Below are 144179 nucleotides of genomic sequence, written 5' to 3' on the forward strand. Positions count from 1 at the left end.
TGAGCTCCCATTAATGTCTTGTATTTTCGCTTAAGACTTCTGAGAATGAAGAAATTCATCTTTCCTGCTTCCCTCTTCAGGTGGAACCCTTTCACAAAAAAGTGAAGGGTAAACCTGAGACAACAAAAGTTTAAGACCAATTGAATTAGAGCCATACAAAATGGGATAGACTGCCTCAATAGTTAATAAATTTTCTATCACTAGAGGAGCTAGCTGGTCAATTATTAGGGATATTGTGGGAGGCATTCAAACTATAGAAATTTAAGTTGAACAATCACTGAAACCCATTTCAAATCTCAAATGCAGTTATGAAACTCTAATCATACATTAATTTCATAAAATACTGGCAAGAATATATAAGGTTAGTTGAAATTTGTTTCATCAAATATCTATTTAGTATCAGAGCCATAATTAGAATTGTTTCTACTAGACACCTCTATATTCCTTCCTCTTATCTTATTCCCATAGCTAGCAACCCTATGTTTACATCTAGGCCCAGGCCAGACAAATAAATGGACTGTGTTCATTCTAGCTGGTACCATTCATGACCTCACTGGCTAAGATGTTTGTTGGTTGTGACCACCTCCCTTACTTAGAATTCCTTGACTGAATAGACAATAGATCTCTCAGGCTTCTGATGTGCTGTTTACCTGGACTCTTGTTTTCTTTTTATATCTAAGGCATCCAAAGTACATGTTAGCAAAGAAAGAAAGATTCAGTTCTTGGATGTTAGTGGGAAGTAAGAAAACAATAACGAAAATAATACCCAGTTATGAGGTCATTCATGGAGTGGAATGAGTCATAAAACAGTAAGCACATACAGTTGTATACCCAACAAATACTTTCCCAAATAATGGGCCTATAAAAGATATACTGCATGAATGCATTTGAGACTTTGTAAATACTGTAAGCGTAAACATTAATTAGTTACTATAATGTATGTGTCATAATATCAAGCATCATTGTAAATGTCAAAATTTTGGATTCAATTACACATTCCCTTATAATGTCTTTGGTTCAGAAACTTGTACCTTGCCCCACCTCACCCTCCCAAAAAAAGTCAAGAGTAAAGGCAAAAATCCTAAGGTGAAATTCAAGTAGTAAAATAAGTTTGTCCACAGGATACTTACACAATGACACGAGACACTAGAATCTGATCTGGGAAATAGTTTCCCACTAGTCAATAGGTACCAACCTGTAACTGTGCCAAACTTAAACACTAGAGATAATTTCAATAGTCTACAAACATTTTTGCATTTATTATCTGAATATATAAAACTGACATAATTATTATGATTTTTGATTCCTGTATAGTAGGTATAGAAATGATGTTGTTTTTGAATCCTAGAAAAGTAGAGGCCAGTACAGCCATCCCTTGGTATCTGAGATTAATTGGTTCCAGGACCCCAACAAATACTTTCCCAAATCTTCAAATGCTAAAGTCTCTTCTATAAAATGGTGTAGTATTTGCACATAACCTGTATTTACATAGAGGCTACAGCGGGGTATGCCTACGTATTACTCATTAACATGAATTTGGCATAGTGCTTGACATGGGTGACAAATTCAAGTTTTGCTTTTTGGAACATTCTGGGATTTTTTTTTTTTCCAGAATATTTTCAGTCTGCTGTTGGTTCAATCTGTGGCTACAAAGCTTATTGATATAGAGGGTTGACTACATACCATTTTAGATGATTTGAAGAAACTAGATTTGATCATACAGGGTAATACAAAGCTGGCATTGTCATAAATTTTCACTCCACATAAAATGTATAAGGAAATTCTTGCACTATTCTTGCAAGTTTTCTGTAATTTTGCAGTTAGACCAAAATTTGTAAAAATAAGATTGCTATCTTTCATAAAATGTTCCGGTGCTTTCCATCATACTAAGAATAAAATAATGTCCTTCTTACAGCCTATAAGGTCCAATATATTTTAGCCCTTGCCTACCACTCCAACATTATCTCATAACACTTTACTTCTTGCTCAATATATTTTAGTCATAAGGGTCTCCTATTTCCTTCGCATGACAAACTCTTTTCTGCCTCCTGGCTCTTGAACTTGCTATTCTCTCTGCCTAGAATATTACTTTCTAAGGTCTTGTAAAGCTGAATTTTTCTCAACATTCAATCCCAGCATAAATGCCATCTCAGGAAAGCTTTCTCTGGCTTGATGGAAATGTTCATCTCTCAAACAACACATGCACATGCACTTTATTACCTTCTCCAGATTAGTTTCTTTATGTTATTTATTGCAATTCACAAATATTTTCTTTATCTGTTTATTGTTATCTCTCTTCTAAACCCAAGAGATTTTGTATTTCCAGTTCTAGCACAATAAATGTTCAATAAACATCTGTTGAATGAATCAATTGGAAAGAGAGCCACAAAATAGTTAATCATTGTAATAATCATTATGATAACTACCATTTATTTTAACAGCAATATGCTAAGTTCTTTATGTGCATTATTTTATTGTTACCTTACTTACTATTATATCCGTACCTTATCTTTCACACTGTGATAGGCAGCTTCTGAAATGGCTCCCAGTGACCCTTACCTCCTGGTATTTATACCACTATGTCATCTCCTTCCCTTGCGTTTACTGCCTGGACCTGGTAACTTGTCTCTAATGAACAGGGTATGTCAAAAGTCGCGATGGTGGGATGATAAAAAAAAATTAGTAACTTTGCTGAAGTAAAACCTGGTATATACAACCTTGACCAAATTATCAAGGTTAACAACACTGGCAATACATTTGGATACAAGGCACCCATAATATCATACAGTGGAAAGGGCAAACCATTTATGTGTTATTCTTCCCATGATGCAAAACCTCCATATAATCATGAGAAATTATCAAGCAAACACAAATTGAGGGGCATTCTACAAAATAACTACCAGTTCTCAAAAGTATCAAGATGATGAAACACAAGGAAAGACTGAGGAATGATTACAGGTCAAGGAGACTAAGGAGCCATGACAGCTCAATGCAATGTGACATCCTGGATTAGATTCTAGAACAGAAGAATGGGTGGAAAAGCTGGTGAAATCTGAATAAAGTTGTAGTTTAGTTTTTTAAAAAGTGATGAGATGTCAATTCTGGCACAGACTATAAAAGACTATGACTTCCATCTTACTCACATTTACTCCCTGGCTCTTCTTGCTTACTGCTCTGAGGAAGCAAGTTTCATGATGTGAGCCCACATGGAGAGCCCACAAGGCAAGGAACTGAGAATGGCCTCTGGTCAAAAGCCAGTGAGTCATTGAAGCCCTTGGTCCATATCCCTTAAGAAACTGAATACTACAAATAACCATATGATTATCATATTATTGAGCTTGGACGCAGAATCTTTTCTATGTAAGCCTTGAGATGACTACAGCCACAGTTGACACCTTTAATTCCAGCCTTGTGAGACCCTGAAACACAGAACCTAGAGAACCTGCACCCAAATTCCTGACCCACAGAAACTGGATGATAAATGTTTTAAGCCACTAAGTTTTGGGTTAATTTGTTGTGCAGTAATAGGTGACTAAGATCCATGGTTCTATACAATTATTATTATTCATATTTTTCCAATGAGGGAAGTACCTTAAAAAAGTTAGATACAGGCAAAAAGAAAACAAAAAGAAAAAAAAGAAACTGGACCACCTTCTGACATCATGTACAAGAATAGACTCAAAATGGATTAAAGACTTAAATGTAAGACTTGAAACCATAAAATTTCTAGAAGAAAACATAGGCAGTAATCTCTCTGATACTGCTACTAGTAATTTATTTTTAGACATATCTCCTTTGGCAAGGGAAACAAAAGAAAAAATAAACAAATGGGACCACATCAAACTAAAAAGTTTTTGCACAGCAAAGGAAACTGTTAACAAAACAAAAGACAACTGACTGAATGGGAAAAGATATTTGCTTATGATAGATCTGATACAAGATTAATATCCAAAATATATGAAGAACTCAAACACCTCATCAACAAAAAATAAATAATCCAATTAAAAAATGGGCAGAAGACCTAAACAGATACTTCTCCAAACAGGAAATATAGATGGCCAATAGACATATGAAAAGATTCTTAAAGTCACTAATCATCAGAGAAATGCAAATTGAAACCACAATGAGATATCACCTCACATCTGTCAGAATGACTATCATCAATAAATCAGAGAACCACAAGTGTTGGCGAGGATGTGGAGAAAAGGGAACTCTCATACACTGTTAGAGGGATCACAAATAGGTACAGCTACTGTGGAAAACAGTCTGAAGGTTTCTCAAAAAATTAAAAATGGATATACCTATTGACCCAGCAATCGCACTTCTGGGTATTTATCCAAAGAAAACGAAAACAATAATTCGTAAAGATCTATGTGCCCCTATGTTCATAGCAGCACAATTTACAATAGCCACGATAAGGAAGCAACCTAAATGCCCATCGACAGACAATTGGGTAAAGAAGTTATGGTTCATATATACAATGGAATATTACTCAACCATTAAAAAAAATGAAATCCTGCCATTTGCAATGATGTGGATGGACCTAGAGGTTATTATGCTGAGTGAAATAAGTCAGACAAAGAGAGATAAATACCATATGATTTCACTTATATGTGGAATCTAAGGAACAAAAAGAACAAACTAATCAACAACAGACTCACAAATATAGAGGACAATCTGGTGATGGCAAGAGGGGAGGGGATGTTGGTGGGCTGGGAGAATGGGCTGAAGGGTTAAAAAAGTACAAATTAGTAGTTAATAGATGGTCACGGGGATGGGGAACACAGCACAGGGAATGCAGTTAGCATTAATGTAATGAATGGCTAGGTGCAGAGCCAGAGAAGAGAAAGAGCAATCAGGGGGATTGTTTCATGAACTATATAAATGTCTAACCAATGTACTACTGTATACTTGAAACTAATAGTGAAATAAAATTTAAAAAAAGATAACTACCCCAAATTACATAATTAAGTGAAAAACTGTAATCCAAACCCATCTGTTACTGAATTATAATGTGTTCATAAGGTCCCTTACAGTAGCAGTTATATATCTTAATGAAATTTCTCTAAACCAGAATAAAGTTTTACAAAGCATCTGAACCTAATAACAAATAAATTTAAGAAAAAAAAATAACCCTTAATATCTAACTATGTCAAATAAAAGCATGGATTTGGTGGATGATTTTCATCATAATCCAAATGGATAATATTAAATAATTCCATTTACTTAGTTCTCTCAGCTACTTGGATATACTTTTGGCAATTAACATTTAATGGGCTCAGCAATGAGAAAGTCAGACATTCTATAAGATTCTATAGTGAGTTCAAGGGATTTCAGGGCTGATCAAGGAAAAAGATATGACCATGATGTGACAGTAGCACATGTGAGCTATATTTGGGCAACACTCTGACAAGTTTGCATGTCGGGGAGGTCCTTCACAGCATGATGCCATCCAGAGGCTAGAGCAAAAGGGAGGGGATGAGAAGCACTATCCAGATGGGGAGGAGGGCGAGGAGGCTTCTGGGGCAGAAGAGACTGAGAGAGGGGGTTACAAGGCTAGGTGATGTCACTCAACAGCTGAGCAGGGAGTCCAGGTCAGAGAGTTCTAAAAGGACAGCTGCAGTTTGGGGGCTTTTATAGCTACAGGGTTTATTTTATCTATGGCTAGCAGATGTCGGGACCATTTTCTATGATATATTAAGCAGATAGGCTCAAAATGGCTAAAAACCATTTATTTGGCCTATATTGAAAACAATCAGATGTGTGAATTTTTTTAGTTTGGCACCTGTGGTGCTTTGAGTTAACAGATTCAATTTATATAACAGATTCGCACTAAAGGTTTTGTAATTGGCTCGGTCAAACCACTAAGCTAAGATAAAATCATAACTTTTAGTTCTTTGACAGATAACTTCCTCATGCCACAGACATATTTGTTCAATCATACAAGAGACTCAAAGTTCTTTGAGAAAAATATTGGCTCCTTACCATGCGTTACTGTAGACTGCGCCAGGCACTTGCATGAGGAGGCGAGTTACCTCTAAGCAAAAATAAGACAACCTCTTTAATTTGTATAACTGCATCTTATTCTACTACTGATCATTGTCCATAAAGAGCATATGATTCTTTTCAATAAGACACAGTCTTCATTTCAGGCACTAGCAGCAGAGCACAATTTAGAATTGTAAATTTTGTGTGCTAAAAGTATAGATGGGATATAACAGTCTGAAGGTAATGTTAGCCATGAAGTCTTTCTAAATTTTATAAGCTATATCTTCAAGCCAGAACTTTAGAAATTAGAGAAACTTAATTCGTGATAGAAATGTCTTTACTAGGCTATAATTTAGTATCCTTATTTGTGTGTGTGTGTGGGTATGATAAACTATATCACAATGCAGTAACAAACTACCACTCAAATGATGGTAGCTTAACATTAAAAAAAAAAAAATTATTATTATTTCTAGCTCCATTACATGTTCAGTGAGGATTTGAGAGTGTTTGCTATGCTATGTTATACATAGTCACTCAGGAGCCCAGGTTGACTGAAGGGCCATCATCTTGTAGTTGTACCATCTGAACCATACATACCCAGCAGAAGAAAAGAATTTGATTTGAAAGTGACCCATTTCACTTCTGCTTACATTTCAGTGGCCAGAATGAGCAACATCTAACTTCAAGGGGACTGGAAAATGTAAGTGAGGAAATGGAGTGGAATATTTAATGAACATTATCTCTGTAACAATGCCATTCCTGTAAGTTTTTGAGGACTAATATGATAGAGATATGTTTCTTATTGCTGCTATAACAAATTACCACATATTAATGACTTAAATTAAGAACACGAATTTATTACCTTACAGTTGTGAAGATCAGATATCCAAAATGGATCTCACTGGATCAAAATCAAGGTGACAGCATTTGGCATTCCTGGGCTCATTCTCCTCTTCCATCGTCAAAGCAAGAAATGGGCAGTTGAGTCTTTCTTAAATCATTCTGACACTGACTCTTCTACTTTCCTTTTCCACATTTCAGGATCTTTGCAATTACATTTAACTTGGATAATTCAGGATAATCTCACTATTTTAAGGTTAGCTGATTAGAATCTTAATTCCATCTGCAACCTCAATTCTTCTTTACCAAATAATATAACATATTCGCAGGCTCCAGATATTAGGACATGGACATTTTTGAGGGCCATCATTCTGCCTACCAAATAGGATATCAAAAACATTTGTGCATCTTTGCCATGCCTGATAATAAAGATAATGCTTATTATGTTAAGCAACGACTTTAATATAAAATTCACATTTAAAAAACTATAAAAACTTATAAGCTTCCTTTTATCAGTTCATGGAAACAAAGTAACACAATGTTTTCCTTTTACTCTTAGAGATAAGGAAGAAGAAAAATCAGTAATACATTGCCATAAGCATTTTAGTATCGGTGTCTGGAATAACAAAAAAATCCTGTTTTCCTAAGTAGTCCTATGATTTATTTCTCCTTAAAAAAAAGAAAAATGCTCCATGCTGCTACTAATGCTTTTAGAATAAAAAAATATTAAGAAGTACATTAATCAAAAAATAGAATGTCAACGTTGCTGAATCAAAGGAAAATTATAGAATAATAGATGTAAAGTAAGAGGAAAAATAAATATTGAACATTATTCTGCAGAATAAACTTGTTCTTATATTTTATTTACAACCACATGGATATCAACGCATATATGTACTTAGAAGAAAGAATATTCACAGGAGTAAAATAGAATCTCTTTCCTCAAGGAGCATGACATTTATTCAGAGTGACAAAACCATACTCATAAAGGCATAACTAGCTATACATAGCATGAAATAAGCAGAAAAGTACCTTTAAGGTAAATGCTATAAGAGTTAAATTATGAAGAAAAGAGGGAAAATGAGTAATTATATGAAAAAGTCTGATGAGAAAAGAATAAGTTTCTTTTTTTAAAATAATGGAGTTTATATTATAGAGCTGTGTTTTAGTTCACAGCAAAACTGTGAGGAAGTACAAGGATTTCCCATGTAAACTCTGTCCCCAGTCCTCCACATGCATAGCCTCAATTACCTGCATCCCCCACCAGAGAGGTGCCTTTATTACCATTAATGAAACTACACTGACAAATCATTATCGCTCAAAGTTCATAATTTACTTTAGGTTTCACTCGGTATTGTACATTTTGTGGGTTGGGAAAAATTTATAACAACATTTTAGTATCATACGGAATAATTTCTAAGAATTATCTGTGCTCTGCCTGTGCATCCCTGCCTCCCCCTTAACCCCTGACAACTATTGATCTTTTTACTGTCTCCATAGTTTTGCCTTTTCCAAAATGTCATATAGTTGGAATCATACAGTATTTACCCTTTTCAGATTGGCTTCTTTCACTCAGTAATACGCATTTAAGCTTCCTCTATTTCTTTTCATGGCATGACAGCTCATTTCTTTTTAATGCAGAATAATATTCCATTGTCTAGATGTACCAGTTTATTTATCCATTATCTATGAAGGACATCTTTTTTTGCTTCCAAGTTTTAGTAGTTCTTAATAGATCTGTTATAAACATCCAAGTGTACATTTTCATGTGGATATAAGTTTTCAACTTCTTTGATAAATACCATGGAATGCAATTGCTGGATCTTATGGTAAGAGTATAATTAATTTTGTAAGAAACCACTGAACTGTCTTCCGAAGTGACTGTACCATTTTGTATTCCCACCAGCAATAAATGAGATTTCCTGTTACACCACATTCTTGTCAGGATTTGGTGGTGTCAGTATTCTAGATTGTGACCATTCTAACAGGTAGGTATTGGTACCTCATTTTTAATTTGCATTTTTTTGATGGCATATGATGTGGAACATCTTTTCATATGCTTATTTGCCATGTGTATATCTTCTTTGGTGAGATATTTTTTAAGGTCTTTGGCTCATTTAAATATCAGGTTGTTTTCTTATTGTTGAGTTTTAAGAGTTTCTTTATATTTGGGGTAGCAATTCTTTATCAAATTCTTTTACAGATATTTTCTATGGCTTGTCTTCTTGTCTTTTGCAGAGTTTTGTAGTTTTATTTTTAGTTAATTTTTGTGAAGGGTATAAAGTCTGTGTCTAGATTCATTTTTTTTTTTTCATGTGGATGTCCAGTTGTTCCAGCCTCATTATTTGTAAACACCAATTTGTCAAAGATCAGTTGACTGTAGTTATATAGATAGATTTCTGGGCTCTCTATTCTGTTCCATTGTTCTATTTGGCTGTCCTTTCACCAACACCACACTGTCTTGATTACTGTAGCTTTATATTGTCCTGAAGTCTGGTAGCTTCAATTCTCCAGCTTTGCTCTTTTCTTTCAATATTTCATTAGTTATTCGGAGTCTTTTGGCTCTTCATATAAACTTTAGGATCATTAGGCTGGGCAAAAATAAAAAACAAAAGACCCCCCTAAAAACCCCAAACAAGCTATGTAAAAATTTTAAAAATGAATGCACTCTATTTTGTGGATAAAAATCTTACAAAATAACAGACCACAAGGGGAGGAAGAGAAAAATTAACAACAGCCGTGTTGGTAAAATGGTTTGGAAGTTCCATTCTAGGTTAGTTTTGTGAATGTTCTAGCAATGGCACTGTTGAGAACCTTGCTCACATACGCAGTTAATAAGCACAGTCTTTCTTATCAAATACATTGCTAGTCCATAACTTGCATTTACAGGTTATTGTAGGACGGATTTTCATTACTATGTGAGCAAAACATTGGTGTGTTAAAAAAATAAAATAAAGAATTGCCAAATAACCATACTCAGTAATCAAATAAATAAAAGATTTTATAACCAGGGCTAAAGAATGCTGGTTGTCAGATACACACCTGCAAACAAAGAACAAGGATGTAACCAGCACATTAGTAACAGATAAAGTAGTTCTAACTTTTGTCTTTCCTGATGGCAAATGACCAACAATTTAAACCACACAGATTTAAGGGCTTAACTCTTGTCTTTCCTCTTCTGCTCTTCCTATCACTCCCAATAAACAAAATTCCCTATGGTTTATGTGTGGGAGAAATGTATGGGCCAGAAGTGACTGCCATAGTCTCCTGCTATTGCACAAGAAAATAACCACTGGCATTCGCACTTAACTTTCTTTATCTCCTTCCTTCTCCTTGAGCTAAAGTAAATAAAAACTATTTTTCCTAAATAATGCAGGCAATTCCTAGGTCTGGACTTGCCTACACAAAGCAGAATTACATATTAAAAATAGTATATGACAATAACAACTTTAGATAACTCATCACCATGTAATATATCTACCTCAGATAAAAAAAATAAGAGAAATTAACCTGTTATAATATTTTATAGTAAGCAAAAAACAGAAACTCTGTCATATATTGATTTTTATTATCGTCAACTGCATTGGTTCATATTATATGACTAATCAAACAATAGTTTCATCTGTCAGCTCATGATACAAAAGTTCAATTTATATAGTCTTTGGAAACGCTTTTGCAAAAATTGAGATTAATTGAGGTACCTATTTTAATCTAGTTAAAAATTATATTTGTTTGCTCTAATGCCAGCCTAAATGTTTACTACTGAAAAAAAAAGGATTCTATGTTTACTGACTTTAAAGTAATAAAATATGTTTAAAGAGATACTGAACCTAGTTCTTTCCAGGTTCAATGTAGAGTAAAAGAGGTATTTTTTCAATATTTTGAAAACAAACTCCCTTGTAAGCTTATGTTTTGTCAGTAGTGCAGCAATTTTAGAATTGGAACATTTCACAGTTTTTGTTTCTTTGTGATCCTCCTGAAATCATTGAGCATGAAAACTTTTCTCCTATGAAATTTCTTATATGACATCTATGACTGCTAGCAAATTTTTCCTACCACCTACTTAGTCATTGCTGACATAAGTGTCATTCACAGCAACTTAAACGTATTAATTTAGAATCTTTCTTTTTAGTCAAACAACAACATTGAAGCGAGGATTTTAAAAAGTCATAGAGGAAATTGAAAAAAAAAAGGCACTGGGATAAGTGCATAAAAATATAATACGGTTAGGGCAGGGTGGTTGTTTGAATGTTAAAATAGCATATATTTATTCTCTTGCAGTTCTGGTGGCTAGAAGTCTGAAATCAGAGTGTCAGCAGGGACATGCTTCCTTCAAGACCATGGGGAAGAACTCTTCTTTCTTCTTCCTAGCTACATTCCTTGGTGTTCTTTGATTTACAGATGTATCACTCCAATTTCTGCCTTATTGTTCCACATGGTGTTCTTCTCTATGTGTTCTGTGTCCAATTTTTTCTCTTCTAATAAGGATGCCAGTCGTTGGATTAGGGCCTACTAAAACAACCTCATCTTAACTTGAGTCCATCAAATATCCTATTTCCAAATCAGATCACATTTAGAGGTACTGGGAGTTAAGACCTCAACATATCTTTTTGTGGGACACAGTATACCTACAGTTGAACAAATTTTGCAGAAACTAGTTTAAATAGATTATATGCAAGTGAAGGAGGCTGGAGCAAGTTGGAAAGTGGCTTTGAAAACAGTTTTTAAGATCTTAATTGTGAATTCTCTAAATCCCAGAGATTTTATACTTGTACTTAGCAATATATTATCTGAGAATTAAAAAAAAAAAAAACCCAGACTTTTGGTTCCAATGGTATTAAAAATAAAATCACTCACCATTCATTTCCTCAACTATTTTGTTAACGTTTATTACATAAATAAGAATAGAGTAATGAACAACAATACTTCCTTTCAAAGGCTCTAATCTAGAAAAGATCCAGGCAGGTAAGCAGTTACAACTCATTGTGTAACATGATCAGATTAGCATTTTAAAAAGATTCCCTTCACCACAGGGAGGAGAGTGGGTTGGAAGAGGAAAAGGCCAAGAGATCAGTTTGAGAGGTATCATGTTGCTTATACAACAGAACACAGGTTAAGAACAAAAATCAAGTCATTAAGAAATGAGTGTTAAGGACAAAGAGAAAAGACACAGAAGATCCTGTGGCTTGAGGAATTCTCTATAGTTCCAGCCACCAAACCTACAACATTAATTGCAGTTGCACCCACTCTTTCCTTTGTGCCCTCTGTTGCAAAGGAAGAAGTCCTTTCTTTTTGCTATAGCTAATCTCTCTTCTTGTGCTTTGGAATATATCCTATCACCTTCTAAGTAATCTAGGTCTTTTAATTATATTCTTGCTCTCAGACCACAATCTCTTCTACTAGTTGCTCCTTCTCACCACCAGTCTTTGAACATGCTCAAGCCACCCATCATAACACTAATAGCAATAACCACCACATACATCTACAACCCTCTTGACAAACCTTAGGACTCCAGCCAATTATTGGTTTATATCTTCTATTAATAACTGTACTTGGAGAAGTTGTTTACATCTGATGTGTCTAACTGCTCATCTCTAACACATTTCTTAATCTACTAGCATTTGGCTTCTGCTCCTACAGTTCCTCTGAAATTTCTTTCATCTCGGTTTTCAACAAACTCTTTGTCACTAAATCCAGTAGACATTTTCATTGCTTACTTCCTTTGACCCTTCAGCAGCATGTGACAATTTTGACTACTCTCATCATCTTCATATACTTTCTTACCTTGCCTTTTATTGTATTGATTTCAGCCCTGGTTTTCTTTCTTCTCCTTCTTAATCTCTTCCTCTAGCCATTTCTCATATATTATGTTCCTTAAAATTCCTCAGTTTGTAGTAAATTTTCTTCTTGGGCAAATTTATCTTTTCTCCACAGATCAAATAATCATTTTTATATGATGATCCCCAATTATGACTCCAACTGAGGTCTCGCTCCTCAGCTTCAGATTTGTATTTTCAATACCAAAGGGCATTGGGCTGCCTCATCGGCACCTCAAAATTAATATGTCCAAAACTGAACTCTTCTCTTCTAAATCTTTTATTCCTCCTATGTTCCACATATTAAAAATGGTAGCACACTGTATCAAAACATACAAGCCAGCTACAAGTGTACCAATCTTAATTTCTCTCCCATTCTCTCCCCCAGTCTCATTTTCTCCCCACTCCTTTCTCATTCTTCATCCCTCACCATTCACATTCTACCCTTAATCCCACTGTTAGTACTATCTATAGTCCTGTCACTATAACACTTTAACTCCTACACATTTTTTCTCCTTAAAAGAATCACATTTTGTTCATGATATGCACCTCTCCCAAAGTCTCCATGGAACCTAGGGGAAGCTGATCCCATGCTCAGCTTCCAAGACTAAGGCCTGATTAAATTATCCAGTTATAGCGATTATATTCCCCTTGGTAGTAATTCATTTAGGAGCTCAAATTTAAGTCAATTTGGTTACTATTACCTTTGCAACTATTATTGTTCCAGGGGTGAGTATGTAACCAAAATTTGTCCAACCACACTGAATGAAGCAAGGGACTATTTTTTTTTTTTTCAAACGTTGGAAGAATTTTTTTCTCCTCCAATGAATATAAGTAAAGCAGCATGTTAGCTTTGCTGCTACAACCGATACTCCATTCCCTTAAACTTCTTTAAAATTGTATTACAGATGTACATATCCATAAATAATATTTATTGCAAGTTATAAACATTTATATATTTAACCTTCAATTTGACATTTTTGTTCAATTTTATTTGTAAGATTTATTCATTTTGATAACTACATCTCAATTTCATTCTTATGGTCATATAGTTTCCATTACAAAAACATAACACAATGCATTTATCCATCATCTTGTATTGTTTCCTTTATTTCCTAATATAAACTAATGCTTCTATAAATATTTTTGAATATGTCTCTTTTTGGACATATGTAAGAATTTTCTAAGATATATATTTCCAATAATGAATTTCTGAGCTACAGGGTATATACACTTTCAATTTAGAAGATAAAACTTAATGGCTATCTGCAATGCCTGTACTATTTTACATTTCTGCCAGATCCTCAATAAAAGATATTTTCATGCCCTCCCCCCTTTTTTTGCATTTAATGAGTACAAAATGTTTTTTTTAATGATGTTTTTCAATTTGTGTTTTCATGATTACTAATTAGGTCAAACAACTTTCATATGATTATTGGGCAGTTTTGTTCCCCCCTCTATAAAATGCCCACTTTTTTTTCAATTGGGGGTTTGTCTTTTGCTTATTGAATTTTAGACGTTTCAATATTTATGTGTATTAATATATTCAGTATTGCCCTAGACCTAGGCAGGAAGTACCCTTATCTTGGGTACTTCACTCACTCTGGCTCTGCTCTAGCTACTCCTTTCCCACTGGGTGAGGTGACCAGGAGGCCAAGGGGATATGCCAGGAGTTCCCAGAACTTAGAGTTGCCCAATTCAGCAGCCCTGATCCTGCTTCCTCAGCCCAGTCTTGCCTCTTCCCCTTCCTTAAATCCATCAACTGGAGGTCATACCACACCATGAGTGTGCACACTCACACTCTTAGGCCCCAGGGGTGGCCAAGGAGCAACTGTTTGCAGGGAGGTGGGGGCTACCCTATAGAGCTTTGGACCTGGGGACCAATGTGTTCATACACTATACATAGTGCTGATAAAACCTAACCCAACATTTTACTTTAAAATACAAAAGAATATAAATTCAGGAGAAATCAAAAGCAAAAGCAAGGTAGTAGAAATTATTAAAAATATATCAATAATTATGTTTAAGGTATATGGCTTAATGTTGTCATTTAAAATAGATATTATCACATTGAATGGGAAAAATGCAATTAAAATATAAAGATACAGGAAAAGTTAAAATTAAAATGAGAAAAGTTACACTAGGCAAATAAAAAATTAGTAAAGCTATATTATTATGATATTATAAGACTAGAATTTAAAGCAAAGATGATAGAAAAATTTGTCTTGTACTTTTATTAATATTATGTATACTTTTGATTAATATTAGTGCTACTACTTACTATTACTACTTTTTTAATCAGCCAAATTTGTTCAGATTGAGCCAAGTTTTCATTTGTTCACAATTCTATCTTGCCTTTTATACTGGCCTTCTGGAATCATTTTATATTGAAGGGATATAAAATACTTTGGTACTGTAAGTACAGGGTTCTTCTAACATAAGTCACTGCATGTGTAGGAAGATGGATAAACAAAGCACAAGCCAATGCTATGCTTTATTTAAGAAACATATTTCAATAAAAAAGATTCAGAAAACTTAAAAATGAAATAAAATAGTAGGCATAAATATACAAGAAAATACAACTAAAAGGAAAGATGAGGTTATATAATTTTAACAAGGTGAAATTTTGACAAAGTGAAATTCAGAACAAAAGGCATTAAAGGAAGGACTATAGTATTATTAATAATTTATACAACCCAAAACATGGTAACTGCTTTTGTAAAGCAGAAATTACAGGAGACTGAAGAAGAAATAGATGAACACTAAAAATAGAAGACTTTATCATACCTCTCTGAGACTGCATTCCCCCAGAAGCACAACCTGGGACAAAGATTTGAGTGTAGGTGGCTTATATAGGAAGTGATTAGTGGGGATACCAGAGGAGGAATGAAAAGTAAGATAGTAATGAAAAGTAAGAGGAATGAAAAGTAAGCCAATAGATGGTGTACCAATGCACAGATTATTACTGAAGTTATGTTGGGCCTTCTGGGGATGTCTGGGAGGCCACATGGATCACGTCTCAGAATTGTCTGGGAGGCCACATGGATCATGCTGGCCTGAGGGGCAAAGAATATTTCATGTTAATTCTCCAACTTTTAAGGCTGAGGGCAACTCCTAGAGGCATTACTTTTTTGAAACTTCTGGCCTTCCCTTACAGGCTGAAAGAAACTTCTAAGGAAGTCAAAGGATTCTCTAGCATGTAGAACAGGGAACACTAAAGAACTATGAGTAGTGCAGGGACACATATGGTAAAGTTTACCCCATGCAGAGCTCAGATTTCCTTGTGCTCCACGTTAAGTTCACTTAAGTTCCATCATTCTGCTTATCACCTGGCCTCCATATATGGGTGGACCAACAACCCATTAAGGGGCTCTGACACCAAGGAATTAGGGATTGTGTAAAAGGCTACTGACTAAACAATCAATAGTATCTGCCACTGGCTCTCAGCAATCATTCACAAACTTCTTCCTACATTTACACCTTAAAAAAGGAACAAGAAAACAGACTCATGTCTTCTGCATATGGAGATACTCCCAAAAGTCTCATCAAATTATTCCATCCAGCTTCAAGCCCAGAACTTCTATGGCATGCATTGTTATTACCATTAGGTCTATGTGTAGCTTGTTGTGTTGGCATATTAATAGATAGAATATAAATAATCAAGGAAACTTTAAAAAAATATTCATTTTGAAAAAATATGGAATAGATTTTAAAAGAGATTAAGGAATATAGAATAGAAATATGGAGTAAATTTCCATATTCTCCTTCCCCTGCAAACATTATAGCTCCCCCATCACCCCTGGGTGAGGGGGTGAACTAAGAGAGACTGACAATTTGAAACATAGGTGAAACATGGAAGATGATAGTGATAGAAGAGGCTCCTGAACTCACATCCTTCCTTGGACACACTAAATATACAGCTACACATGAAACCATTTTCTCTGAAAGAGATCCAGAAACTAGCTGAACACCTCCTATAGATTAGGTGAACAAGAAAACACCTGTATCAAAATTGGTCTTGGCATACCCTCAACTACCAAGAGCTATTAAGAATGAAGAAGGAAGCTTGGACAATCACAAATGTTTGCACAATAACCAAGAGCCAGTATGAAGGAAAAGATAAATTACATGAGACTACTCTGTCAAGAATTGAGGTGAAAAAAAAAAAAAAGAATGGGAGGTGGCTGTTTTATCTCATGCTCAGAAACCAACACACAGAGAATAAAGGAAAATGAAGAAACAGAGATATATGTTCCAAACAAAATAAGATAGAACTCTAGAAATGAAACTTAATGAAATGGAGATGAATGTTATCTCTGATAGAGTTCAAAATAATAGTCATAAAGATATACACCAAGATCAGGAAAACAACCCATGAATAAAGCAAGAATTTTAAGAAGAGAAAATATAATACATTACCAAACAAGAATCACAGAGCTGCAGTATATAATAACTGAACTAAAAAATTCAATATTGGGGTTCAACATCAGACTAGATCCCTTTTGCAAGAGCATCTAAAACAATAAAATACTTAGGAATAAATTTAACCAAGGAGGTGAAAGATCTCACACAGAAACCTAGAAGACATTGATGAAAGAAATCAATGAAAACACAAATAAGTGGAAAGATTTCCCATGTTCATGGACTGGAAGAATTAATATTGTTAAAATGGCCATACTACCCAAAGCCATTTATAGATTCAATGCAATCCCTATCAAGTTCCACTGGCATTTTTTTTTTTTAACAGAAGTACAAATAACTATCCTAAAATTTGCAACCATAAAAGACCCAAATAGCCAAAGCAATCCTGAGAAAGAACGAAGTAAGAGGCATTTCACTTCCTGATTTCAAGCTACATTATAAAGCTATAGTAATCAAAAACAATCTGGTACTGGAATAAAAAGAGAAACATAGACTAATGGGACACAATCAAGAGCCCAGAAAAAAAGCCATGAATATACAGACAACTGATATTTGACAAAGGAACCAAGAATCACAATGGAGAAGACAGTCTCTTTAATATATAGTTCTGGGAAAATTGGATAGTCATATGTAAAGGAATGAAATTAGACCCCTTATTTTACATCACTCACAAAAATTAACTCAAAATAAATTAAAAACTCAAATGTATGGCCAAAAATCATAAAAGTCCTAAAAGAAAACATAAGAAAAAGTTCCTTGGCAATAATTTTTGGAAATGGCACCTAAAACACAAGTAACAAAATAAAAAATGAAGCAGGACTACATCAAAATAAAAAGCTTCTGCACAGCAAAAGAAATGATCAACAGAATGAGAATATGACCTATGGAAGGGGAAAAAAATATTTGTAAATCATCTACTTGATAAGGAGTCAATATCCACAAATATATATGGAACTTATACAACTCATTAGCAAAAAAAAATCTGATTTAAAAATGGGCAGAGGATCTTAATAGACATTTTTCCAAAACAAAAATATTCAAATGGCCAGTAAGTACATGAAAATCTGCTCGCCATCACTAATCTTTAAGGAAATGCAAATCAAAACCACAATGAGGTATTACCTCATGCTTGTTCAAATGGCCATGATCAAAACTTGATATTTTTCTACTCTACAAAAGACAGAATATATGCTTAATTTAAAGCAGGAAAACTTCAACCCAATATAAACAAGAATCCAGAAAAGAAAAAGACCAAGAAACTAGGGTTTTCATAGTAATTATTCAAAGACTTTGGAGAAAACGCTATTTGAAGAGCACAAATAAACTCTCATCAATTTTAAAATATAAGCATTTCTGCTGTAACATTATGTATGCATTCCTTTAAAATGTCCCTTTAGGCAAAATCAAGCACCAGAAATAACCAAGCTTACGCAGAAAATACTGTAGAGGTAAGCCACACAAAAACCTACGCAACTTTGTAACCAGAGTCCTAACAAAAACAGTCACAGTCTTAATAAATCTTAGCACAGCTAAATCCCCAGCAATATTCATCCAGGACCACAGTCAGTTTGTTGTACATTTAAATGCTGGGGCTCACCTTCCTCCTTTGAGATGTTACTCTTTGAAGGCATGAATGCTCAATAGAGATGTTTCATCATAAATTAAAAACCTTATATTTAGAAATATTTGCAGCTTCTTTATCAGCACTTGCAGCTTCACTATTACATCAACATTGTAGAAAACATAAAGATTCTTGATAACATTAAATCATTCATAAAGGACTCCAAAGGAAGGTACTTCTGTAGGTTTTTAGCTGTTTTTTCTTGACTTAATTTATTGTTAAGTTCTACTCTTTAATAGTGAGAAAACCTCCCAATTGTTCCAAATGCTGCTAAATTGGTGTTAACCAATGGAATGTCTTTCTTACATCATTTCTCTATTTACAATCTTCTATGAACTAGTTTGTGACATACAAACTGTTGTATGTTCTGTTGTAGCAGAAAGCTATATTCAAATTTAAAGCCTCAATGCTACTCCCTGAATTATTAAATTTTATTATACCTTTGCTGGTTTGTTTTCTGAAATAAATACATATATAGATAATACTTATTTATACATACACACATATTGCAAGCATCTTCAAAATAGATCTGAATGTTATTGTTTTATCTTATTTCCTGGTTATATAAATTTTCAAATATTTTTAGACAATAGAATATTAAAGTATATAAGTAACCTAACACTTAAATTATTTTAGAAATATCTATATTGTAAGCTGATATTTAAAATCCTATACACATTAAAAACAGGAGAAATGTTTCACAAGGAAGTACTTTATTATGACAAAAGATCTCCATAGATACATTTCTGCCACTTAAGTAAACACGTGTGATTTTCCTTTTCTGAATGTAGGGCACAGAAATACATTTTGTAGAATTTTTAAAGGAGAAATTCTTATCTTCACATTCTGATCCTCAGATGTTCTGCACACCTGCTGCTTCAAACAGAAGAAAGTCAAGCAGTCAAAGAGAGTTTCACATAAAGACTAGTTTATAGATGTTCAGAAACTCATGTTAAAGTCAAATAAGGTATGAACACTCCCAGCTTCATATTTCCATAAATAGGGCAATGTCTACCCTTACACATAGGGTCATTGACTAATGTGAATAACAAGAGAGAAATTTTGTCAGTTGTTCATTCTCCCAAGAGGAAAAAAAATGGTAGAGAAGTTTTTTGTTTTATAAGTCTGACTTTTATTCCAATATTTGGAAAACTGCTATTTAATTTGGATGGGTGCACAAAGATATAAGAAATAATTATAACAAAAACTTTTTATAGAAACACATCGAAGCTTAAGAAAAATTCCGCAAATGGTTGACACATTTCTACATTCAAATTTGAATATTTCTTCACATGAAATAATTATTAACTATAAAATGAAATATGAAAGCACAAAAATGGATACCAACCAGGTATCAGGTAGTCTTTATCACTAAAACTCAAGTCAAGGTAAACAAAGAGAAGTATATGATAATATTGAATTTTATGTCTATTAAAATTAAAGGACCATGGAAAATATGTATCGCAAATGGTCCAACTGGCCTGAGAAATTTTCTGAGGAAACCTCTTCATGATCAAATAAAAGATAAATAAAATGTTAACTTTTAAAAAGTTTAAAATAGTGTTTTTGGAGAATAAATATATCTTTAATTTAAATTTTTATTATATGAATTGGATTGGCAAATTTAATTTTATTTTGAAAAATTATTGAGAAATAAACATCCACAGCACTAATGAAAAGTAACAAAAATAAAACATGTGAAACCTAAGTACTCCTATATAACCAAAGACCAATAACTAGTGTATAAGATATCACTGCAATCAGAAGTAACTTATGTGTATTTTTCCACTTCTACTTTATTCCATTCTTTCAAAGTATTATCTTTCTATTGAATTTTATTATATATCTTTATATAATAATATAAAGATTTATAATATATAAATAATATCTTTATTATATTTTTACTAAAAATATAATAAAACTTATAGGATCATATTAATCACATTCATTTACTAAATATACAGCTATATTATAATTATTTTAAATTTTATTACTATAATATTCCACTGAGAGACTGATAATGTGTAATTCTTACATAATAATGATCCAGTTATAAATTAGTATTTTTCTTTTTCTCAATTTTTAGATTCTTCGCAGGTATAGGCAGGATGTCATTGTTTTCCTTCAGTAAACATTTGTACAGGCAAAATGCAATAGAAGTGAAGATGATAGTGAATACTTTGCAAAAACAGCCTAAAATTTAAAAAATACAACCATCAGATATGTCAGTTTATTTAAAGCAAAAATATTTGAGGAAAGGATGCCATTTACCAAAGTACATTTTATCTCTAAAGGTATCAATTTCCTAACTGTAGAATATAATTAACGTCATAAACATATTAAGTTACTTAAAGGGTATTTTTTAAATGTTTACAAAACTTTTTAGATTTCTTAACCGAATAGCCCAAGAAAAAAGTTATGTGTTATTATTTCATAGAATGTATTAATTCAAAAATAGAAAAATGCATTTCTACTTTTAAAACTTAACTATCAGCAGGAACTGGAACCTGTTTAAGTCATTTCATGCTCTACTCTTTTTGAAATATTCATCATTTTCCAAATACAAACAAATATTTTAGAAATATTGATTATTTAGGGTTTTTATTAATTTTCGTATTTCATTTCAGAAATTTAATGTAGTACAAGTATTATATAAAAATACTTGAACTTTGAATGCAAACAATCCTGTTAATTAAAGTAAAAAATATTGTAGAGCAACAATTAAATTAAAATAATTAAATTAAATCAACTAAATTAAAGTAGAAAATATTTTAGAGCAATAATATCAATTATCTGACAATAACGATTATAGTGGTTCAAAAGATAAAATAGGAAACATTAATGAGTCTATTCATTTATAATGACACAATATTTCACACATTTATTTATAAAGCCAAGCACTATAAACAACCCAAAATACATTAATGAGAATGGATAGCTGTAATATAATCGCAAAATGAAATAGTATTCAGAAAAAATTTTAAAACACAAACTACTGCTATAAAAACATGGCTGAATTTCCGAAAAGCAAAATATTAAGCAAGATAGACAAGAACAAACAAACCAGTATATATTGTATTACATTCACATAAATTTCTAAAACAGGGAAAACCAACATATTGTAATAGAAATCTGAAAGAGGTTTATCTGTGGAAGAAGGAAATTGACTAGAAAGGGGCATAGAAGAAATTTCTGTTTCTTGTTTTGGGTGCTGGTTTCACAGGTTCACTCAATTATCAAAAGCCATCAAACCAAATACCTAAGATCTATTTTACCCAATAGCATATAAATTTTTTATAGTAGTGCTTGATACATTTTTCACAAACACAGAGTAACCAGCATCTGGATCAAGAACAAAACACTGTCAACACCCCAGAGGCCCTCCTCATGTTTCCTCAAATTCACTAACCCAAAAGGGTTAGTTTTTTTTGTTTTTGAAGTATATTCAGGTCAAAATTATATAAGTAGGATCATACAGTGAATACTAATTTATGACTGTTTTTTTCTTTAACATTATTTTTGTGTGATTCATCCATATTTTATATAGTTGTATATCTTTCCCTTTTATTGTTGTAAAGTATTCCCTTATCTATTTTATCACGATTTATTTATTCATTCTGTTGTTTATTGGCTATTTGATTATCGACTTTTGGGAAGTTTCTTTTGTCCACTTTGCTATTAAATTATGTAACTTTTGTTTATTATTGATTTGTGGGAGTTTTTTATATATTTTGAGTATTAGTTCTTTTTCACCTTTTTTACTGTCTTCTAAACTACAGCTGTCTTTTCTGTCTCTTAATTATTTCTTTTGATGATCAGAACTTATTAATTTTAATATAGTCTGATTTTTCTTTTATAGCTAGTGCTTTTTGTATCCTGTTTATTCAATCTCTTCTTACTCCAAGACCATGGAGGGATTCTCCTGTTTTTCTTAAAAGGCTTTATTGTTTTATCTTTCACATTTAGATTTGCAATGCATCTAGAATTGGTTTTTGTATATGATTTGAGATTAGGATTAAGATATATTTTTTTTAGATATGCATATATTAAATGATCCTTTATTTAAAAGACCATCTTTTTACCATTGTAGTGTCTCCTTCCTTTGCCATAAATCAGTTGAGTGTGCATGTGTGGGTTTGTTTTTGGATTCTCTATTCTGTTCCATTTGTCAGTGTGTTGACACTTGCACTCTTCTGTATTAATTATTATAGCTTGATAATAGGCTTTGATACCTGATAGCATGTATCCTAAAATTTTGTTTCATCTTCAAGATTCTCTTGATAATTCTTGGCCCTTTGGCTTTCATTCAAATTTCAATTCTCTTGTCAATTTCAAAAAAACCTCACCTTCTGGCATTTTGTTTTTGATCACTTGATACTATAGATTAATTAAAAGAAGAGGCATTTTAAAATCTTCCTATTTGTAAACAGGATACATTTTTTCCATTTATTTAGGTTTTAATGTCTCTCAGATAAAATTTGTTGTTGTCGGTATAGAGATTTTATATAAATTTCAATAGATTTTTTTCTTGGTACTTGATTTTTTTAATGTTTTTATATTATTTTTGTATTTGGTTGTATAGAAAATGTAACTGATTTTTGCAGAAATACAACAGATTTTTAAATATTGATTATATATTAAGTAACCTTACTAAATATACTTACTAATTCTAATATACTATTTTGATATGAATGCTAATTACAGGTATGTTCACTTTATTAAAATGTGTTGAGCTATACATTTATAATATGTGCTCTTTACTGTATATATAATATATTTCAATAAAAATTCTATCAAAATAAATAAACCCAATGAAGTGGTAAACATGACAACTTAAAACAGGAAATGTTACAAAAGACATAAATCATCTCTCTACTGTAATTAAACTAAAGCTGATGGAATCCTTCATTTGAGATAAAAGGTATGTAATGAGTCATCTCAATGAAAACTTAAGATTTGAGAGATATCAGAAGAATTTCCTTGCTACCAAAGGGAACCAGTGAATTGATCATTTTTTTTACCAGCTTTTTAAGTCATAAAACTTTTGTGAATCTGAATGCCACAGCCTTCCTCCACTGGGGAAAAATTTTTGGACATAAGATGTAGAAATAGAATTTTAGGATTTCAAACATATACTAAAGTTCACTGTGGGCTCCTAGGGTTCATGGATCCCTGGTTGAATGTCTTGCTCTAGAGTAGTAGTGTACATAGAACTTCTTGGGACAATGACAGCATTCTACATTTGCACTGTACAATACAGCAGTCAAATGTGACCATTAAACATGTGAAATTTAGCTGAACTTTTAATTGCATTTAATTTAGTTTAAATTTAAATAGCTACATATGGTTAATATATACCACATTGAACAGTACAGCTCTAGTCTTTCACAAAGCTGTCTTCAAGGTGCTTTATTAAAAATATACATGCCTACCACCAAACCCTGGTATTCTAATTCAGAGACTCAAATCTTATATTTTTAGCAAGCACTCCAAGTTTTTCTGATTCAACTGACTCATAGAATATACTTTAAAATGTACTAGTTTATACAAAATTGCCACAAATGCATATTCTTATGTCTCCTGTGTTTTGCCCTCTCATTATAATTTATGTTATTTATTATTGTTATCTCCTTTTAAAAGCTCCTTAGCAGTTTCTCTAGTAGTTTATCAACATTCTCAATTATGTCCTGTGTTTGAAAATAGTTAAGCATGTTACAGGTATATCTAAAATAAAATTTAAAAGGCTCAGAAGTGTTTTTAAGAGGACTTCCTTAAGAACAATGTCTAGTTTTGTTGGATTATCTCTGAGGAATTCATTTTGACTTCTTAAATGTCATTTTTGACTTTTTAATTTTTTCTTGAATTTTACTTTATTCAGTGTTGACTGCTTGATAATCAACTTCTGAATTAGAAGGCATTACTGTATACTGTTTATCAAACAAGTATTTGTTACTGTTAAATGGTAGAGTCTATCATTATGTGTTTTTTTAGTTACTGAACCCACTTAGTAAAATCATAAAACATATAACTACTTTAAAATATTTATCACACCAATAGCATCTCTACAATAAAATCATTAAATGTTAACAATGATTAAGACTTCAGAAGTTATGTACTCCAAAATCCTCATTTTACAAATGAATAAATTGAGTCCAGAAAGATCTAGTGAATTTTCCAAAGTGATACAAGCATATCCAGACTTTCCCAATACTTTGACCATAGCTCACAGCACCACAGCATCCTAATCCTTGTATCTCTTATTTATTCTACAAATACTGAATGTTTTCCATGTGCCAAGCACTATTACATCATCGAGCAAAAGAAACCATATGAAATTTACATTTATATAGGGTAAGGGTATCTTGATGCTTTTTAGTGGTGCAAAAAAAAATTTTTTTTTTAATTATCCAGTCTTTTACTGTGGAAATGGAAAGGGTCACAAAGTCAAACTACTTGGTTATATATGTTTACAAAGAAAATCACTTTCCAAATTGAAATCCTGCTTATTATCACCCTTTACTCAGGAATAACGTAATACAATTGTGTATTTAATGCAGTGACTCAAGTATTTACATAAATTCTATAGTATTTTAGTGTCCAAAATATTTTCTAAATAATATAAGGCTTCTTTAATCATCACAGTATTGATTTGTTCATAGTTTATTATTACTCTACCTTATAAACAACCATAAACTTTTAAAACAATTTTACCTCTCTACATTTCTTCAATAGATATCACTTACATATTCCTACGAATAGGTAGGCCATTTTTGTCATGTCATAGATCCAACAACTTCCTCTTTTCCCACAGTATCCAGTATCCCAAAAGGTACAAGAACTTTCTCCTATCATTTTAAAAGCAATTGGTCCAGGTATACTCCCTACGAAAAATACCATGATTGAAATTTTCCATGAAAACACTATAGGTTGGGATCAGAATGATTTTTATCCTAAAATTAAACTTACACCTATATATTTAGTCTTCATCATTGTAAACATATCATTTAAAATTATTTAAGAATTTACTTGTAGATAGGACTGTTAATAACTAGAAACAATGTGTTTTCAAAAAAGTCTTATCCCTGTAAGTGTAAAAAACTGATAGATTTGCATCTTTTTAGAATGGTGTGCATGTTGTTATTTAGTTGACATCTCAAAACTTGTTAATTCTTGAATTAAAAATTTAAGAGAAAGTATTTTAAAGAGGTACTAAATATTGATTTTGAGAACTCCGTATACCTCAATCCAATCCAATCATGTTTCTTTACCCCACTAATATTTTCAATCAACTGCTTGAATCAGAAGTCTGAATATAGCCATAATGTGGATTTGAAAGCAGTGTTTGCTATTTTAAGAAAGCCTGAAGTACAGAGTGTATTATCTTCAGCAAAACCAATTTGTTCTTTGGATATAAATCCCTAAAAACATCAGATTCACTGTCCTTGGTAATGAAATGTTTAAAAGCACTAGTCTAGGTTAGTGACTTCCCAAATGTGCAAGCAATGTATAGTTGCTATGTTTACATGAGTGTTTTATTTCAGCTTACTAAACCACATGTATGAGCTTGATGAACATACTTCTGATCAAATAGATTGTTTCTTCTAATCGAATATAATATTAATGCATATTTTATATGACAGTTAGGATGGGCTTTATATTAGGTATTGTTTTTATGTATTACTGCCCAATTCTGCAAAGCAGCTCTCTCATTCGTTTGTTTCAGTTTACCATTATTTATTTGAAATTATAAATATGCATATAGACACACATATCAAAAAATGAACATTTCAGTGTAATAAAAGATTGTCAAAAGTCCATACCAAATACTCTCAAAATTACATAGGTCACACCCAAGGCCAAACAACGCTGTTCGTCAGATACAACACTGTAAGCAAAGAGCAATAATATCATCAAAATACCATTATTAATAGCTATAGAGAATGTTTTCTAGGTTAAATACTTTTTCTGTGCATCAATTAAACTAAGAATCTTTAGCCAGTTAACAGGGTTCAATCTGGTTGAATTAAAGAAATGCAACAACTCCCATTTCTTCATATCCTGCCCCTTGCCAACCAATTCCAAAGCTTCTTGCTTTTCACAAAAAAGAAGCAATTATGACCCAAACCCTCAGCCCCATCCTCCTTTCCCTTTACTGAAAAAAAAAAAGTAGCACTAGATTTCCCACTTCTTTTTCTTCATTTTGGAGTGAACATCCATTATTTTAGAACCTTCTTTTTCCCCCTGTGAGAGCCACTCTTTACCTCTCTGTACCTTGCTCTGGGAGGCTGACCTAAATGGACTACATCAATAGGCTCTCTTGCCTTCTGGCTTCTGAATGGGTTCTGCCAATGGGGTGCTGTGGCATGAGGGAGGAAAGTGAGGTCATGGTCTTCATTCCCAAGGTCCATCCCTGCACAATTAGGTCAGGCTGACTAGGTGTCTAGACAAAGAATTCTCCCCTACGGGTTTCTCTCCTTCTTACCCCTGTTTCCCTTTGAGCTTGAGGTGGTAACAGACCAGAGGTATTGCACTGTACCTTGAGATTCCTTAAACTCTGCCCGCATTTTAAATAACCACTTTATTCAACCTTGAATTGTCCTAATCTGAGGGTATCATCTCTTTCCTGTTGGATCTCTCACTGTTACACTCACTATTCAAAAGCTAAAATAAATGAAAAATAACTTTCCCAAATGAAAACAAGATCTCTATATAGGAATAGCAATAGGAATATTGGTAAAACCAGGCGTTTGTTTAAAAAAGAAAAATAATGTATAACATTACATATTGTAGTTTGGAAAATAAATTGAAAATACAACAAAAAAATCAACATTTCAGAAAGTAAAAAATAACTAAATTTATAAGATATGATATTTTAAGTAAATTGTTTACCCTTTATTTCCTTGTTCTAGAACTTGCAAAACAAACTAGTATGACCAATATTTTCGTTCAAAATAACTCATTGTATTAAAATGTAGCATACGTATAATATTTTGTGACTATTTTGCGAAAAGTAAGATAATTTCACCTTTGTCAACCTGGAAAAAAGTATATATTCTTTCCTCAAATGTTTACTACCAGGAAAATGAAAATAAATTAACCAATTCTCAAATGATAATATTTTTAAATTAAAAAAATACACTTTTATTACGAGCAGATTTACTAAAGAGAAGTAAAAGAAGTAACGTGCCACATTTTAGAACCACACTTTAGTATAAAGTTTTTGGTATAAAGTGGAAAGAGTCTTATGCCTAACTGTAATTGAGAGTTCTGCTTCGTTTAGCATAAGTAGTTTTCTTATATGTAATATGATATGAGTGTCCTCTGAAACATCTATTCAGCAGACCATAACTCATAAGTATAATTAAGTATTTATATATCTTCAGTTTGATTATAACTTTTTCTAACTGATATATTAAACAAGGCAAAAAGATTGATTCTCAGGATTTTGCAAAATCAGTTAAATGAACAGCACAAAAACAAATAACTGATATGTATAGAAAAACAAAATTTTAATGCATAAACTCCTATGTTTTAGCAACAAAGTGAATGCTTTTTTTTTTGTATTCTAACAAGTAAGCCTATAATAGGATGATTTAAGGATTTCATTGAGTAAACAAAAAGCTTATTAATACTCTTCCAAATGTAAAAGGCAGCTTCTACTATCTCTTACCACTTCTAAATGTATATTTTCAGTCCATATCTTTCATGTAAGACACGAGTTCTAGACTTAAGTTCCTGCCTTGCACAAAAGTTGGTTTTCCCCTAGTGCACCCTGTCACAAGTGGAACCATCATCCATGCAGTTTTCAAGTCCAAAATCTGTAAGTCAAAGTGGCATCTTCGATACTATCCTTTTCCTTATTGACCTCATACAATTAATAATCAAGTTATTATTAAAAATAAACATTTTTCATATACTTTTCTCGGATTTTCTTCATCTCTAATTCCACTGGCCTATTCCAAGCCTGTATATTTGCCTTAAAAAGAAGAAAATGAAATGACTTCCTAATTTACCTCCCAACAACCATCCTTATCCTTTCAGTCCATTCTCCATATAAGAGCCACAGTGTTTTTTTTTTAAGGCGAAATTCTGATTATTTCACTGCTCCACTAGGATCTTTCAGTGGCTTCCCATTGTTCTTAGGATAAAATCTAGAATTGCAAATAAATTTACAAGGGTCATCCAATCTTGTTAGTCTCATTCCATGCCACTTCACTTTTGCCTTTATCTCCCTCCTTGTTCATGACATTCTAAAATACAACAGTCTTATGAAGGTACTTTAGAATCTTTGCATATGTCATTCCCACTATGTAAAATACTCATTCTCCATCTTTTAGGGTTTAGCTTAAGTAACATATCTTCAGGCATACCCTCTCTGAATCTCCAAAGTAAGTAAGATCATCTTATAATTTTCTCATTGCATTTTTCTATATTTTCTTTGCAGCATGTTTTAATATTACAATTAAATACTTATACGTGTAACCTTTTTTTTTTGCTTTGCTGTCTATCTTTCCACCCTCAAATGTTCAGGCAGAAGGAACCTGGTCACTTTTCTTCCGCTTTTCTTCCTCCCTGGCTCTCTCCCCTTTAAAGTACTCATCTACCTTCCTGTTTGAATCCACGATAACTATCACAGTTGAGAAGACAAAAACATGTAAAAATAAAGAGAGATGGAAGGGAAAGAAAGAATGGAAGAACTAGTTTTTCTTAAGAACACTGACAAAGAGATACAAACAAATGATATTTTTCTGTTTAGACTTAAGCATCACACAGCTTTAGATTTCAGAAAATTTCTGCAGAGAAAAAAAGATTTTGTCATTCTTAGGCTCATGTGATCACCAAAATCTCAGATAAATAGAATGTACTAAAAAGAAATGAAATTCTCTAACTGAAAAATATGCTAATTAGTATTACGAACTCAATAGGTGAATTTAATATCTAATTAGACACAGACGAAGATAGAATTAGTAAACTAGTATGTATATAAGTAACTGAAAAAGCAGGTGGAGGTAGAATTAATACATTAGGATATAGATAAGTGAAAAAAAACTTTAGTCTGAAGCACAGAGTACAAAAATAGAAAGTGTGTCTATGTGTTTCTTATAAGAGCTCTATAAGAAACACATGGACACAATGAAAGATTTATGGTATGTATAATTTGATATCACAAAGGTGAGTAGAGAAAGAATGAAGCAGAAGCAGTATCTGCAAAAATAATAGTTAAGAATTTCCCAAAACCAATGAAAGATCTTGTGGTAGATAATCACCCAAAGATGACTATCACCGATTCCTTTTTATTTCCCTATACATGCATGTTGTTCCTGACATTAAGAGATAGAATCAAATCACCCTCCCCTTGAAACATAATGACTTTTTTGAAAAATAGAATCCAGAAAAGTGACATTCTTGGACTGTCAGCCTAGGTCAAATTAAGCCTACAGTTTATGCCTGGGTCTTTTGGAACACTAACACTTTGGGCCGCACCCTTTTGAAATTGTTGAACTTTGTTAACAGAAGTACAGGTCACATAAAGAGTCCACTTATGGCAAATCAACAGTAGTCTCCCAGCAAAATTTTGCCTAAATTGTAAGCCTTCTTGGAAATCCAGCCCAGTTATGCTGTCAGATGACTCGAGTGTCGTGTGCCAACTAACCATAAGCTCATGAGAAACTCTGACCAAGAACTACCCACATTGAACCCAGTCAACTCAGTGAACTATGAAAGATACAGATAAATTGTTGTCATTAAATTTGGGGTGGTTTGTTACTGCTATGAGTTGAATTGTATCTCCTCCAAAATTTAGATGCTGAAATCCTAACTCTTCTCCGATACCTTGGAATGCTACCGTATTGGAGACAGAGTTTTACAGAGAAAATTAAGTTAAAGTTTAGTTCGCCTCGTGGGCCTTAATCCAACATAACTGATGTCCTCATAGTGAGTGGAAATATGGACACAGACATGTACAGAGCTAAGACAATGTGAAGACTAAAGGGAAGATGGCTATCTACAAGCCAAAGAGAGGTCCTTCCCTCTTATCCATCCGAAGAAACCAACCCTTCCAACACCTTGATCTCAGATTTCTAGTCTCCAGAACTGTAAATAAACAAATGTCTGTTATTTTAGACACCCAGCCTGTTGTACCTTTTTCTGGCAGCCTAGCAAACTAATACAATTACCATCCTAGTAGCTAATAGAAAAAGACAGCAAGCTTTTCTTTTAAAGCCATAAGAACATTTTAAAACTCCATGAACCATCAATACAAACGAAATTATATTAAGGAATATCATAGTGAAATTGCTGACAGACAAAGACAATGAGAAAATGTTAAAAGCATCTAGAGAAAAAGACACATTACATTCAAAGGAACAGTAATAAAATGTTATAGAAAGCAAGAAGACGGTTAAATATTTCTTTTTAAAGTACTGAAAGAAAATAATGACCAACATGGAATTCCATAAGTAGTCAAAATATAATTTTATAATAAAAGTAGATTAAAGACATTTTTAAACAAGAAACAAATGAACAAAAATCATTTCCAGCAGACCCACAGTAAAACAAACTTTTCTAGAGGAAGGAATGACCCCTAAAAAAATGCAGGAAAAAAAATGAAGAGATTCTGGTACTGTGCTATTAAATATATAATAAATAAAATTACATTCTTGAGGATTTAAAATTTAAGTAGCCTCAAAATACCTAACAATAACAAAAGCTTGGAAGAGAGTTAGTTAATGGAATTAAAGTATTTTTATGTTCTTATATTATCCAGGGAGTGGCAAAAGTACTACTGTACATTTGACTCTAATAAGTAATACATACTCCTGTAAGATCTAAAGTGACTATACAAGAAGAATAAAATAATACATAATTAGCAAAATAATAGAGGGAAATAATGAAAACTGAAAATAGCTATCAATTCAAAAGAAGTAAGAAAGAACTAAAAGAACAAGTAGAAAAATTTTAAAACAAACAGTAAAATAATAGATGAAAATCCTAACACATTAGCAATTATTTTAATAGTTTATATACTCCAATTAAAAAGCTAACTATGTGTGGCTTCCAAAATGTGCCTTAAATAGTTATAGTAAGAGAAAGATTGAAAGTAAAAAGAAAAGTATCTAATGAAAATGCTACTAAAAATATAACCGATAAAGCAATATTAAAGTCAGAAAAAGTAACTCTAAGACAAAGTTATCAGAGGACTATTTCATAAGGATAAAAGAGTCAATAAAGCAGGAAGTGGTAGCAATGCTAAATGTTTTCAACTAATATAGATTCAAGATATATACAGCAAAGATGATAGAAATTTAAAAAATGAACACATCCACCATAACAGATAAAATTTTAAATCATTTGTAAGTCTAAAGACATTTTCAAGAAAAGAAATGATAAAAATGTGTTCTCTGAACACAGTGGACTCAATCTAACAATAAATAACAAAAATATAACAAATTTCCAAATATTTAGAAATTAAACTATACACTTCCAAATAACACATAGTTCCAATAAAAAAAAATACACTGAAAGGCATATTTGAATTTAAAGCATGAGAAAAAATGTATATCAGACATTCAGCATGCACATTTAGATAAAAAAGGCATGTACACAAATATATAGAAATATATATGTGGATAAAATAATTATAAAAATAAATTAAAATGATGGAAATTATTAAAATAAAAATAGAAAGATTTATTAGTCTCCCCACCTACACACACACACAAAGTCATTCAATTTTTAATTAAAACCTCTCACAAAGAAATTTCCAGGCCCAGGTGACATCACAAGTGGTTTCTTCCAAAGATTTAATTAAAAAGTAATACTACACCATGATAAAATAGTATAGATATTAGGAAAAGAGGAAATATTTCTCAATTCATTTTTTGAGGCTAAAATAACACTGATGCCAAAACCAGACGAGCATATTAAATTATAAAGCAACTTTATTCATACAAAATTTCTAACTATACCAGCAAAATGAATTGAGCAACTAACCAAATCCGATTAATTCGTAGAATAAGTAGACATATCTTATCGCAATAATCTCAATTGATATGTCAAATACAATTGATAAATTTTAAAATTTATTAATTAAAAAAATTTTAATGAACTAGAAATGGAAGCAAACTGGCTTTTTCTAATAGGTGCTATAAATACCACAGTTAATGGTGAAATTTACAGCAAATTTCATATCTAACAATGAAATATCAAAATCCTTCATCCTAATGGGCATAAAAAACAAGGAGTAACTATCACTACTTCTATTTAGCATTGTACAGGATAGCTTAATCAGTGCAAGAAAAAAGGTATAAAGATTGGAAAAGAAATAAAAATCATTATTTGCAGATTATGATTATGTACATAAAAAATCTGAAGTAATCTACCAACTATTTGAAATTAATATGAACACAATCACAGAATACGAAGTCAAAGCACAAGGATGAATTCCATTTCTTCATACCAGCAATAAACAACTATACTATACTATGCTATAATAAACATCAAAAACATCAATTACCTAAGAATGAATCTAATGGAGATATATGACCTCCACCATGAAAAAATTATGAAACATTATTAGGAGAAATAAATGAAGATTTAAATAAATAAAGAGATTATACTTCACTGACTGATCAAGAGACTCAGTGTGGTAAGTATAGCAGCTCTTCCAAATTGATTCAAAGGCATTCCAATAAAAATCTCAACATATTTTTTATGGACATTGACTAAGTAATTTTAATCACCTAGAAATACAAAGGGCCAAGAATGGCGAAGATAATCTTGAAGATGGGCTTACAACAAAGCCTGACATATTCACAATAAATATACAGAAATAGACCCACATACATAGAGCCTGTTGGTACACTGCTGTGGGGAAAGGATAGCCTTTCAATAAATGGTGGTGAGTCAGTTAACATACATATTAAAAAAGCAAACCTAAATCCCTACTTTAAGAAAAAAAATTCCGGCTGAATTATTGATTATATACTCTTTTATTAAAATAACATAAAAATGTCCTCATGATTTTGATTAGGCTAAGATTTCTTAAACAGGATATTAAAATTAAAAAATATATTTCACTCAAAAGATGCCATTATCAGAGTGGAAAGGCAAGCTGTAGAGTTGGAAAAGATATTTGTAAAGACTATATATGACGAATGACCCCCAACTTGGGAGTATATAAAGAATATATAAAGACTTTTTGGAAGTCAATAATGAAAAGACAGAAACCCAGTGTAAAAATATACAAAAGAAATGAACAGCCATTTGACAAAACTGCATACTCATATGGCTAGTAAATAACGGAAAATATGTTCAATATTAGTCTTCTGAATAAGGAAATTAAAATCACAAGGAAATAATACACACACCCATCAAAATTGCTTAAAGTTAAAAACAACAATAGAATGCTAGAAGAATGAATTTGTGCAAATACTTTTGTAATTTATTAAAGAATTTAACATATGTGTAGCTTATAACTCAGCAATTCTGTTTATATATGCACTCAATAGAGAGTTAAACATACACATGAATTTTGACAATGTAACAGTTTCCTTTCTAGCAGTTGCTACCTTGAAACAAAAGAATAAATCATTTACTTACGATATTGTAAAATCTTCCTAAAATTGATTTTTATGTATTAAATGAACAATGATTATGAATAATATGTACATACCGAAGGATGGTTAGGAGGTTTGGTATACCAGCAAAATCAGCAAATACAATTGTACAAAAGGTAAGAACAATGAACAGAGGCAATTTAGAGCACTTTGTATCACATTTCCCAGATCGAGCATCAATAAAATCACCTTGATCATCTGGAGTTATTAATCCTTCATTAATGCAAGAACAATTGAAGTATGTCTATGAAAATTAAGATAGGAAACAATCTTAGAAATATAGTCATAATGCAAAAACTTTTATTGTAAAATAAAAATTAAATCAATAACTACAGGAGGACTAACCAGTTTTATTAGTAAATACCTTTATATTAAATCTGCCTGTCATTATTTAAAAATGAAACATTAATGATAAGTCCAAGGTATTTTACCTAAATGAATTGTGTGTGTGTGTGTGTGTGTGTGTGTGTATTTAATTTTAGTTACTTAGGAAAAATTCTATTTAAAGAATTCCACCAAAAATATTACATTTAATTGCACAAATAACTATTGAAGAGCTATGTAAATTGAAGGGAGTTAAGGAAAATGTAATAAAATGGAACTTTAGTTGGGATTTGAAGTATGGACAGTTACCCAACCATGGAAGGTTTTGGGACTATACTGTAAAGATAAGACTTTATTTTCTATGTAATGATGACAGGGCTATTATCTATTACACTGAGAAGGCAGTGTCTAAGGCCTAAAATACAACAGAGCTACATAAAAATGTTGTAACTTTAGTGTCTTAAAAAAAAGAATGTAATAATAATGGATCCAGCCTGGATCATATTTGTTTTTCACAGAAATGCAGTTGTACATGAATTTTTTAAATTAATTATTTTAGTGAAGGAAGGGGCTTACAAAGGCAAAGTATATAGTGCCAGTGAAAGTCACAATGTAGCCCTGAATGGAAAGCAATGAAAATTTGGGGTGGTTGTTACACAGCTGGTAATTCAAGAAAGATGAAAAGGTAATATTTTCTAAGAAAACTAATATAGAGTTTGAAGATACAGAGACTAGGTAGCAATTTATTAATCTATTGAAAAGATTCTAAGTTACTACTAGTGAAGGAATAAGAGGAAACAGAGATGGGTTAAATCTGAGTGAGGCATAAAGTGGTGGTCCAAAAATCGTCTCAGTTTGTTTGTGGGAGTTGCTAAGTGGCTACTGGATATGCTAAAAAAAAAAAAAAAAAAAAAAAGAGAGAGAGAGAGAGAAAGAGAGAGAGAAAAGAAAGAAAGAAAAAGAAAAAGAAATATCCAAATGTCCTAATTTCGATTTATACATTCCACTATTTTTTTTTAAGTGTCTATGTACTAAATATCATTTTAGGTGCTGGGAAAACACACTAAACAATACAACAGAAATCCCTGCCCTCATGTAGAGAAATTTTTTCTTGGACGAGACAAATAACAATAACAACAACAACATGTAATGGAGCACATGGTGACAAATATTTTACAGATTAAAAAATAAAGCAAGAAAAAAGTACAGGGGTGAACTTAATATAATCAGTGAATATCTCAATGATGCAGTGATATTTGAGCAGAGGTAAGGCAGTGAGCTATTTGGTTAGCTGGAAAAAGTACATTCTAGGTAGAAAAACAAAAACAGAAATTGAAAAGCCTTGGGGCTAGAGCTTACTTGATAAGTTCAAAGAAAAGCAAGGAGAAAAATGTGGGTGGAGCAGAGTGAACATGAAGGAAACTAAGAGAAAATAAAATCAGAGTAGTGGGGGAAGGGTAGATTATACAGAAACTGGTAATTGCAAGACCAATTTAAGAACTTTGTTTTTTAATCTTAGTAATGTGAAACCATTGGATGGATATATGTATAAATGACATATTTTGAAAGATTACTTGGCTGCTATATTGAGACTACTGGACTATGAAGGTAAGGGTGAAAGCAGAGAAAATAGTTAAAAAGGTGTTAAAATAAGGTACAAGACAATGGTGACTGGGACCAGGGCAGCATCAGAGGAAATGATGAAGATAGCCAGATCTAGCATTTATTTTGAATGTTGATTTGAAAGGATTTTCTGAAAGATCTTAAGGTAGGAACGGTTATCAGGAAGCATGGTTTAATGTGAGAGTATCTTTTCTACTCCCAATTCCCACAAGCATTCTGTATTGGGGCCACATAAGGTAAATGTTCTTTTCTTCTTTTAAACATTGATAAAAAGGAAAATCTGTAGGGGGAGGGGAGCTTTTATAGAGAGCTAGGAGTGAAATGTAAACATTGTCTACAAGTACAACATCTTACTGGAGAGAAAGAAGCATAATTAATTACCTTCTGGTTATTTTCTAATGTTTTAGAATATGCACACCCTGCAAAGCAAGGAGAAAAATATTCAATATCATCTCTTCCACATACAGTGGAATAAAATGAAGGTGAACATCCACAATGAGAATTGCAAGGAGCCGTCAGGTTTCCAGACTGTCCTGTTCTATAAAAAAAAGATTGAATGTAATTATAACATCACTGCATTATACTTATTAATGTATATCTATGAGATCCGTAAAAATATTATTAAAATAATCATTTTAACAGCCTTATTAAGATATAACTGATATACAATAAACTATATGTCCAAAGTGTACAATTTGAATTTTTTTGTTCTATGTACACACTTGTGAAACCATCATTACTATCATGTTAACAAACTTAATCATCACCCCTAGAAGATTCTTCATGCTCCTTTTAATTCCTCTGCCCCCTGGTATCTGTTGATCTACTTTCTGTCACTATTATTTGAATTTCATAGCATTTTGTGAAATGGAAAAATATAATATGTGCTCTTTGGCTTCTTTCATGCAGTTGATATTTAGGTGGTCTTTGTATGCATATACTTTCATATCTCGAGTAAAAATTAAAGAATTGAATGTTTGGATAATATGGTAGGTGTTTTCCATAGTGATTATGCTATTTTACATTCCCACTAGCAGTGCATAAGAGCTTCATTTGCTTTGTGCATGCCTCATCAACACTTGGTATTGTCAGTCTTTTCAATTTTAGACATTCTAAAAGGGGTATAGTAGTTTCATATTGTGGTTTTTAATATGCATTTATCTAATGACTAATGACGTTAGCATTCTTCCATGTGTTTATTTTCCATCTGTATATATTATTTGGTTAAATGTCCAAATCTTTTGCCCATTTTTGTAGATTATTTGTTTTCATATTAAGCATTGAGAGTTTTTTATATATTCTAGAAACTAGTCCTTTGTTGGATAAATGATTTTCAAATATCTTCTCACAGTCTTTAGACTGTTTTTAACTTCCTTAACATGGTCTTTTAAATACCAGAAGTTTTTTTATTCTGATGATGTCCAATTTATCAATATATTTCTGTATGGATCATGTGTTTGGTGATCTAAAACTTTACTGAACCTAAGTTCACAAAATTTTTCCTTATATTCTTGGAATTTAACAATTCACATTTACATCTACAATTCATTTTGAGTTATTTTACATGGTACAAGATATGGATCGAAATTTATTTGTTTATGTAAAGATACCTAACTGTTCCAGCATCATTTGTTAAAATGATTGTATGTTCTTCACTACATTGCATATGCGCCCTGTCAAAAATCAATTATCCTTATAATGTGGGCCTATTTCTGGACTCTATTCTGTTCAACTATTTTGATCTAATTGTCTATGTTTATACCAATACTACTTTCTTGAGTACTTTATCCTTACTGAGTTAGTCCTCCACTTTTGTTCTTCAGAATTGTTTGTGGTTTTTCTAGATCCTGTGAATTCTAGCGGTATTAGTCTCCCTGGATTTTCAGCTCATCAGCTCAACTCAGGGAGTCTGCCAGAATCTGTCTAGTTCCAAATCCTTATGACAAGATCTCAAAACTCTCATAAGGCAGTCAGCTGGAAGAATCATAGGGCTCACCTTGAATGCTCCCCATTTCTCACTTTCACTATCCTTCACTGACCAGTTCCCATGTCTTGAAAACCATTGTTTTGAAATAGATTCATTGTACAGAAATAAATTCTATAAACCACCAAGAATCTACCCTCCAACACATACAAAAAAGGCAAATTAAAATTACATCATAGGACTACTCTTCTTAGCAAGATGCCCCTCCCCCACTCTTCCTACCCCTAAGACCTAATGCATTTGCAGTACTCTCAGTTTTGCATTGGCTGCTGCAGGTAATCTCTCACTGACCACTGGCTTTTGTGTTATTTTTTCAAAAATCAAAATCTTGTAGGAGCAGTCCAATCAGCTGAGCTTAAGGTCATATCCTTGGTGATATCAGGAAGATGAGGAAAGAAATATTTATTTTCTTGATTGATTTAGAAATAGGCAAGTCCCTAACTCACACGTGCACTGAATGGAGCCCAAATAGCAAAGATGATGAATGTTAAGTACCAAAAAGACAAAGTTTTTTGTATGTTGTTGGTTTCAATTTACTAACATTTTGCTGAGGCTATTGCGTCTAAGTTTATGAGAGAGATTGGTCTGTAGTGTCTATTATTTTGTATTGTCCTTAGTTTTGCTATCAGAATAATATTGGCCTCACAAAATAAATTAAAGGAGTATTCTCTCCTCTTCTATTTTTTAGAAGATATTGTGTAGAATCACTGTTACTTCCTCAAATGTTTGGTAGAATGCTTCAGTGAAATCATCAGGGCTAGAAAATGTGTTAGGAGGAGTTTATAAACTGTGGGTTCAATTTCTTAAATAGTTTTTATTATAGCTATTCAAATTATCTATTTCATATTAGGTGTTTTTTTTTCAGTTTGTGCTTTTTAAGGATTAGTTCATATTATCTGTCAAATTTATCTGTGTAGAGTTTATAATGGTTCCTTTTTATTCTTCAAATATCTATGGGGATGGTTTTATTGCCTGTTTCATTACTGATAATGGTTAATGTGTGTGTTCTTTGCTTTTTATCTTTGTCAATCTTGCTAGTGATGTGTTAATTTTATTGACCTTTCAAAGAACTGTGTTTTTGTTTCATTGATTTCTAATTGTATCTTTATTATTTGCTTCCTTCTGTTTCCTTTGAGTTTAATTTTGCTCTTATTTTTCTAAATTCTTGAGATGGAGTTTAGATTATAGATTTGAGACTTCTGTTTTCTATTGTGTGTATTTAGTAGTATAAAATTTCCCCTAATTACTATTTTAGTTGTGTCCTGCAATTGTGATATATGGTATTTTTGTTTCCATTCAGGTCCATGTATTTTCTTTTAATTTGTCTTCAGACTTCCTCTGTGACTCATGGATTATTTAGAAGTGTGTTGCTTAGTTTCCAAGTGTGGTAGAAAACACATTCTATAGTTTCAGTTTTTTAAACTTTTGAGATTTGTTTTATGGCCCCAGATATGGCCTTTTCAGTGACTTTTCCATTTGTACTTGAAAAGAATATGCACTTTACTGTTGTTGACATGAGAGTTCCACAGATACAAATTAGTTCAGGTTGGGTAACTGTGATTTTGGTACTTATTTTTTCTCCCTTGAGAGGGTAATGATCAAGTTTCCAAGTGTACTTCTATTTGTCTTCTTTTTCTCCCAGTTATACAGTTCTTCCTATTTGTATCTGTAGAGTCCGTCGTTAGCTCCATGCATAAGTAGAGTTGTTAGTTCTTATTGGTAAATTGACCAATTTATCATTTTGCAATGTCTTTATCCTTATAATTTTATTGGTTCTGAAGTCTGATATTAATACATTCCTTCCAGCTTTCTTTCGTTTAGTGTTTTTATGCTATAACTTTTCTCATATTTTTTATTTTTGAACTATATCATCATTATCTGTTGTAGGCCTCATGTAGACTAAATTTAGTTGGAATTTAATTTTTTTTATCCAATCTGAAAACCACTTCCTTCAAATAAGTAGGTTTTGACTAGAAATTAATGAGTATTTTCATAAAGCACCAGATAGTAAGTATTTTAGGCTTCACAAACCTTATACTTTCTGTTATATATTCTTTGCCCTTTTTAAATTAGTAAACTTCATTTTTTAGAACTGTTTTAGGTTTACAGAATAATTGAGCATATAGAGTTACCACATACTTCTTCTCCACCTACACACAGTTTCACCTATTTCACCTATTATTATGTTACTTTATTGTGGTACGCTTTTTACAACTGATGAACAAATAATTTCGCCTTTTCCAGAATGTAATATAGTTGGAATCATATAGTATGTCGCCTGACTTCTTTCACTTAGCAATATTCATTTAAGATTCCTCCATGTTTTTTATGGCTTAATAGCTTATTTCTTTTTATCATTGGATAATATTCCATTTTATCTACAGCTTATCAATCCATTCATCTATTAAAGGGTATGTTGGTTGTTTCCAATTTTTAGCAATTATGAATGAAGCTGCTATAAAAACTCATTAGCAGATTTTTATGTGAACATATATTTTCAACTCATTTGGGTAAATACCTAATGGCAAGACTACGTCTATGTATGAAACTACCAAACTGTCAAAGTCCCTTACCATTTTATATTACAGTAGCAGTGAATCCAAGTCCTTGTTGCTCTATATCCTCACTAGCGTTTGGTTTTGTCAGTTTATTTTTTTTAATTTTAACCATTCTAAAAGATGTGTTGTGCTATCTCTTTGTCATTTTAATTTGCAATTTCCTAATGGCATATGATACTGAGCATATTTTCACATGTTTATCAGCATCTGTATATCTTCTTTAGCGAGATTTCTATTCAGATCTTTTGGCCACTTTTAATTGGATTGTTTATTCACAAATGGATGAGTTTTAAAAGTTCTTTTAATATTTTGCATATGTCCTATACCAGATATACATTCTTCTCCCAGCTTGCAGTTTGTCTTTTAATTCTATTAACTGCATCTTTCACAGAGAAGGGTATTCATTTTAATAAAGACTAACATTTTTTTTTCTTTCTTGCATCATCTTTGGTTTTGCATTAAAAATGTCATCACCAAACCCAAAGTTAGCTAGATTTTATCCTCTGTTATCTTTGAAAAGTTTTAGAATTTGGAGTTTCACATTTAGGTCTTGATCCATTTTAAGTTAATTTTTGTGACAAATGTAAATTCATCTAGATTATTCTTCTCTGCCTCCTTTCCTTCCTCCTCCCTCCTCCTTCTCCCCTTTCTCTTCCTCCTCCTCCTTTTTTCTTTCTTTGCATGCGAACATTCAGTTACTCCAGCACTATTTATTGAAAAGACTATCCTCATTCTAATCCAAGATGATAACATATGAGCTTCCTGAACTTACCTGCTCCCACCCACACACCAAATCTACAGCTACACATGGAGAAATTGTCTCAGAAAAAAAATCCAGTAACTAGCTGAGTGACTCCTACACGTTGGGCAAATGAGAAAATACCCACGTCACTAACACTGAAATGGGTAGGAAAAGCTGAGACACTCTCACCATAAACCTCACTCCTGGCACAGTGCCATTTTATTGGAAAGGAGCTTTCAATTCCTAACGTTTTTCCTAAGAAGCAAAGGGTTTGGAAGGAGCCTATGCCTGTGCCCCCAGCTTTTGCAGCTGCTGCCCAAGGGATGAGCCCCTAGGTGCCTGACCCAGAGAGCCAATGGAGTTTGTATTCACAAGTCCCAAAGGGCTTGCAAACAAAGAAGCAATTATTAACAAGAAGAGGAGCCCTCTCCCACATCTATAATCACTTAGGCTCAGCACACAGGAAGCAGGCAAAAAAGCCCATCTCTCAGTTTCTCCATAGAAGGGTCCTAACAACATACTTTCCCACCTAGTGCTTGAGGGTCCAGTTTCCAATTGGCCTGAATATGGAGGTGCTGACTGCAATATTCTCTTTTGGGACACTGACAGGTTTTGGCACACCTTCAGTCACTGGGCACCACTAAAAACAAAAGTGGTTTGCACAATTACAAAGATTTGTGAGACTACCAAGAGCTCAGACCTATAATAATTTATTGATAGATACACGAGGTTAAAAGATGTGAACTGTAACATCAAAAATATAAAATAATGGGGAAAGATTAAAACTGTAGAACTTTAGTATGTATTTGAGGTTATCAGCTTAATATAAACTGATATAAATATGTTTTATGTAAGCCTCATGATAACCACAAAGCAAAAACCTACATAAAATCCTTAAAAGATAAAAAGAAAGGAATCTAAGCATACTACTAAAGAAAATCATCAAATCACAAAGCATGAGCAAGAAAAGAAGAAACAATACAGGAACCACAAAATAGCCAGAAAACAACAAAATGGCAATAAGTGCATACCTAGCAATAATAACTTTAAATGTAAATGGACAAAATACTCCAATCAAAAGATATAGAATATCTAAATAGTTTTTTTAAAAAGACCATCTATATGTTGCATACAAAAGATTCATTTCAGATGTAAGGAAACACACAGACTGAAAGTGAAAGGATGGAAAAAGATACTCCACGAAAATAGAAACTAAAAGAAAGCTGGGGTAGCTATACTTAAAAACAGACTTTAAGACAAAGACTATAAAAAGAAACAAAGGTCCCTTTACAATGAAAAGAGATCAATCCAAGAAGAGAATATAACATTTGTAAATATTTATGCACTCAACAGGAGCACCTAAATACATAAAGCAAATATTAACAGACTTAAAGAGATAAATAGACAGCAATACAATAATACTAGAGGACTTCAATACCCACTTTCAGCAACAGATAAATTATCCAGACAGAAAAACCTGCTAGGAAACTTGAATCTAAACTACATGTTAGACCAGATGTACTTAACTGATATTTGTAAGACAGCCCATCGAACAGCAGCAAAATATATTCTCCAATGCACATGAAATAATCTCCAGGATAGATCATATGTTAGGCCACAAAACAACTCTTAATACATTTTAAATTGAATCATATCAAATATCTTTTCTAACCACAATGGTATGAAACTAGAAATCACTTACAAGAAAAATAAAAAATTCACAAATGTGTGAAGATTAAACAACATGCTACTGAACAACCAATGGGTCATAAAAGAAATCAAAAAATACCTTGAGATACATGGAAATGGAAATGTACCAAAACCCATGGGATGCAGCAAAAGCAATTCTAAGAGAGAATTTCATAGCAATAAATACCTACATTAAGAAAAAAGAGATCTCAAATAAATAACCTAACTTTATACCTCAAGGAACTAGAAAAAGAACTAAGCCCAAATTTAGCAGAAGGAAATAAAAATCAAAATGAAAATAGACTAATACAATAGAAAGATCAATGAAACTAAAAGCTAGTTTTTTGAAACAATAAACAAAATAGACAAACCTTTAGCTAGATTTGACATGAAAACAAAAGGCTCAAATAAATGAAATTATAAATGTAAGAGGAGATGTTACAAATGATACAACAAAAATATAAAAGTTATGAGACTACTATGAACATGCTTTCTTTCATGCTTTCTTTCTTGTCCCCATCTTTCCCTCTTTTTCTGCCTTCTCTGATTTTAACTGACTGTTTTATGAGATTTCATATTCTCTTAACTGTTAGCATAGCAGTTATACTTCTTTTTAAAAATGTTTGAGTGGTTTCCCTAGAATTCTCAATATACATTTACAAGTCATTTAAGTGCTTTCAAATAACACTACAGTACTTCATGGGCAGTGCAGGTATCTTAAAGTAGTCCTAATTCTTCCCTCCCCCTTTATAAGATTGCTATCACTCATTTCACTATCCATAAACTATAATCACTGAACACTCTATTGCCATTATTGTTTTGAACGAAGAGTATCTATTATGCCAATTAAAAATAAGAAAACAAAAGAATATTTTATCTTCATTTACTTATCTCTTAATGCTCTTTGTGTGGATTCAAATTTCTGATTCATCTCATTTTTCTTTTCTTCTGAAAAATTTCTTTAAACATTGCTTGCAAAGCAGATTTACTGGTGACAATTTCCTCATTTTTTGTTTGTCTGAGAACATCTTTATTTATCCTTTACTTTTAAAGGATAGTTTCATTGCACACAGCATTCTAGATTAATGAGTTTTTTTTTTTTTCTTCAACCATTTAATAATTTCATTCCACTCTCTTCTTACTTGCCTGGTTTGTGAAGTCTGTTGTAAATTATCCCTGATCTTCTCTGGGTAAGTTTATTTCCTCTGGCTTCTTCCAAGATTTTGTCTTTGTTTTTGATTCTGCAGTTTAAATAAGATATGCTTAGGTGTAGATTATTTTTATATTTGTCCACCTTGTTTTCTGCACTTCCAAGGTCTGTGGTTTGGTATCTGTCATTCTGGAAAATTCTCAGTCATTATTACTTCACTTATTTCTTCTGTTCCTTTCTTTCCTTATTCTTCTGGAGTTTCCACTACAGATCTGTTATGCCTTTGAAATTGCTGCACAGTTCTTGGGTGTTCTGTTCCAGTTTTTTGTTTTGTTTTGTTTTTCATTCTCTTTTTCATTGTTTTTCAGTTTGAGAAGTTTCTGTTGACATATCTTCAAAGTCCTTGATACTTTTCTCAGTCTTGTCCAGTCTATTAATGAGCCCAAGAAAGGGAATCTTCATTTGTGTTCTAGTATTTAGTGTTTTTGTTTTCTGGGACTTATTTTTTATTTTTTTCCTTAGAGTTTCTATTTATATATTTATATTATCTATCTTTTCTTTCTTATTGTCCACTTTTTCCATTAGAGCCCTTAGCATTCTAATCACACTTATTTTATGTTCCTAGTCTGATCATTCCAAAATCTCTGTCATATTTGAATCTAGTTCTGATTCCTTGTAGTTTTTGTTGAAAGCCAGACATTATGTATCAGGTAATAAGAACACAGGTAAATAGGTCTTTATTGTGAGGTTTTATGTTTATCTGTCTAGGGTTAGACTGTTTAAAGTATGTTGTAATTGCATGTGTCAGAGGCTTCAATTTTCTATGGTATCCACATTTTATCTTCCCTATTGTCTTTGGATTTCCCTAGAAACTATTAATAGCATGTGTCTTGCATCACTTTCAGTTGTAATTATCTGTCATTATACTAGATATGGTGGTGTTGTAGAGAGAAAGCATTCTATAATCTTATGATTAAATCTTAAACTTTACCAGGTTGTTTTTTTTTAGTGGGCCTGAGTCTCTAGGCTGTGACCTTCATAAGTTTTGCTTAGCTTATTTTTATTTTTTCTTTCCTTTATGTCAGATGAGAAGGTCGCAGAAGGATTGACTTGTCTAGTTGCCCTCCCTTCTAAAGTTTGGTTGGGGAAACTCTGGTAGTTCCCCTAGAGGGCAGGTTTTTGTTACCAAGAGTAGACTTCTCTGGGGCATATTTCAAAATGGTTACTTTCCTTGTTTTCCAGCCCAAAATACGAGAGAATTTTTTTCTCAACCAGAGAGAACCTGGTGGGGGCACCCTTAGAGCGGGGGCATCCACCTAAGAGTGGGCCCCCAGAAGTTTTTATTTTTATTCATTCATTCATTTTTCCCCCAGGAGGTTTTAAATCTCAAGTTAGTCCAGGCTCCACATCCAGAAATAGTCAATTACTGTTTAATGTTTAGATCCAATGGCTTCTGCTCCCAGTAAATTGCAATTCTATTTACCCATGGAGAGCCAGTTCGGGGGCGGGGGTGGGGGGGTGGGCAGCAGTTTGCCCTGTGATTTCAAGTTCTGATGAATCTAAGAAGAGTTGCCAATTTTTAATCTGTTCAACTTTTTTCTTGTCATGAGGATAGGAGTAATGATTTATAAGCTCTTTACATGTCGGAGGATAAACTAGAAGTTGTATTCTTTATTGTTTTTCACAACCCTTATTAATATTAAAACCATTCTTACCTTGCAGACCATACAAAAATAGGCAGGAGTATAGATAAATAGATATATATAGATATGTAGGCATACCTAAACTATATATATATATATATATATATATATATATATATATATATACACCTAAACTATATATATGTCTAAACTATATACATACCTAATATATATATCTGTGTGTGTGTGTGTGTGTGTGTGTGTGTATACATACACATATACAGTTGATCTTGAACAATGCAGGTGGAGAGTAGGTTCGAGACAGATGAAAATCCACACACAACTTAAGTTGGCCCTTTGCATATATGGATTCCCAATAGCATATTAAAAATACTATTTTCCATTCACAGTTGGGAATCTACAGATTTGAAACTCAGCGATACAGAGGGATAACTGTATATTTATTGAAAAAATATACAGTCAGTGGACCCATGCAGTTCGAACCCATGTTGTTCAAAATCTGGAATCCCTGTGGGTCTATTCTATCATCTATTTGTCTCACAGTTTTTGACCTTGTCCTTGGCGTGCCTGGTAATTTTATCTTATTTTTTAAATGCAAGACATTTGCTTACAACACTCTATAGCTCTGTATATTATCATTCGTTCAGAGTGCTGGGTCTCTTTTTCTGCTGCTAAGGAGAGGGCTGGCTGACCACATCAATCCAATTAGAGATCAAATTAACTCCTGGCTGGACTATAGTGCTTTAGAAAGGCCCTCACTCCTAGGTCTTAGCCTTTCAGACATATTGAGAATATGTGTTCACCATAGATCCTCTCCTCAGCACCTTCTAACCCCCTCTAGCTCACTAATCTCTTATGGAAGGAGCATCACAATACTGCTGAGAATTTTCTCTGTTTTTTTTTTTACAAAACGTGTGTATGATTTCAGCCTCTTAGCTTCCTAATTCAGCAAATGTATTGAGTAAAAACCCAACAGAATTTTGAATCATTTGTCTCCTTCTGTCTTCTATCTGATATCTTACCCTGCTCCGTGCTCTAATTTTTGTCTCTTTAGACTCAACAGGTCTGTCAAAAATTTGTGCTGGTTTCTTGTCATGATACTAGAAACTTTTTGCCCAGACCCTTTGTCCAAATTCTCAATTTCTTGACAATATCCAGAATTAGTAAGTAACCTCAGGGGGGAAAAAAACTGCAAATGGTTGCTTCTTCTTTCAAAATTTTGCCTTTCCCAGGATTTCGGCTTTTAAATTCCTACTCATCTAAGCAACCCTCTGATGCCTTTAAACAAATCTTTTAAAACTTTATTTAATTTTTCTAGTTTTTCTCAGTGGGAACATAGGTCTGCCATAAGCTACTCCATTTTAGCTGGAAATTTAAGTCTTATTTTCTTTACTTATTTTAATTCCTCAGTCTTTTGGTTTCCAATTCCAGTTCTGTTCCCCTGTATTTAACATCAATCTCTTCCCTGTTCTTTAAATTTTTGCAAGTTTAACTTAAAGGAGACATTACTCATGCATACTTTTAGATGTACTTCAATTCCATTCTTTGATGTCTATAAGCAGTCAGACATACCAATTCAGGAACACAAGTAAGATTGGCTTTGACAGATAGTACTGTCTCCACGTTGCTAGCCATTTTAATACGGAATTCTACTTCTAGGCTCTGAATCATCTCAATGTGTTTTTTCTTTAGTACTTTATGAATGCATAAGAAATTATATTATAATCTATCATTATTATATTTCTGCCCTTAATATGAAAGGTAAAATTATGCTTTATATTTCTTTTACATGTGAAATAATTCCAAGAATGTTAAACTTATGAGTGACTGAATAAATAATTATCAACTGACTGAGAAATACATTGTTGGTTTAGATGTAATATCTAACATACTAAATTATATTTACCCGCCATAATCTTCATTGATCCCAGCAAATTGTATTGGGTTGCAGTATACAAAAATTATAAACACGACCAGCACAAGTGTTATCGAAGATGTAACCATTATAAATGTCAGAAGGCCTTTGCAATATATTTGTAACTTAGAAGCAATGATACCTCCCAGAAGCTGGCCAAGTGCTCCTCCTGGAATTAAAACAAGTCCTAAAAAAAAGGAAGAAGAGAAAACATAGTTAAAAATAATTAGCTAAAGACAGCACAGAAAATTCATACATTGATGCAATCCCCTCGGCTCTAAACATACAGCAAACATAGATTTAAATAAAAAGACACAGAGGAAACTTAAAAGCATGATAAACATCTCAACGAACCTGACTTTAAGAGAAATACAAATTTATGAGTGGGGCTGAAGCCATAGGTGTAGTGGACTGTAGGGCAGTGCTGGTGAAGTTTTGCTCCTATGTATACTTAATCCATGCAAAATAGAAGATAAGAGCTGTCTTATTGAGAGTTATAATTGGATAGCTGCCTGGATTTATGGTTTACATCAGGAAGCATGCCCATTGTGACAAGAGTTCACAGGGATTCGTTACCAAGAATTAAACCAATCCATTCATTGCCTCTGTGAATGCATGCGCAATATCAACAATCTAACAACAAAGTGGAACTCCAGAATAGCCATTATGAGGTATAGTTTTCTTTTCAATGAAGCATAAGGCATTAGAAAGAGGTAAGCACAAGATGGTGGAAAAGGAGTTGGAAGAGAAGAAATATAGTTAGAAAATAATCAGATGAAGATAGCACAGTACATTTGTATATTGATGTGATCTCTTCAGTACCAAACATATAGAAATGGTAAATTTAAATGGGAAAAGAGCAAGAGAAATATAAGGTAGAAACATACAAAAAATCCTATTAACAACAGATTAAATGTATATCATAGAGTTGTCTGACAAAGACTTGTAAATAATTTTAGAATGCTCAAAAAGATTAATGACAGTGTAACTTCCATAAAAATGAAGAAGAAATAAAATTTAAAAAGAATGAAAAATTAAGAGCAGGTGGGTAAAAAAGAGCAAATAAAAAAACCTGGATATTTGAAAATACAATTTTTTAAATAAAAACTCAAATCTTAGACTACAGACTGAAAAGCAAATTAACGAATTGGAAGAAAAGATTTTGTTATTCATCCAGTATGTAATTTTTAAAAAAGAGTGAAGGAAGAATAACTAAAATAAGCAGTTAAAAGACAATGAGTACAGTGGAAAAATATAATATACACTACCTCAGCAGGATGATCAAGGTCAAATTCAAAAGGAGTAAGCTATGTTGACAGTATGTGCCCCTGATATGATATGATGAAAATGGCACATTACCTCTGTGGTCTTCTTTCTGAAACCCATAACTCCTGTCTAAGCATGAGAAAAATATCAGACAATTCACAATTGAGGAACATTCTAAAAAATACATGACAAGTATTTCTCAAAACTGTCAAATCTTAAAAAACAAGAGAAGACTGAGAAGCTGTCATACTCAAGAGGAGCTTAGGGAGACATGAGAACTAAATATAATGTGGTATCCGGAATGAGGTCCTAGAAGAGAAAAAAAGGACATTATGTAAAAGCTAAGGAAATCTAAATAAAATTGACTTTAGCTAGTAATAATGTATTGTTATTGGTTCACTAATTGTAACAAATCTGCCATGCTGACATAAAAAAAGAGAAACTAGGTACTTAGTATATGAAAATCCTGTAAGATCTTCAATTTTTTTCTGTAAATCTAAAACTATTCAAAAAATAAAGTTTTTTTTTTAAAAGATAGTGAGAATAGGATAAGAAGCTCCATGAAATGTTTTATAGCTGTCATGAGAAATACAATGAAAGATATACCAGAGAAACAATATTTAAAAATTGAGGCGAGAATGAGAAGTTTCCCTAATTGAAGAAATATTAGTCCTGGGAAAAAAATTCCAACTAGTGAGGAATAAAAAATAAATAATAGAATCCATCATATGCTAGGAAAATTCATAACATCAATATTGTTATGTTAATAACCTAAAGACCAAACACATAACGTGCATGCATGCATACTCGCAAAGAGTGGGGCTAGTGAACTGTCAATGGGCACTTAAAATCTCCTAAACTAATTAAAGGACATAAAATAAATAAAGAATGAGTCCATTGAGAGAAGATAGGATAGTAGGAAGAAAAAGAAGGAAAATAGAGAGTAATAAACAAAAATAATTAACTATGTTTTCTCTTCCTCCTTTTTTTTAGGACTTGTTTTAATTCCAGGAGGAGCACTTTACTTAAATATATCAGAATTCACAATAATACTAAATAAATAAAAGTTAATTATTAAAAAGACATTATCAAATTGGATATTTTTAAAAAGAAAAGTTTGAAAATAAAGTAGTGAAAAAATACATATCATGAAAATAGATCATGACATTGTTTAAATAAATACATTATGTAAAAACTGCCCAGATTTCAAGGAAATTAAAAATCCATAAACAAAGTAATATTTTAACTCAGCTTTCTCAAAACAGAGACTTAGCTTAAAACGCTATTAAAGATATGGAAAATATTAATCGATTCGAATAATAGGTTATTCAAAAAGAGAAACAAAGCCTATATTTAGCAACTAAAAGTCTCTTTGTAATTTGTGGCTTAAATAAAAATATGATAATGAGAATTAAAAATACTTAGAACTGAACAATAATGAAAATTATATCTAAATGCATGAGATGCTACTAAAGAAAATCTGTAACTAATGATATCTTGAGGTTCTTAGAATTAAAAGAGTTAATATTTAAGTGCTTAGAACAGTGTCCAGTCACAGAGTAAACATGAGTGTTTGTTAAATGGTAGACATTTTCAGACCAATTCATTTATTAGAAAGCAAAAAAGTACAAACAGAGTAAGGGACAATATTTATCAAGAAAATTGTGGGAATTGGAATTGAATCGGGAGACCTCAGAGGATGAACAGTGAACCTACAGGTAAGGAAGTCAAGAAGAAGCAAATCATATTTTACCCCAGAATCACAGAAATTAAGGGCAGTACATACCAATGAAAACAAGGGTGTTAAAAACAGGAGGATTGGATGGAAATCTACATAAAATGTTTTATCCTCGAAATTCCTATGCCCACATACATGACATATGACTAAACAAGAAGACTCTGGATTTATTCAGTTTGAACTCAACAACTGTAGATTTGGGGAAACCAAGCACATCTGTAAGCAGAAAACTGAGAACTCAACTCAGGTAAGAAGATATTGGCTGTCAGGCTTGTTGCCCTAGGCAATAAGAAAATACTGGATACTGGGAGTCCAACAAATAAATAGCTGAGTCCTTGAAAGACCACCCTCAATGGAAACAAAACAGTTGAAATTTAGCTGCAATGCACAGAATTTCCAATTAACTTTTATGTAAATATTTTACTGGTGTATAGAAAAGTACACAAATCACAACTGTACTTATTGATGAATTTTCAAAGTGAATATACCTATGTAGCCACTACTCGGGTCAAAAATCAAACATTACCAAAAGACCAAATGCTCTTTCATTCACTTACAGAATTTTATAAAATATGGAACTTAAAGTATGCATACATTATTGCTTCTTTTGTTTGACATGATGTTTGAAAAATCCACCTATGTTTTCGTATATAACAATAGATCATGTCATCTCATTGCTGGATAGCAATCTATATGCATACACCACAACTAATTTGTTCACTGTGATGTGAATTGTGCTGCTACTTTAAAAGTTCATGTACATGTCCTTTTGTAAAAATTTGCATTTCTCTTGGGCATATTCTTAAGAGAGGAACTTATGTTGGGTATATGACTAGGAGTGGAATTCTTGGGTCAGAAGATTTGTATATATTCAGATTTTTATGTCGCTGCCAAAGAGATTTATAAAATGGTAACCTAAGTTACAATCTCACCAGTAGTAGAAGAAGTGCCAATATCTCCACATCTATGCCAACATCTATCTCTCTTTTCCATTTTAGCCATTTTGCATTGCAGCATTTCCCTGAAAACTACTGAAGTCATGCGTACATTTTCATATGAATATTGGCCAATTAATATCATGTTTTATATAATGTCTATTTAAGCTTTTGTCCATTTTTATTGGATTATCTGCCTTTTTATTGTTGTCAAATATTTTTACATATTTGGACACAAATCTTTGTAGAATATTTCTACAGAAAAGACTGTTTTGCTTGCATTTTCACTCTTTATGCCAACATTTGATGAACTGAAATTCTTAATTCTAATGTAATACCACTTATTTTTTTCTTTATGGTTATGTAATTTATGTCCTATTTAAGAAATCTTTGTCTTCTCTAAAGCCATGTATATCTTTTCCTGTGCCTTATTCTAAAAAGCTTTACTGCTTTATAATTCACATTTAGAACTGCAATCCATCTAGAATTTGTATTTGTGTATGTAACGAAGTAGAGATCAAGATTTATCCTTTTTCACAAGGATATCTAATTGGCCCAATATCACTAATATCTAATTAACTCAACTTTTTGTTTTATATATTTTAAAGCTATGTTGTTGAGGGCATACACACGTATAATTATATTATCTACCTCTTTGACTCCTCTGACCTTATAAATTATCTCTCTTTATACTAAGTAATGCCTCTTGCTTTGAAGAATACTATATTTAAAATTACTATGGTAATACCATCTTTGTTTTGGTTAGTACTCATATAATACAACTTTCTCTGTCCTTTTACTTTCAACATTTTTGTTTCCTCATATTTAAGGAGTGTTTCTTATAAATAACATAGTAGATCCCTCTCCCCAATATGACAAAATCATATATGTATATGTATATATATACACACACATATATATACACACACACACACATATATACATATTTATATATATATTTTTATATATATATATTTTTTTTACAACTCTATTTATTAGGCAAAGCTTCTCCATAATCCTATGATGCCATATATCCTGCAAGCAGAAGCACTGACTACTCTTTGTTCTCTCTTTTCAAGGATCTTTGTATAGTGAACACACAGCCTTGATTAATAGAGATAATGTCTTCCTCGGGAGTGAGGACGTTTGTTTATGGTTTTGGAAGATGGAGATAGTTTCCCCTGTGGAATTAGAAGAAGATATTGCTTACTGTCAAGTATTATAAAAATAACATCTTCCTCTGGATCAAAAGGCAAACATAATTACTATCTATTATAAAAGTTCTGGGTTCCCTAAGCTCAGGGAATGTAATGTAATCCACTCCTGTAGAGCAACCAATTATGTGTGCAGGTGTCACCAACTCTCCTTCACATTATCCTGTAGGAACTGAGCCTTGAAAAACTTGCACACGCGTACATGTGTGCATGCGCGCGCGCATACACACACACACACACACACACACACACACACACACACACAGAATGCTCTAGCTACTGCTATTGTGAGTCTAAAACTTTCCTTCGTCTCTGACCAATGAGTTTTATGTCTTCTGTTAGCAACCATGAAACTATGGTAGACCAACTTGTTAGCTTTCAAACACAGTAAAATTCAAACTCTTCACAGATCTTAGCACTTTTGGTGACATGGCTGGGATGCTGACAGAGACATGGCTTCATGTAAGATGAAGAATGATAGACCAATTAATGGGATCTGACAGAAGTACTAGAAATCAGTAGTGAACATGCTGATTATTGCCCATTAATGATGAAGAATTGGAGAGGTGTCTGCAGGCTGAAGTAGATTTCAAGACAAGTACCACAGAATGTATCATGGTTGTTATGAACTATTCTCTAGGCAAAGGGACTTCCTCACAAATCTGACCATCAGCCTCAGATTTGTCCCACTGTAACAGCTATTACTAAGAAACATCCTGGTTGAATAGAGGATTCCTCCTGATTTCAGACAATAGTGACAGTGATGTGCGACTACACTGAGCATGAAAGGAGAGAAAGATACAATGACTATGGACAGAAACAAGTGAATAATTAGAAGTTTAGCTGATTTATTTGGTTAATGAGAGGATGGAGTGCATAGTTTCCCCATTAAGGTGAAATGGTAATAGCTGGGCGGTCTGAGGGCTGTTAACAAAATGTGTTGCACAGACTAATGGTACTTGACATGCTGTCTAAATTGCCAAAGCCTTCTTTTGTATCCTATTACTTCCTCCTGCAGTCTATCATGTCAACCTTGAATCCACTCTAAGACAAAAGTAAGAAATCTCAGAGTTGTTTTGCAGTGTGCCTTGACTGCTATAAGATAGCCGCGACCTTCTGGGGAAATTTTCCCTAAGACAGACATATTCCTGTGTGAAACTACAGATGAGACATTAAATAGAATTTTGCCATTATTCCCTCACAATAGGAGGTAAAATGACCTTGTGGGTGAGGTTCTGGACAATTTCAATGAAGTTTTGTTGTGGCTTCAATACACTAATGCTGTAACTCTAATTTCGAAATATAACTGGTAATTACATTTTGCAAGCTTGCACTGTATGTGCTCTTAAACTCCAAAAGGGGTAGTGGAACATTTAAATTGCTCCAAGACTGTCTCCCTGTATCCTCTTGTGTGGCCCAACAGAAATAACACAGAATCTCAGGAAGAGAAAGGAAAGTCCTAGCTTTTGAGTATGGACTAAAAGGAAGCAGGAGTAGTAAAAGATGCAATATCTTAATTCAATAGATCTATGTCCAATGAAAAAAGTTATGAGAGGCTTGAGATTTACAGTAGATTAACCAACTGAATTCAGTTGTTGCTCCCATAACCCCAATGTTCTTGACATTGTGATGTAACAAAATTTATGGTGCAGATTGATGTACTTGAAATTCTGTCTTGGATATTACCAAAGCCACTTTTGTATTCCATTAGCACCCAAAGATAAAGGTCAATTCTCATTCATGCTGCAAGGTCACAAATATACATTTGCAGTACTCCTTCCAGGGTACCTAAACTCCTCTGCCATTTACTACAATGGGGGAGGTCAGGATTTACTGTAATCACCACTACCCTCTGATTCCCAGAGCTTGCACTGATACAAGATATTCGGCTGGCTGGAGGGTCAGAAGCCTCAGACTCAATGGCTCTGACTTTGGTGTTATTACACTTTTATCAGCAAGGGTGACTCATAAAGCTCAACAAAACTTAGAATACTGTTCATGAAGTTTGGGAGTCACTATGCAAACAGATTCGCAATGTTTGACCTCTCTGGCAGTTAAGAAAAAATAGTTGTCTCTCTTCCTCTCTACCAAAAGGCAGCCTAACATCACTTTGGACTCAAGTATTGGAGACAGTAGATGGCTCTTTTGGACATTCTACTTGGTCTTTTATATCAGCTAACCCACCGTGAGTGTAACCCACAGACTTACATTGGAAGCTAATCAGCAAGCTGTGGCAAACTCCCTATTTTGAGGTCATGTGATTTATAACAAACCTAATGACTCCTTTGAGCTACAATTCTCCATAATAGACAATTTTATGTGCTGGAGCCTCTGGAAAAGGGAGGCACCCTCCCCTTAAAGGTGTCCCTTGGGGTGTAGGACTCATTGACTCCCTGAAACAGCTACTTTTGGAGAACAACTTCAAATAGTTTATTACTGGCCTCTCGTCAAAACTGAAAGCTCGATCCACAGAGGTTTTGTGACTGTGGATGGATATTCTCATTTTGGGATGGACCAACTCAGACTCACAACTAACTATTTGACAAGCCTTATTTGTCACTGAAAACAGTATAACTGAGCCACAGGGGTGATCATAAGAGATCTTCAAGTGTTTAAAGGAATACCACCAGTAGATTCTACGGCCTCAGAAGACTGGAAATCTCTCTTAAATGAAGTTAGTCTTGGTCACTCAGGGGAACTTTTCAGAGATATTACTGACACATTATTTACATACACCCTGAAAGCAGTTATCTCTACAGTAAGAGTAATCCAATTAAGAAAAGATGGTACAAAGTTTGTCTCTGATTTTAGTTGAAATAATCAATGACACCACTTCATTCCTGGAAAGCGTGATATTGATCAGCATTGTTATGGATGATAGAATTGCCCAAAACTTCATCCTTGCAGGCAGGCCAAGGTAGAATATATGCAATTACTAACATTCTGTTATACCTGGATTAATACCTCAGGCTAAGTGGAAATAACAATACAGAAATTTAAAGAGAAAGACATTTTGCTTTCTAAAGCAGACCCTGAGGGCCAAGGGATTTGTTTAGCTGGCTGGGTCCAGGACCTTGCCAGCATGGTTGAGGCCAGTACTGTAGGTGGCCTTATCCTATTGCTTAGAGTCCTGTTGATATTAGCCTTAATTAAATACTGTATGAAACAAATTGAATGGATTTAGTCCCAATCTCTATTCATTAGATTAAGCATAATGGCAAACAATATGGTGTACTCATGGAAAAAAATGTCTATTATAGCCCTCAAAACTGTCATGTTTTTGGCTTTTGGACTATTTGCAGTCTGATAATGGTGAGCCCTCTATCACAAAATCCATTCAATAATAGGTTGATAGTCAATGTATTTCGCACACCTTAACATTTGTTTTTTACTTAGTTCACATGTTTATGTTCCTTCTTTCTTTTAATTCTTGTTTCATTATTACTAATCAAAATTTTCAAATCAATATGCTCTTTTACTATTCTTTTTATTATTCTTTTACTGGTTACCCTAAAAGTCACACCATGCAGCTATGATATTTTACAGCATAAAATAAATGATTACATTTACCACTTTCTCATTAATGTTAGAACCTGAAAACATTTAATTCCATTTGTAACCTCTTTTGGAGAGCCAATTCTCAATGTCTAGTAAAACTGAAGATGTATGCAATAGCAATTCTTCTTCAATGTCTAAACCTAGGTCAACTTTTACAAATGTGTGTAAGGAGACATGTGCAAGCTTATCTTACTACATTGTTTGGAAGAGAGAAAAAGTAGAGGCAACTTCATGTCCATTAATGTAATGGAGAAATAAATGGTATATTCATAAAACAAAATTCCATGGCAGAGTTAAAGTGCATAGATAGATATCAACATGAATCTGATTAACATAATTTCAGAGGAAAGTAATAGAAGAGTATGTACAAAATGACGCATGAATTTTAGAAACATTGTATATAGATAGGCACACAAGCAACAAAAATATGCAAATGTGTGGAAAGAATGCACTCTAACTTTAGAAGAGTGGTTACCTATGGAGAGAGAGGAAGAGAAATGGGATGAGAGGGGTTCAAAGTCTTACAAGGTTTTACATGTTAAAAATTATTGATGCAATGATAGCAAAGTGCTCATTTTTAAAACGTGAGCAAGTGGTAGTTAGGTATTTAAAATCTCAGCAAACATTACTACTCCCACTTTTTGATTTTTGAAATATTTCATAAATACATATAAGAAAGCTTTACATAAAATTTCAAAATGAGTACACTGAGCAGAAGAGTTACCTGAAAGTGTAGCTGCCTTTCTGGGTGTTAGCATAAACTGATTCTCTATATATATAGGCAAAAATGCAGAAGCTCCTATTATAAGTAAAGATTCTGAAGCTCTGGCCAGAGCTAGAGACACAAACATTGGAGACTTTATCAGAATCTGAAATAGAAATAAGTTACACATGAATTATTTTATTTTACTGAGTAAAGAGAAATAGATGTACCCATTTATATGGTAATGACCAATCCACAAAAATTTTACCTTTCCCAATGTAAACTGAAAGTATGTATATATAAAAATCCAAATAGAAATTTACTATTGACCAACATATACATACCATAAAAGACATGCAGTGTTTGAACAATTTTTATTTGCAATTTAATCTCTATACCACCTTTAATTTTTATTTGTGAGTCTGGCAATTTGCCAGAAAGATTAAGGAAAAATAGATGTCATTAACCAGGCATGTAGAATTTCCCTTAACTTTTTTTATATGTTATTTTCTTAGCAAATTATATTATTTAACATGGAAAAATAATCAAAGAAATTTTAAGCAAAACTAAAGGTAGATCACTAGAATTGCAGTCCAGTTTCTATATTACTCTACTACTAGGAATTCCACATACATGAAGAGTGAAGTCATTTAAATTCTGCAATTTAATAAATTTTTTTAACATTCAGAAACCTTCCTAGGATATTTAGTGATGGTTGACTCTTACCTATTTTACTATTACACAATACAGAGTAATTAACATGACAGTAAATTACATTAAAATATTAACTTTCAAACTAATTTCTGTATTTCCTGGACATGCATATATATTAGAAAATATTTACTGGTGTTTTATGTATGTATACTTTTTAATTAACTTAAGTTTTTTTCTACCCCTAAACACTGTTTTTAAAATCTAATCATATTCTGCATATTCATCTAATTTATCTTCTGAGTGCTATTTAACTTCACACAGTGTAATTCCATGATATTTATCCACTCCCACAGGACTAAATGCTTATGCTGACTTCAACTACCTACTACTGTCAGAAACAAGGCTATAATAACATTCCTGTGCATATACACTTAAGGTCCTAGGATAGAGTGTCTTTGGAAGAATATATCTCAGAAAGCGATTTCTAGGGCATTGTAATTTGATATACTTCATTCCAGCATTTCCGGATTTTTTTTCTCCAAAATGTATCAGTTTACACTCTCACCATAATATAGGAGAGTTCCATTTTCTTCATGTAGCAGCTTATACTTTCTAAAATTCATCAGAGCAATATTTCCCCCATCAAGAGGCATTGAACCTGGAAAGGTCTTTATGACTGCCTCAAAAAAGTCATGAGCCACTTAACAGTGGGAATATATTCTGAATGCATCGTTAAGCAATTTGGTCATTGTGCGAACATCTTAGAGTACACAAACGAATCTCAGTGGTATAGCCTACTACACAGCTAGACTATAAGGTAGAGCCTATTACTTTTAGGCTACAAGCCTGTACAGCATGTTACTGAACAAAACAATACAAGATTAAATCAAGCACAAGAGAAAATGATGCAATCAAGAGACAAGGTAAACATGAGACGCATGAGGTTGCCGCTGGCATAACACAGCATACTGTTTTACAGCAAACATTTTTTATAAATAGAAAGAGCACACTTTAAAATAATAGTAAAAAGTATAGTATAGTAAATACAAATATTAGTAACAGTTGTTTATTATCATCACCAAGTACTATGTACTGTACATAATTTTACGTGCTATATTTTTATATGACTGGCAACCCAGTAGGTTTGTTTCCACCAGCATCACCACAAACACATGAGAAATGTGGTATGCTGCAACATTATTAAGATGGCTACATTATCACTAGGTGATAGGAATTTTCCAGCTCCTTTATAATCTTATGGGATGAAACCACCATCATATATGTGGTCTGTCTTTGATCGAAACACCTTTATATAGCACATGACTATAATGGTGCATGACTTTAGAGGTCAAGTCATAAAAGGACAACATTACTTCTGCTAGGAATTCTCATTCTCTCAGAACTGTGAATTTGTTACTCAGTTACCATGTTGTGAGAAAGCCCAGACCAGATGGAGAGGCCATCTGAGGGTGTTGTAGAAAACAGTATCATAAAAAGATATGAAACACTGTCATTTGCGACAACATGGATGGACCTCGAGATAATCATACTAAGTGCAATAAGCCAGACAGAAAAAGTTGAAAACCACATGACATCACTTAAATGTGGGCTATAAACCTAAAAGCAACAAACGAACAGGACAGAGACTCATGGACATGGACGATAGACGAGTTACCAGAGGGTTGCGGGGAGAGGGAAGAAGAAAGGCAAATGCGGTAAAAGGGGTCAAATATGTGGTGACATTAAAGAATTAAAAAAAAAATAAAAGAATAAAATAAACAAAAGCCAACATTTGAGTAAAAAAGCCTTCAGATGATTCCATCTCCCAGACTTAGATCACACCAGCTGATCATAAGCAGAGCTGAGAGGAGCAAGCCCTGCCCAAATTGCAGACTCATGATTAAAATAGATATTCTATTATTTTAAGCCATTAAGTTTTGGGGTAGTTTGTCATGTAACAATAGATGACTGGTACACCCAACATAATCTCAAATTCTTGATATTATTAGCTGGCTTTCAAAATTTCACCATGCTGACAAATTTTCCAAGAATTCTGTGTTTATTCTAAATACTAATTGCTTATTGGATTTAGATCTGTCACCCATCTTTAAACATTGTCTACAGTCTCCTTTAGAGAATAGAAATCTTGACTTGATGTAATCTAATCCATACTTTTTACTTCGTATTTTATGCTATTGTAGTCTTGTTTAAACTTTTCCTACCACTGTCACAAGATATTTCTTTCATTTTTAACATTAACTGTGTTTTTTTCTAATCACATTTTTATTAAACCTAGAAATTGCCTTTCTACAGGTTATGAAGTACATAGCCAAACTCATTTCACCATATAGAGAACCAAATTTGTCATCACATCTACTTGAACAATTATCCATGCAGTTCCTCTTCTATTTTATAGCAAATTCTTATATGTATTAATCTGTTGCTGAGTTCTCTCTTCTGATCCACTGGTCTATTTATCTGTACTGAGGAAATGTTACACTGTTTTTACTACTATGGCTTGTACCCTATCTTAACATGTACTAAGACCAATGTTCTTTGTTTTCCTTTTGCATGCCCTTATTCTGCCATAATAATTTTAGAATCAATTTGCCATTTACTAAAAAAAATAATAAAATTCTTTCCATAGTTGTGATTATATTGAATTGAAATTACAGATTATTGAGAGAGAAATCACATATGAAAGTTGTCATTTCATCCATTAACGTGGAATATCTTTCAACTTGTCCCAGTCTTCTCTAACATTGTTACATAGTTTTAAATTTTTTCATGAAGTTCTTGAGCAGCTCTGTTAAAATAGTTTCTGAATTACTTAGTTTTGTGATTCTTTTTACTTTATTATTTAATTTTAAAAGTAGATAACTCATTTTAAATATTCTTATTTGAATATTTCATTTTGTACAATTTAAAATTTTTATATTTCCCTTATGTTGTACATTCAGATTGTGTTCCATTAATGGAGTATAGCTCTTTTCTAGTTCACAAATGTCAATTTACTCATAGTAATGATTGAGAATTGAATACTAAATACAGTTGTAGAATATTTCATGATTCTATATGGCAGTCTTATCAGTTATAACAGGCAGAACAAGGAACAGAAAATCTAGTTTTTGTTTTGTCTCATCACAATCTCTACATCTCATTTTTAGAATGTACTATATAATAGTAGACAGAGCAATGCCATTGGAGTCACGTACATAAGATAATTTTATATTCTTAATCTCAATTTGGCCGTGTGTGTGTGTGTGTGTGTTAATGTGTCAAACATGTCTTTGGAAAAGTTCCTCATTCTCTTTAAATTATTGGTTCACCATCTGTAAAACAGAAATGATAAATATCTGTATCTCTGGATTACAGGATTTTGAGAATTGAATACATGTAATAAATTAATACAATCCCTGGCACATAGAAGGTATCCAGTAAAGATTACACATTATTTTCATAATTTATAAAACAAGAGGGTCACACTAGATTACCAGATTTGTTGTTTGCAAACTTTAGTGTGCATGAATCATTTGGAGGGTATAAAACACAGACTGATAGGTCCTACTTCCAGAGTTTCTGATTCAGTAGGTCTGCAGTAGGATGCAAGAATTTGCATTTCTAACAAATTCCCCAATGACGATATTGACCTAGATACCATACTGAGATCTGCTGCACTGGATAATTTTTGTGTGTAGGCTATCTAGCATTAAAATGAACAGACTCTTTAGTTAATCCAGTTGATGTGACTTATCATGTTACACAGGAAAGTAAGGAAGCCAAAAACACTTTCTCAGTGCTAAACAATTCATAAAGAAACAGAACATCATTCAGTAGAAGATGGCAGCTTATCTCGTCTGCTTAATAATGAGTTCCATTGCTTTGTCTTGATTCCTTCAATGGCCCAAAATATTCAGCTTCTTCTGTCAGCTTATTGTGTCTTTGTCTACTTTTATTATAGCTTCTGACTATTCTCTCTCCATTTGCTTCTCTGTCTCAATGGTCTTTCCTCATTTATTTGCTCTACATCAATTTATCAAAGCTATGTTGTTTGAGTTCCCCTCTCTTTCTCTTATACTCCCCCGAGAAAGAGAAATTGACTGAATTAGTCAGTTTATAGCAAGGTCTACCTATTTGACACTGTTCTCAAGATATGCTATTTATTAGGTGTTGGAAAAATCTAAAGATTGCTCTCTTGAGCACAAATGCTGACCCTTTTTTGACCTACTTTTGCCTAGAACATCATATAGAGCATGGCAACTACTGCACAAGGAAACACTTTTAGGCACTTTACTCAGATAGAAACTGTGAGCACAGCAAACACTCAGAATACAATAGAGTTCCTTCCAATAAAATGTCCATGTTTTCCTGTATTTTTTTAAATCCATTTCTTTTCTTAGATATAAATATGGGAGGAAAAGAATAAGGCCAGATATACAAATCAGGATCCAAGGTGTTTCATGTAGTGAACTCAGTCTTAATTCTGGTAGGCATCGATATACAAAGGGAGAAATCAAATTAATTCTGCACAGAAGCAGATAGTTTTATGCATCGGCCATATCTTGCAGTACTGTGGCTATTATTAGCCCTAATCTATCACAGAGTCTGTCTACAACCTGGGACTTTACCACACCAGAGGAGGTTCATGATCAACTGGGAGTGTGATTTCAAACTAGGCTTGGTACTCCTGCATGTGCTTACTTCATAGGAGTCTGAAATAAGGACAGAATCAGCAAATTATAAAGTGTTAGGTATAGAGGCCATAGAAAAGTAGACTAAGGTTCAGCACAGGGCATAAGTAGCAGTGAGAAACTACTGTTAATAAGGAAACTAATGCAGAGGAATATTGCAGGGAAGAAAGAGATCCTAAAGACTCAACCAAGTTTCATTGACGATAGGATGTTTAATGTTCCAATTAATTCTGGAACTTTTTCAATCGTGTGGCAGAAGCAGTAATCTACTTCCTATCCCAAGCAGCTCTGCATGACAAGAGACACTAATCTTGCCAGTGAAAGACCTTGGTGTCTACAAATAGGAAGAAAACATAAGTTGAAAAGGATACCAATAAACTTCTTTGAACTTCTTAAGTGTTCTGCTTGATAATTTAACTTCTCACTTGCTTTGGTCTTGATTCTTTATGGTAAATATCTATAATTAGCCATAGAAAATAAGTAATGGTTATTTTCATTAAATGTCAATAAAAGTAAACAATCGCACCTAAAAAATGCTACTCTTGCAAGATTAAAAATGTTTCAGCCTTCCATGCTGTAATCTCACCTACTCTGCTTCCATGAACACCAATTTAGAGTCAAAACTGTAGAAAACTCAGAGACTAAAACTAGTATACAAGGTCCTGACATAAATACAAACAATAAATATATTTTTTAAACCATATTATCACATCTAATGTACATCGATTATACTTTCTACGATATTAATTTACTTTTAAAGGCAATTCAAAATTTTCACTACAAATAGTAAAATATCTAAATAATTTGGACAGTAGCTCTCTTGGCATATTCTGTCATATTTTATTAGTAACACGAGTGGTGAATAACACCCCATATTCATTTTTTTTTTTATAGTTCACAGAGTTCTTTCATATCATAATATTCACTGATACTTCTTTGTTCGTTGGAGTCCTAGTATGCAAGTGTCTTCCCTGCTAACAAGGTGTGAGTCTTAAGGCTTGAGATGAAGAAAAACAGGGCAAAAGTATTGATCTTTCTGCTCCATACATTCAAAAGGAGCTTTTCTCCTATAAAATCTTATTCTTTACCTTCTTCTATCCAGTTTAACATCATTGCCTTTTTCTTCTCCATGATTTATTTCCCTAACCTCCAAGAATTATATTTTTATTCTTAAAAATTTTTTCTAATCTATTACATTCTTATAGCTGTAGATAGATAGCTATTGTTCTTATTCACTGACCTACTTTCTAGTCTTCAAGCTTAATCCCATCTACTTTTGTATTTATAACATTTTACCTAATGGATATTATAAAAATGTTAATTTTCTCTGTTCTAGTTTTTTATCTTTTATTTTACTTATGCCCATTTTATCCATTTTAACACTATAAAATTTTTTACTGACATTTTAATAAAACTTTTTTATTTCCTTACTTGATGAATTTTCTAAAATATATAACAGCCAGCAGGAAATGTGGTAATAGTAGAGAGAATCTATTCTGAAAATAGTCACTTTACTGGCCCCCTTTAATAAAAATTAATGACAAGTAAAAAAGACTCGTTTTTTAAAAATCCACACCTAGAAAATTAGGAGGTGTATATTTCAACCAGCTGTTAGTCAATGTCTTACAATGATGGTGATATATTTTACTGACTAGAATGATTTGCTTGTAGGAATGACTTTCCATCAGTCCTTATATCAGGGGCTTCTAAACAGTCATTGGACTTTAGGCAAACAAGACCAACTAAGTTTCATGAACCGGGAGGTACTGAACTACAGGATTAGTAGCAGAGGAAGACAAAAGGCCTTTATTCAATTGAGTTTCCCATTCTAGTCTTAAATTTTCTTATTTTCTGTTTGATGACCCATTCTTCTTATTGAGGTAAAAGGAAAATCTTGTTATGAAGTTTTCCTCCAGTTTTTTAATACAGTTTCCTTCCCTACTATAAAATCAGAAATATCTCAAGTAGGCCTTCATTTTATTTATGTATTTATTTAGTTTTTACTATGGGCTATGCATTGATTTATAAACATCACATTCGTATGAGGAAAGTACCATTACTGTACCAAATTCTTAGCTGAAGGAAGTGAGGCTTAGAAAGGTTAAAGGTTATTTTATTCAATCTAAAAATACCATCAATTGTAAGAGACACCATTATTTTATGTATCATTAAGAAAGAAACTGCCACTTACACATTATGATACAATGCCTTAAGGAAAGTTCTGTGTTATGCAATTATCAGACTCATCAGCTTTTGAAATATATTAGATCTGTTAAAGATTTGCCAATTTTTCCTGATTAAGCTGCACAGCTTAGCATGTGGTAGGCAATCCTTTTTGCAGGTATCTCAATAAAAGAACAACAAAGCTGTCTCTACTTATGGGAATCCTTTGCTTAAGTCCCATAAAATACTTGGATGTCACTTTGCAAGAAAAAGTGAACTAGTGATCATTTTTCTGAAAGGAAGTTTTTGTTTAATTAATAACAAAATTATATCCTGTTGCTGTTTCTGTCTTTATACACATACAATAACTTTACAATTCAACTCTTAAATATTGAAGACTTAAACAACAGTTTCACTCAATATGGACAGCATCGCTAAAGTAGATAACTCAATTAAAGATAATATGAACAGCCATAACCAACTCTGCCCATACTCAGGCAATATCTATGTCACAATTACATCCTGACTTACAGTTATTTCGAGACTCCATCAATTTAATATCCAATCCTATTTCAAAGATGTTAAAATGTGAAGAGAAAAAAGTGTGTCTTAGAATCAAAGAAATATGGAAATTTGCAAAAGGTCTCACCAGTAGTAAATGCTACATAATGTCTTCACTGGGTAGTTCTACTAGTAGTTAGGCCTGCTAACAAATCAGAACTTATGACTAAGAAGCCAACTGATTTACCGTTAGCCTTGTTACTCCTTGGATAAACTATAGAGCCCAAATGGAAGGCTACTGCTGGCTCTCTATAAGACTTTTTTACCAAAGAAGAGTAGGATGAAGGATGACACTCAGGTATTTAGATTCTCTAGTGTGCAAACCGGCTTTTGGGCTTAGGTGAATGTAACAGACCATTACAGGGAAAATCTCTCTACCTATAAGATCTACCACAGAGAAGCATAAATTCACATTTAGTTCTACTTCTAACTCATTCCCAAAAAGTCATAGTATCTCCAGCCCTTAAATGAAGAGGAGTTATAAGCATTATCACTGTTCAACTCCATTCTACTTGCACGGATTCTTTAATAATCTTCACCAACCTAGCAGACAACACTGGCTGCCTCCTTCATTACCAGGGAAGATGTGCTCTATTTTAATTTTACCAACATGGCTTAACAGATATGCTCTGTTGAGAAACTCAGCATTGGCATGTGGTAAAACCATGAAATAAGCAAACCATTGGGAACTTGTTTAATCTAGTAGGCTACCTAAGGTACAGCTCATTATCTCTCTCTTTTTTCTGAAACTAAGCCTGATACAATGTTAATGGCAAGATCCTGGATGTACAGGCTTTTGTGTTGGATCTTAATACTACAGGTCCATATCTAAATTTTAGAACCTTTGCTTCCCCATATTTTAGGCTTTTTATCTATTTCTTTCTTTTTTAAGGCTCCAGAAGTTCAGATCAAGTTGATACTGGGAAGGTTTATTTTATTTCTTCTTCTTACACAAACTATTGTCAGTAGCCCTGAATTTCATAAATATCAAGTGATTATTTAATTAGTTTCTACAACTGGGTCTCATATACTACAGCTGAATTAAAAGCCCAACCATTTATAGTACCTAGGGAAAACTTCCTGAAACAACACCCAAATTGCACTGCCTTTTCAATTCTTTTCCCACTGTAATCCATTTTTTTACACAAAGTCAAGTTTAAAAGTTCCTAAAACAAAGTTTATATCATGTTCAAATTATTCCCTTATTTTATATATGTGATTACCTATTGCACTAAGAATAAAATCTAAAGTTCTTATCATGTACCACAAGAATCTCCATGAATATACCCAAATCTTTGTTGCCTCAAGGTCTTTCCAAATGTGTCTCTTGTGCTTGGTATGTTCTTAATGACCAATCTTCACATGGCTAACTCCTTCTCATGCTTTAGTTTCCCCCATTTAAATGTTCCCTGTTCAACAAAGTCTTCTTTACCCCATATCTATAATAAGTTTCACAAAGAATTTTCTCTAGTTAGTTGTTATCAGTTGTTTTTATTTTGTGTCTTTTAAAAACTCTGTGACCCACACAAGGACATAAATTCCGTAAAGTCATGGGAGTTACATTACTATTGTGTCTTCAATACCTAGCACAATGACACTATGTACAATAAAAAAGAGATAAGCAAAACTAAAATAACAAACATATTGTATTACTATGTGTCAGGCGCTATTCTCTTAGGAAACACCTTACCTATATTAACACATTTAATTCTAATATACTATTATTACCATTATTTTATAGAATAAAAATTAAGGCACACAAAATAATAATGTCCCCCAAAGTATTTAAAGACCCTTTAAATGGTGAGCTTCAACAATTGTTAACTTGTTCTGTTTAGAAAATTAGATAAGTATGGTTCTATCAAGTTGTAATGAAAAAGCTTTTGAAAAGAGTAACAAGTTATTCTATTCAAATTACACACCAATTCTTATGTGATGAATTGAAAAATAAGAATTTTTCGAATTATTATTTACATGAAGTCCAGGTGGGCTTAAAGCAAGGCAACTTCACATTTGATTACTGTTTTGCTATTGGCTGCCTTTGGCAATGGTTTAGGAATATCACAAGGTTATTTATGGCTTTCTTAATCTTCCTTCTTCCTGGGACAGGCACCTATCATGCACTAAATGTACAAGCCAATGACATATGCAGAACCTGCTTTGTAATTGGGCTTTCAGAATTAATAGAAAAGTCTTTGACAAATTAAATCAGTCATTCTCAAAGTACAGTCTTAATTTCCAGATTTTAAAATGATTTATGAAAATTTTGCCAGTTTCAACCCCTGTTTTTTGGAAGTGAAGATTTTCCAAGCTCCTCACTCTGATATTCTAGAAGTCATGTCTTCTAATATACTTTGAAAAGAATTAAGATAGTTTCTAGTTACCCACCAGGAAGGTGTCAATCAAAAGTCTAAGATTGTTAACAGGCATTGTATTTTGTTTGTATCCTAACAATAATAATCAAAGCACTCTATTTCCAAGAGAGAGATTTTGGAATTGGCTTGTTTTTGTTTCTTGAATGAAAGTTATCTTAAAACAAAAAAACAAACAAAAACTTAAATTTTCTGAAAAGTTTTTTTTTAACAATTATATCTTAATTTTAACAATATAAAAGAGGTTATATCTAATTTATTTCTGCATTGCTAAAATACATATGTGTAATATTTTGGTAAAAATTAAAATTAAATAAAAATTTGAATGAAATATAATTCATTTATAAGAAAGGGTCCAGGATTAGATAACGAGATAAAATGTGTTTGAATAAAAACAAGTAAACAAAATTCTAATTTTATATAACCTATTCATTTTAAGAAGAATTAGACTTTAATATATACTTTAATAATTAATTAGACATTAATTAATAACGTAATATATACGTTATTTTCTATTCTATTTTGAACAAATGTCTATGAAAGCATTAAGGAAGGAGAAACTCATTTTGCCCAGGAATATAAGGTAAGATTTGACAAAAAGAATGGAGTAGAAAAAGAAGTAGAGAGATTAGCTTCTACAAAGGTCCAGAACTATAAAGTACCTAATGTGTCCATGAAAGAACATGTGGCTGGAATGTGGGGAAGAAAGGGATAAAATTCTGAGATGAGGTAGAAAAATTCAGTTGATGGTTTGTGAAGAGTAGTCAATGTCCCACTAAAAGAGTGTTAAATTTACCTACCAAGTAATCTAGAAAATGACCCGATAATATCTACATGTGAGAAATACAATTCTGAGGGCAACAAAGAATGAAGTTGTGCACAGAAAACAAATTGAATGAAGAATTACTATTTACAAGTTGGGGGCTTTTAACCCCACTGTCTGTGTTATAGACCTTGTTTCTCACCTACAGAAACAAAGTCATGGGTGTTACAAAGTGTTTTTCTCCATTTGCTATTGAGATAAAATATTTTCAATAAAATGTGATGTTTGTGAGAATATTTGTTAACTTCTAGAGTTCTATGTCATTTAAATATAATAAAAGGATATATGATGTTAATACCTGTATGTCATTTCAATAAATTTCTTATTTATTTCTGCAGGGAAAAAATAAACACAAATAATATAAAAGAAATAGAAGAAGGAAAATACTTGGTACCAGGCTTTGACACTAGCCAAGTTCTTGGCAATGCCACTTAGGTCCTGTTTTCTATTATCTATCAAATCAATAGGTTAATTAAGACTTCAAAAGCCCCACTCAGATTTAATTTGAACATTTTACTGTTATTTTCTTAAACCCACTATTAGAAAATTGTACAAGTGAACTTAATTGGCTTATTCATGTAAAATATTTTACTTTACCAAAATAGAAGCAAATAAATCTTTGATACTAGTTCCAAATTCCTGATCTTTATGTTTTTTGTCCAAAAAAAAAGGCATTTTGCGTTCCCCAGGTTTTATCCTTGCTGTACCTGTATTTTAACAAGTAAAACAATCTTATGACATGTTCAAATAACTAGAACATATATAAACATACATACATATCCTAATAAATCCAATTTGTCTTAGAATGCCAACTGAGCTATTCTGAACAAGCTAGTCAATTCAATTAAGCAAAAGTTACATTCTTCTAAAACAGTGTTATCCTAAAGAACACTCTGTGATAATGAAAATTTTCTATGTCTGCAATGTCTAGTATTGTAGACATTAAATACTTGAAAAGTAGTTCTTATGACTGAATAAATGAATTTATAATTTAATTTAGTTTAAAATTTAAATAGCCACATGTAGCAAGTAACCACAATATTTGACAGCATAGTTCTAAGATATAAAAGAGTAATCTTTGATATTACTAAAAATATTTTGTGCCAATGAAATGTACTACCATTTGAAGAGTGTTTGATTTCACTAATGTTACATGCATTTTTTTTAGTGTTTCCAAAAGAATTTCAGCAATTATTGTATCTTAACAATTCTATGAGATAGTACATGTATTAAATAATAGATTTAAATATAATTCTTTCTCTAAGAAAACTTATAAACTCTAGATATAAAGCATTTTTAAAAAGAAATGACAAGAAGCAACAATATATATAATGAATGTCTGGTACATAAATAAAATGACATTTGGCCACAGGAGGCTTTATTTGTTCAAATAGTACTATCACATGTCCCTGTATCTCTATGAAAGAAAGAAATATTTTTCAGCCATATTCTGAGAATGGGGAATGAGGGTGGTAAGAGGAATCTACTATCCTTTAATTTAATGAATTATGTTGTTATAGTCACCTTGTAAAGGATGTGAAAAACATGACAATGGTATTGATGTAGACCATGAAATAATTGAGACAAAAACAAAACGAATCCACCAAGTCCGTAGCCAGGATTGACTATTATTACTGCCTCCACTGCTTTAATAAAGAAAAATAAAAAATTTCAACTTTATGTATGGTATTTTATTACAAAGCCACAATCAAACAGAAAAAGAAAAAGAATAAAGAGAAATGAAACACTTTCTGTTAATTTCTCCCTGTTGTTTTGCTGAGAGTAAGTGGCTGTGAGTCCTCTAATTATATAGCTCCCTTTGTCCCATAAGATCTTAAGGTTTTCCTTTCTTTCCTCTCCTCTGTCCACTTAGGTGGTGAAGAATAATTCTTTAATCCTTTTGAACTTTTTCCTACAACAGAAGCTATGCACTTGGACTATGCCTTTAAATATCACCTCTTCTTTAAAATCATTCCTACCCCTTTAAATAGCCCTTTAGTGAAAACCTCCCCTTTAAGTTGTATGACTAACCCTTTATTTGGCATCTGAACCTTTAAATCCCACATATTATGAAATCTCTTTCTTACAGTCCCTTCTCTCAACTCTCAGACAAAGAGTGAATTACTCTTCTAGTGATCATACCTAATCATCCTTAGGACCCTTTGTTATCAGTTGTCTTCTCTCTTCCCCGCAATATTTTTGGTCCACCTTTGTAAACCAAAAAGTCTTGTAGTGAGCAGCATAGAATGGAAAAGTAAAGGATCCTGTGCTGAGATTTTTTTATTTTCTCTTTTTACTCACAGTAATTTTATAGTTTCAGTATTCTTTGTCTTCAATAATGCCAAGGCCATGATTTTGTGGAGAATTTTCATAGTTGCAAAGTATCATTTAGGGAGAAGATTTGGGGAAGTTGATTGCTACACAGCTGTCATTGTCTTCGGTTTCACACACATTTAAGATCCTATCCAACCAGCCATTATGGGAAATGCCCAGGAACCACAGTTTTAGAGGTGATGGTTTTTCACAGGTGTCTCTATTGCCAATGATGAGTAGCTTGCTTGGAGGCCTTGTCACTGATAGAATGTGGAGAGTATTCCCAATTTTATTGATGAGGCGACTGCTTATCCATTGCTACATTATTCACGGATACAATTTCCAACTTGCAATGACACAGGGCTGTAATCTTGATTTCCGTTATCTAGTAAGCATAAGCTATGCCCAAGGAGTTTCAACTCCAGCTTGTCACTATGGCTACATGTTTCCTCACTGATTATAATTTTCAGAAATTTTCTTTTTTACACTTTTGAACCCAGCTATGTATCCTAACTATATGCATTATATTACACATGATATGATTATTACATGTGTAAATAATTGAATACCTAAAAATTGAGGAAAATAAACTTAAAAAACTACAAAGTATAAGAAAAGAATTTAATAGTGATATATATAAAACAAACTTAGAAATCAATATTTCCTCCTGCTAAAACTAAATTATTAGTAAATGTAATAATACAAAGATGTTATGCACAACACTAACAAAATACATAAAATCACTAGGACTAAGCTTAATGGGATATCTTCAATAAAGAAAATCATAAAACTTTTTTGAAGGGAATAAAAGAAAAGCAGAGAAAATAGAGCAACATACTATATTCTTGCATGGAAAGGTAACAATTATTCCCAATTTGACCCATAAATTCAAGTATTTCAAATCAAAATGCTTTGATTGTAACCTAAGATTATCAAATTTATCTAGAAGAGTAATTTTGCAAAATTGCTCCTTATTTTTGATGAATAATAATGAATAGGAACTTAGTCAAGAACAAGAAAAGAATGCCCAATCCCTTCACTGTTATTCAGCACAGCACTGGAAGTACTAGCCAGAGTGATCAGGTAAGAAAAAGAAAGAAATAGCATGCAAGTCAGAAAGGAATAATTTAAATAGTCTGATTGAAGATGACATATTATATATAGAATACACTAAAGAGTCCACCAAAAAACTGTTGATGGCACCGAACTATGACACCACTAATGAAAGTAGAGATTAAGAACAGTAAATTCTGGAGTTATCATACTGTCACACTTCCTTTGTCTTATCCTTTGTTCCCTAATCAGAGACAATATGGTGTGAGATATCACAGGGATGAATATGGTATCTGTAAGTCTTTGAATGGTGGTGCTAGCAGAATCACTGTAGACAAATTCATATGTTGAGATCTTAACCTTCAGTGTATTAGGGGGAGGGACCTTTGGGAGGTGATTGGATCATGAAGGTGGAGCACACGTGAAGGTGATTAATGACCTTATAAAAGAGACCCCAGAGAGCTTTCTCACTCCTTCAGCCATGTAAGGACAGAAAGAAAAGATGACTGTCCATGAATCAAAAGCAGAATTTCACCAGACACTGTATTTAATGTCACCTTGATCTTGAACTTTCAAGCTTCCAAAACTGTGAGAAATAAATTTCTGTTGCTTATAACTCCAATCGATGATATTTTTGTTATATCGGCCCTAAAGTACTAAGATTGTAGAGAAAAAATTCCTGCCTAGGATAGGTATCTTTCCCTGTAAAGACAAATCTCCACTATTTTAAAAGATGGCCAATATAATTAACCTGACAACAGCTTATCTCTCAATGAAAGTGCTATATCAGGAACTCAGCATTGACCTCTGCTATTGATAAGTTGGATATACAATAATAGTAATACTTATATTCTGGTAAATATTCTTGATGAGAGATTGTTCATAGTGTGAAGAAGTCCATGTTATTACATTCATGCAAAGTCACCATTACTGTCACCATGGCCACATTTCACATCATGGCCTGACGAAGGAAGAACTGGGGTGGTTAAAGAGCAGGGAGTGGGGAGAGAGAGAGAGAGAGAAGCTGACTGACATTAACAGGATGGGTCATTCTGTCCAACTGATTAAATAACTCCCTCCAAAGTATACCCTCTTCATATGTCCATTCCAAAAGGTTCACCCACATATACTACTTGTTACCAATTTTCTAATCTTGTTCTAATTCCCTGGCTACCCAACTATAAATCAGTATAAATTTATACCTCAAGCCACCCCTCTTTCTATGCTATGTGGACAACTATAACCTAAAGTTCTACACACTGGAAGGATTTCCTGTATTCCAATGGCACTGTTGAGTGGAGCTATAATATAGTGGCATCTCTCATTCTCATCCCAATGACAGAACCTTATATTCATACACTCAAATGTTTCCTTTTCCCTGGGAATGTTCTCTAGTACTGTTAAAATAAGCCATGTGACCTAGAGTCTTAAAATCACTTTTGTTACTCAAATGATTAAATGCTACAACTACTTAATTCCCAGTCTTGCCCTCACCTAGATTTAATCCTATTCTACAACCTGTGAGTTTATTAAAGTCACTATGTCCAATTTACCCGTAGCAAGGAGGTTATTTGTGCATACAAATATGCAACCTAGTTCTGAAATCCTATTGTTACTTCTGATACTATTTTTAGTATCAGTTAGGATCCTGTTAGGAAACAGATGGTATACTCACACTAGATATTCTGAAGCGAGACTGACAAAGAGATTATTTCTAATGGGGTAGACGGAATTTAGGGAAATGAACAAGGCATGTAACAAAATTCTAGGGCTAGCAACAGCAGCAAGCTGTTACTATAGGCCTGAATGTCAAGTGTAACAGTGCTTAATAAATGGAGAAGGTAGCCTAAAAGGAGCCATGGCCTTCAGAATAGAGACACAGCAAATCTGAGTACAACCCCTCAGGAAGGGAGCTGGGAGGATTCACGCCCTAGTCTTAATATGCTCCTGCTCTCTCATCTACCACTGTTTCTCACTGGCCAAATACAACTGAAATCCAGAGTTCAGGGGGTTATGTTGAGGTTCTCAATACAGCTCATTCTCCTAGGGAAGTAAAGACAGTAGAAAAGGTTCTAGAAATATGCAGAGTGAATTTAAAGAGTCAAACAAAATATATCCAACATACGGCTTATTCTCTGATGCCTTATTTATTCTCTCTTTATGATATTTGTCTGGCAGCTACCAAAACTTCACACTAGCCCGGTAAGAATCCAGATGAGCTAGTAGGGAAGCTTTCAGGAGAGCTTCCAGGTAGTACATATAGGAAAAAGTAACTATGAAGTTAGTTGGCTATAAATAACAGTAGCTAGTTGGCTTCTGTTATCTCAGTTTTAATTAGTTCTACCTTTATATAAACCCAGTTTCAGAAATGGGGGAGGGGGCTCTCTGTTTTCTTGTAGTGTCAGAATATCTTCTTTATTAATTTCATCATCTCAATGAGAGAACTAAAAAAAGCAAGGAGAAGTCACTTATGGTACTACTTCTCAAAACATAATTAAATACAGCCTTAAAAATACATGTTTATATGATAGAAGGAAGGAAATAATAATAATTAGAGCAGAAATAAATGTAATATACAATAGAAAACCAACAGAGAAAATAAACAAAACTCAGAATTTATTTTTTAAAAAAATCAAAAAATTGACAAACCCTTTGGTAGACTAGAAAAAAGAAGGCTCAAATAACAGTAATGAAAGAGGAGACATTACAAACAGATGCCACAGAAATAAAAAGGATCATAAGACACAACTATGAAAAATTTTATGCCAACACATTGGAAAACCTAGAAGAAATAGATAAATTTATAGAAACATGCAACCTGTCACGACTGAACCATGAAGAAGTAAGTATCTGAACAGACATATAACTAGTAAGGAGATAAAATGAGTAATCAAAAACCTCCCAACATAGAAAATCCCAGGACCAGATGGCTTCACTGGAGAATATTACCAAACATTTAAAGAATTAACACATCAATCCTTCTCAAACTTTTCCAAAAAATCGAAGAGGAGAAAACACTTCTAAATTCATTCTATGAGGTCAACATTAGCCCTATTACAAAATCAGATAAAGATACTACAAAAAATAGTCATATGCTATAACATGGATGCACCTTGAGGACATTGTACTAAGTGAAATAAGTCAGTCATAAAGAGACAAATACTGCATAATTCAGCTTATATGAGGTATCTAACGTACTCAAAATCTTAGGAACAGAAAGTAGCATGGTTATTGCCGGAGGCTGGGGAAAAATGGAGAAAGGGGAGTTGTTGTGCAATGGATATAAAATTTCAGTTTAACAAGATAAAAAAGTTTTAGAGATCAGTTGCACAGCAATGTGCCTATAGTTAACACTACTATACCAGACACTTAAAAATGATTAGGATTGTAAAGTTTACGTTATGTGTTTTTACCACATTTTTAAAAAACTATATGCAGAATTAGTAGTAAGGTTGTCATTGTAAGTGGTGTTTTTAAAATTATCTTTCAAGCAATAATGGTAAAAGTGTACATTTTAGATAAATTTATATGTACGTATGTGTACATATCAGTCATGTTCACATATATTTTTCTAAAAAATGGTGATTATACATTAAATGTACATATTTATAAGCTACAGTGTCTATCCAATAAATATTTTACACAATGTAAACAAAAAAAAAAAAGTAAGTGGCTTACCTAGTATCAAAAATAATATCCTCAAAGGTCTTAATTAGGGGTGCTGCTATCACATAGCCCAAAGCATATCCAATTGTTCCTGAAGCTTCCACAAGGCCTATAAAATGAATTATGAACATCAAACAACTATATAAACCAGCTTTGTCATAAGATTATAAGTACCATGTCATTGAAATGGATTACTTCTGAAAGTTTCATAGCATACTTTATTATTCAGGGTTCTCCAGAGAAACAGAACCAATAAGATATTGAATGCACGAGGGAATGTTCACACTCATTTGTGTGGGAGGGAGAGAGAAGTGAGGGAGAAGAAAAGGGAGAGAGAGATTTTAAGTAATTGTCTCATCATGCAATTGTGAGGGCTGGCAAGTCGAAATTTGTATGGTGAGCTGGCAGGCTGGAAATGTGGATAAGAGTTAATGTTACAGTCTTGAATCTATAATTAAGCTTGAAATCCAAAGGGCAGGCCATCAAGCTGAAAAAACTCAGGCAGAGTTTCTATGTTGCAGTCTGGAGACAGATCTGCTTCTTCTTTGGGAAACTTCAGGCTTTATTCTGAAAGGCTTCAACTGATTGGATGAGGGTAACTCACATTATGAAGGGTAATCTGTTTTATTCAAAGTCTACTGATCTAACTAACATTTACATCTAAAGAAATCACAGAAATGTCTAGACTATTATTTGATGAAACAACTGATTTCCATAACCTAGCCAAGCTGACACATAAAATTAACCATCAAACATATTATCCACTGCATATATTAGAGAAACTCAGGTAATTTAACTATATAAGTCACTGTACCTTATTTAATCTATATATTTAATGTAAGTAAATATATTTATATTCAATATAAATTCAATATACCTTATTTCACTTAATTAGTGATACGAAAACAAGATGATACTTTATAATGATACCATATATAACATTATGTAATGATACCCTTGCATCTTTCACCTTAGCTGCCAGGGCAACAGGAAGTGGCAATAAAGCAAGATTCTCTCCACAGTATATAGACATGTGTTTTAATCACTATTCAGTAGAACCAAAAGTAAAACAAACATACTTGTTGCCACCCTCAGTGAAGACTAATAACATCACTAATCATCAGGAAAATGAAACTAAAAACCACAATATCACTTCACACCTGTTAGGATAGCTGATATCAAAAAGTAATAAATCATTGCAAAAATATTTTCTAAAAGCAAACATAAATATCATTTATTTTAGTGTATTGGCATAAATTTCCTTATTTCTGGTGAAAAAATTATTATTTTGGTGTAAAATGCTATTTTCTTTTAAGTCGACTTCACAATAAGATAGAAAAACAACTTTAAATTTTTTTTGAAAATGATAGATAAATTTTTTTGAAAATGATCTACCAGGACTAGGAGCTATTGCAATATAAGGAAGTACAGATTATTCTGAGATATACCTCAGGGTTACTTATTGTAGGATACAGTAGCATAAAACACTATCAACAGAGAATACCTCACTTTAGTCAACTAAATAGCATATTACTTCTCTCTCCTTGATGAATGAACAAGATTATGTTTTCATCAACTTCATAATATCAGAGCCTCCTCCCCCCCAAAAAAAAGATTAAAAAGATTAAGTGAGTTAAGGTATGTAAAGAACTTACTACAACTATGATTATTATTCCAATGCCACACTGAATCTAGTACCGAGGAGACATAAAACAATATTTCCATCCCCTTATGGAAATGGTGGCAGCCAACTTCCCACATATAGCCCCAAAATTCAAACATGCAATTACTCGAGCAATTCAATCTGGTGATTTTGACATTTCTTTCCTAGTGAAATGAACTGTGGCCTACATAATTTGATATGACAAATATTTATATAAATATGCAATATATATGGAAAGAGTATAGTTTTTATTACTTAAGAATATATTTTTCCTTTTGCTCTATATCTTTTAGAGTGACTTTTAGATGATTTGTCTACAATTCCAAATCTCAAGCAGCTCCTCCGAATTGAGAGGCTCAATGTGATTTTGAAGTTAAGCATACCAGTTATCTATTACAATGCTATTATAAGGGCCAATAATTACCACTTACATATCAGTTTAGATATGCACACCAAAATATAGAAGCTCAATAAAAATTCAGGATGGGTTAATTACATTAGAAGGAAAAATAAACTTGCCTAAATAAATTCCAGCTGAGTATGTGTCAACATTGTCATTAAGAAAGTTTACTCCAAGGATAAAAAGAATCATTCCTGCTATTCCTAGCACAATCTGCCCAAGGATGAAGAAAGATACATATTTTAATGGGAATGGCATGCTTCTCTTGCAAGTTTTGATAATCTTCATTTCTTTGCAAATATCTTCTGAAAAGATAATTATTTTTTGTTAGAGTTTAAAGTTAAATACACAACAAATATACAGCATCTTTTATGAAATATTTTCCTTTTATTAGCTATTTCCACCATTATGCTTTTTCTTTTCGTTAAGATTTTATTACATTGAATGTAATAGTTTTACAATCAATCATAAAATTCTCAGGAAAAAATGCAATAAAAGAAAGTTTGTGGGAATAGTGAAAAAGATTCAATATTATAAACCAAATACGAATGTGTTTTAATTGTTATTCAGTAGAACCAAAACTAAGACAAATATATTTGTTGCCACCCTCAGCCAAGCTTAAGAAACAAGTGCATAAGTAATAAATCACTGCAAAAAATATGTATGGCTATATGTATATACACACTATGTATACATAATACAAATACACACATATTCCTTTTAAATTTGGCATTTAGTAACCCTGACCCAGGATAGAAGTATTTCCAATGTTTTAGATTATCTCAATCATCAAAGATTACCTTCTGAGTCTAGTTCTATATCCACTTCAGCAATCTTAACATCAACCTTGTGTCACTCTGATTAAATAATTTCCGATTTTATACCCACTAATTTCTAGAACATAGATACATAAGGACAAGATATTATACACTAAAACTTGCTTTCTGTTAGTCATTATATGGTAATCCACTAGATTTTTAATTTCTTTAAGTGACAGTCTATTTCTTATGTTTTAAATTCACGTGGTTGTAAGCAATAATAAATAAATGTTTGTTGCAATTATATTTGTCATTAAATTGATAGATCAAAGCAATGCTATTGGATGTCTTACTGTGTATATTTGATTGGCATTTAACAAATGCTCTTAAAATATTATTGTTGAAAACCAATTAATATATAGATTGCAAAATAGTACAATAATGGAAAATTTCAGCTAGTTCAGTATTCATATGGAATATCTAATTCCATGTCAAATGGGAGGAGGTCTCTAGAATTATGATTCAAAATGTAGACAAAATTGAATGATGGCTCAATTTTATAGACACATTAACTTGTGGTGATATGGGTATCAATGTGATATTTCCAACATCTTGGCCTTTTAGTTTCTTGAACTGCTCTCCTCCCACGTACTTATACTCCACTTACCTTAGCTACTCATTTTAAACTTTCAAAAACAATAACTACAAACCTTTCTTAATTGCAATTGCAAGTCTTTCCAGCTCATTTCTTCTAGTAAACAACAATCCCTAAAACCTACCAGGACCTATAATCCATTGATCCTACTCCTTTTTACAAATTGCAATGTCTCTTTTATGTCCTTACTTCTCTCATTGTCATCTTACCGCTTTTAAATCTCTTGCTCTCTTTTATATCATGCCTCAGTAAAACTGCATTCCTAATCAAATTAAACTCTTCTCCTTACTCTATACCTATACTTTTAAAGATGAATGTGACTATAGAAAACACACAACCATGCAAATCTCACTTTGAATTCATGATTATTAAACTCTAGGAGTTCCTTCAACTTCATGATAATCAAGTATGTCTGTCATCTACTACTCGGCCTTCTCCCATAAAATTCAACTTGTTTAATTCCCTTCTCATAGGGATCACAGTCCTGAGATTCCTGTCCAGTATCTGAAAACAAATGTTTCCACCAATAGAATAAAACTAATCTTTTAGCACCCTTCTTCATGTTAAACTATCCTTTGTTTGGACTACAATTTCAAAAGGAGGAAGCAGTCAGTACTATAACGCTGGTAATAGTTCAAGAAATATAACAAGTAAAATGTTTTGATTATATTAAATAATATAAATTATGTTGGTGGCTTGCAGAAAATAATTCCATTGCAGTGTTTAGGGTAGATGCCATGTTAAAATGGGTTGAAGAAAGAATATGAGATAAAACCAGAAAGTATGGACATTTCTTTAAAAAAAAAACAACAGTGAAAATAAGGAGATTGTGTAAACTGACAAAGAGAGGACTGCATGTTATATCTATTGTTGGCTTTGTTTTTTAATAATGGGAAGAACTTGAGTACATTTAAATGCCAATGAATAGGACCAAAAGAGAGAGGAATTTGCAGAAGGAAGAGGGAGAAGATCACCAATGGAATAAAGTCCCCAAGTAGGCAAGCGAGAACAGGATATTTAGCAGGAAGATAGCTTGTCCATATTAACAAGAAGGAAGAAGTAAAGAATGTGAACATGAAAATATAGGTGGAATCATCATTTCTATGGTAAGAAATTAAGGCAATTTTCTCTTATGGCATATATTTTCTATCCAACAAAGAAGAAAAGAGTTAAGTGAAGTACTATAGACTGAATGTTTGTGTCCGCCCATAAATTCATATGTTGAAACCCTAATACCCATTGTGATGGTGTTTGGAGATGGGGCCTCTGGGAGATAATTAAGTCATGAAAGTAGAGCTCTCATAAATAGGATTAGTGCCCTTATAAGAAGAGACAAAAGAGAGCTTGCTCTTCTCTCTTTCTCTCTCTCTCTGCTACAGCTATATGAGAACATAACCAATAAGAGGGCCCTTAACAGGAACTAAATCTCCAGCACCTGGACCTTGGACTCCCAGCCTCCAGAGCTGTGACAAGTAAACTTCTGTTGTAATGGCAGTCCAGACTAACTAAAACATGAGGAAAGTCTAAAATTCTTATTGCGAATTATGGAAGATAGTAGACTAAAAAAAAATGTCAGGGGAATGGATCCATTTAAGAGTATAATTGAAGTTGACAGTAACAAATTCATTGTGGGAATAAACTATCCTCTTGTATGATTTTTTTTTTTCCCTCAAACATTCATCACCAATCCAGGATCAAAAATTTTCTAGGCCAGAAACAAGAAATGACAATGGGATGGGGATCTTAGGATTATGGTAAGAGTATGTTTGAAATAATCTAATATTTCATATTAAGAAACATAAAATAAACTACAAATGAAGGAAAGTAACAACAAGGAGAATCTTATAAAGGCAGAAAGCAGATGTCAACAGACTGAAGTTTCCAATGAAAGAAATAACTGCTATTTTCATTATATGAGTGAGTTGGAAGAATTAGTGGGTGTAATCAGAGTGTAATAATAGATATTTAGGAAGTTCTCAGTAAAGTGACAGTGCACTGCAGCCATGGGTATGTTGGGTGGTCAATTAAATGCAGACATCTAAAAACTAAAGATCAGAGTGTGAAACGAATGTTTTCATGAACTAGTGGAGAAACTTCAGTTCTAACTGCTCAAGGATTTTGTGGAATACGATATCAACATGTTAGTTGAGGCATAGGGCTAAAGATCAACTTGTCATGAATATAGAAAATTATGATGAGCTGGGAGAAGCAGAGAAAGGGAGTGGGAGGTGGTGGTAAATGGACTGTTCCAAAAAAGATTCAGACCACTCATGAGGGAAGATGAGCATAGAAGTTAATTGGAAAGTACATAAAGAGAACAATATAGGAGAAATATACAGAAAAGAAGGATCGAAAAGGGGTGGGGGGAATTAAAGAACATAGAAATTAAAATATATATACACACACACATACATATAAACTGAAGTGTGAATTTAAGAGTAAAAAAATTGATTATGTAAGGATAAACTTTTAAACAAAATCAGTAAAATATTTGCATAGATAGATGTATAAAATGAGCACTTTACTGCAAAGACTGTTTATTTTATTTCTGCTTCTTTAATACCAAGCAGAGGTCACCCAGTAAATACACTAAATAGCTGTTGTTAGATAAATTTCATGTTCCTAAACACAATCAGAAAATAAAATATATAAAATTTAGATGATATAAAGAAGACATAAAGGAAGAAAGACTGTCTATTTCTACTCCCAGGACTCCTGTTGACTGCTGACCAAGCAGTATTTTTAATATCTCTCCATCAGTGCCTCCTAAATTTTCACTCTTTCTAATCAGAATAGGATTAAGAGAAGAATAGGAATGATGTGTTTTCCATTCCCTTCTTTCCAAAATTCACCTTCTAGTTTAATCAGTGGTTCATTCTACAAATATAATAAGTATATTACAAATGTATTCTACAAATTAATAAATATTTGACATATTTATATTCTACAAATATTATAAATACATTATAAATATGGTGCATATTATATAGTTCATATATTGATATGGTATATATCAACATATTATTTAATATATGAATTATACAGTATATACATATATTAATTATATTAACATATTATGTAAATTGTATTTAATATGAACTACTTTTTATTTATATTATAAATACACATCATAAACATACTTTTTAAACATCATAAGCTTGCATATACACATGCACATAGGGGCAGCCTCATGCCTTTTTCAATCATGTCTTGCTAAAGCCAGTTTAAAGCTGCCAAAATGAGTAAATGCATTCCAACACTTTTATAAGCCTATATACAAGAAAGTACCTAACACAATAGTATTAGAAACAGTGCTTTGAATTTCAAATTGCTTTATCTACTTGAAGTAGAAAATGATTGTGGAATACATTTTTTTTTTTAAATGAAAAAAGTGAAGAAGCTACCAATCATTTTTAGTTTCAAAGCCCTATGTCAAAGGGCAGCCCTCGTTTCGAAATGATAGGAGTAACTAGAAAATGTGTATGTAAGTTTTTTATGTTTGTATTTTTGCTTGTGTATATGTGTGTTGAAGTCAAAATAAAGGGATTAATTAAAGCATATTGTGGAAGAAATAAAGAATTACTAAAGTTCCTCAAGAGACTTATATATAAAAATTGATAAAAGAAAAACAATTTCACAAAATAATTATCCCAAAATATTCTTTCTACTCTCTATCCCTATCTCTTACTTGAAAGGGTATATGATTATGAGAAGGTGAGAGAATAGCATATATGTTATTAGGGAGCTACAATAAATTAACTTAGTAAACTTGATCACAGAGATAGGTACAGATAAATGGATATACAGACAGACAAATATCACAATCTATTTTAATTTCCTAGAGTCAATGGTTTAAATGAATAATAATAAGTATCTTTTAAAATCTTACCTTCAGTTTCTACACTTAATTGATAATTTTCACTATTAAAGTATGGAAAAGCAAATAAAAGTGATCCAAATCCTATTAAAATGGAGGACACTGTAATCCATTTTAGTTTGTTTCCTCTCCCTCCATAGTATGCTATAAATACTACCATCAGGCAAGATGAAGCATCATAAACCAATGACAACAACATACTAGCAATGGTATTCAGACTACTGTCCCGCCGAAATGTGTCGATGCTCAGATCTACAAGACCAAACACAATACCTAAAATGTAAAAAGAAAACAGAAAACAATAATATCATTTTCAGAGACAAAGTAGATCACCACTATAATCATTACAAAGCAAATTTACAGTGATTTAAGTTCATTTTACATTATTCTCAATGCTTAAGATTTATAAGTACATGATTCCTTCTCTAAAACACTAATAGGCCTTAACCTCTATGAAATATTTGCTAATTGAATTATTGTAGCTATTTTTTAACTACTATATTCACAAATAATTTACTGAAGAATTGATATTTTTAATCATCTCAGTAATTTTTATTTTAATGTGTATATTTCAATTATTAAAAATAAATAACAATCTAATAAATATTTGTTTGTCTGCCAGCCAGAAAAGAAAAAAAAGTTATCAAAATAGTTGAAGCCCAACATTTACTTCCCAAATACACTCTCTATTCCTCCATAACTTGAATCCTATACTTGAAATTTACCATGTCCAAATCTTCTTAACACATTTTTGACAATGTATACATCCTTGAACAATATGGAGTATTGTTTGTCATGTTCTTGAACATTAAATAAATGGTACCACATATGCACATTTCCATTACTCATCCTCCAACTGGGGAAAAAAATCATACTAAATGTTTGAAACAAAAAGAAATTGATATAGGCAATGGTTACAAAGCAATACATTTGTTGGATTGGAAAGGGGAAATAGTTACCAATCGACTCATGATGTCTATGCTACCAAAGCTGCTGGAGCATGGCCAGGGCAGCTGCTGCCGGATCTGCACTCACTGCCTCTTCTGCAGGAAGCCAGGACCCACACTCCTGCTAATGCTACAGAAGCTAGCTCACAATTACCTACTATTGCTCCTGCAGTTGCCAGCACCCATGAATATTGTGCTGCTGAGTCATCATCCACTGTTGCTGCTTATGGAGCTGCACTGATTACTGATCATAAATCCCGGAGCCTTCCCTCACCCAGAATTTGCTGCTGTTGCCAAAAACACCACCAGAAACAAAGAGCAAGAAAAAAAATGGAGAAAGACTTTCCTTTGCCCCTTTTTCAAATCTACTGCCACAGCTTCTCACCGGCAACACCTAAATAGATGCCAGCTGACATGAAAATCTGGAAAATGTAGTTTATAGGCTGCCAGTCCATCCCCTTGCAAACAGGAATGAGTCCAGAAGGACAACAATGGAGTTTATGTCCAAAAGACAAATAACTCGCAAAGTTCACCTTTTAGACTGCTCAAGATATATTTTCACCCTCTCCTCTTATTTAAACTTCCATACCAAATTAATAACAACATCATAATGCTTCTGCCTAACATGTTTCATGTTATTCTTACAAAGACCTTCTCACTCTTTCCCCAAAAAAGGGAGACACACAGTCCAATCAGTCGCCATGTCCATCTCAAAATAATGTTAATCCTTCTGGTTAAATCACAAACCTGAATGGATTTTTTTTTTTAAACATAAAAACTAAATTGCAAATGTACAAATGGTATAAAGAGGTATAAAATGTATAAATAAATAATTAAGCAAACACGTCATAGGCCTAAGTTTGTGAGGGAACTGTACTATAAAATATATCATAAGTCCTGCTTAGAACCACAACAGTTTAATAGACCAAAAGCAGCAGAAAACAAGCAAAAACTTTTGCTGCATCCAAGAGCAGAATTTTCAACTCTCTTTTTAGATGTGGCCAAGGAGTATAAAGGCCAAGGCGAGAAACATCTTGTAACTGTGTACATCTCTTGGGTTGCGGTATTAATTCCCTTTCTAATTCGGAAATATCCTGTAATACAGAGATGAAGTTGTAACATTATCACCCACAATTCTTTTATAAAATAATAAGGGAGAGAAGGTGAGAAAAAAAATCGGGACACACACATATATATATACTCTTGTGTATATATGTGAGTGTGTGCACATAAAACAAGAGAAAAATGTATAGTTGCTACAGTTTTTATTTCTCTAAATGGTTATAATACACAGTTGACATTCATAACTTCCTTATTCCACTATTCACTCCCTCTTCTACCTCTTGATTTCACGCAGTATATATAGATTGCTACTTCAAAGCATACACTTCACCCTATGGGACAGCATCCCAAACTTTTTGATTGTTATCTCCTAGCTGGAGCCCTACCTGAGTCTTCAATAAGGCATTATAATTACATAAGGCCCAGAGTTTCTGGTTTTGAGATATATAGTAAGGTCAGTGAATTCCATGAACATGAATTTCCTGATGTACTTCTTTTGCTATAGATGCATTCCTTTATTAAAAGCAATGTGATAATAAGATGATCATGATGTGTATAAGGCATTCATTAAGTCCAGGTATAATTGTTCTGGTAGACCACAGTGATTCAAAAAAACCTATATCCAAAACAAGTATTTATTTCTGTGAGAAGAAATTATAGCCTGCTCCATAACAGAAGCAGATGATGTAATCAACTTGCCCCCAGGTAGCTAATTGATTTCACCAGGGAATTTCTTGGATTGTGTTGACTTATCCTCAGCAGTACATTCAGCAGTGCAACAGTCAGATCAGATCTGGTGAAAATAAATCCATGCATTCAGCTCTTGTATAACCTCCGTTCTTGATGCAATTGTCACTATAAACATGAGCTCATTGAACAAGACATACAATGGCTGGGAAAGAGGCTGGCTTATATTCATAGGATGGTTATCTATCTACCTCATTATTGAGAGCTTCCTCTGAAATGCAGTTCTTTGGTGAACATTCACATTGGACAACTCTGCCCATTCAGACAGACATATTACTTACCCAGCCCTCCTACTCACCAAATGGTCAACTCTTTAGGCAATGGCAGCATGATATATAGGGAATACAGACAATCAGATGTACTGCTTGACATTCTTCCCACTGGGAGGATTTTCTTTTTCCTCTTTTTTAGGGCCTCCCCTGAGTGGAACTACAATACTACCATAGCATAATTCCACTTTCAAAATCCACAGGCACCAAAGATTATGTCTTTTTCTCAGAAGCGAGTGGTACAAATGAAGAAACCTTTTTTTCATTTTAGAAGAAGCAGACCGGCACACTCCAAACCAATTGGTCCCTAAAGACATCACTGAATTGCCAGGCAGATTTTTGGGATACAGCATTATCTCTCAGAACACACTTTATGTTAGTCATCCTGGGAAGGCTGGGATCTGATTCTAGTTATGGGTCTGGCAGCAATAAGGGGTGAGGGGTGGGGTCTGAGGGCAATCAGAATTCCCTTAGCTCAGGTGAAATAAAGTCAGCATCTTCACACAGGGAATTGCTTTTTCATCAGTCACAGGAGGAATAGTTTCTCCTACTGGGAAAGCAGATTCAAGATTTCAGGGTTTATGGTTCTCAGATTCATTGAATTCCACCCAAATGTCTTTATCCCAGTTTTCAGGGTCCTACTCCTCTCCAATCAATGCCCCAACTCTCACATAAGTGATCTAGTGAATCTGTGAATTCAACTCGTGTTGTAATTCTACAACCATGAATTAGGGTTGATACTATTTAAAATATGCAATACGTAGCTAAGAGTAATGAGACTCATACAACCATCAGAGAAACTCACACATTTTCTAATCATGCCCTAAACTTCTCATTTTCTTTCTGTAAACTATCCAGTGCAGTTAGAAGCAACGAGTCAACCCTAGAATGTCTACAGTCTAAAGTTCCACCATAGGAGTCAATTGCAGAAGCTGTTGGTCTCCCAAAGTCTTATCTTCTATAAGAACTTTATTTCAGGCAACATTCTGAATAACTCTTTTGTCACTACACGCTGTGGATGCCCAGCGTACTACTTTCAAGCCCAGTCAGGTTAGATAACCAATTACAGGTTCCTATGATTTGTTTGTTTTTTCCTGGTTCAGTGCTTGGTATGGAGTACTACATCAAAAATTATATTTTTGTAATGTATAGACAAATTAGGTTTTTACACTGGTGAAGCTAAAAGTTTAGTCAAAACCTTTTCAAACTTCTTTATATTTATACATCATAACATTTTAAAAAATAATATTATTTTTGATACATATATACTTTAACTAATTTCTTAGGCACACTTATCTCTAATAAAATGTTATTGATATTTTTATAAAGAATATATTTTTAATATGATCTCATTTCTAATTGTTCTCATGAAATAAGCTGCAATTCATTAGAGTTGCTTTTTATAGTTCTGTAGCAAAGGGTTAAATTCAGCAGGCTTTCGTTGCTCAAAAAAGACCTATCTTCAAGACGGGCCTTTGGTTGGCTCCTGGGAATGACTCTGACCTCTTGAATATTCTGCCTGACAAGAATGCTTTTATATGCCTGAAGCCTCGGGCCCCACAGTACCAACTAGATTACTTTATACTAACAAGGTAATTTAAGGTGAGCACGTATTGTTGTGTGTCTGAGGCCTTTGACAATGCTATATTAGTTTGATTAGATGGTTTATGCTAACAGTATGATTTATGGTAAATGCCTTTTTTGTGTGTGTGTTGAGGAGTGAGCGGGTAATGGAGTCTGATTAGCTGAGGTTAGTCACATAGATCCTACATATGACTGACCCTACTCACCCCCACTCCCCCCCAAAAAATATTCTAAACACCAAGGCTTATATGAGCTTCCTTGTTTGGCAACTCTTAACATGTATTATCACACATCGTTACTGAAAGAATTAAGCATGTGACTTCCATGTGATTCTACTGGGAAAGGACACATGGAAGCTTAGATCTGGTTTCTTCTATACTTTGTCCCATGTGCCTGTTCCTTTTGCTGATTTTAATCTGTATCCTTTCACTCTAATAAATCATACCATTAATATAATATCTTTCTTTGAGTCTTGAGTCCTTCTAGCGAATCATTCAGTCTGAGTGATGTCTTAGGGACGGCCAACATAATAGTTAATAAATTTGAAGTTGTTAAGGCCTCCAAATGACTCTTCATTGTAGATCATATTTTAATTGAGAAAACATTCTCTACAAATGTGTATCTAGTAACCTCAAAGAAAACACTACTAAATAATGTTTTAGTACGGAACTATTTTGGCCAAAATTCTCCATTTAGAGAATCTTTCTTGGACAAATATTTTACAAGACAAAACTCTTCAAATAAGTTGTTTTTATGATTATTTTGAATGTTTCACCAAATATAAATGTGCAAAGCCATAGGCCTCCTTTAATTTTATACCAATATGTGAAAATAAATAAATTACAACTCACTATATTAATATGATAAAGGACAAACATCATATGAACATCAAAATGCAGAAAAAGCATTTGACAAAATCCAACACAATTTCACAATAAAAATACTCAATTAACTAGGAATAGAAGGCAGTGTTTTCAAACTCACAAAGTATATATGGAAAAACATATATGGAAAAACCTACAGCATAATTTTAAAGTTAATAACAGAGTTACCATATGACCCACAATTCTACTCCTAGGTTATAAAATCCAGAAAAATGAAAATATATGTCCACACGAAAACTTATATACAGTTCCAGCTCATATGTAAGGAGCTTAGAAGTCACCATTCCGCCCTAACAAGTTACAAACTGAACAGACTGAAAAATTAACAAGTCTTCCCGTATACATGTGAGGCAAAGACACAAGGCAAACTAGATAAGATCGTAAATTCAACTGTCATTATAACTCATCAATCCATATATTTAAATTTTGTGTTTGATTTCCAGAAACATCAGCTCTACAGTTAAAATAAAATGAGAGCTTACTTTAGGGCTTTGACGAGATTTGATCGAATTCTCATATTATGACTTGAGCTGAGTTTGCCATCTTTCTTCATAAGCACTTAAGAGCACTGAAAAGATTCTACATGACACGAGAGTCCTTATAGTCATCAATACTACCATAAGGTAAAATGCAGCTGCCACTTGACCTTTTAAGGCAGATGCTTCAGTTGATACTTCATCTCAAACAAGCATGGGTGATAGCTTGATGAATTATGATGCCAGTGTATGCCAAGAATTACTATCCATTTCCCATTGGCAAAGAGCTCAGCACTTCACTCAAGATTAAAGGCATAATAAAACCAATCCTAAAATCCCATATTAATGGGTATATCTTCTGGCACCACTCCTGATACCAATTCCATAACAGTCTGGATCCATTCAGGAGAAACCACACAGTAATTTGAACAAGGATGTAAAGAATTATTAACTCCGTATACAGTATGGAGTAAAGTAACAGAGAATTAGCTAGTAAAAAGTAAAAAGAATGCTAAAGAACATAGAAATAGCCAGTATAAAGAAAAGTCACTTCCTCTAGGGCTGATATCGAACACTAAAGGGCTAAAATCCAGACATTGTTAAAGAGGACATAACAAAATTTTGGCAAATTGAATCCAGCAACATATAAAAAGACAACAATCTAGTAATAAGGGTTTATTTCAAAATGCAAGGCTGGTTAAATATAAAATAATCAAAAATAAAAGAATGCAATATATAATGTTAATAAAATAATTAAGAAAAGCCATATAATGGTCTTGATACAGAAAAAAAAAAAACACTTGATAAAATTCAGTACCAATTCATGACAAATTCTCAACCAAGAATAAAAGGGAACATCTGCAAACTGGTAAAGAGCACCTACAAAAAACATACTTAATTGTTGAAAGGCTAAATAATTTCCAGCTAAAATTGGGAAAAATAAATGAACTTCCTTTTTCAGAATTTCTATTCAACATTGTACTGGAGGTCCTAATCAGTTTAACAAAACAAGAAAAAGAAATAAAAGCATACAGTAAGAAAATAAAGAAGTAATACTGTCCTGATTCAGAGATGACATGATCATGTATGTAAAAAATCCTAAGGAATCTGCCAAAAGACTCCTATAACTAATACATTAATTTAACAAAGTTGAAGAATAGAAGAACAAAATAGAGATATACTATGGTCAGGCATCAAAACACTCAACATTGTTAAGATGTCAATTTACTCCAGATCAATAGAACCAAAGAAATCCAGTTAACATCCCGGTAAGTTTTTATAGAAATCAACAAATTAGTTCTAAAATTAATGTGGAAAGGCACAATATCTAGAATAGCCAAAACAACTTTTGAAAATAACAAAGTCAGAAAAACTCCTAATTCCATTACATATAATAAAGCCACAGAAACCAATGTATTATAATATTTGTATAAGTATAAGACATGTTAGGTCAATAGAACAGAATGCAGAGGCTAGAAATAGATGCAGAAAGAGATCAGAATTTCTAAAAAAAAAGTGTCAAGGTATTTCAATGGGATAAAAGACAGTTTTTTCATTAATTATGCTGGGAAAAATGTTCTATATGGAAAAAATGAACCTTGACCCTTTCCATACACAAAAATTTATTCAAAATAGATCAGAGACCTAATCATAAGAGTTAAACCATAGAAGACAACAAAAAAGAAAATCTTTATGACACTGACTTAGGCAATACTTCTTTACATAGAAACCAAAAAAAAAAATGAACTTTTAAAAAATTAAATTGAACTTCAATAAAACTGAACACTTTTTTCATCAAAAGGACACAGGCAAGAAGATGAAAAGACAAACCACAAATTGTGGGGAGTGAGGGAGGGAGAGAGGCAGGCAGTAAGCCAAGCATGGGCTCAATCTAGTCATAACATCAAACATATCTAGCTTGAAGTTCAACATATAGAATGAAAAACCCATATACTTTAAGACTTGCATGGACATAAACTAGATGGGGGGAGGGGGTGGAGAATAAAGAAATGTTGAAAATTAAAGAAGTCTAAAATATGATGACTAAATGCAACATGTGTTCCTGGATAGAATTTTGTATCAAAACAGAAACTGAGACACTACTGAGAGTGAAGCCACCAATTCATATTCATAGTTTGATGGTAGTGTTGCACTGATGGTCCTGACTGGGAGGGGTGGATGGTGGTTATATGTCCTCACTTTGGAAAGATGCATACGGGAGTATTTAACAGTAATGGAGCACCATGTCTGAAAAAATCTATTTGTACAGGGAAAGAAAAGGTGGAAGAACAAATGTGGTAAAATATAACCAACTAGGGAATCTGGGTGAAGGTGACTCAGGAATTCTTTGCATTGCCTTTGCACCCTTTCCATATGTTCGAAATTATTTCAAAATTGTTTAAAATGTAACAATACATGGGCAATGGACTAGTGGTTACCAGAGTGTCGGGGGAAATGGGGAGGGAGGAGGTAGACAGGAGAAAAAAATTTAAACTATTTCTTCAATTAAAGAAATTAATTAATTAAAAAATAAAAGATTAAATTAAAAAATAAAAAATAATAAAATGTAACAATAAATAATAAATATATCAATTGGTAAATAGATAAGTTAAGAGACAGACCATTTTTAAGAATAGAAGACTCAATATTATACCCAAATGACCTGTATAAAGTCAGTTAATAAGTAGTGGAGCTAAAACCAATCACTGTCAACCACTTGTTCAAAAACCTTCAATAGCTCCTCATTACCTACCAATAAGATTATATGAACTGAGATAATCCCTGTGAAGCACCTTACCCAGGATATTAATGGGAAGGAAAAGCCTTTTAGTATCCTTTTGAAATTCTCAGTCTGGTATTTAAAGATCTTCATAATGTGGCCGATTTGTCTTTTCCTTCTTTTTTATTCATTTATGTATTCGATATATATTTACTGAGTGTCTTTTCTACCTCAGCCACAACATTAGGTCTTGTGGGGAGATAATGCACAAAATAAATATAATTACTCTTGTTGGTGCTTAGGAGAAACCATCATTCAGCCACACTTGTCACTCACCATTCTGAAACAAGGCTTCTCTGCATCTGAGTGCTTATTTATCAAATCACGCATTTGTTCATTCATTTGCTGATTCAATAAATATCCCTTAACTACATCCCCAGCTATCAGAACTGTACCTATTCATCAAGGCATAATTTAAGTTACTCTTCCTCAGAGAAACTTGATGATCTCAAGAAAAATAAACTGATGACTATTTGTTTCTCTCATATGATTCTTATCACATTTAGACTTTTTTTTTATTGCACTTATTTAGGCATAGCCTTCTAGAGCAAAAAGAGACCATGTTTGGCAAACTCCAATGCCATCAGTGTAAACAGGCTAGTAAAGAATTCAGGTGTAATGGGAGTAATTAGGGCGTTGGCCCACTAGAGAATGCATGCCCCATCTGAAGGCATTCAAATTCACATTCTTCTTCAAACTGTGTGGGAAAAGATAAATACCTTTGAGTCTGGTCCTCTGATAAAGCTTGTTTGAGGTCCCACTCCACCTCCTCAATTCACACATGAAGAAACAAAATCCAGAAGGAAATGGCTTGGCCAATGTGTCTCAAAATTGTGGGCAGAAGCAGAAACAACTTGGTCACAGACACTGTTTTCAATTTATTTAATCCTCCAAGTAATGCAACCCTGAACTCAGGGTTGGTGACCAAACATAATGACAACACCACTCCCTCCACGTGGCTATCTAGAGGCCACTCTCCTATCACCCACACTGTGAAGGGTAACTGTGTCAATCAGTACTTGAAGTAAAGCAATACTAGGAGCCCAAACCCGAAGTGGCAGCCCGTTTAACCTGCTTTGATTCTAGACATACTTTGAGAATGTTAGAGAGTACCGCCGCTTCAAGCTGAGCTACCTGGTACTTCTCCTGTCTGCCCCTTTCTCCCCCCTTACCCCCACCATCTCGGCTAACACTGGGAGGGCTCCCTGATCCCCTCACCACTACACCACTAACCCCAGCCCTTCTGGCTCACCTTGAGCGATCATCACGGTGCAGTAGAAAATCAGAAAGCAGTGGATGTTATTGAAACGCTGACAGTTGGGAATAACTACACAGCCCAAACCGCTGACCTCGTTGGAATTTTTACTCTGTTCTCCCGACCTCTTGGCAATGGCAGACTTGTTTCTTTTCTTTTTTAGGAGACTGCGCAGAGTGACCAGGTTAGCTGGAGCCGTCCTCATATACTGGAGTTTTTTCCTGGCCTTTTTGGCCTCCCCAGGCACGGTGCTCTCTGTACGTTGGGCCTGTGAAGCCTGGGGCTCCATGCCCGCTAGAGCGTCCTGCATGGCCAAAGCGTGCCTGCGGAGGCTGAGGTGCGGCTCACGCTGCGTGAATGTGCGGGCTGCGTGACCTGTTGCTCCCAGGCCCTGTGCAGCCTGCTCTATCTGTTTCAACCGACAGGCCCGCAGTTATGGACGACGGACCGTGAATTGGCTCCAGAGGGAACGTTCCTTCTAGGGCAGAAGGCAAACGTCCTCGCAGAGAGGTTGGCAGTTGACCTGAGAGAACTTCCATGGCTGTTTCTCTTTGCTTCTATGAGGGGAAAGGGGAGAAAAAAAAAAAAAGCTGGCACTACTAGATTTCGGATAACTTAACACAGACCGGGGGGCACCAGAGTAACTCTAAGGGAAGTCAAATTTAATACTTTCTCATTAAGAAGCAGGGAAAGAAAAATGTGCAATGACGGCTAGTGGAACTGTCCCCTAATTTTCCCACACTTGTTTATTTTAGTGTTTTTTGATCTGAATAATCTCACTAGAAACAACCTGAAAATTGTTGAAGGAGGAGGAGAAATCAGAAGATATGAAAAAAGACAGTTCTACCACATTTAGAGAAACCAGCAAAAATCTTAAAACAATGTCCCAATGAATGCTCCTAAGTGACGTGTTTTACACATGGAAATTATTTTCCTAGAAACTATTTCCTTTCTAAATAGGATAATGGAACCTAGAGTGTGATTTTTTTCCCCAGGAACAAAAATCTTAACTGAAATGTAAGATGTAGGAGAACAGTAGCAGGATATGAAAAGTGTGTGTTGCTTACATGAAAATGTAACTTTTTATTGATTTTCTTAGGCAAAATATAAGTTTTTCAGGCCATGTATGTGGGGAGGGTGACATTTCAGGAAAATTGAAACTATCTTCTCTCCCATGGGTTAGACATTGTGTTACCAAAGCCAAACCATCTCTTCAACGAAATTTTGTGGTGTTAGAAAGTGCTGGAGCTTGTAGAGCAGAAGAGCTGGGAAAAGGATACCACATATCCTACCACTGACATGAGGTCTGAGTTTGCCCAATCAGCAGATCTCTCTGGCCATCAGTGAGTGGAAATGCAATTTCATCTATAATAATGTCACCGTTGGGGTCAATCGGAGTTCATTGTCACCTCAACAGCAGGGGGGAGGGAGAGGAATAAAGATGGCACAGAAGTGTAGTTAGCATTTTTCCCTGGTTCTTCCTCATTGACACAGCGAAGAACCATAGGTCAGTGAGATTTAGAAAAGATTTGTTAAAGGTATATTTTATAAAGACAAAATATGCCTCACAGAGGCACATGGTCCCAGTGCTGTAACCAACACAAAAGAGCCAAAAGGGCCACGGAAAAAAAAAAAAAAAAAAAAACCAGAAGTGGGAATGTCTGCATTACATTTGGGCTGTGATGGATGATTCCAAAGGCATTCCTAGGCGATTGGCAAGTGAGGTCATTTTGATTGACACTTGGCTGCTGTATAACTAACTCTTCGCATCACGTGATGTGCATGTGCGTACCCAGAATTCTACCACTATTAGGGAGTTCTTTGGGCAATCTCTAGGTTGTGCCCCTATTCCTTGTTCCCCCTGTGGCTCATGTCTGACTAGCTACTTAACAATAAAAGACCTAGTTTGTCACCTATATGGTCACTACATAAGTAGGAACAATGCCCTAGTTTTCCCATGTTCCTCATACTCAACTAGGATGCCCTCCACATTGGTTCATGACATTAATAAACTTAAAGGAAAGGGATTCCTAAGAGATAGGAAAAAGCAGTGACTCTTACTCTTGTGTTTTGGTACCAGACTGCACACTGCCTGAAAGCAAGAGGAAAAAGACGGTTCTATTAAAAATAAATAATACTAAGATTTTTGCTTTTACTCAGAATTTAGAGAGTCAAGTAGAATGTTACCCTACTCTAACAATAATAACCAAAAAGAAAAGAAAGCTGAGTAATATAAAATACTATCACCTTTTGAGCTCATTTCCAGAGAGCTATATTTCTGAAGCAACAAGGTAAACTGATTCCAAAGGCTAACAAACTCTTCAGATAAAGGGTAGGACACATGAACTGTAGCAGCCATAAACGAAGATGAGAAGAAAGCACCTGAAATTTTAATGAATTCTTAAATGCCAAGTGAGGGCTAACATACAGTTTAGAAATCCTAAGAAGCTCAGAAACAAGGGAAATCCACACCCATCTACCAGATCTTCGCCATTCGACAGGGCAAGAGAACCGTCTTGAATAAAGAAAGCATTTGGTGGTGATAGGCTGCCCCTGAGAGAGAAACAGGAACCTTACTCAACCTCCTACCCTCTCCCAGTGCTGTGTTCCTGACCTTTTTAGCATGCAAAACAAGAGCAGTTCTGCCTCTGGGTTTGAGGCAGGAAACTCTTTCGTCCTTAATCCTTAGCAAAGGTTAGCTGTTACAGCAAGAGGAACAGAACAAAAGCCATTTGTCATTGAGAGAAGAGCAGGAAACCATGCTGTCTTGTGGTCCACACAAAGGTTGCCTACTGCCAGAGGGAAGGGTAGAAATTAAAAAACATCTTCCAAAGGAGGAGGGACAAGAATGTCTTCTCTTTCCAAGAACTGCAACCAAAGCAGGGAAGTCCAACCCTTGAGGCTCAGGCACTCGGGGACTAAGGTTAAGGCTGGACCGGAAGAATCTATCCCCCCCTTCCATTCTGAGCTTTGTAAGAGTAAAAGGCAATAGCACTCTACCATATAGGTGAGGCAAGACAGCAGAGGGAGACATTATCTGTGATGTAGAAATACTGGACTTGCTGCAGACTGAGGGTAGAATAGTAACGCTGACACACATAAAAAACTCCTCAAGCACTTAAGGTTTGAAGTAAAAGATAGCTGCAGACCCCACTAGAAGAATTTAAGCCTGTGGTACACTGAAGATAAATATAGCAAAACAAAACTCAAATCCAACTGTATTTTTGTTGACACTGTCAAGCCTACCCTATTAGCCACACAAAAAAGAATCATTATTTGCAAGTATAAACACATCAATCGCCAATATTCTTTTATATACCATGTCTGGAATTTAGTATTAAATGGTTTATATATATAATTGAGGTACCAGAAAGAAACAATTTTCAATTATTTGAAAATATAATGGTCATAAATTTTACAAAACTAATAAAACTACATATGAAACAATCTCAGAAAACTCCAAGCAAGATTAAAATAAAGAAAAACACACTGATGACTATTATAACATATCGTAGTCAAGCTACTAAAAATCAAACATAGAAAAGTTTGAAAGAAGTCAGAGAAGAGAGAAACATAAGTTGCAGAGAAACAAAATTTTAATATATTTGTTATATACGTAATAATTATATATATCATCAGAAACTGCAGACCATAAAAAAAGAAACTATATCTTTAAAATATGGAAGAAAAAATCTTCAACCAAGAATTATTTATCCAGCAAAATATCTTTCAAAAATATGTGAAGAACTGTGAAAAATCCTTAACAAAATATTAGCAAACCAAATCCAACAACATATAAAAAGAATTCTATTTTATGATCAAATAGGATTTATCCCAGGAATGCAAGGTTGGTATACCATCTGAAAATTAGTTAATGTAATATATCTTATTAATAAAAGACAAAATCCACATGATCATTCCAATAGATGCAGAAAAATCATTTGAAAATATTTATCACCCTTTCATGATAAAAAAAAATACTTAAGAAATTAAGAATAAAAGGGAACTTCCACAAATTGAAAAATGGAAAACTGATGCAAAAAACTTCCATATCTTATTTAATATGGTGAAAGACTGAATGCTTCCCTCCCTAAGGTCAGAAACAAAACAAGGATTCTGCCACTTTCATTCAATATTGTAATGACAGTTTGCTGTAGTCTCAGTGTCTGTGTCTCTTCTCTCCCATAACTTCATATATAGAGATCCTACCCCGAATATGGTGGTATTTGAAGGTGGGGCCTTTGAGAGGTGATTATGTCATGAAGGTGGAGCCTTCATGAAAGGGATTAGTGCCCATTTAAAAGAGCCCAGAAATCTTCCTTTAGGTAGCTAAAAGAGTAATTTTAAAAATACTCATCATAAGGAAAAAAATTGTAACTATATAAGGTGATAGTTGACTAAACTTACTGTAATCATTTTGCAATATGTACATATATCAAGTCATTATGTTATAAACATAAAAATAATGTAATGCTTTAATGTGAATTGTATCTCAGTAAAACTGGGAGAGGGGAGAAATAATACAAAGTCGATACAAACTCTTCCAGAAAACAAAAGAGGAAAAAACAGTATAGTAACTGCAGAAAGCGAAGGAGAGAGGAAGAGAGAGAGAGGAATAGAAAGAGAGAGGGAGAGAGAATTATAAAAATAAGATATCACTGTTCCTATGTTCATAATATTGCTTAAGAAAATAAATCCGAGTGTTTGCAGTTATATTACTAATATTTCCAAACTCTAGGGATAACTGAATATAGAACAAACCTGTTTACATGCCAAGATTACACTATTACAACTCAATAAAATTCTGTTCTTGCAGAAAACTATGAAACTAGGACAGAGTCTGATTTTCCCTAGTCCAGTATATTAAAAAATTTTAACCATACTGCTACTCAGCACACACACATACACACACACACATATAGCAATAATATGTATGTGTGTATGCATATATGTGTATGTGCATGTGTGTGTGTGTGTGTATGACTGAAACACACACACATATATACCCATATATATTACTGAAAAAAACCACTCATAAAAAATAAATTGTTAATTATCTTTGTAATATTGGAAGCAACCTTCTAAATGAAAACCACAGACCTAGAATATTGTTCTTTCTCCTAAAGCTTTCTTAATCAAATGACTCACAAACTAATTGATGTTCTGCAGACTTGAAATTGCTGCAACACAGTTCTAGCCACATATGTTCTAGCCACAGTTTCCCCTTAGGTTTTAGATTATGACAACTAAATTTGTATTTTTAGACAGCATACTTTTTTAATTCACCAATGTTTCCTTTGCATAGTTTATTAAAATATTATTATTTACTTTTGACTTCCTTATCTCTCAAAGTTTTGTCAGCGTTGTTTATGAGAGAGACTTTTATTAAACATCTAGTTAGAATAAGTGGATAACTGTAGGGTTTCTCACACCTGTACTTAAAGGAATTTCATGTGTTGGAGAAACACTTCAAGTATCTGTTGATACATTATTACTGCAAAAGATAGTTGTGATGACAAAAGTAGGTTCTAAAGTATTATGGAAATAATGTATGTTCTGTGATGGCAAGAAAGGCATCTAGTACAGTGCAGGTCACAATACTTAGGATGCTTATAAAAATCTTAATACCCAAGTCACACATCAAGCCAATTAATTCATAATCTCTGGTTTGTGAGACCTCAAAATTATTATTTTTAAAATTCCTCAGTGATTTCAGTGTGCTCCCAAATTGTCATCCCTTTTTCCTTCCCTTTCTCCCTTCCTCTGCTTTTCTAGATCTTTTTTTTTTTCATTTGACAAAAGTAATCTTTGGAGAGAGTTCTAGCTATTCAGCTCCAGAAGCTCAACATGAGTTCAATGGCTATATAGATTACATTAAGAGTAGTCAAATTTATCTTTATTATATTAAAATTCCCAGGTAGTTTTGGTTAAGGAGCTTTCTCTTTTCTCTCAGGAGGTCCCAGGCTAGTCAAAAAGGGAATTCTAAAATCCTTCAGTTAAACTAAAATTTAAACACAAGAACTTTATGCTTAGGTCAATGAGTTTTAACTAGTTAAACCTTTCTCGTATGTCCTTATTTTGAGAATTAATATAATTTTATTTTCCATCCTTCATAATTTTTTCAAAGTTATAAGAATACAGTTTTGACTTAAGATTTTTTGTACTTCTTTTTTCACATAACATCTGATCATTTCCTGATATTTCACATTTGATACTAAAAAATTGCTCTATGATTTTAAGTGTGTCATAATGGTGTCGCATATACTCAGAGAGACTTAGTAGGCTTTGGTTAGAAATAGATGACAAAGATTTGTTCAAGGGTCTTAGGGTTTTCAGCTAGATACACAGCTAGCAGTACCAAGAGTTTTTCAAAGAAAAAAGAAAAGTCTGAGAGTTTTATAGTAAAAAGTACATTCTTGAGAAGAATCAGTTCTGCATTCGTAGCACCTGGATTGGTCCAAGATGGTAGTCACTAGATGTCTAGTGATCTAGACAATGGAACATTTTCTTCTTGAGGTCATTCAGATGGTTAACTGAAGGTTTGATGTATATTAAGACATTAACACACAGCACACCAAAGCGCATACAGGTATTGACTTAGGACAGGAAAGTTCAAAAGTTTAAGTTCCCAAAGGCAACTAAAACTAGGATTATCATTTCCTCATGCTTCAGCTCATTTGAACTTAATTTAGCAGCGTGACTCTACTTGTTCACTTTATTCCTCAATGGTAAATTATGAAAATAAATATCACCAGTTAGTGCTACTCAAATAGAACATTAAAAGTAGTTACTATGCAAGTAAAACTGGTTTCTCTAGAAAGAGGAGGATTTTTAGCTAGTTATTTGAAAGCTCTTTCCTTATGATTAAGAGCAAATTTTTATTGTAGAGTCTTGGCTTACAAACATAGGTTTTAAAAAAAGGAAACTAGTTCATGAGTTTGTACAGAGAATTGCACATTTAGACGAAAGTCCATTTCACATTTCCATGCAACTTTTTCATAACATTTATTACATGATAAATTAAGCATAACTTTTATAAACTTTAAAACAAAGAAAAAAACATTTAAAAGTCAAACTAGTCTGTTTTTCATCCCTCTCAAATCTTGAACTAGATTACATAATAGTAAATGTAAAAAATTTTAAATAAAGACAATAGGCCTTCAAATAAATATACAACATTGTATTCAAATAATATATTTAATTTAGTAGAAAGCAGTTATAAATGGAAAATGTGCTACATTTAGAATCAGAGACCTAGCTCAAGATTCACCTCCTATACTCATAACCTAATATCTTTGACAAGTCACTTAACACTTTCAACCCAAGAATCCTTATTTATAAAATGGAGATTCACCCTACCATATTGCATATGGTTGTTGTGAAGATGATAATATAAATGAAAATGAATAAAAACTATAAAATATAGAAACTTATTATTTAAAATAAATTTTATAAATTTTAAATTATTTAATTTAAAAATAGAAAAGAAAATATTAACAAAAGAACCACAATTCTTTTCACCACTGTTTTCTGCTTGCATTTACTTGTAGTTTAAAATAGTCTCAAGATTTTTGATCAAGATGGCTGAGTAGGTAAACACTGTGCTTGCTTCCTTCCATGAACACATCAAACTTACAACCATCATTGAGAATCATCTGAAGTCTAGCTGAACAGAGTCCTACAATTAAAGGTTGATAGAAGAAGCCGACTTGAAACTGGTAGGAGAGGCAGGCACATGGATAGGGCTGGTCCCATACCTGTGTGTAGTAGTTAAAAATTGGAGGGATATTACAGCTGCGAAGGTCCCCCAAAGAGTAAGGGATCCCAGCCCACTCCAGACTCCCCAGCCCAGGGTTTCAGGGCTGGCAAAAGAAGTCCCCACACTTCTGGCTATGAAAATCAATGGGGGTTGCGGCTAAGTGAGATGGAGGGAGGCCGGAGTCCCAGGCATTCCTCTTAAACGGCTCACACAGACTTACTCACTGATGATCTCACTAGCTCTGAGCTCCAGCACTGGGGCAGCAGCTAGAAAGGAGTCAGGAACATATGGAGAGAAATTGAATTCTCTAGGTTTGGGGTGAGGGCTGGAGGAGCAGCTATCTCCTAGACAGAAGTGCTGACAGAATCCATTGTTTCTTTGTTGAACCCTCCTTTTACCCAGCATGCAGGCAGCTGCCATATCTGAGTCTCCATCAACCTGAGCTAGCACTGGTCACCCTGCTTTGGTGATTCCCTGAGACCCCACCCCACTGAACTTGTGGGCTTACGCAAGTACCTTCCAGTTGCTTTTCCATACAAAGACCTGTCTTGGCTCATGCTACAGTCTTCCTAAAACTTCTCAAAGTTTCACGAAACGCAAATAAGCAGAATCTTACTTCACTGTGCCCTGTACCTCTTGCTGAATAGCCCAAATATGGCACAAGTGGCAGCTGGCCTTGGTTTGTGACTTGGCTTCTCAAGGCACTTCCAAGCCCATTGCAGTTGGCATTCACCTGTGGACTTCTTGGTGATTCATGCCAGGTGGCCCAGGGCAGGGCACAGGCTGGGGCTAAACTTGACCTACAGTGGGACCCTTCCCGGGAGGCTCCAGGGGACATCATACCAGTGGCCAGTTTGGACTGAGCCAGAGCACCCCCAAGCTGCCTCCATAAACAACACACCCAAACGGCAGACTGGGCAGGCACCAAAAGCCTACTAAAGTAAATCCTGCCTTGTATGGTAAGCCCCCGCACAACAGCTCCTCCACGGTAGTTACCAGCTAATCCTCACAATCAATCAGCCTGAGGGTCAATTCCTCCCAGTGACATGCAGACAACAACTAAGGCTCAACTACAATAGGAGGACACACACTACTCATACAAGGGACACATCTGGAGTACCCAGCTCAGGTGATCAGGGAAACTGAGCCACTGGGCCCCACAGGACACCTACTACATAAAGCTACTCTACTAGGACTGGGAGATATAGCAGCTCTACCTAATATGTAGGAACATACACAAGGAGGCAGCCATAATGAGGAGACAAAGAAACATGTCCCAAATAAAAGAACAGAATAAAGTTCTAGAAAAAAAAACTAAACAAAATGAAGACAAACAACTTACCAGATGTAAAGTTTAAAACACTAGTTATAAGGATTCTCAATGATCTCAGTGAGAACTTCAACAAAGATATAGGAAACATTAAAATGGATCTAGAAAACATAAAAAAGAAACTGTCAGGAATGAAGAATATAATAACTGAAATGAAGAATACCTTAAAAGGAGTCAACAGCAGATTAGATGAAGCAGAGTATTGAATTAGTGATTTAGAAGATAACAGAAAATATCAATCAGAATGACATAAAAAAGAATCTAAAAAAAAGAGGTTAGTTTAAGGGACCTCTGGGACAACATCAAGTGCACCAAGATTTGTATTATAGGGATACCAAAGGAGAAGAGAGAGTCAAGAATTGAAAACCTATTTCAAGAAATAATGACAGAAAACTTCTCTAACCTGGATAAGGAAATAGACATACAAACCCAGGTAGCACAGAGTCCCAAACAAAATAAATCCAAAGAGGCTCACACTAAGACACATCATCATTAAAAAGCCAAAGATTAAAGACAAGGAGAGATTCTTAAAAGCAGCAAGAGAAAAGCAGTTAGTTACCTACAAGAAAGCTCCCATAAGACTGTCTGCTGATTTCTCAATAGAAACTTTGCAGGCCAGAAGGGATTGGCAGGAAATATTCAAAATGATGAAGAAATATTCAAAGAATCTACAAGATTACTCTACCGGGCAAAGCTATCATTCAGAATCAAAAGACAAAGAGCTTCCCAGACAAGAAAAAGCTAAAGGAATTTATCATCACCAAACCAGTATTACAGGAAATGTTAGAGGAGCTTGTTGAAGAAGAAGATCAAAAATAACAATAATAAAATGGCAGTAACTACATATTAATTAATAATTACTTTAAATATAAATGAATTAAATGTTCCAATGAAAAGATAGGATGGATGAATGAATAAGTAAACAAGAACTTTAAATATGCTGCCTACAAAAGACTTGCTTCACATCGAAAGACACACACAGACTGAAAGTAAAGGGATGAAAAATATATTTCATTAAAATGGAAACAAACAAAAAGTTAGAGTAGCAATACTTTTTATTATTATTATTATTATTATTATTATTATTATTTATGCCTATAGCATCTGGTCTTCCTAGGTGGTCTCCCATCAAAGTACTAACCAGGCCTGACCCTGCTTAGCTTCCGAGATCAGACATGATCAGGCTTATTCAGGGTGTCATGGCCTAGACCATGGACCATGGCTCCACTGGGGCATGAACCCAGGACCTTCTGCATGTAAAGCAGATGTGCTAACTGCTACACTATGGAACCACGTCCAGAAAACAGACTTTAAAACGAGGGTTTTAATAAGAAACAAAGAAGGACCCAGTTATTCCACTTCTGGGTATTTATCCGAAGAAACCCAAAACACTACTTCAAAAGGACATGTGAATTCATATGTTCATTGCATCATTATTTATAATAGCCAAGATATGGAGGATACCTGGGTGTCCATCAGTGGATGAATGGATAAAAAATAGGTGGTATATATATATACCATAGAACATTACTCAGCTGTAAAAAAAGAATGAAATCTTGCCATCTGCAATGACATGGGTGGACCTAGAGGGTATTGTGCTGAGTGAAGTATGTCAGACAGAGAAAGACAAATGCCATATGATTTCACTTACATGTGGAATCTAAAGAAAGAAATAAAAGAACAAACAAAACAGAAACAAACTCATAGATACAGAGAATATTTCGATAGTTGCCAGATGAAAGGGAAGTTTAAGGGGTGAGTGAAAAGGGAGAAGAGATTAAGAAGTACAAATTAGTAGTTACAAAATAGTTATGGGGATGTACAGTATAGCATAAAGAATATAGTCAATAACATTGTATAAAAATCATGTGGTGTCAGATGAGTGCTAGATTTATTGGGGTGATCACTTTGTAAGTCATATAAATGTCTAATAACTATGTTGTACACCTGAAACTAATATAATATTGTATGCCAATTATAATTAAATAAAAAATTATTGAATAAAATAGAATCTCTTGATTTACCACACTAAGGTCCTAGAAGGTAAACTGCTTCATTAGTCTATGTGTCCATTTCTAAAATACAGATCGTTGGATTTTCAAAATTGAAAAGAAGGAGGAAGTGAAAAAGAGAACTGCAATTTGCTGTGTACCTACTCTCTGTTAATTATCATACTGGACATTTAACATTTTACTCAGTGTTTGAGATAAACTGCCCCAGGGAAATTAAGCCCCTTGCTTATAATATCACACCCATAAGGAGGAAGGTGGAAATTCTATATGTGGTCCAATTCAGGGATTCTTGACCAAGGGCAATTTTGTTTCTCAGGGGTCCCGTGGCAACATCTAGAGATGTTTTTGTTTGTCACAACTCAGGGTAAGAAGTAGGATGTTGCTAAACATTCTACAATACGAAGGACCAGCACCCATAACAAAGAATTATCTAGCCCTAAGTGTCAATAGTGCCAAGGATGAAAAGCCCTGTTCAAATTTCAAAGCTCATGCTTATTCTTCCACATACTATCAAAAATGAACATTGTTTCTAAGTTTAACTATTCCACAATATTCACTTGTTAGAGATGTACCAGTTACAATTTAATGTGTGTTCTCTCTGTGTTGAATGTTTCTTGGAAGTTCCATTTTAAGATCCCACGGTTATCTTTTCATTGAAGCAATAAAGGAGGTTTCTGGAAATTTTTCATGCTGATCCATCCAAGGAGAATGACTCAAGTTCAGAGAGCATAGATGATTCTGAAAAAGACTGTAGGTGTATTAATCAGATCATGCCCTGGCCTCTTATCCACCACCCACACCAAATATCATTGTGTCCTAGTGAGATAGGAATGCAAGCAAACACTAAAGAAGCTTTTTCACAAAACTCTCTTTAAGGCACTGGGAAGCTCTTTAATAGCTCTACAATAGTATAACCTCAAAGAGAGGACAAAATTCTATTCCCGTTTAGAGTTGTTTCTTAGAGCATGATGTGTACATAAGAATAAGAGCAATTTCATGCCCCAATCTAAGTTTGAGCCAGACAGGACTTCATATTTGGAAGCAGATCACACTGGTGCATAATAGTGCTAGTGGATTTTTAGCTTCAAAATATTTTTATGAGGCTTTGGTAGCCAACAATAACTCTAGAGCGACAGAAGAACAAAAGGCCAATCTTTTTTTCCCTTGCCACTGAAAGGCACCAACATCCACTCAGTCTTGGTCAGAAGTCACAGTAGTCATCTTTAATTTCTTCATCTTAATTCTTTGAGGATTCTCAGGCCCAGTGATGGAAGAAAATTGACAGTATTGCAATCTATTCATCTTAGTTTTACCCACTGAGACACCATGTAATGTTTTATTTGAATAAAGGATCCCATAGTTCAAAAACTGTTGGAAATCTGTAATTTTTAGAATTAAGTCCTCAAGGCTCTTCATGCTCTGATGGCTGCCTTCCGACTGACTTTACTATGACCTCCTTGATCTTCATGTTCCAGTTCATCGTGAACCCCTAAAACTTCATGCTACCATTTCACTTTGACCATACAAGCCTCCATTAAAACAAGAGTATCATTGTATCTGTGTGTGTATATGTATATAATATATATAAAATTTTTTTTTTCTTCACAGAATTGAAAGCTTCTTGAAGGCACAGTGTTTAGTACTTTTAAGAATTTAATTAATGCTTGATTATTAATTAATTAACTAATTACACAATATCTGAGAAGCCAAAGTCTATAACCCAAAGAAAGTATTAACGATAGTTAAAAAAATTTTAAAGAAGCATATTTGAGCATATTACTGAAATGGAGATAAAACCAGAGAAATATCATCTTGAGTTGATTTACTCTGGGAAAATTATGCAGAGAACAAAGAACATTCTATGAACAGAAGATTTTATAAGAACTATTTTTTAGCTATAAATATTAGACTTCTGAGGTATACTAATATTTACCCTTTAATATCTGCAGATTTCTGGATTCTGAACTACATAACTTATTTGGGTAGTACTAGTACATTATCAAGAAATTGAGAGATTATCACTTTTCCTCTGATTTTGATTTATTCCTTATTGACCTTTATCTTGCTTCCATAATTTTTATTTATTTATTCGTTTGTTTGTTTGTTTATTTATTTATTTTTTAGGCGAGGCAACCCTTGGTTGACCTCACAGATTGCAAGGACCTTGTCAGTTTACAATCCCTTATTTTTTATTTTTTACACCTACAGCACCTGGTCTTCCTAGGTAGTCTCCCATCCAAGTACTAACCAGGCCCAATCCTACTTAGCTTCCAAGATCAGATAGGATTGGGTTTGTTCAGGGTGGTATGGCCGTAGATCTTGCTTCCATAATTTTTTGAGTAGCTCTTTATGCAAGGAGACAACCATATGGTTGTGTAATCATATTTTAAATACCCAATGATGTTTAACATACATATGGCAGAAAAAAAATTATCTCTTTAATAAAGAAGGTCTGGAAATCACTCCTGGAAAACTATGTACTTTTCACTGTAAAAGAGAGCGTGAATTCAAAGATGAGGGCAATCATGCCTGTAGGTTGTTTACTAACATAACTGTATCCTCAGGGAAAGATACAGATCTCCCTAGGGGAAGTTTTACCCATGTAAATTTTGTTTGTTTGTTTGTGGTTGTTCTTCTTTTGGACAATTTGGACTGTCCGTACTTCAAGAGCTCAGTGGCCACATGTGGCTGGTGGCTACCATAAAGGTGAATGCGGTTAATTATTTTTCTGTTCTAAAAAGTTAAGAATACAAGTTATTTGGAGGCTAAGATTTGTTACATCACAGAATTAATAACAACTCTTTTAGTTATTAATTACTTAACTGATGTCTTGGTATTCTATATTTTTTATATTTTACTATAAAATAATGTTTTTTCCCATTTTTAAAATAATTTTGTTTTTTAAAGCCAAGTGCAATGACTTAGTTGTATCTTTTTAAATCTTAGCATTCATTCAAGTAGAGAAATATCTCACCACGAGGTTTTCATTACATAATAAGAGGGCACTACCATTCCGCTACATTCCAATGCCTATATTGAAATTTTAAGTAATAATTACTCGTTAACTTTTAAAAAACATGCAAATGATTTTAATATCTATACTTTTAAGGATTCAAAAAGGTTTTAAGATATTTCAAGAGACCAGCTTGAATTAAACAATAAATGTTTATGAAATGCTATTAGATATTCTCCATGTAATATCAATTTCAGCTAAAACCTCTAAATATGTTTATGTAGGAAAAACTACTCACTAAACTATTAAGAGTAATGAGTCAATAAAGCAAATAAACAAGATGGTACAAATTAATGTAGTTTTATATGGGGATGACCTCAACTATTAAATTATAAAAGTATGAGCATTAAGTAAATGGCTCTTGTCTGCTTAGCTGCCCTGGTAAATGATTCTTGCTTCTTCAGTGAGAGTAGTAACTTTTGCTTCAGTTTCTAATGTTACCTCCCATAATTATGTAGTCAAAGTTATTACATATTTTACAAAAAAAAATAAGATCTGCAGTTTTTATGCTGAAAATGATTGCAACCTACTGCTGGAAATATTTAAAATGTGGGTGCTATAAGTACTACTTTTCCCAATGATTACAGATTTTTTTTTAACTTTACTTTTTGGCTTCCCACGAGTCTCTTTTATTTCTTGAGATCAGAAGTCTAATAGCTAGATAAATGAAATGCTAAATGATTTTAAAACCTAGAGAAAAACAAAGAGGAGGGGAGAGGTGGAAGCAGGAAGGAAGCACCATGTAGAGTGAATAAAATATAGACTTTGGATCCAACTCTTCTGCTTAGTTATTACGTGATTTGGGGTAATTCTTCTACACATTCTGATCCTTAGTTCCTAATTTGTAAAATAAGAATAATAATAAACTATTTGAAAGATTATTATGAGGATTAGAAGTAACAATGTCTAGCATAGTTCCTGGTATATAGTAGTTATACAAACAAAAATAAGTATTTATCAAATTATTAGAATCTTAAATCTTTATATTAAAAAGTACCTATTATGTGTAGCCCTCTACAAGTTAGATCTTCAATCAATGGGTAAAAGTTGACTCTATTGAGGAGGAAAATATATTAGCAGATGTTCTCACAAAGGGCTAAAGAGAAAGGGCAGTGCTTGAGATTATCCTTAACGAACTGGTAGAATTCAAATAAGTAATATTGTTTGCAATAAGCGTAACAGCCTAAATCGATGTTTGCTATAAAGCACAAGGTTTAAGACACTTAGAAAGCAAGTTAAAAGCTATGAGTTTTAAGGCCCTATGAAGTAGCTTTACAGACAACAAACTACTTTGAAAGGGAAGGAGCTGAAATAAAAGATAAATAATATGTAGATGTCTCAGAATGACTCTCTAAATGGCATCTTTACAGAAACAGGCATCATCCAGAATTATCTGGGAGAGCTGAGTTCTTTCAATTAGAAATGTGTGATGTTGAAATAAACATAGTTATTTTTACTAGTGAGCTAATGAAGTTTACAAATTCAGTGTGCAGGATGATTGAGTGTATTGGAGTTGCAGATACTAGAAGATCAATTAGGTGGTCAATAAATGAAGTAATAGCTGAATGAAAAGATAGATGATGAAGAAGACCTTTGGAAATGTATTCATACTAGAGATAAAGAACTTTAAAAATAACTTCAGGTTTAAAGCCATTCAGGATGATTGCTAGATTATATGTTAAAGTTCTGAAAAAGTAAATATATATTATTAAAGAGAAATTATTCTCACAACTGTTAAAATGGTAAGGAAGACTTTATTCAAGACTATTGCAATAGGGATGAGGAATTGTGCTCAACTCTAAATACGACAAAGACAAATAGGGATTAATAGCCAAAGGGCAGACTGAGGGTGTCAGTGGATGGAAAATTACTAAGAAGAGACCTCAAGAGTAGGTGAATTCTTGCTAACAGGGTTTTTGCTAAAGACAGGCCCAGGATTTAAACATCAAAGGTGAGGATGAGGAACTTGATCAGATATCAAGGGTGATCAGATATCAAGGGTGGGATATGATGAGAATTTATTAGGATTCCTTGCTAAGACTGATTTATACTAGTTGAAAAGAGGACTCAGAGGAGCTTGTCTAAAATTTGATCAAGGAAAGAGTTTTTGTCAGTAGGTATATTTGATGATTTGCTTCTCACTGTTGATAACAGTTGACTTATATTACCTGAGATAAATCTATTTCAATATTACAAGCAATTTTGAAAATAATTCCTTAATACGTTTGAAAATAGTATGTCTCATTGATGTAACACCAGGAATACCTCTCCAAGTCTAACTGCAAGAGAGAATGAAGACCAAAAACGGGTGTTAGGGAAGATTTCTGAAAGGGATTAAGGTGCTAGAGTTAGTCACAGGGTCAGAATCTCTGTAATCTGGGCCAGTCTTTGTTTTCAGAACTCATAAGACTGTGGGCAGTTACTGTTGGATCAGTTTGTCTGTGGTATTATCTTAGAACATATAGGTCCAAAGGAATTGACGTTAAGAAGAATTTGACCTTCGCAATTTGGTTGATACAGTGCATTGTGCAAGTCGTGGTTTCTGTCTAAATTCGAGTAAGTAATAATGTTTAGTTGCTCCCTGACAGCTGCCAGTAGGGACTTTCTTTCCCCTCTACTTTAGCAGAGGTACTGTTTTAAAAGGTTTAATTTGCTGCCATCTAGTGGGCATATCCTTTCATTTTTATATCAAAGGTACAAGAAATGGATTTAGACATATAAAATAGATCACATATTGTTACATTTGATACATACTTTTTCTCTCAGGGAAATGTTTTCAACTCTTTTCAACCACAAAATGATTCAGTGTTCCTAAGCAAGTTTCCAAGTACTCTGTGAGATTTGAATAGGCATGCAACAGTATTTTGATTTATACCATGCTTTTATAATGGTGCATAATATTTGTAAAACTGAGTTTTAAAGCAAAACATTTTAAAGAAAAATTTGAAACTCTTTTAACCAGTATTTTAAAAGTTTTAATGAGGAGTACCTAATTTGTACATTTTTAAGGCAGAGATTGATTACATACAAATTGATAACCAATGGGGCTAAACTGGCCATAATTAAGTTTTAGTGGATTGAATGACATTTTATGTAGGAAGCAGTTGGACTTGGGGGAACATCCATTATCCATTTTTTCCCTCATTTCTTTAGAGAGGCCTTCTCCCGTATTCCCCAGAAAGGAATATCGGGTATTACTTCTGGTCCCTCCCTCTACCTCCTTATTTGAATATCCTCCAAGAAGAAGGATTAATTTATCAAATTAGTGAAAGGATACTGAATACATATGACCCTGGCCTGCAGTTATATGTTCTCTATCTATGACATGGTAACTTCAATTAGCAGGAAGGAGTAAGAAGTGTATTTCACCTTCAAGTCCCAATTGTGCTCTTCAATTAGCTTTTTCAATAATACAGCTAATATTTGCTCCTTATCCCACTTCTGTATCTACTTTTTAAATATATTCAGAACTAAAAGGCCCAAAGGGGTTGTAATTAGTCCTACCACAAAACCCAGTATTTTGCATGTGTATGTGTCACATAGGACAGCAACTGAAATAGAGGAAGTGGTCTCTTTTACTGTGGGGTTTAGGGATGAGTCACGGTAGAGAAAAATCTTTGAGAGGCCAAGCAAAGGAGAGAGATACTGGAAAAAATATTGAAGAAAATGCAGGAGTTGAGAGAGTGACCATTTATTTAGCTTGACCAAGTTAACTATCTTCAAACACAGGCAATATCAAGAAATTTAGAGCAGAACAGCCCTTTGTATTCTTAGAAAGTTTTAGACTTGATTCAAGGTGTTATTATAAAAGCACCTTTCTCTATATCCCCTAGTAGTAAGATAAAGAACCTAAAGAACAATGAAACTGAAAGCTGGAAGAAACATAAAATTATCACTTATTGACCCTATTATGTGTCCCTCTAAATAATGCACCAGAACTGGCCCATTTTCCCTCACTCTCCTTCTTCCCCTGTCTGCTGTTCTGTTCTCCTCTCAAAAGGACTGGCCCTGCCAGATGAGTTTTCAAGCTTTGCTCCCTGATACATTTGGCCAGTGAGATGGTGAGGAGAAAGGAGAAACCAGGATATTTTTCTCCTTCTTTATCTGCCTTGGGAATTTCTCTGCACATAGCTGCATCTTCCTCATGACTCCAGTATCTGCCATTTAATTCCAGCCCTTGAGTTTCAGAAACACTGCCTTCTCCTTCTCTCCCTTCAGCCAAAGGGATGTAGCAGCTTCCTGCTATTGCTAATCTCTGGAGTGCCTCACTGTCCTTTGATTTCTCAATTTTTTCATCATCTATTTAATTACTTCCTGGTATTAACTTCTTTCGGGGAAAAAAAACTTGTAGAGTGGTGTCATTTCTGGTTTCTTGTCGGGACCCTGACGATATAAATATATATCACACACACATAAACACACACACACACACACACACATAAACACACACATATATATGTTTATGTATAGTTTGATTCTGATTTCATCTCTAACTCCTTCCCAGGAAAAACCTTTGGTAAGAATGAGGAAAGCAAAAGATTCTTTAGAAATTATAATGTGGTATAATTAAGTCACAAAAAGAAATCTACCTTGGTAAGAGAAAGTTCTGACTTTATAGATGTTTAGCTTGAGTGCTTAGAAGGACCTATACAGCCCCCAGCCCACCACATTGATAAAATCCATTGACTAAGAGGAGCGACTCTGAAGGCAGAGAAGAAGGATGAAAGCCTGGGGGAATTAGCAGTGAAGATAAAGGAGAGACAGAAAGACTTATTCACTCTAGGAACCCTCAGTCTCTTCATCATAGTCACTGTCTCCCCAACCCTGGAAGGGAGAGAGGGCGGAGGAACCCAGAATTTTACCAGGTTTGCTTCCTCTGTGAATTTCTGGGGTATTTCTAATGAATAGTAACACTTTCTATGAATCTCTAATGGCAAAGCATGACTTTCAAAAAAAAAAAGATCACTCTCCCCCAAAAGTCAGCAATGTCAGATATTTGTTTACCTCATTAATGATGGAACCAGCAAGATGGTGAGGCTTGTTCAAAAAGAACTGGGATTCTGGTCAAGATGGCAGAGTAGGTAAATGCTGTGCTTGCCTCCTTCGTGAACACATCTAAATTACAACTAAATTACAGAACAAACATCATTGAGACTCGCTTGAAATCAAACTGAACAGAAGTCCTACAACTGGAGACACACAGAAGAGGCCACTTTGAGACTGGTAGGAGAGGCAGAGACATGGAACGAGCTGATCCCTCACACGCACATGGCAGTTAAAATATCAGCTATGGAGAACCCCCAAAAGAGCAAAGTGTCCCAGTCCCACACCGAGCTTCCCAGCCCAAGGTTTCAGTGCCAGAAAGAGTTCTCACAACTTCTGGCTGTGAAAACCAGTGGAGATTGTGGCTGAGTGAGAGATGGGGCTGCCTCTTTGGGGGCCCACGTGGTGACTTACTCACTGATGAACTTACTTGCTCTGAGTTCCAGTACTGGAAAAGTAGCTCAGTAGATGCCAGTAACATATGGGGAGGAACTAAGTGTCTGGCTTCAGGGCAAGGGCCGGAGGGGCAGCTTTCTCCCAGACGGAAGTGTTGGCAGAAGCCATTATTCCTTTGTTGAGCCATCCTCCATCTTGGCATGCAGACGGAGGAGGTCGCCATATCTGAGTCTCCATCAACACAGTTTGCACTGCCCTGGTTATTCCCTGAGAACCCCATCCCAATTTACGGACCCACCCAAGCTACATGCAATGACTTGTCCATACAAACTGCTTTGGCTCATGCTGAAGACTTTCCCAAGATCTCTCAAAATTTCACAAAACCTAAATAAGCCCCATACTTCTTGCTGAGCATCCCTAAGCCTGGCACTAGCAGCAGCTGACCTTGGTTTTGGGCTTGGCTTCTTGAGGCACATCCAAGCCCAGTACAGATGGTGGCCATCTGCGGATTTCTTGGTGGATCATGCCACATGGCCCACGGCTGGGCACAGGCTACAGCTGGACTTGGTTTGTGGCAGGGCCCCTCCAACGGGGCCAAGTCCTGCATGCCCAGTGGCCAGCTTCGGTCTGAGATGAAGCATCATCAAAGCCACATCTAAGGAAGACACATCCAGAGGGCAGACTGAGCAGGCACCAAAAGCCTGCTAAAGTGAATCCTACTCAGTAGGGCCAGGCCCTGCTCAACAGCTTCTCCACTGTAGTCATGGCCAGTCCCCATAATCAATCAACTCGAGGATCAATCTCTCCCATTAACATGCAAACAGCAATGAAGGCTCAACTACAACAGGAGGACACACACAGTTCATACAAGGGATACGCCTGGAACAGTTGTCTCAGGTGACCAGGGAGACTGAGCCACTGAGCGCCACAGGATACCTGTTACATAAAGCCACTTTACTAAGACTGGTAGACATAGCAGCCTTACATAATACATAGAAGCAAACACAGGGAGGCAGCCATAATGGAGAGACAAAGAAAAATATCCCAAATGAAAGAACAGAACAAAGTTCCGGAAAAAGAACTAAACAAAATGGAAATAAGCTATCTATCATATGCAAAATTCAAAACAATAGTTATAAGGATGCTCAATGATCTCAGTGATAACTTCAACAAAGATATAGGAAACATAAAAATGGAGCTAGAAAACATAAAAAGAACCTGTCAGAAATGAAGAATATAATAACTGAAATGAAGAATAACTTAGGAGGAATCAACAGTAGATTAGATGAAGCAGAGTATCAAATCAGTGATTTAGAAGATAAGATAATAGAAACTACTCGATCAGAACAGCAACAAGAAAAAAGAATCCTAAAAATGATGACAGTTTAAGGGGCATCTGAGACAGCATCAAATGTATCAACATTTGCATTGTAGGGGTAACAGAAAGAGAAGAGAGAGACCAAGGAATTGAAAACCTATTTCAAGGACTCAGTTATCCCACTTCTGGATATTTGGGTTTCTGAAGAAACCCAAAACACTAATTCGAAGGGACATGTGAATTCATGTATTCGTTGTAGCGTTATTTACAATAGTCAAGAAATTGAGGATACCTATATATCCATCGATGGATGAATGGATAAAAAGGACGTGGTGTATAGAACATTATTCAGCCATAAAAAAAAAGAATGAAATCTTGCCATCTGCAACAACATTGATGGATCTAGAGAGTATTATTCTGAATGGAGTAAGTCAGAGAAAGACAAATGTCATATGATTTCACTTACGTGTGGGATCTAAAGAAAGAAGTAAACAAACACAACAAAAACAAACTCATAGATAAAGAGAACATTTTGAAGGTTGCCAGTTGGGAAAAGGTTTGTGGGGTGGATGAAAAAGGGAAAGGGATTAAGAAGTACAGATTAGTAGTTTCAAAATTGTTATGGGGATATAAAGTATAACATAATCAATAATATTGTAATAACTATGTGTTAGATGGATACTAGATTTATCAGGGTGATTACTATGTAAGTAATATAAATGTCTAATCACTATGTTGTACACCAGAAGCTAATATAATATCATAATACCAACTGAAATTTAATAAAAAAGAATTGTAAAAAAATCAAAGTACTTATTTATAGTGGCTTGAAGTTAGGTAATAGAATAAAAATGCTAACTTAAATATAAAACTAATTAATAAGTTCAGAGTGATTAAACCGCAACTTCTGGAGTTCGTACTTTTTTTATAGGACAGAAATCATTTCATGTCCTGAACCAAATTAATTTATATTGCTGTCAGAAAACATTTATATTGCTGGTGGTGAGATTCATTGTATCCTGACAGTGGTGGTGGCTACCTACCTGAGTCTACTGGTGATAAAATCACATAGAACTATACACACATAAAAACAGTGAAAACCGAATAATGTCTGTAGTCTAGTTAATAATACTAGACTAATGCTTGCTTCCTGGTTTTGACATTGTCCTACAGCGATTATAAGATATCACCATTGGGGGAAGAAGGGTATGTGGAATTCTACATTCTATTTTTGCAACTTCCTGTGAGCCTACAATTATCTCAAAGTAAAAAAGTTATAAAAAAAGAAGTAATTTATATTGCTATCATGTGAGTCATCATCTACAAGTTAATAATAACCTTTATAAAGATGTAAAATATCCCAATCATTGTTAAAATAGTAAGTCAAACAAAAGTATTCACTCCTAGAGAATCAGGTAATACCTCTGTGGACCAGCTAGACAATGCACAGCATGACATTGAAAGGATGCCTTATAATCAATTCTGCTTAGTTCTAAGATTTAGATACTTTTTCTTAGCATTTTATTGATACCTAAATTACTGCCTGATTCTAGTAAAGACACAAAATATCTCTTCTGAAGGTTGCCACAAACTGACCTGAAACTAGTTTTCCTTAGGCTGTCACCCTTGCTTCCAACAATTAACCTTAAGCACAGACTCTAGCTAGAGGAACCAACCATCCCAGTTTGCCTGGGTCTGAAGAATTGGTTTCCTGCAACATGGAACTTTAAGTACTAAAATCAGAAAATCCTGGACAAATCAAGACAAGCTGTTCATCTTAATGAAAGCCTATTCTTTAACTCCACAAAGGAAAAACAAACTTAGTGTAATATAACATAAACCAAAATTTTACTGAAGTCCTTGGGATATCAAAAGACAGAATTACCAAAGAGAAGAAGAAAAATTCAAAGCAGGACATTACATATAGCTATTCCTAGAATCCCCTGGCCAAACCATTCCAAAGTAAGTGCATGTGGACATCTCTACCCTTAGTCCTCAGTCTCCTCCCACCTTATATTTAGCTCCTGCACATATTAGTGTCCTTCAGCATGACTGTCTTGCCCAGAATTCAGAACTAGAACTCCCCCAAGGACTCCAAAAAGGAAGAAAATGGAGAGTTTTTCATTCTGAAAGGAACACTTCAGAGATATGGCTTCATTTCTAAGTAGAAAAAATTTTTATTTATATTATATTATATCCCTTCATTTCAGAAAGGATATTGGCTTACCATAGGAAAAGCCTTATTAAACTATTTAGATTTCTTCCCTAAAACAAAAGAGATAGCTGACCTCAAAGGTAAATTTGAGCTTCCCCATATATAGAAACAAAAAACTGCTTGCAACTTTAAAATTGTAGAATTTCACCCCTCATCATATATGGTATTTTATACTTTTCAATGATGATTGCAATAATACATTCCACCCAACAACTCTATCATAATGTGACATTGACAGCTCTCTATCAAGAGATGGGATTTATATGTCTTTTCCTTGAACATGGGTGACTTGTGACTATAGACTGAGTGATGACTTCTGCCTTCTGAGGCTAGGTCAATAAGCAATTTGGTACTTTCCATCCCAATTTTATATTTTTTATAAATAGATACAAATGTGTATCTATTATATATGTATAATATGTCTATATATTTAAAATATTTTTTAATTGTGACAAGGAACACATAACAAGCTAAGAAACTTGTTCACATACAAAGGTAGGTAGGAATGGAAAAAACTTCTGTTATTTCATCCCTAATTATTTCTAATGATTTATCAGCTAAAAACTCAATTAGATCCTCCTTCAATTCTGTTGAAAGCAAAGAATTAGAAATCACTAGACTTGCAAAAAACATAATTTACTCATTAGTGTCACCCATTATCTCGACAATGACACTATTTCATATATTCACTTTATATGGCAGTGGAGGATTTATACATTAAGTGAAAGTAGCACAGTAAGATTTTAGATGGGTAAAAGGTATACCTTATGTTAGAATGTGGAAAAGAACATTAGTATAAAGAGAGAAAAAAACAGGCATGACACCTCTGATATGACCCTTCTCCAGCCACAAGTTCTCAGGCAAAATACATGCAGAGTTCAGGATCTGAAAGCTGATTTCCTTAAAACTGTCCATACTCTTTAGAGTTCATGCACCCAATTTAGGGCCCCCTATTAACTCATTTTATCCTTAGAATGACACTGTGAAGTTACTCTTGTCATTAATGTATTTTATACATGAGAGCATTTAGACAAAGAGATGTAACATTGCTTGTTGGAGCTCACAAGCTTACCAACTGGCACAGCCAGGATTCATATCCAAATTGTCTCCACAGCCAACATTCTTAGGCACTATCCTGTTTACCTCTTATACATACTGTAAATGGAAATACATACATATACAAAACATTCTTCTTTGAAGATGCATATTAGAAAAGAAATTAGGAAGGAAAAATGAATGTTGAGTGAGAATAAAGGAAATTACTAATGATCTCAAAGATTATTTGTTCTAAATGTCTAATACTGTATATCTAATATTTATTTAATTCATATAAATTTATAACCAAAAGGAAGATCACGTCATTTTGTTTAATTTTCTGTTTATCTAGTGTTATCCTTTGGTAATAATTTTTAGATTCCACAGTTTTTCTACTTGCTAAATTCTTCCTTTAACTGCTCCTTTCTGCTGATACCAGGAAGAAACCATCAGGAGGGAAAGCATGAACACAAATCAGCATCTTTCTTTTCCAATTCTTGCTCTAAAATCTCATTTGTCCTATTGTCTCAAGAGCAGAAATAACGAAAAAGTACAATTAGTGTCTTTGGGAAATATGAATCCCTGAATCAATGTTATTGTAAACCTTGGAAGGTTTTTTTCATCTTTTGCTCCCAAGAAAAGGAATGGATCAGCACCTTATTATTCTTTTTTTTTTTTCCACAAATAAGGAATGACCATTTAGCTTACATTTTTATTAGCTCTAACTTATTGATTTTTCTTAATAATCTCCCAACAAAGTTTTTATGAACTACTTCAGAAAGAATCCATTAATAGTGTCAATAATATTTAGAATTGAGTATTTAAGTAGAAAACTAAACTAAGTTCACATTGAGAGGAATTTTTTTCCCACACCATAAAAGACAAGCTGGCTTTTGGAATTGTGATCTTCAGATTCATGCTTCCATTAATTTCTGAATCTGCATTTTGATTCATAAATTTATAAGAGGGTATTAGTAGAAAGAATTCAGAACCTTGCTTGGAACTATGCCATAAATCTGGGACCTTCCACAGCAAAACAGCATCTCTGGGGAAATCATGTTACTGCAACTAATATTAACCTTACGAGCTTCAGGAAACCATTTTCCACAGCTTCAAGGACAGTAGATTTAGCCACAATCTACTTCATTTCAATATTAATTTAATAGGCTATTGCAGTTTGGGGGTTAGAAATCAGTTCTCAGAGTTCCAGTAAAGACCTACTTGTCTGAATGTGGGAAAAATGTACAGTAATGGTCTAAGCCACATAATGTGAGATATTGCTTGTACACTCTGCCAGCTCTAGTCATGGCATTTCAGGCCATGTCCATGTTTGGAGAGAGAAGGGGGTGAGTGGTAGGGAGGGAGGGAATAAAACACAATATTTTGAGCCTAAAGTGGGGGAACAGTGTTTTTAAAAGTTTAGTATGTTGTATATAGAGAGAATCTGTCTCATTATTCTGTTACTTTCAGATATGAGATATTATTGGTCACTAGTGTGTTTGATAAAGCAATACATCTCTTTGATTATAGAAATGTAAATATAGACATCTATAGTTTATTAAATTTTTTTGTTCTTTTTATGTTTATAATTTTGTCTTAGATTGTCAGAGCATTAATGTTGTCATTCAAAATTCTTACTCTGCCACTGTAAATATTTAACATCTCTGAAATTCAGTTTCATTATCTATAAACTGCAGAAAATAATGCCTGACTTTGTACTGGGTATGAATTAAAACTGAGTACATTAAAATGTACTACAGTGTGAACACACTGTAGGTTCTCAGTAAATGATGAGAAAGGTGGTCACTATTAGGATCTACCAGAAATCCATAGGTAAAGTACCTCATGTAGTACATAATACAAAAATTTGGAACTCAGTATATGTAAGATGTTATCATTTATTGTTCTAGAGGCAGGGAACTTCTTGTTTAAGTTATTTAACTTGGACACATGGAGTACATCATACATGAACCCATGCATTAGTAATCATTATTCTTTTGTGAAGGGAAAAAAAATGCACACAGTTTTCTATTGTATGCATTCTTGTTCATGAGCAGATCACTAGAACTCAGGCTACATCCCTCACCATTGAGATAGGGGTGATGATATGATGAAGCAAGTTTTAGGAACAGTCTAGTAGACCAAAGCCAGGAAAGGAAGGCGGTGGGCAGAATTGTGACAGACTGAGTTTTACAATTGCTGAGAGCAAAGGAAACTTGGTCAGGAGTTCAGGAGAGGCATATCAATAATATTAATAGCTCAGGTCTGAAGAGTTGCTTCAGCACTAAAATCCTAGTGTTAAAAATGCCTTTTGAGATTAGTGATATTCTTTCTTATTGTTGGGTTCTAGGTACAGACTCTGCTGAGTTTGGGGATTTACCAAATGATAACATCTAAATCATGGGGGTGATATGAACTCAAGTTGGAGAATGGTTTTAAGATTCCCATCAAGTGTCACTGAACATTAGGATTAGGTCTTCCAAAAGTCTGTGTGCATCTGTATTAGTTTTCTAGGGCCGCTGTTAAAAAGTACCACAAACTAAGTGGCTAAAGCAACAGAAATTTATTATTTCACAGTTCTAGAGACTAGAAGCTGAGATCAAGGTGTCAGTAGAGTTGATTTCTTCTGAGTGCTGTAAGAGAGAATCTGTTCTATGGCTCTCTCCTATCTTCTGGTGGTTTGCTGACAATCTTTGGCATTTCTTGGTATGTAGAAGACTCACCCCAATCTCTACCTTTTAGCACGGTGTTCTCCTTTTGTGTATGTCTGTGTCTAAATTTCCCATATTTATAAGGGTTCCAGTCACATTGAATTAGGGGCCCTACCTACTGAGTATGACCTCATCTTAGCTAATTACATCTGCAAACACTCTATTTCCAAATTAGGTCATATTCTGAGGTGCCGGGCATTAGGACTTCAACATAAGAATGGGGTCAGGGATAAAATTCAACCTTTAACAGGATCCTTAAGATTATCACCTGTTGCTAAGGCCCCCTGGGCAAATAATGCTATGGGAAAGGAGTATGAGTGCACTGAAGTCGGAATATGTGTTTGAGCATATTGCAGATAGCCAATATTAGTCTATCTTTGCAGTGGAGTGAATTAGTCAAAATAATGAGGGATTCAATGGAGAACTTAGTGGAAAAAGAGCCTTGAATGTTGGGAGACAATTCTCCATGGGTCTCTCTCATTTCTGCATAGCTATGTGAAATGAACAGATTGACAAGACCTTAAATGTTAGAGTTTTAACAAGTTAAGGGGCTGAAGCTCAATTCCAAAGACCTGACATTAAGACCTGATACTAAGAAGATAATGGGAAAAGATCTAATTTTAAGGTAAAATAAAATTTCTGTGATCACTTGTTTGCAATTTATCTCAAAATATATAATAATATGAGGATATTATTAAAATAGAGAGCAATTTATTGAAAGAATAAAGGAAGGCAATGAAGCTCTTATTAGTGAATAATATATTTAAATGACAGAAAGATTCATCAGGTAACTGGTAGAGTTCAGATAAAAATAGGAATATCTAGCATTATCTAGGAAGAGGCCAACAAATTAGGATGAGTAATGATCTTTTAAATGAAATTAAATTTGAAATTTCATGAAGATAGTTGTTAAATGAGCATAGGATATGGAATATGGTTACTGTTCTGCTATTTAGGGTCTAATGCTTATTAGCTTTTGGTCAAAAATTCTGCTTCCACAGAGACCATGTGATCAGTTTTAAGGGTTTTTTTGGGGGGGAGGGCGTTGTTTTGTTTGCATTAATCCATAATCTCTCCTTTACTTCCATTCTCTATAATCTTTTATTATCCAATCCATTTCAAGTGTTTGTTTTGAAAGTCAGTGTTATTCAGGCAAAAGTAACCACATACTGCCAGGTTTCAGATAATTATGCATCACACCTCACTAAAAACGTCTGAATTTTCAACCAAAGCAGGCACTGATTCAGCAGCACTGTCAGAAGATAAGGCTCCTGAAATGTCAAAGGACAAATTGTGACATTTGGCAATAAAAAAAAAAAAAAAAAAAAAAAGGATAAATGCAGGTAGGGTTACCATACATTTGACCTGGCCTCAAAGAAAATTTAAACATTAAATGTATATGTGCATTAATGGGGTATACTAGAAGGGTGTGTGTGTGTGTGTGTGTGTGTGTGTGTGTGTGTGTGTGTGTGTGGTATATGTGTGTATGTGTTTAGAACAAATGCTATGGTTCTAGTAGATCAAAATTTTCTCCTAGAAACATGTCTTGCTCTGCAAAAATGTTCCCATATAATTCTAAAAGTTTTGACCAATCAACAACAAATTCATGAAATATGAAAGGATTGGCTTCTCTGTCTTCTTTTTAAATGAACTAATATCCATTTTAGTTTATTTTTAATTTTACTTTTTTTTTTTGCAATCAATATTGGCTTAGTATGAGAGTTGGTTCTCAGTAATCAATTCATTTAATAAGAATCCTTGAATGATAGGTAATATATTAGAGTGATTAAAAACATGGATTTAGACATTAGCCTACCTGAATTTTTATCTTAACTCTATCATTTACCAGCTCTATGCAATGCTTCAGTGCCTTGGTTTCCTGAAATGTAATTTAAGCATGACAATACTATGAGGTTTCTGTATTCATAGAGGCATGCATCCTTCCTAATCTAAAAGCTATTGCTGGAGCAATGAAAGAAGGAATAGGAATAGGAGTTAGGTTAATACAAGGCTGTAAGGGCTGTGGACTGGGTAGATTTCCTTAGAACCGAGAGTGTATGTGGCACACTGGGATTGACATTGCAGGAAGAGAGAGCAGCACATATAAAAGCATACCACAGAATCAAAGCAGAGCACATCTGTGGAATTTCCAATACTTTTTCATGATTGGAATAAAAGTAAATTTAAAGGAATAGTAAAAATAAGCAAAAGAAGGAGTGAGCTCATATATCATTAGATATGTGTTATATACAGTATTATATATGTCGCAAAGAGTTTACAACACTTTAATTTTAAATTAAATAGCCCACTTTTACTGATCACTAAAAGCAATTTAGGACTCATTATAAATAATAAAAAATGTGTTGTTGTTTTGTCCCTTTAATGATGATAAATAGGAGCAGGGTCTTTATAATTCATCTTTATGCTCTTACTCTCTGAGAAAATAAGAAAACAAGGTCCAGTAGTATCTATTATAATTGTCATTGTCATGTAGTGTCTTGAAGGGATTTTAGAATCTCAAGCAACCATAACTATTAGTGACACAGATTGCTTTTTCTCTTCTGTTAACTGAATTCTTCTTCTTTTAGGAATTGTCCTTCATGTGCTTGATATGTTTCTAACGATGTGTCAATCCCAACCAACCAAGGTTGGCCAATTAAGCACCACATGTTTCTGGAATTAATAATTACCCCAGGATCATACTCTTAATCCAAGCAGAGTCGATCAGTTCATTTTTGGCAATTAACATGAATTCTGGATGAAAGGAGCTCTCCTTCTGAGATTGGAAGCTCTAAAGATTATGTAACTCTGGAGTTTCCAGGGTCAACATCAATGTCACATATAGAAAGCCTGCACAAGGCCAATATAGAGGAAAGCAGAATCAAGAGATAGAGAAGGAAGTAGAAAAAGAAGTCCTGGATAGAGTCCTGAACCAGCACTAACAATTAGGATTATCAGTTATATTTCCTAATAACTTTTATTTTATTCTTAAACCAACTTAATTGAACTTCTGACTCTACCTACTAAAAAAAAGACAACACAGATAATCTGGAATATGAAAACTTTGATCAAGACAGCTGAATAGGCAAAATAAACAAAGGCATCTCTGCGCATTTTATCTGTGGTAGTCCATTTCATATATCTTGTTAAACATCTCAATAGAAAGTTCTACTATATATGTTTACTTTATAGGGGCTTGAGAGAGTCTAACAAACGTAAATCCCTATCCCTAATTAGAATTACATGTGCTTAGTAAACTCATTAGGAATTCTAATTTTTTCTTTCAGAAACCACGTGAGGAAATAGCCAAGGTTATGAAGTGCGTAGACTTTGGAGACCTACCACAAGGGTTTGCAACAAGGTTTTGTCACTTCCTAGCTATGTGACCTTGAACAAGTCACTTAATCTCTCTGTGCCTCAGTTTCCTTTTCTAAAAAATGAATTTAATACTTATTCCTATCTCATAAGGCTATTACAAGGATTCAGTTTGTTAGTATATGCAAGAGGCTTAGAGCAGTGCTAGGCATATAGTAAACATTACACAAATGTTTAAAAAATATATTACTTTTTAAGCTGTGGTGTAGAACTACAATATACTTTTCATTAAAGAAACAAATGCAAAGAATAATCTTCATTAAAGTATTGTGGTCACTAAGAACATCTCTGTTAAATGGTGAATTTTGGATTAATGAAGTTTATATAACTCTGTCTCTGGCTCTGAATTATAGCTATCTTGTATAATTTTTCAATTACTGAGATATTTAAAAAAACTAACATCCAAATGTACATATTTAATCTGAATCATTTGACAACAAATTGCTTCCTAAGAACTTTAAGGAAAATTACAGGAATCGCTAATTTAATTAAGAGCTAGAAGTCAGTGGAGATAATTACACTGGCCATTCCATAGTGAACTCTGACGTGAGAAATGATTTGACAAGGCCTTGCCAAATTTTCCACGATAAAATCAGTGATAGGGAATGAGTATGAGTTACTCACTAAGGTCAGTAAGTGAATAGATGTTAGTTCACTGCAATTAAGCCTCCGCTCACAAATTGTATTTGTAAGTAAATTATTATATGCAATCTGTAGACCAACTTATTAGTTTTAATATTTGTTAAATATTAAGGAATGAGATTAAACATTTAGAAGAGGTAGAAAATTGGCATTGTCCCTTACCAGGTAAGAGATTTTCATTACATTACATAATCTCTCTGTTTCAAGGTCCTTGCTTATGAAATAAATATAATACTGTCCAATTTAATGCAAAGATTGTTGTATGATCCAACAGAAGTAATTTTGATCAGTTTTTTTTTTTTTTTTTAGTTATGTGATGTGATTGCAAACCATCTCTTCCTCATGACTTAGTATCTTTGGGGGAAGTTTATCAAGAAAACATGACAGCTGGTGTGACCAACAAGCTGGACCTGGGCAATTAGAGGCTTCCAGCTTCCTCCCCTGTGTTTGGAATGTGTACTACCCTGCCTTCCCTGAGCTAGAAGCTGCCCAAAGACACAGCTTTGAGATAGAAATGTGATGACGAGACTATCTGGACTGCATACGTGACTAAACCCAGGTAAGGCCTCCTTTGTATGTGACTCATCCCAGTTAAGGCCTCCATACGTATTTTTAAGATTTGGCAGGTGGGAGCAGAAATCTACTTGTCTTACGAACTTGTAAGTAACTTCCCTTGCTTATTAAACCGGCCATCACCAATCTGGAGGGGTCTGCTTTTTCTTTTGATGCCTCCCTGCCCCTGAGCATGCAGGCGGGTTTCAGATTACACCCGGGAAGCTCCTGGTCCCAGCTGTGACACAACAGTACCTTCAAGGCAATTTGCACCAAACATTTTTTCGATAGTAGTACTAATTATCAGAGCCTGGCTATGAAACACATACTATTTCCATTTTATAAGCGAGACGTAATAATGATAAATAACTGGTCCAAAATAACACAGAGAAAGTGATGGAGTCCAGATTCAAAGCCAGTTTGGTCTGTCATAAAAATATTTCAGTTTGCCTAACCCAGATTCCCAATCTCATTTTCCTTAGGCCTCACCTCTGATTCCAGCCTTGGTTCTGACAATCAGTTAAGGGTTTACGTTGCCTCACTTGTGCTGACGGCTTCTTGCTCTAAGTGACTGCCCAGGACCTTTTCAATTTTGTGCCCTGAAATTGTTGCAGGATCCCAGTCAGTATGCACACAAGGGCAGTTGAGAGTAATAACAGTCAATGGCAGATGAGAGCTAAGGACAAATGCTTCCTCCTGTGCACCCACAGATAGGCAGTTCTGAGATATTCTATACCCTTCTCAAAAGGATGGAGCCCTGTTACAGCAGTGACCATCTCAGTAATGGACCTTTGTCTTGGCTTCTCCTGCCTCCATGTTTAACTTTCCCCTCACTACTGCTATAGAGTCTGCCTCCCAAATAGCCACTGCACATAAATCCTTTTTTTAGGCTCAGATTAAGATATGGACTAACTGAAGAATTGCAAGAGACTTTTAACTAAATTAAGAACTCTTGATATCAAGCAGTAATAAAGGAAAGAGCCTTATTATTTTAGACGTTATGGACGAAAACAGAAGACAGAAATGACAGAATGTACTCACAGTTCTGGTAACAGGAGAATAAACTTCACTATGTGGATATTCTTCCTCAGGATAGTTGGGATAGTGATGAATACTATGTTGATGAGCATTTTAGACAAAAACCAGTCTTCACTGGGGTTCTATATTAATGATTTATTTTGTTTTTACAGAGAAAAATCTACTGGTTTTCAAGTAGGGCCTCATGGCATCATTAGATCAAGCAAAATCTTCTTTATACCTGCCTTACCTTTAGACTCATGTAGTGCTTACCAAATACACATAATCAGTCTTCCAGCTCCTATTAATTAAAATAAGTCTGTTTGCAATGGATCTTCTCCTCCAGGGTAGACAGAATAGAAAGAGGGAAAAGGAGCCAATCTACAAAGGGACCATTATTTCTCTTTGCTCATTCAAGATACAGTTAAAGGAGCATGTAGGTCTAATTATCATTGGTCCATTTGGTTACTTTTCTTAGGAAAAAAGCTTGTTAGAAATCAAACTATTCGATTAGGCCATTTTGGTCAATACAGGGTTACCTTGGGTCTCTTGTATGTTTGTAGCCCTTTTCTGAATTCTGAACATTTCCACATCACTTTCTCTTCTATCTTTCAAAGGGGGAAAAAAATCTTAATGCTACTCATGGAGATATTTCCACACCTGCTAGACTTTTCTTGTCCCAAGCTTCCAAGGTTACATAGTCACAAAGAGAACCATAAGAAATAATCCACACAACAAAATACTGTTTTATATTATTTAAATTAATATGAGCGCAAGGGTTTGTGGAGATTCATTATTAAGGTGGTTGCTACTAAATATCGATAAAAGCACTCAATGGAATAAAATTAGTATACATTGTTAATCTCCCTTGTCATCAGTGTTCTCATTTATAAAGTTGGGATGATAAGATCTACTTCGCACAAAGAAGATGAAATGAGAAATCTATATAATCCTCCCAGTCCAAAGTTTGATATACTCTAGTTATTCAAAATATGTAATATTTTTTTATTTATTTCTTTGATACATAAATATAAGAGCCTTTAGTCATTGGTGATTATATCAATGTATATAACATTACTAAAATTAAATAATAATAGCTATTACTTAGTACTTATTTGTTAGGCACTGTGCAAAGCACTTTTCATGTGCATTGTCATTTAATGCTATACTCTATGAATTAAGCACACATATCATCCCAGTTTCACAGATAAAAAGGAAAAGAGGAAACAGAAGTATCTAATTTACTAAGGACACGCAACTAGGCAGAATTCAAACACAAAACCCCAAGCTATTAACCAAATGGATATTTACAAATATCACTTAATTATTAGTTGGTTTAAGACAACACATTCTAATGAAAAACAACCCAGCAATAACCATTAGAAGAGCATTAAAGTAATTCAAGCTGAAAATCCTGTCGAATTAATCAGAAATTCTGTTCTTTAATAAATACTGATTATTCAATATGCTTAATCAATGTAGATATTTCATACATTAGAAATTTCACAAAATTTCAAGCTCAAAATTAACCAAGTATTTCTGGCAGGAAAAACAGACAAATGTAGAACTGGTGAGGTGTTAACTGTAATCTTGACTACCAGGGTGGTTTCCAATGTGTTAATGTAACTGTGAGCACCACCACTCAGAAGTAGCCTCCTTAACAAAAGATTCTAAAGAGATGCTGCTTACCTGTTTCTTTGGAATTTTTTGTTTGTTTTACCCATTCTGGAATATTATATTGTTTTTCTAAGTGACATACTACCAAAGGTAACTCAATTTACTCCTAAAGCATCGTTCTCAATTGTGGCCACACACTGTAATCACCCAAGAAGCTTTAAAAAAAAAAAAAATACTGATGGCTGGGTTCCATTCTCAGAGATTCTGATTTCACTGGTGTAGAGTATGATGTGGGCATCAGAAATTTTTAAAGCTCCCCAAATATTTCTAATGTGTATCTGAGATTGAGAAGCACAGTCCTAAAGCCTTTTACAAGAACTCTACATTTCGCATAGTTTGTATAGCTTCTCTTAAAAAAAAAAAAATGTTGATTTGAGGAGCTATACACTCTACAGAGATGTTGCTCTCTTTGCTGCTCTGTGCTGCTCGCCTGCTAGTAATTCAACCTTGGTCCCAAAGGGGCTTCACAGAGATGTACACTGCTTCACTACATGAGATAAAACTGCTTGCAACTTTGCTTTGCTCACCAAACAAGCATTCTACCTATTTGGAATGCCACCTAGAGTAGTTAGCTGGTATTCATCAGAATAAATTGGATACTAGGGAAAAGTCTCCTAAATACAAAAGGTCATGATAAAGAGAAGATAGTTTCAAGTAACTGGGTTTCTCAAGGCAAAAGGATATATTCTAAAAGGTGAAATTCTTACATTTAATTATCTAGTACATATATATTGATTTCGAGAGTTCTCGTTTTGGAAAATAGTGGCCTTATAATAGAAGATATTCTTGGTATGATTATTCTAGTTTAAATGTCATTTCTGTGGGTTTTTGGAACATATCAAATACATGGTGGTAATTCAGTATTTTTTCTATTATATGTATTTGTTTATTGTTTCAGAAAACCAGAATAAAAAAGTATAGCCTTTCTAATTCCTTCAGGGGGCTGGTTAACAGAAGAAAGTTCTTTTTGCATATTCTAACCTCTTTCAACCTATTTAATTTCCACGTTCAAAAGAAAGATGGCATATGATCTGGAATCATTTAAATAATATAGAAATTAGCTTTTGTCAATTCCCATCAGCCAAAGATCACTTGGAACATACTTGTACTCAGCATAGGTAGGTTTATACTTGTATCAAGGAAGACTTCATACCATGGGGGAAAAAAGCATATCAAAAGTAGGGAATTAAGAAAAAATCTTATAGGGTTTGGGAGTCAAAATCGAATAGTCTAGGCAGGATTGGTCACAAGTAGTCTCTCTTTAGAGAATCCCTGAGGAGTTACTATTCCATCAGTTTGTCTGCCTTGAAATGTATGGGTCTGAACAAATTGGTGCTATAAGTCTATAATGGACATCATGGTTTGGTTCAGTACAACTTAACTGTTTTGCACAGCATGGCTCAGTATCCTTTGAAAAGTTGTGGTTTCTGTTTTAATTCTCAGTTCCACTCTCACAAACAGCTTGTAGTTGTTAGCTAGGACATTTTCCACCATAAATAGAACTCAGCCTTATAACCATCTAGGCCTACTGCTTTTTCAGAGGTAGATCTTTAATTGCATTTCTCATCTCCTTCTTTGATATTATACATTGTACTTTCCAAAATATTAACGACAATTAAGTGATTCCCGATGATGTTAATACTGCAGAAAGGTTTTTCCTAACTACCCTATTTAAAGTAATCCCATTTCCTAATCTAGACATGAGGTTCAAACATGAGTTCCCGCTATTGCTTACTCAATTTTATTGTCTGTATAATATTTATCAATGTTTGAAAGTATATTATTTATTGATTTATCTGTCATCTTGAAAAGTAAGATCCAAAAGAATAGATTCTCATGATGTATTCCCAGGGCCTAGTTACCTACCACACAATAGGGGCCCAATAAATATTTGTTGAATAAATAAAATATTCGTGTAATCTGACAACTTGATTTAACTTATTGATTAGAAAGATTTATCACAGTGAGTTGACAAACAATCTAATTATATGTGTTTTATATAATCTTAAAATAGGTTTTAGAATTCAGCTACATTATCAATTTTTATTACTGAAAAGTATATATAGTCCCAACTCATTTTATGAGGCCAATATTACCCTGATACCGAAAACTGGTAAGGATAACACAAAAAACGTAAACTATAGATCAATATCTCTCATGAACACAGATGCAAAAATCTTAAATAAGATACTAGCAAACCGAATACAGCAACATATTAAAAGATTATACACTGCGATCAAGTGGGCTTCATCCCAAGGGCACAGGGATGGTTCAACATACACATATCAATTAATATGATACATCACATAAACAAATTAAACAATAAGAATCAAATGATCATATCAATAGATTCAGAAAAAGCCTTCAACAAGATACAGCATCCATTTATGATCAAAACACTTCACAAAATCAGTATAGAAGGAAAGTAACTTAACATAATAAAAGCCATCTATGACAAACCCTCAGCCAACATTATACTTAATGGTGAAAAACTAAAAGCCTTCTCTCTAAGATCAGGAACAAGACAAGGCTATTCACTATCGCCACTGTTATTCAATATAACATTGGAGTTCCTAGAGAGTGCAATCAGACAAGAGAAAGATATAAAAGTCATCCGAATAGGAAACGAAGAAGTCAAACTGTCACTATTTGTGGATGACATGATTCTCTATATAGAAAACCCTAAAGACTCCACAAGAATACTACTAGAAACAATAAGCAAATACAGTAAAGTTTCTGGTTACAAACAACATTCAAAAATCCATAGCGTTCCTATACTCTAACAATGAAGTGTCAGAAAAAGAAGTGGAAAAAATCATTCCTTTTGCAATTGCAACAAAAAATACCTAGGAATAAATTTAACGAAACATGTGAAAGACCTATATAATGAAAACCACAAGACCCTATTAAAAGAAATCAAAGATACAACAAAATGGAAAGATATTCCGTGTTCTTGGATTGGAAGAATCAACATATTTAAAATGACCATTTTACCTAAAGCATTATACAGATTTAATGCAATCCCCATCAAAATCCCATTGGCATTTTTTAAAGAAATAAAACAAAAAATCATCAGATTTGTATGAAAGCACAAAAGACCCCAAATTGCCAAAGCCATCCTGAGAAAAAAGAACAAGGGTGGAGGCATTACTGTGCCTGACTTCAAATTATATTACAAAGCGACAGTAATCAAAATGACATGGAACTGGCAGCAAAACAGACACATGGAGCAGTGGAACAGAATCAAGAGTCCAGAAGTAAACCCATATCTATGTGTGCAAATAATTTTCGACAAAAAAGCCAAAAACATACAGTGGAGAAAGGAAAGCCTCTTCAATAAATGGTGCTGAGAAAACTGGAAAGCCACCTGCAAAAGAATGAAACTAGACTGTTGTATATCACCACACACCAAAATTAACTCAAAATGGTTTTGAGGACCTGAATATAAGACCTGAAATAATAAAATGCATAGAAGAAAACATAGGAACTAAACTCAAGGACCTTGAACTTAAAGAGGATTTTATGAATTTGACCTCAAAGGCAAGGAAAGTAAAAGCTAAAATAAATGAATGGGACTACATCAAACTAAAAAGCTTCTGCTCCACAAAAGAAATTGTTAACAAGGTAAAGAGACAACCATCCGAATGGGAAAATATATTTGCAAGCAACGCTTCTGATAAGGGCCTAATATCCAAAATATACAAAGAACTCATACGACTCAATATCAACAACAACAAAAAAGCAAAAACGATCCTATCAAAAATGAGCAGAGGATCTGAACAGGCATTTCTCCCCAGAGGACATACAAATGGCTAATAAACATATGAAAAGATGCTCAACATCGCTAGCTATTAGAGAAATGCAAACCAAAACCACAATGAGATATCATCTCACACCTGTTAGAATGGCTATAATCAACAGGACAAGTAATAACAAATGCTGGAGAGAATGCAGAGAAAAAGGAACCCTCATACACTGCTGGTAGGACTGCAAATTGGTACAGCCACTATGGAAAACAGTATGGAGTTGCCTCAAAAAACTAAGAATTGATCTATCATGTGATCCAGCAATCCCTCTACTGTGTATTTACCCCCAAAGACTTAAAAAATCGTATCCATAAAGATATTTGCACACTGATATTCATAGCAGATTTATTCGCAGTAGCTAAGACATGGTAGCAACCAAAGCATCTTATGATAGATGATTGGCTAAAGAAGCTATGGTACATATATACAATGGAATATTACTCAGCCTTAAGAAGAGATGAAATACAGCCATTTGTGGCAACATGGAAATAAGCTAGACAGAAAAAGTTGAAAATCACATGATATCACTTATATGTGGGACATAAACCTAAAAGCAACAAAGGAACAGGACAAACAAACAGAAACTCATGGACGTGGACTATAGACTAGTGGTTACCAGAGGGTAGGGGGTGGAGGAGGAGGGGGAGGTAAATGGAGCTAAGGGGTCAAATATAGGGGAGTAGGGGGAGGGTGACGTGGGTAAAGGGGATCAAATATATGGTAGCTGAAGGAAACTGGACTTTGGGGGGTAAACACACAATAGAATATACAGATGTTAAATTATAATGTACACCTGAAAATTATATAATTGTATTAACCGATGTTACCCCAATAAACTTAATCTAAAAAAAGAAAGGGTGTATATAATGTAGTGTTTTTATTTTTATTTTTCTCTTTTTTGTAGCTACAAAGGAGCAGGAACAATAATTTGGTAAGATCTCATGAAGTTATTGGGGAAAAATAATTTCTAGTTCAATAGCTTAATCATGAATATTTAATAGATATATTTACAATATTGTTGGATCTAGCAGCATTATCAAAATACAATAATTTTTAAATGTTTGTGTGATTCTTTGTGTGAATGTTTGTATAAAAGCACATTTATGTATTGTGAAGATTTTCTTCATTAGGATATATACATACATTTTTACTATAAATGTGAAATTCTAGACAACTTTGTTTTATCTACATCAAATGAGATGCTTAAAATATGGGTATATATTGCTGTCAGTTTTCGCTTTCATTTTCATGTTTTATTTTTTTCATGAACTAAAGAGAGTAATTGTCATTTTCTTTCTTTTAACTCAGAAATTAATTTTTTTAAAAATTAGAATTAGTTATTTAGAAGGGTGAAGAATCTTCTTTCCAGACTTTAAGAATAAGTTACATTTTGGAATGTTATTTTAAAAAGCTCTGGTGAATCTGAGTATTTTCTTCCAGTTCACTAATAACATTGCTAGAAATCACTTTTTTCAATAGTTGAAGATTTGTAATAGCTATTGAGAATGTCAAGAACATGAATGAATGGTAATGAATGGTAATACCATATGTATGTTTTCTTCTCTGAAAAGCTTTAATCAATTTTTTCTTCAATGTTACATAATTAAAGTTATAACACTTATACCTGGAAGATATGTCAAATCTATCTATATATAGATAGTACTACAAGCTTCAAAATTCTATTTTTAATAAAAATAATTTTATTTAATAATTATTGATTGTTTTAAGCTAGCCATTTATAAATTTTAAAGGAGAATTGCTGTTCTCAGGAATTACCTTTATTTTGTGCACCTTGGCAGCTATCATTAGTTTCACATCAGAATTTTATTTTGTACAATAAACATGAGTATATTGTAACCACAGTCAGAATCATTAAACTTCTGTTATGACAACTTTATTTATACATTTCTGCCACTCAAGCCAGTTAATTGAAATTATCATACTTTTGCTTCAGTGCCATTTGTCTTTAAGATTTGCAAGTGTGATTAGCTACATTAAGATAGTTTCTATTTTCTAACTACCTAAAACTTGTAAAGAATATTGAACATGAACATGAACTTAAGAAGCATTAATAAAGCTATACCTTCTTTCTATTTTACCTATAATTATAAAATTCATTTCTATGGTGTTTTGCCAGTAAAGTAGTCTCACTTGATTTAAAAATATATATATATCACTACAGGAGGGAACTTTTGTTTGTTTGCCTGCCTAGTATTTTTTCTTCCTTCTGTGGTAACAATACAAAGTCTTCTCCCATGTGTTCTGGCTTGGACTCTTCCATATATCACTCCTTTTCTACTTCAGGGTGGCCACATGACCCAGGCTGGCCCGGGGATGGTCATGTGACTCAAACAAAAAGCAACAATAAGAATCTTCACTGAAACTGATCTAGAGATACTAAAACTGTTTTCCACGAGATTCTACCTGGCTGGATGTAAACCTGAGCTAACAGTAATCTTCCTCCCCGACATAGAAAAAGAACCTATTTCTATAATGAAACCAATACATAAGTAGAACCAGGAATGAAGACAGAAAGAATTCTGATAAGATTTTTTAAATCTCTTATACCTGAAGGGTATTTCTTCAATCCCAGTTATGTGTGCCAGTGAATATTTGAGTTTTTGTTTTCTTTAGCTAGTTTAATTTGTGCTTTTATACCTTATAACTTAGCCATTCCTAACTAATACAACTTTGTATCCTGAAATGTCATATAGATACCAAATTTTCCAGCAAAATCATAAATTACATTTTTAAATTCCTTTTTTAAAAAAATCTTGAGTATTTTTAGAATTTATGTGCTTTTAATATCGTGGGATAACTCTCTTGGAAAAGTTTTAGGAGAACAGTTTATGTCCTTACTATTGTGAATTGTAATATATGTGTGTGTAAATGTGTATATATATTCCTTTACGTTTAACTAGTTTGCTATTGTTCTTAATTTTGTCCCTAGTGTACCCTATTCTGTTCTGTTTAAAGTAACCAGTAAGTATCTTATTATTTTGGCTGTACTGAATCGTCTACCACAATTTCTTCATCATTAGATTTTATCCATCTTTCTCTTATCCACACCTTCATGATGACAGATCAAAACTGAATTCTTGAAAACTTTCTCCCTCTGCTTAGCTCCTTTCAAGGATAACTTCTAGTTGTTTATCTGGGTTTTCTCATCTCCACTGAATCCTTAAATCGAGTTAGACAAAACCACATTATGCTAAGGGGAGAAAGGGAGGAGGGAACCAATGATTCTTGATCATTGGCAGAGGAGAATTTAAGCTTGCAAAAATCCAGTCTGAGGAAAGATGAAAAGAGGGCCACCTGGCTCGATGCCCCTTCTGGGTTCTCTGATGGGAACAAATATTCACAGCAAACCGACACAGTTAAACCTCCGTCCCTGATTGTAGTTCGTATGCCTAACTGCATTAGTAAGCACTGTGGAGAGATGGGTGTGAGTTATCTCCCAGAAGAAAGGACAAAGGGCTGAGCAAAACTGATTAACTTCTCTGAGTCTGCTAGGTTGTATCTCCTGGGCAAGGAAAACAACAGGCCAACAGAGGCTGCCTAATTCTTATTTTCAAAACAAGATCATTAAGAATGTTTACTGAACAGCCACTTTTAGTTATTTTAGATAGTCTATACATTATTCCCTAAACCAGAAATTATTGTGCCTTATGACAAATTATTTGGGCAAACTGTGAAGCTTAAAGATTAACATATTTCCTCTTTAACCTGTCACAGTAATGCTGATGAGAGCAAACTAAATTTAAGGAATGGTTATTGTTCCTCACTAGGAATGAGAAGAGAATTTTATGAGATTTTACCAAGTCTCCTTGCATTTTATGATTTTCGTTATACTGCAAATTATGCTTCAAGAGAATAATTTTGAGGAAGCTATTTTGTTTGTTTTGTTTAGCTTTTTGCAAAGCAAGTCTGTATGTAGCGCAGGAGCTAAGATGACCTGTAGGAAATTACAGTGAGATACACAGAAAACCTTTTTAATTTAATGACATATTCAATGGCCTTATTTATTGGAATGAAAAGAAGAGGTAAAGCTGAAATAGATATATCATTGATCAAGAACTAGGGGGGGAAAAAAAGAGAGAAGGCTGCCCAGAATATCACAGGACAGAGTAAAAATAAAACCACAACAAATGTATATTTTTAATACCTCTTAGATTAAAATGTACTTTGGAGAATTTTACCCAGATATTCCTGAAATTATAGTATAACTTCCGTATCTTCCATTTTTCACTGTATTTTTAGTATGGCACTCACCACGTAGAAGCTGAGTTCTCTGAATAGGTTCACAATCTATAAATTCAGGTAACAGTTACTAAGCAGTTGAAAAACTAGAATCCACAATCTATGTGGCAAAGAAAAACAATAGCTGATAGAAAGAGATAGCATAAAAGAAAAGAAAAGAACTGTCTATGCCTCTACAAATCTGATTTGATAGAATTAATGAGAATTTGAGTTCTGACAATTGAGATTGCACTTACACACAAGACCCAGTTTAGCCACTTTCCTAAAAATAACCTGTTGATTCTCAGCTAAATAGTTAGTTCACTTTTAAAAGAGAAATAGATTTCCTGATTTTAAGGTTGAACTAATTGGTTGTTTGACTGAAGTGATTAACAATTTTGATAAAAATAAATCAAATCAGAACTCTATGTATCTGGATAAAGTTATTCAAATTGTTTAATAATCTTAGCACTTCACGCACGCTCTTAAGACAATGGCTTAAATGTGATGGTGCCCCATAAGTGCCCCAATATTGGCACAAAGACTTCATGTTTCATCAAAAAGTATATGGTTAGTACTATGATCCATTCCAAATAGTAGGAAGGAAAAGTCAAAAGTTACAGACTTTCCTTCTTATTACTGCATTTCGCTTTTTGTATTTCACAGGTATTGCATTTTTTATAAATGGAAGATTTGTGGCAACTTTGCACAGAGAAAGTCTATTTGCATCAATTTTCCAACAGCATACACTCACTTCATGTCTCTGTGTCACATTTTGGTAATTCTTGCAATATTTCAAATTTTTTCATTATTATTATTATATTTGTTATGGTGATCTGAGATCAGTGATCTTCGATGTAAGGCAAAATCATACACCAACAAAATGATTATGACTCACTGAAGGCTCAGTTGATAGTTAACATTTTTTAGCAATGAAGAATTTTTTAATTAAGGTATGTACATTGTTTTTTTAGACATAATGCTATTGTAAACTTAATAGACTACAATATAGTGAAAACATAAATTTTATGTGCACTGGGAAACAAAAAAGCTTATGTCTCTTACTTTATTGCATTTGCTTTATTGTGGTGATCCGAAATCGAACCCACAATACTATCTCCATTTTAAGTTCTGGAATATAATAGACAAAATTTAATCACGATGTTACATTTATAATATTTAAATAGTTTTAAAATGGTAATCACTCAGTTATTCATTACAGTTAAATCTTTTTAAATGAGTGAGAAATTATTAAAAGGACATTTTCAGTTTAGAACTAAACCAAGAGCCCTTGTAAAATAACTCGTATGTGTTAAGTCTAGAATTATCCTACTCAATTCATTTAGGATGATATCTTTCCTTTGTCGCTGTCAGGAAAAAGCAGGTGATCATTTTGATGGCCAAGCAGACATAAATAAAAGGAAAAGTCACGTTTAGCAAAAGAAATTTAAAAATAAAGCTTTAGGAAAATGCCGATTTCCTCTGAAGTACTTCACTGTAAAACAGATACAGAAAACTCAGTCTCTTCAACAGCATCATCTTTATCGCAAACTGACTTGTAGAATTTAAATAATCAGAATCCCTGGGACTAAGGAAGCAAAACAGAGATTGCTATGGATCTATATTGCGTGTAGAGTGCCGTCTGAGTAGGTGGAAAGAAAGTAGAAGAGTCAGACCTGCACCTTTGAATAACTTTGGTTAAACCACTGAACTTCAATGTACATCAGTTTCCTCATTTTTAAGTTGTGGAAAGCAAGTTTTGCCTCTTACATCAACAGAATGTTGTAAGGGTGTTATAATGAAATGTACATTGACTTCCTTTAGGGGAGGAAATTTGTAAAACAAATTCATTAGGTTACAAACTCTCTTCCATTAGAAATGTTGAAACAGGATCAGTCTTATGTTAAGCCACAGCGATCTCTCCTAAGAGCAGAGATCACCAATGTAGCCACACAGGATGCATGGGTCTAGAGCCTATTAGAAGCCATTTATTGTTTTTATACAGAATTGTTAGTACAAAATGGACACAAATTATTACATACAATAGAGTGAAAGTTTATGATTGAAATGTCCTTTAATTTATAGCTAACCATGCTTAATGTACATAGAAAGTTTCTTCTGTAAAAATATTATAGAAATTATTCTCTAAAAAGCTTAGAATTGCATTTTTTATTTAGCTATTTTAACCATTCAAGCAACACTGAACTGAGTAATTTATTACATAAAATGACATATTATAGAAAAGTAATAGTCTATAAATTAATAAAGTTTAATTTTTAATATGTTCTGTGTACTCGATATAGTCTATTAAACAAAATTAAATGTATTGTTTAACTCAATAATTTAAACAATATATTTTTTAACAAGATGAGAAACAGTTTAGCTCTTGCATACTAATGGCCACAGTGGGAATGATATCATGATGTTGGCCGGTACTGCTCTTCAGGGACCCATGCTGCTAGGAGACATGAGAAACATGAGGTTTTCCAACCATTTGGGATGACCATTCTAAAAAGAGAATAAAAACAGGTCCTGTTGCAGCAAGTCTTAAAGAAACAATAGACCAGTTGGCCACTGATAAGAGCATGCCCCAAACCAAGAATGACATTCCAAAAACTTGCAATAAGGATTTTCTCTCTGAAGTCCAGTATGTATACGAGGGAATTTTGTGTCCTGTTCCTCTGGAAAAGTATTTAATTAAATTTTTAAAATCTATTAAATATTTTTTACAGTCATCTGGTATAGAATATAGAAAAATAAATGTTTTAATTTTTCAAAGATGAATACCCTCTAAAATGTACTTTTTATAGCACAAACAAAAGAAAAATAATAGCATGGTTCTAAATGAACAAACTCCCTGATATTTTCTACTACCCAAATGTTTCTATCTTCAATGCATAACTGTGTCTAGCCATTTAAGAAAATATTCTCTGTTCATGGAATGGAAGAGGTTTTCATTAAATGAAATTTTAAAAAAATACATTGAAATAAATTATATTTCTTATTCATTACATTGTTAATTTAGAGTAATTTAAAGTCATTTTAAAGAATTAAAAAAAAAACAACTTTATTTTGCCTTCGAGTTGCATTTAGCTTCTTACAGTTAGTACTAAAACTACTTAGTAACTTGTATGCTATAGTAAATGTTTGTATTAAAACTAGTTATACTATATCAATTGAAAATAATGGGTTCTCAAAGTAATTTAAGAATCTTTCTTGTAATAGTGCAAGGAAAATTTTATCCCTTTTCTAAATTAATGTAAGCTTTCCTAAAATACATATTTGAGATCAAACATGAATTTCATGTAAATAAGTGAAAAGTCAGGAAATTAGTTTTTGAGAATCAATGTATCTACAATTATATCATTGTTTTGTAGAATACAATTTCATCTTTCATGCTTTTTATTTAATTTGTTGTTTTTACTTTTATGTATTACCATCAGTCCCAAAATATATGAACTCCTAGAAGATAGAAACTATGCCTTACACTTATCTTTGTATCTACTAGGCCTAGTATTGTGGCTGGCACATGTTAAATTCCAAATTAAAATTTTCAAGGATAAATGAAAAAATGAATGAATGATCTAACCATCTCCCCACATATTCATTTTAAAAACTAACACTAATACTCACATACAGAATAAAGTTCCTCTCTTTTTTTTTTTTTTAATTTAGAAGCATGGGAGTTTCTTGCTTTCTCAGCACTTTATTCCAATTTACCATTTTTTCTTTTGAGAAAACAAGATTTTCTTATTTTTCGGTGTCTGGAATTTACACAAGATTATATAGCACTTTTCCCTTCTTTTTTTTCATTAAAAAAAATAGTATGGGGCACAAGAAAGAAACGGTTATGTGATGTGATGGAGGTGTTACTTAACATTGTGGTGGTAATCATTTTGTAATATATAAGTGTATATAAATCAACATGTTGTACACCTGAGATTTACATAGTATTATATGTCAATTATATCTCAATTAAGCTGGCAAAACATTCTTCAGGTTCATAGAAACAAAAAGTAGCATAGAGGTAACCATACACTTTGGAGTTAATGTTAGAGTGTAAGTTTTAGTTTGAAATGATGAAAAGTTCTAGAGATGGATAATGACTAAGTACTACTGAACTATACACTTAAAAATAGTCAAAATGGTAAATTTTTATGTTATGTATATTTTAATACAATAACAAAATATATTTGTGTAACTAAAAAAAATAGTATGTGGGAAGATTTTATTTTATATATCTGATTATTCTTTGGGATTTCTTTACCTTGAGCTCATAAACTACCATACAGAAATAAGATTGAAAATACAATAAGAATGCCTAAATAAAAAAAAATAAAAAGGGATAAAAATGGATATGCGGCAATTCTAAATCAAATGTAAATTTAGATTTTATAGGCATTTCTTTCCATATTTACACTAGGTGGAGCCATTTGACTAAACTAACTGTAGGAAAATTGGGAGAGTATATGTTTAATTTTACAAGGAACTGCCAGACTTTTTCAAAGTAGCTATACTATTTTGTATTCCCTCCAGTAACATATGAAAGTTCCAGTTACTCTGTATTCTTATTAGCACTTGGCTACTCTTATTTTAGCCACTCCAGTACCTGAGTAGGGGTATCTTGCTGTAGTTTCTTTAATTTTTTTTTTTACCTTGAGCTCATAAACTGCCTTAAACTGCATTTCCTTAATGACTAATGATGTTGAGCATATTTTCATGTGCTTATTTCATATGCCCATTTCTTTGCTAAAATGTCTATTCTCATCTTTTGCCCAATGTTTTTTGGGTTGTTTGTTTCCTGAATGTTGAGTATGAGAGTTCTTTATCTCATCACCCAGCAATCTCACATCTTTCCATTTATCCAAGATAAATGAAAACATATGTCCACAAAAAGTTCAATATATAAATGTTCATAACAGCTTTATTTATATTCACCAAAACTGAAAACAATCTATCAATTGGTGAGTGGATGAATAAACTATAGTACACCCTTACAATGGAATAGTACACAACAGTAAAAAGAAATGAACTACTGATACATGCAACAATATGGAAGAATCTTATAAGTGAAAGAAGCTGAATGAGAGAATCCAGACACAAAAAGCTACACATTGTATGATTCTATTCATATGATATTCCTGAAAGGAAAAACTATGGAATCTGAAATTGGATCATTAGTTGCCAGGCACCTTCGGTGGGGAGAAGGAACTAAATGCAAAGGGGCATTGGTATATCTTTTGGAGAGAATAAATTATTCTCTATGTTATATGTGGTAGTGGTTATATAATTACGGACATTTGTCAAAATTCATTAAATACACACCTAAAAATGCCGACTTTACTGTTGAAATCCTTTGTCCAATTATTATTGGGTTTTGTTTTCTCAATGTTGAACATTTTAACATTCAACTAACTTGACATACAAAAAAATTGCCTTTGAGAAAGCTATTATGATTATGAATACTTGAAGAATTTTGGAAGGTTTAATAAAAATCTCTGTCAACTTGCAAATCTTAACTATTATTTCTCTGTCACTATCACATTTTAAGAATGTGTATTGATTCTAATAAAAATATATTTATTTTAGAGGCTAAAAGACACTGATTTGATAGAAATGATGTGTGTTTTATAATGAATAGTACAAATATAAACTGGGGGAAAAAATAAAAGAACATTCTGATGACCTAGACAAATCAAGTATCACCATATACTGTTCTTTCATAATTGGATACTCTCAAATGTATGTGAAAAATATTTTACTATTAAATATGAGAAATTAAAATAATATTTTATTAGACATCAGAGCATTCTGAGATATATACACACAGATATGAATTATATAAAAGTATCATCTACTTAGAAATTATATAATATATATATTTAGTTCTAACTTGAGTATTATAGTTTAGTATTTATAAACAAAATAAATCTCATCTTTAAATATATTCACTAGGGATCTTCATCTGGCTTTCATTTGGAGTAACTGGACTTGGGTTTCCTAGAGGGATGACATCCAGTGTATCTGAAAAAAAATCATGCTTTGTTGGCACTTTTTGAAATATATTCAGTGTAATCTCATCTTTAATTCATGTAGTGAGAAAATTTTGAATTTTATAGCCTATGAGATAGCCAAGAAGAGAGGTTGGCAGAAAAGCTTCAACAGTGTGACAGAATACGAAAATATTTTTGAGTGAATTTGGCCTTGGGAATTGTAATAGAATTGTAGTCTGCTCCATAGAGAAATAAAACTGGATTATAAAGTTGGCACATAGCTATAAAGTAACAGAATCCTAGCATGTCCATGAATTCTTCTGGTCATCTTCTAATTAAGGTACCCTGTCTTCCTGCTGGCTCTAAATTTTGAGAAGAATGCCTAGAGAATCAAAGATATCAAATTTTATGTAAAAGATTTCAAAGCAGCCATTACAAAGATGTTCACAGAACTAAAGGAAAGCATGATTAAAGAAGTAAAGGAAAGTGTGATGACAAGGTTCTACCAAATAGAGAATATCAATAAGGAGATAAAAATGATAATTTAAAAAAACACCAAATGGAAATTTGGGGACTGAAATTGTATGTAAAAATGATATCTGGATATTCTCAAAGACAATTTCTGCTGTTTGTTTTTGTTTTTTGTTTGTTTTGTTTTGTTGTCTTTTACTGATTTCTTTGTATGCCTTACAACTTTCTTTGGAAACTGAAAATTTTAGATAATATAGTGCAGAAAATCTGGTTTTCTTTCTTTTCTTTTTAAAACATTTTCATTAATTTCACTGAGGAATAGGTAAGAAGACCTTTGAACACTGTCATCCCAGAAATTGATCCAAACATTTTATTCACGTTCTGTATCTGATTAGATCAACATTGAATATATTCTATGTGCCATGGATATAAAAATGAATAGGACAATATCCCTGCTCTCAAAGAGCAAACAATCTAGTGGAAGGTATAAACAATTCTAACTCAAAGTAATAAGAACAACAGAAAAGCATATAAAGTATAATGGAAGCACAGAGGAGCAGGTGATAGCTCTAGAATGGAGGTAGGAACAATATGGAACATCTCAAGAACAGAGCTGAATCAAAGCTTTGCTTAATCTATAATCCCTGAAAGCCATTTTAAATAAAAATTATGATTATGATGATAATATCAATACTAGTATTTGATATAAAAAATGACATTTTCTTAAACTGAATAAACCATCTAAGAATTTTTGCTATACTTGTCTGTAATATAAAATCTAAAAAAAATCACAATGAGCAAATACAGCTTCAAGTCAAGTTCCCTAGCGTCCTACTTCCAGTAATTCCAAGCAGTGTGTTTGTGCCCCTAAGCCCTTTTATACCAAAATCTAGAGCCCCAACTGTTCATGAAGGAGAGCATATAGTTCCAAATCATTCTGGTAAAGTCTCTGAGGAGCAAAAGAATAGGAGACAGCTCCATTTGCTTTCTAACATATCACACTAAACTAGTTTTCTGTGGACAGTCTCTGTTCTTGTTTTCTTTTCCCATAAATAGTCTCCCTGTTCCAAAATCAACTCAAGAAAATCAAATTCCTCTCAAACAAATAAAACAACAACAATAAAAAGTGGGATTTGGCCTTGTCTCATCCCCTGAAATAGCACATGAGTTTCTAATTCTGATGTAAGAGAGAGAGCCCATTGGCGTAGCTTAATTCATATACGGCCTCAGTTGGACTGAACCAGTGCTGAGTAGAAACACTTAAAATTTCATGACTTTTGCTAAAGAACTTGGGGTCATTGAGATTGGCTCTGGAAAGCCATAGAAATTGTTGAAAGTCTAGAATACAAAACATAACCTGGTTTTTACCTATAAAATGGAGTTATTCATTCTCCCCTTGAAGAGTTTTACAATATTGTACTTGAATAGACTATGCCTACATCATAATCAATGGTTTTACTATTATGACTATGAGTGCCCCAACTTAGTGCATGTCTCCTGTCCTTTCTTCTGTAATTTTGGCCAAAAATATTCATGGGCATTTAAAATCACCGTTTTAATTGATCCAAACAATATCATAAATACTATTGTATTTGTACAGTTGATCTCTGACACATGTATATCATGTGGTAATAATGACGAATGGCAAGAACGAATGATAGATATTCTTCACCATGTACACATTTTAATATAGGCTGACTGGAAATAAGTCAGAATGATGGAGGAATGATATGGAGTTTCCATAGCATATTAGTTTCTTTTTCTCTCTACAGAGATGTCATCATAGATCATAATTCCATTGAGATTAAGTGACTAAATAGTATTCTTGTCAGAAATAATTGAATCAGCCCCACTTCTAGTGAAGTCTTTGTCTCATAGGACTCACGGTAATACTATTGTTGTATTTATGAATTATGTCAGAATCACTGAACTCTTCTGGCACCAGGTTTTGCAAAGGACAACAAGCTGAACAGTGAAAAATGGAGGTGAGGTGTTATTAATTGTCAAAGGAAAGAAGCACAGAAGCATAACTGTTTCTCCTGACAGATGCTCCAGCAGATGACACAGAGTCAAGTAATAGCATTGTAACAGAAATTGCCAACTGCTTTAAGCACCATCTGCTTATTTTCCCCTATAAGAGTAATCCCTTATAAAGGTCAAAAGGGAAGTTTAAAAGGCTTCTAAGGCACTTTGCAAATTTCCATCAATTTCTAGAATAGTGAGTCATACGAATATAATCCAAAGAAAAGTTAACCTCAAAGAGGCAAGGGCCATTAGAGCTGAAACACCAGAAAAGAAATTTTTGAATTCTAAATGAAATTTGTCATCATATCTTTTGTACTTTCTTTCTGAGTGTGAAGTGTGGTCTAAAAATCAAAATGACCAAAGTAAACAGCAGAATATTTATCTTACCTAACTGAACTCCTCTTATATTTCCTCGTAGGATTGATACAAGAATGGAATAGATAAAGCAAATTTGGAGAGGAAGTAGTAGACAAGAAAAGAGGTATTTGCAGGAAATCTATAAGATCTTCTTAAAAGGAACATTACAGAGAA

At 33.6% G+C, this 144179-nt stretch overlaps 1 protein-coding gene and 1 pseudogene across 1 annotated transcript; both read right to left on the bottom strand.

Moving 5' to 3' along the window:
• Positions 1-20737: 20737 nt before the first annotated feature.
• On the bottom strand, positions 20738-93308 carry LOC120590747 (solute carrier organic anion transporter family member 6A1). Its single transcript, XM_039848349.1, has 12 exons — positions 93017-93308; positions 83029-83289; positions 75676-75772; positions 70156-70277; positions 69229-69338; positions 57389-57533; positions 47945-48140; positions 36633-36789; positions 34361-34548; positions 26508-26572; positions 25431-25568; positions 20738-20880 (listed from the first exon to the last, which is right to left on the bottom strand). The coding sequence occupies exons 1-12, from the start codon at positions 93306-93308 to the stop codon at positions 20738-20740; spliced, it is 1914 nt and encodes a 637-aa protein (XP_039704283.1).
• A 13011-nt stretch (positions 93309-106319) lies between these two features.
• On the bottom strand, positions 106320-106438 carry LOC120591031 (uncharacterized; annotated as a pseudogene).
• Between the last annotated feature and the right edge of the window lie 37741 nt (positions 106439-144179).

Source organism: Pteropus medius, unplaced genomic scaffold (genome assembly GCF_902729225.1).
Source record: "Pteropus medius unplaced genomic scaffold, Ma_sr-lr_union100, whole genome shotgun sequence".
In the NCBI taxonomy this organism is placed as follows: Eukaryota; Metazoa; Chordata; class Mammalia; order Chiroptera; family Pteropodidae; genus Pteropus; species Pteropus medius.

What these genes read in the sequence shown, in the direction of transcription:
- LOC120590747 (XM_039848349.1), bottom strand. Translation starts at nt 93,308, where the DNA reads ATGGAGCCCCAGGCTTCACAGGCCCAACGTACAGAGAGCACCGTGCCT. An exon ending in CATTAGAAAATAACCAGAAG is followed by an intron (nt 34,549 to 36,632) that starts GTAATTAATTAT and finishes TAATTTTCATAG; the next exon opens with ACATACTTCAATTGTTCTTG. An exon ending in TGTAATTTTGAGAGTATTTG is followed by an intron (nt 25,569 to 26,507) that starts GTATGGACTTTT and finishes TATTTTTCGTAG; the next exon opens with GGAGTATACCTGGACCAATT.